Here is a 141,900-nt window from a genome sequence, read left to right as displayed (position 1 = left end):
GGCTCCGCGCTCGCCGCCCAGCTCGTGAGCCGAAGGGCAGTGAGTTTCAAATGGGTTTCAAGGGCTTGCGTCCGCCGGGCGTATCTGGTCTAGCCAGGGTCCGCGGGAAACCCGGTCACACAAACGTGGTACCAAGGCCCCCCGAGGCCCAAGCCGTGCGGACCGATCACGCCTTCATTGGTAGGTCAAGAAAATAAGCCACGCACGATCAACTCAGAACAAAAGCCGTCCCTCGTGACGCACAATAAGTCGTCCCTCGCGACGCACAAAAGCCGTCTCCCGTGACGCGCATAAGGCCGTCCCTTGTGACGCACAAAGGCCGTCCCTCGCGACGCGATAAGGCCGTCTCAACAACGCACAAAAGCCGTCCCTCGCGACGTAATAAAGCCGTCTCTACGACGCACCAAAGCCGTCCCTCGCGACGCAATAAAGCTGTCCCTCGCGACGGGATAAAGCCGTCTCAACGACGCACAAAAGCCGTCCCTCACGACGCATTAAAGTCGCCCCTCGCAATGCGCCGAAGCCGCTCCACGATGTACTCACAAACCCGAGAGTAGTTGTCTGAAGTCCGCATATCGGCGTGATTCTTAAGTTTCCACTCGACCTACGCTCGACCAGAAACTCGGGGGGTTAATGTTGTCGGCCCGTCGACGACCGACAGGGGTAAAAATGTCAATAGGCGTCGCGGTCCGAAGAACCACCTGAAAACGCTTTATTGTCCGCCAGTTCGGTGACAACACGCCCCGGCCGGCCAAAGTCCCGGCCTCGGCCTGGCGAGCTCGACCTCGGCCTCAGCTCGACCTCGACCTCAGCTCGGCCTCGGCCTAGCGAGCTCGACCTCGGCCTCAGCTCGGCCTCGGCCTGGCGAGCTCGACCTCGGCCTCGACCTCGCCCTCAGCTCGACCTCGGCCTGACGAGCTCGACCTCGGCCTGACGAGCTCGACCTCGGCCTCAGCTCGACCTTGCCTGGCGAGCTCGACCTCAGCCTCAGCTCGACCTTGCCTGGCGAGCTCGACCTCAGCCTGACGAGCTCGACCTCGGCCTCAGCTCGACCTTGCCTGGCGAGCTCGACCTCGGCCTCAGCTCGACCTCGGCCGGCGGCCTCGACCACGGCTTCAGCTCGACCTCGCCTGGCGAGCTCGACCTCGGCCTCAGCTCGACCGTTCGACCTCGGCCTCACGAGCGACCTCGGCCTCACAGGCCTATCCTCGGCCCTATGCCATCCTCGGTCGAGCTTATGTCATCCTCGGCCAAGGGGTCCACCAATGACGCCAGCCCATGTTGTCCTTAGCCCAGGGGCACGCCAATGACGCCGCCCTACATTATCCTCGGCCATGGAGGCACATCAATAGCACCGGTCTATGTTATCCCCTGCCGAGCCCATGCTGTCCCCAGCCTATGTTATCCTCGGTCAGGAGGCACATCAATAGCACCAGTCTATGTTATCCCCTACCGAGCCCATGCTGTCCCCATCCGAGGGGCCCACCAGTGACGCCGCCCTACATTATCCTCGGCCATGGGCTATCCTCGGCCATGGGCTATCCTCGGCCAGTGGCTATCCTCGGCCATGGGCTATCCTCGGCCAATGGCTATCCTCGGCCATGGGTCATCCTCGGCCATGGGCTATCCTCGGCCAATGGCTATCCTCGGCCATGGGCTATCCTCGGCCAATGGCTATCCTCGGCCATGGGCTATCCTCGGCCAATGGCTATCCTCGGCCATGGGCCATCCTCGGCCATGGGCTATCCTCGGCCAATGGCTATCCTCGGCCATGGGCTATCCTAGGCCAATGGGCTATCCTCGGCTAATGGCTATCCTCGGCCATGGACTGTCCTCAGCCATTTGCTTCACTCGGCCAAGGGGCCAACAATGACCCCTTGGTCGCCTATAAATACGAGAGGCCCACTCTCTTCAAAGGTAATCCAAGTTTGAGGACTGAAACGCTGCCGAACTCACCTTTCGCTCGTTTCTCTCAAGTCTCGGCCCCTAAACACTTAAGCCTTTTGTTATCCACCTCAATCCCACTAATGTTGAGCGTCGGAGAGGTAAACAGGGGCACCCCCCTGTTTTCCCTTTGTAGTTCACGCCTCCCCCCTTGTTTTTCAGGTGCTTGGGCGAAGTGGACGTTACCAACAGCTAATGGACGACTTGGGCCATCAAGTCCGACACGCTCGAGCCCGGGCGAGACCACTCGGTCCGACCTTGGGTCTAACCGTCCGCGGCTCCTAAATCGTTGTCCGAAAACTGGCGACAACACTTAAGAACATGCTTAACAGCAATCCAGTGCTCGGGTCCAGGGTTGGATTGGAAACGGCTAACTACGCCAACGACGAAACAGATATCAGGTCTAGTGCAAAGCATAGCATACATGAGGCTTCCTACGGTAGAGGCGTAAGGAATCTTCCTCATGTCTTCAATCTCTTGTGCAGTCTTGGGAGACTGGTCCTTAGAGAGTGAAACTCCATGCCTAAAGGGTGTTTGACCATTCTTGAAGTCTTGCATCGAGAAGCGATCCATCACCTTATCAATATAAGATGCTTGAGAGAGCGACAGGGTCCGGTTTTTCCTATCTCGAAAGATTTGGATTCCCAGAATGTACGCGGCTTCTCCTAGATCCTTCATATCGAATTGCTTTGCTAGCCAGACCTTAACCTCAGATAACTTACCCACGTCATTACCAATGAGTAGTATATCATCGACATATAGTACCAGAAACACAACTTTGCCTTCGTGTATTAACTTGTAAACACAAGGCTCATCTATTGACTGTTCAAAGCCAAAGCTCTTTACAGTATCATCGAATCTAATATTCCATGACCTAGATGCTTGCTTTAATCCATAAATGGACTTAAGCAGTCACAAACCTTGGTCTCTTGACCTTCTTCCACGAAACCGTCTGGTTGAGCCATGTAAATGCGCTCGTCAAGATTGCCATTCAGAAAGGCTGTCTTGACATCCATTTGCCAGATCTCATAGTCGAGAGCTGCAGCTATGGATAGGAGTATGCAGATGGATTTAAGCATCGCGACTGGCGAGAAGGTTTCTTCATAGTCAATCCCTTCTTGTTGGGTATAACCCTTTGCCACAAGTCGTGCCTTGAACGTCTCGACGTTCCCATCAGGACCCCTTTTCTTCTTGTATATCCACTTACACCCTACGGGTTTAATCCCTTCAGGAAGGTCTACAAGTTTCCAGACTTTGTTGACATACATCGAGTGCATTTCAACTTTCATGGAGTCAAGCCAAAGGTTTGATTCAGAACAAGCCATCGCTTGGCTATAGGAAACAGGATCATCCATGTCAGAGACGGCTACAAGAGAGTCTCCATAAGACATTTACCTGTCAGGGTTTTGAGTAGCCCTCCCACTACGTCGAAGTACTACTTGACGAGATTCTGATGAGTTAGGTTGTGTTTCAGTTGGGGTAAGAACAGTTCTTACAGATGAGGTAGAAGCTTCCTCACCCAGCTTTTCTTCAAGCACAATTTTGCTTCTAGGTTTTGCATCCGTCATAAAGTCCTCCTCAAGGAAATGAGCATTCGTGCTAACGAAAGTCTTATCGTCCTCGGGACTATAGAAGATGAAACCCTTGGTTTCCTTTGTATATCCCACAAACAAGCAAAATTCTGATCTACTAGCCAACTTGCTAGTCTTTTGCCTTAGCACGTGTGCAGGGCAACCCCAAATTCTGATGCGGCCAAGATTCACTTTACGGCCAATCCATCGTTCATAAGGAGTACCAGGAACCATCTTGGACGGAACTTGGTTCAGAATATAAGCGGCTGTTTGTAGGCGACCAAGGGGCTTTTCGGGCTTCCCCTTGGCCGAAGGGCGGCTCTGAGCCAGCCATGGAGACGAGGGCCGGCCCTGAGGCGGCCGTGGAGGCGAAGGCCGGCTCTTAGCCGGCCATGGAGAGGAGGGCCGGCTCTGAGGCGGTCGTGGAGGCGAGGGCCGGCTCTGAGCCGGCCATGGAGAGGAGGGCCAGCTCTGAGGCGGCCGTGGAGGCGAGGGCCGGCTCAGAGGCGGCCGTGCACCGGGAGAGCCCCGGGGCGATCACTATCGCGGCTGCCATCGTCCTACCGGGCCGGGATGGACCGGTAACATTAGCCCCCCGAGTTTATCATCGAGTGTAACTCGCGTGGTAAACTCAAAGTCCTTACCGTCGTTGGCCCACCGGAGTAGCCCGTCGCCAAGAGGTACGTTCCGACGCCTTTAATTATTACTTTTCCTTTTTCTCGGTCAATTTTTTCGTCTCGTTATTCGTGCCCGTGGACCCCATTGACCGCCTATCGGGGTGTGGGGTCATCGAAGACGACCTGTTTCACTTGCTCGAGAATCAACACGTGGATTTAGAAAATTTTTGGACCCAATTCTCGTCTCCCCCAAGCATTCCTAACGCACCACACTCATCGGGTACGAGCAGCACCGTTGCGATGGCCGGACAAGATCTTGGTTTGGTTGAAGCGTGGCTGGCCGACGAGGGAGAGGGCGCGCGTGCCGGAGACGGCCAGCGCCGGCAGGGAGGCGCCGGGGATAGTGCGCGCGCCGGAGGAGGAGCCTGGGCTCGTGGCGGCACCGGCGGCGCTAGAGACGTCGGGGCGGACCCACCCAGGCCGGGGAGTGACGCCCCGCCGCCCACTGGTGGCCTGGGTGGCGTGCGCGTGTCGGGGGCAGCTGCGCCTGGAGCGGCCGGCGCTGGAGGAGACGTCCCGGAGGAGGACGACGCCGGGGAGGATGCCTCGTCCGGGGGCAGCGCGATCTGGGTCGACCCCAGCCCCGAGGAAGCCCCCACCCGAATGGGCGGGGCTGACTTGACGCCTACCAGGCGCGTCGGCGAGGAAGACCGCCCGGGCGGAGCGAGCGGTCCCGGGGTGGTCGCACTTGATGACGCCGGCGTCGATAGGGGTGCGCCTGCCGGTGTCGGCGCCTTCTGTGCCAGCCCCGACGCGGGGGAGGCCTTCGCCTGCCTGGATGAGACCGTTGGGCGGCCTGTAGGTCGCGCCCAGGAGGAGAGCCCCCCCGGGCCTGGTCGCGCCGGTGAAGACGTGCGCCGCCGGGGAGCCTTCGGCGCCGAGCGATGCCGCCCATGGAGGGGCCGACGCCGGGCAGGAGGCGGCCCGGCCAGGCGGCGCTGACCAGGGGGCGGCGTCCTGCCCGACCCTTGGGGAAACCCTAGGCCCAATCGGGCCGGGCCTATGTGGTGAGGGCCCGGCCGGCCAGGAATTGGGTCGGGCTGCCGGGTTAGGCGCGCTGGAGGATGGCCCAACCGGCCAGGGACCGGACCGGGCCGCCGGGCTCGACGCGCGCGAAGAGCGCCCAACCGGCTAGGAGCTGGGCTAGGCTGCCGGGGCGGGCGCACACGTGGCGAGCGCTGGGACGCCCGTGCAGGGCCCACGGGCCGGAGGCTCAGCCGGCCAGGAGCCGGGCCGGGCTGATGGGCCAGACGCGAGCGCTGGAGGTAGGGGACCGCCCGGGCCGAGCTCACGCGTGGAGGAGCCGCCCAGCCGGGAGATGGGCTGGGTCATCGGGCTGGACGCGCGGGCAAGAGGGAGCACGGCCGGTCAGGAGCTGAGCCGGCCCGACGGAGGCGGCCCGATCGGCCGAAAGTCGGGCGCGCGCTCGGGCAATCATGCCGAGGTCGAGGGAGGTCGTGAAGGGGTCACCCCTTGCCCGGGCAACGCCCCAGACGCTGAGCGCTCGAGTGATTCGTCGAGCCACCACGTCACACCTGCGGCGACATTTTCCTCAACCGCGCGGGAGGAAACGCGGGCATTGGCCTTCCCGATTGGAGAGTCGGCCATACGGGGTGACCTCGATTGCTCGGGCATTGACGTACCGAGTTCACTCTCGATCATCACCTTCATGAGCCTGAGGAAGCGTTACAGCATCCTAGAGTCCGTGTCGATCCTAACCATTATCTGACGATCTTCCGACTCGCCCGCGAAAGGGGTACGCCGCGGTCCACGAGGCGAGTCTTCGCGGAGGACTAAGGCTGCCCTTCCAGCCGGTTATCCAGGAGCTGCTGGTTTGATTAGGGGTACACGCTTCGCAGATGTCCCCGTCCTTTTATCGAATGGTTGCGGCATGCCACATGATGCTTTATCGAGCCAAGAGGAGGGCCGTCACGGCGGATGACATTCAGGACCTTATGATGGTGTGAGGAGTTCCCGGGAAGCCGGGTTCTTACTTGGTATCGCATCGGAAGCGCCTTGCCATCATCACCAAGATCTCTTCGAAGTACAGATACCCTTGGGTGTGGGTGTCCGAATCAGCTTTCGGGATCGCGCCCCTCGCCTTCGGCCCCGTGGCTGACTTCTCACCCGCAGGGGACATCGAGGGTTCCGAGCTTGATGCGGTGATCAGGGCGGTCCCGGAGTCGAGACGGCAAGGATCACTCTTCGAGTCCCCAGACCTGATGGCGAGGACCGGGTGGTTCGTGCCCGGCGACGACGCTCCTCCACGCTCCGGACTCGACGCGGAGGTTGCGGAGGACCCTGAATCAGAGGCGGGGGGTTCGTCCGCCCCCTCCCCCGATGCGGGGGGTACTAGTCATGCATATGCTTCCCATTATCATACGTTTCACTATATTATGCTTATTGCTATGTTCTAATCGACTGGCGATCTTTCTCCTTTGCAGATACCATGACCCGACATCGATCGCGTGCACGAGTGCCGAGGGTGGCATCCATCGCCGAAGCTACGATCGTGTCTCGTCCCCGAGCTGAGGCTCACCGTGAGGGGTCGCCATCGCGGGCGAGGAACGAGGCGATCTCTTCCGCCAAGCGACCGTTGTCGTCGACCTCCTTCGGGTCACCCTCCGGCCACAAGCGTGCCCACACATCGGCGGTGCCGGATAGCATGGACTCGATGCTCCTAGCGGAGGCGGCGGAGCTGAGGGATCAGTGCTCCCGAGGGATCCTTGAAACCTCCCTGCGGGACTTCAAGGGTCTGCTGACGACAAGCGATCTTGAGCATTTCTAGAATGGGATCGGCGACGCCCAAAAGGTACGACTCATCGGCTTGTCTTATGCGTAGTCATTATGCTCATTCCGATTATGTGTATATCGCATGTTCCCACAGATGCTCGCGCGCCAAGAGCGAAGTGACCGCATTCTCCAGGACCTGCTGCGGCGCATGCAGATCAAGGAAAAGGACAAGGAGAGCACGGCGGCCGCTCATGTTGTCGCTCTAGCGGGGGTCCGCACCGCCCGAGAGTTCCAAGCACTTGAGGAGGAGCTGAAGCGAGCTCGCGAGGAGTTGGCAGCCGAGAAATCGCTCCGCATGGCAGAGCAGGCATCTCGGGAGAAGGCGGAGCAGGCGGCCGACACCTTCTTGGGGGAGACGAGGAAGCTCCAGACGGCGCTTTCGAGCCGTGACGAGGAGTTGAGCATCATCCATGCTCGACTGCCGGCGAGCGAGATTTCCCGGGTCAAGGCCGAGAGGGAGAGGGACACTTTGCGGGCGGAGGTGCAGCTCCTCATCGAGGAGAAGGATGACGCCGTGCGATCCAAGACGGACTTGGAAGATGACTGGGACTTCGCGTTGGAGGTGGCTCGTTACGAGGCGGCCATACGGGTCCGAGACGCGACCGCGAAGGAGAACGCATCTCGCGGAACCACCTTTTCCTTCTTCGACGCCATGTTCCCTCCTCTAGATGACGAGCCGCTGGAGGACGACCCGCGTCCTCAAGTCCCCGTGGAGGCCGCTCAGTCGACGAACCGATAGTTTGATGGAGAAGCCACCGGCGGGTCCGACGCCACCCGCCCCGACGAGGATGAGGAGCAGATCGACTTTGGCTCGGAATTGCCAACTTTATTTTATTTTCCCCGCACTTGCTTAGCACTCGCTTTATGCTTTCTTTCGGATATCTGTTATGCTTTTCTTTTGTTTGACATTTGTCGTACTCTCGTACATTACTCGACATTGTTTGCTTTGGTTAAGGCTTTTCGTATTGACTGTGCGTCTTATTTTCTCGACTTGCGATGTTTAGCGTAGTCGATTTGGGCAACCTGTTTGGTGCGTGTCTTACGAACCTGGTTTACTATATCTAGCGTAACCGGCTTGCACGGCTTATGGCCACATTTGGCGGCGAGGTTTCCCGCGGACGCTGGCTAGACCAGTTTCGTCCAGCGGGTGCGACCTTCTGACATCCAGTCGTGACTCGCTGCCTATCGGCGGGTACGAGCTGGGTGGTTATCGCGCCCATCTTCCGATGAGCGTGCTACCTATCGGTGTGCGCATTATGCATCGGGACGGGCCTGTTGTAGATGCAGTTCCCAGTGAGCGTGGTACCTGCTGGTATGCGTGTCACGTTTTGGGTTTTGACTATCGGGATCGACGGTCCGGTGCGCGGACGCGATCCACTGACGCCCCGCTGCCTATCGGTGTGCGGGGCGTGGAATCGTGCAAGAGCGTCGCGTGAGGGTCGGTGGTCCGGTGCACGGGTCCGACTTGTTTGATGTTTCGCTACCTTTCGGCGCGTGAAACGTGGCATCGCGCGAGTGCGTCGCGCAACAAATGAAAATGAGCCTGTTACCCTTATTTTATCTTCATTAGCCCCCCGAGTTTCTTGTGTACTCGTAGAGGAGACTAGAAATTATAATACAAATAGGGCAAAGGTTTCGAAGCGAAATGTAACTCAATCATAATGTTGAAATAGTTAAAAAAAAATTACATTCCCAGGCCGTTGGCCGTACTTGAAATTTGAAATTGTCTTTTGCTAAAATTGAAAACAAGATGAAGATAACAAAACATAGGGCGAGCGAGAACGGGAATCTATTGATAGTATTGTCGAAGGTGCTCCGCATTCCATGGGTGCGTGAATACGAGTCCCTCCAGGTTCTCGAGCTCGTAAGTGCCGTTGTGGATGGCTCGGCGCACGCGGTACGGACCTTCCCAGGTTGGGCCCAAGACTCCCGCCCCCTGTACTTTGGTGTTTTGGAACACTCTTCTAAGGACGAGGCTTCCGTCGGCGAACTTTCGTAGCTTGACCTTGGAGTTGTAGTACTTCTCGACTTTCCTCTTCTGTGCAGCAAGGCGGGTGAGTGCGTCCGCCCTCTTCTCGTCTATGAGGTCTAGCTCGAGCCTGATTGCGTCGTCGTTGGCGGCTTCTTCATATTCCTCGATTCGCAGGGTCGGTAGCTTGGTCTCGACAGGTACCACGGCCTCGACGCCGAACGCGAGAGCGAAAGGGGTTTCGCCGGTCGAGTTTCGTACTTTGGTCCGGTATGCCCACAAGACCATGGGAAGCTCGTCGCCCCAAGCCCCCTTTCTTTCTTCCAGTTTCTTTTTCAGGTTTTCCTTGATCGTTTTGTTGACCGCCTCGACTTGACCGTTGGCCTGTGGATGACGGGGAGAAGAGAAGGTCTTGCTAATGTCCAACTGCCCGCACATGTCTCAGAGGCACGTGTTGTCAAATTGTTTTCCGTTGTCGGTTACAATCGACACAGGGATCCCGAAGCGGCAGACGATGTTCTTCCAGATGAAGCTCGTCGTGTTCGCCTCGGTGATCTTTGCCAGTGGATCGGCCTCTACCCACTTCGTGAAGTAATCGACTGCCACGATTGCATGCTTGTACTGCCTCGGGGCCATAGGTAGCTCGCCGATGAGATCGATTCCCCACTTTGCGAAGGGTCGCGGCACGATGATCGGACATAGCGGTGCCAGCGCTCGGCGCGGGACATGGGCGAACCTTTGGCATTTGTCACACCTTTTGGCCCACTCGTGGGAGTCCTTTTTCAAGGTAGGCCAAAAATACCCGAGCCTCAGGAGTTTCAACGCCACAGATTGCCCGGCGGCATGGTTTCCGCACACCCTTTCGTGCACTTCGCGGAGCGCTTTCCTCGCCTCGACCTCGGTCAAGCAGCGGAGAAGGGGCATGGAGTAGCCTCTCTTGAATAGGTTATCCTCCCTCATCGTGTACTTCGGCGCCAAGCTTCTCAGCTTTTTGGCCTCTTCTTTGTCTTCGGGGACGACTCCTTGCTTAAGGAATTCCACGAGCGGCGTCATCCATCAGGGAGGCGGAGTCTCGCCAACCACCCCTACGTCGCCTCTCGAGACGTAGGGTCGGGTCAACACTTCTATCGGGACGCCGCCTTCTCCCTCCACGTCTATGCCGAACGAAAGGCGTGCTAGGGCGTCAGCGTCAATGTTCGCCTCTCGGGGAACTTGGACGATCTCGAACCATGACAGGGCCTCTAGGTTCTTTTGGGTCTTGGACAAGTACGCGATCATGTTTGGCTCTTTAGCGGCGTAGTCACCCTTAACCTGATTCACGATCAACTGCGAGTCGCAGTGGATGCGCAGGTTTCGGACGCCTAGCTTGTTCGCTAGCTCCAAGCCAACGATCAGAGCCTCGTACTCCGCCTCGTTGTTGGAAGCCTTGAACTCGAACCGCTCTCAGTTTTTCCCTATCGGGATTTGTGAGCACAACGCCGGCGCCAGCCCCCCAGGCGTTTGACGCGCCATCTACGTGCAAGTCCCAGACCGGTCCTATCGGGCCGTTGGTCCTCTTTTTCGACGACTCGTCGTGGTCGTTCTCCTTGTCTTCCTCGTTCTCGGTACCCTTGCCTCCCTCGTCAGTTGAGGGTGCACTCGTGAATTCAGCTATGAAGTCGGCGAGGGCTTGGCCTTTGATGGCGGTTCTCGGTTGGAACTCGACCCCGTACTCGCCCAACTCCTGGGACCATATGGCCATTCGAGAGGAGGTCCCTTTTTGAAGGGCCTTCTCGATGGGATGTCCCGTGGGCCTTCTCGGTTCTCGGTCGGAGTTTCCTTGGTTCTCGGTCGGAGTTTTCTTGGGCCTTCTCGGTTCTCGGTCGGAGTTTTCTTGCGCTCATGACCAGGGCGAGGGACAATCTCTCGATTTCCGAGTATCGGGTCTCAGCGTCGAGGAGTACCTTGCTAACGTAATAGACCGGCCATTGCGCCTTGTCTTCTTCGCGTATGAGAACCGCGCTCACGGCCCTGCCGGAAACCGCGAGGTAGATGTACAAGGTTTCGCCATTCTTTGGCTTTGCGAGGAACGGGGGGGAGGTGAAATAGGCTTTCATTTCGCGGAACGCTTCCTCGCACTCCTCCGTCCATACAAACCCGTCGGTCTTTTTCAGTGCCTTGAAAAATGGTTGGCACCTATCGGTGGCTTTGGAAACGAATCGTGTCAGGGCGGCGATCCTTCCCGTCAAACTTTGAACTTCTTTCACTTTTTACGGCGATCTCATCTCTAAGATCGCCCTAATCTTCTCAGGGTTAGCCTCGATCCCGCGGTGGCTAACCATGTAGCCCAAGAATTTTCCGAACTCGACCCCAAAGGCGCACTTGTTGGGGTTGAGCTTCATCTTATAGCGTCGCAGGATCGCGAACATCTCCCTAAGGTCTCGAACGTGGTCGTGGGCCTTGAGGCTTTTGACGAGCATATCATCCACGTAGACCTCCATTGTTTTGCCAATTTGATTGGCGAACATTCGGTTCACCAACCTTTGATACGTTGGTCCCGCGTTCTTGAGGCCAAAGGGCATGACCTTGTAACAGTAGAGCCCGCGGTTCATAAAAAGGTGGTCTTTATCTGATCCGGCTCGTGCATGCGGATCTGATTGTAGCCCGAGTAGGCGTCCATGAAGCTCAACAACTCGTGGCCCGCCGTGGCGTCCACAAGTTGCTCGATCCTCGGGAGAGGAAAGCTGTCTTTTAGGCAGGCTTTGTTGAGATCTTTGTAGTCGATACAGATCCACCACTTCCCGTTTGGCTTCTTGACCATCACCACATTGGACACCCATTTGGGGTGCTCCGCCTCCCTGATGAAGTCGGCGGCGAGAAGTTTGTCAACCTCTTCGCCAATGGCTTGGTACCTCTCTCCGCTGAATGCCCGTCGCGGCTAGACGCGCTCAGCCACTCTCTTGTCGTCGTTGAGACGGTGAACCATTATCTCGAGGTCGATCCCTGGCATGTCAACGTGTGTCCACGCAAAGACATCTTTGAACTCGCGGAGGAAGGCGGCGAGTTGTGTTCGGACCTCGGACGGGAGTTGGGCGCCTACCTTGACTACTTGGTCAGGCTTGGCGTCGTCGAACACGACGGGAATGAGGTTGTCCGGTGTCTCCACCTTTCGACGCTCGACATCGTCCCTTTGGTCCAGCTCTCCGAAGGTGCCTCCTTCCTCTATCTTGCATGGGAGCTTATCCCCGAGCTGGAAGACGGTGCTCACCATCTTCCCATTCTCTTTCCCGTCCACGCCTTGAATGTAGCACATTCTTGCCATCGATTGGTCTCCCAACGTCATGGCTATTCCCTTGTCAGTCAGGAATTTCATCACCAAGTGGTAAGTGGACGTAATGGCCTTCAATCGGTTGAGGGTCGGGCGGCCGATTATGATGTTGTAAGCCGAGGGCTGGTCCACGACCAGGAACGACACGATGTGGGTGACCTCGAGCCCCCCCGGTGTCCAGAAGGTTACCGGGAGGTCGATGGTTCCCTCCGTCATGACCCTCTCCCCGGAGAAGCCGAAGAGGGGAGTCGAGATCGGGGTCGGTCTCATTCCGGATAGCTTCATCCTGTCCAACGCCGACTTGAAGATTATATCAGCGGAGCTTCCATTGTCGATTAGGATTCTCTGGACTAGGTTGTTGGTGACCGGGGCTGAGACAACGATCGCGTCGTTGTGCGGGTGGAGGACTCGCGCCGCCTCTTGGCCAGTGAAGAACATGGACTCGAATGGGGCCGGAGGAGGAGCCTCGTATGTATGGTTGATGTAGTGCGCTACTTTCCCTTGGGAAACTTCACGCACATACTTCTTCTTTTGCGAGGCCGAGTCTCCAAACTCCGGGCCGCCCATGATCGAGCCTACGACATGCAGTTGTGAGCTCTCCGGTTCTTCAATTGCTGCTCGATCCATGACGGTCACCGTCGCCGGACCCTTCCTTTCTTGCCGCGGGCGGTCTCCGTGCGCCGCGGCCGTCCCGACCGTTCTCAGGACATATTCTTTTAACTTCCCATCCTGAATCAGGGCCTCGATCTGACGTTTGAGCTGGTAACATTCGGACGTCAGATGCCCGTGATCTTGGTGGTACTCGCAGAACTTGTTTCGATCCCTCTTCGCGGGATCCTTTGTGAGAGGAGTCGGACTTCCTAGCTCGTCGCGGTGCAGAGCTAGGATCCGCTCTTGCGGAGTGTTCAGAGGGCTGAACGTCGAGAACTTTCGGAAGCTATCGACGTGTGACGATCTCGGCGCGGGGAGGGAGCGACCATTAGGGGCCTGGCCTCCCTTGTTCTCTTCTTTCAAGGGTCGGGACGATCTCCGTCTTGGTCGTCGCGGCGGCGACTACGTTGTCCCCCTGACTTCCGTCCGTCTCGGCCATCAAGGTAGTCCTCGATTCCCATATACGTGCGGGCTCTCGACATTAGCTCCGCCACGTCTCGCGGGACTTTTCCGACAATAGACTTGAGGATGTCGCTCGTGCGAACTCCCTCGGTGATTGCCGTGATGGCATCCTTGTCATCGAACCCCTCGACCTTGTTAGACTCCTCGGTGAAGCGAGCGAGGTATTGCGTCCGTCTCGGCCATCAAGGTAGTCCTCGATTCCCATATACGTGCGGGCTCTCGACATTAGCTCCGCCACGTCTCGCGGGACTTTTCCGACAATAGACTTGAGGATGTCGCTCGTGCGAACTCCCTCGGTGATTGCCGTGATGGCATCCTTGTCATCGAACCCCTCGACCTTGTTAGACTCCTCGGTGAAGCGAGCGAGGTATTGCCTCAACGTTTCGTCTCTCCCCTGCCGGATGGAGAGGAGGTGGGTCTTTGACTTCTTTTGTGCCACAAGAGTGGCGAATCGAGCAAGGAAAGCCTCTCGTAAGGCCCGAAAAGACGAGATGCTTCCCGGCCTCAGACTTCAGAACCACTCAAACCCCGACCCCGTGAGGGTCAGGCTGAAGGCTTGACAGAGGGTCGCGTCCGACTGTCCTTGCATTGTCATCCACGTCTTGTAGTGTTGGATGTGGAAGTTTGGGTCCGTCCGCCCATCGTAGGGGGGAATGGACAGCAGTTTGAAGTTCCCCATGCAAGGCTGCGCGAGGATTTGGGCGGCGAAGGGAGAGTATGACTCCTTAATCCCTCTCTACGGCCTTTGCCTCCCCGATTCCCTCATCTCGATGATTTGGTTTTGGAGGCTTTAAATCATCGTGACCATGTCAAGCCCGTTAGTTGGGCTGACTACCGGGACCGCGTGAGTCGCCTGTTGGCGCTCGTTGGACGCTTGGTCCCCGGCGTTGGCCTGAGGTCGGCCGAGAGTCACGGCGGGGAGAGCGTCCCTCCGAGAATTGAGCCTTTGGCGGAGATCTTCCCCTCGGGAATTTCTCTGCGCCGTCAGGCGTTCTCTAAGGTCCACGCTCGTCGCCCGGCGGGGCGAGGTCGCCCTTGGTTGGACCGTCCGACGAGCGCTTCGGCTATCGACCCCATCGTCCACCAGAGTCGATCTCTCCTCGGCGAGGGGCCGTGTCCGGCCACCTCTTGAAACCGAAGGGGCGAGTCCCCAGGAATATGAGCGTGCCTGCTGCCGCGCCGGTCCGGCCAAGTCGCCGTTCGCCCTCTCGGACCGCGAAGGGGCGAGGCTTGGTGTTGCCTCATCGGTCCTTGACTCCCCCACATAGTCGGGGTCGGAGTCATCTCGGGCGGACCTATCCTCGACGTCGTAGCCGAGGAGATTGGCAATGAGCGAGCCGTCGACGTCGGGACAGTCTAGAAGCTCTGCGAGCCGCCGAGCCGTGTCCTCTCGGAGCGCGGCCTTGGGGTCGTTCGCCGGGTCTTGGGGCTGGCTCTCGTTATCACGAGGTTGCCCTTCAAGACGGTGAGCGAGGCTTCGGAGACCGTACCTCGAGCTCGTCGCTCGAGTGCCAGCGGAGGTCGTGGGAATGTGACTCATCTCTCGAGAGTCGTAGACGTAGTGAAGGTGAGGAATGGAAGGGAGAGCGTGCTAAGGCCGGTGGTCCCCTACTTCTAGCGCCAAAATGTTGTCGCCATTTTTCGGACAACTATTTAGAAGCCCCAAACGGTTCGACCCAAGGCCGGACCAAGTGGTCGCGTTCGGGCTTGAGCGTGTCGGACTCGGTATCCCGAGTCCTCTCTTAGCTGTGGTTGGTGTTTGCTTCATCCGTCGTTCGTCCTGCAAGAGAGGTTAACGATGAACTACAAAGGGGAAACAGAGGGGTTGCCTCTGTTTACCTCTCCGACGCTCAACATTAGTAGGGTTGAGATAGATTGTGGAGAGTTAGGTGTTTAGAGGCCGAGACTTGAGAGAAACGAGCGAAGTACATGTTCGACAGCGTTTCAGTACCCAAGAATGGATTACCTGGACCAGGGCAGGGACCCCGGTATTTATAGGCGACCAAGGGGCTTTTCGGGCGTCCCCTTGGCCGAGGGGCGGCTCTGAGCTAGCCATGGAGACGAGGGCCGGCCCTGAGGCGGCCGTGGAGGCGAGGGCCGGCTCTGAGCCGGCCATGGAGAGGAGGTCCGGCTCTGAGGCAGCCGTGAAGGCGAGGGTCGGCTCTGAGCCGGCCATGGAGAGGAGGGCCGGCTCTTAGGCGGCCGTGGAGGCGAGGGTCGGCTCTGAGCCGGCCATGGAGAGGAGGTCCGGCTCTGAGGCGGCCGTGGAGACGAGGACCAGCTCTAAGCCGGCCATGGAGAGGAGGGCCGGCTCTGAGGCGGCCGTGGAGGCGAGGGCCGGCTCTGAGCCGGCCATGGAGAGGAAGGCCGGCTCTGAGCCGGCCGTGGAGGCGAGGGCCGGCTCTGAGCCGGCCATGGAGAGGAGGGCCGGCTCTGAGGCGGCCGTGGAGGCGAGGGCCGGCTCTGAGGCAGCCGTGGAGGCGAGGGCCGGCTCTGAGACGGCCATGGAGAGGAGGGCCGGCTCTGAGGCGGCCGTGGAGGCGAGGGCCGGCTCTGAGCCGGCCATGGAGAGGAGGCCCGGCTCTGAGGCGGCCGTGGAGGCGAGGGCCGGCTCTGAGGCGGCCGTAGAGGCGAGGGCCGGCTCTGAGCCGGCCATGGAGAGGAGGGCTTGCTCTTAGGCGGCCGTGGGGGCGAGGGCCGGCTCTGAGGCGACCGTGCGCCGGGAGAGCCCCGGGGCGATCGCTATCGCGGCTGCCGTCGTCCTACCGGGCCGGGATGGACCGGTAACAACAACCTAACTCATCAGAATCTCGTCAAGTAGTACTTCGACGTAGTGGGAGGGCTACTCAAAAGCCTTACAGGTACATGTCCTATGGAGACTCTCTCGTAGCCGTCTCTGACATGGATGATCCTGTTTCCTATAGCCAAGCGATGGCTTGTTCTGAATCAAACCTTTGGCTTGACGCCATGAAAGTTGAGATGCACTCGATGTATGTCAACAAAGTCTGGAAACTTGTAGACCTTCCTGAAGGGATTAAACCCGTAGGGTGTAAGTGGATATACAAGAAGAAAAGGGTTTCTGATGGGAACGTCGAGACGTTCAAAGCACGACTTGTGGCGAAGGGTTATACCCAACAAGAAGGGATTGACTATGAAGAAACCTTCTCGCCAGTCGCGATGCTTAAATCCATCCGCATACTCCTATCCATAGCTGCAGCTCTCGACTATGAGATCTGGCAAATGGATGTCAAGACAGCCTTCCTGAATGGAAATCTTGATGAGCGCATTTACATGGCTCAACCAGACGGTTTCGTGGAAGAAGTTCAAGAGACCAAGGTTTGTGAGTTGCTTAAGTCCATTCATGGATTAAAGCAAGCGTCTAGGTCATGGAATATTAGATTCGATGAAACTGTAAAGAGCTTCGGCTTTGAACAGTCAATAGATGAGCCTTGTGTTTACAAGTTAATACACGAAGGCAAAGTTGTGTTTCTGGTACTATATGTCGATGATATACTACTCATTGGTAATGACGTGGGTAAGTTATCTGAGGTTAAGGTCTGGCTGGCAAAGTAATTCGATATGAAGGATCTAGGAGAAGCCACGTACATTCTGGGGATCCAAATCTTTCGAGATAGGAAAAACCGGACACTGTCGCTCTCTCAAGCATCTTATATTGATAAGGTAATGGATCGCTTCTCAATGCAAGACTCCAAGAAGGGCCAAACACCCTTTAGGCATGTAGTTTCACTCTCTAAGGACCAGTCTCCCAAGACTGCATAAGAAATTGAAGATATGAGGAAGATTCCTTACGCCTCTGCCGTAGAAAGCCTCATGTATGCCATGCTTTGCACTAGACCTGACATCTGTTTCACCATTGGCGTAGTTAGCCATTTCCAATCCAACCCTGGACCCGAGCACTGGATTGTTGTTAAGCATGTTCTTAAGTATCTTCGAAGAACTAGGAACTTGATGCTTACATACTCAGGTACTGACCTGACTATGACGGGATATACCGACTCCAATTTTCAAGCGGATAAGGATTCCAGGAAATCCACTTCGGGATCTGTGTTCATCCTTAATAGTGGAGCTGTTGTGTGGAGGAGTATTAAGCAATCTTGCATTGCTGACTCCACAATGGAAGCAGAATATGTGGCTGCTTGTGAAGCATCCAAAGAGGCTGTATAGCTTAGAAAATTCCTTTAGTATTTGAAAGTTGTTCCAAACGTCGACGAGCCCATGACCCTTTATTGTGATAATAGTGGGGCCGTCGCTAACTCAAAGGAACATCGAAGCCATAAGCGCTCTAAACATATTGAGAGGAAACACTGTTGTTACAAGAAGTTGGCCATTTGATTCAGGCTTCCTATTTGTCTCTCGTGGTGGTTCTAACATCTCAAAGAACATCTCTTGGTTAAAGTTGTCAGCTCTCGGAGAGGTCTCGCTGACAGCTTTATTTCTGGGCTCGCTGGATGCGTGCCATCTGTCTCTGTCCTGGATCAGAGGACATTCGTTTTGTTTGTCTCGTATATAAGACAATGCGAAACCCTAGGTAGGGTTACATACTTTCACGCCGAAAAACCTGAGTGTGCCAAAAAGGTTTTTGTGTATTCTCCATTGGGTGAGTTTTGTTTTCTAGGGCGAAGAACAACAAACTAATACACTGAATGATTGTAAGGGTGAAAAGCGAGGGGAGCTCAAGTTTAGGGGTAGCCTAGACTAGCATCAAGCTACGGTTCATTGGGAGTTAGGAATAGTGAAAGGTTATCATTCATTGTATTCCGATTAAACTCATTTTCCGTTAGTGAAGTTGCTCTTTTCACCGGGAAACTCATCCCTCCAGAGTAGGCTTTTAAGGCCGAACTGGGTTACCATTCTGTGTGTTCTTTTTCTATTATTGTGTGGTGTCTTTACAGGTGTTACTACTGTCTGCTACAACACCTTAGAAATAGTTCATACAGTAGATCTGGACTTTCAAGTGGTATCAGAGCGGGCACCCAAAGTTACTAGGTGAGATTCGTTAGATCTAGCTGTTGTTGACCGAGATGGACACGTTCAGGGAAGGAGGTTCTATCTCACGAGCACCACTTCTTGATGGGCAGAACTACGCGTACTGGAAAGCCAAGATGGGTGCGTTCATTAAGTCTATTGATCACAAAACATGGAAGTCTGTTGTCACAGGTTGGGAAGCATCCAAAAAGGTGCTAAGTGATGGTACCACCTCTGTGAAGAAGCCAGAAGACGAGTGGAGTCCCACAGAAGATGAAGCAGCCCTGTACAACTCAAAAGCCCTCAATGCCATTTACTATGGTATTGACAGTAATGTCTTCAGACTGATCAATACATGTGAAAGCACTAAGGAGGCTTGGGACATTCTGGAAACTACTTATGAGGGCACTGACAAGGTCAAGAACTCTCGTCTCCAGCTTGTTACTACCAAGTTTGAGAACATGAAGATGTATGAGGAAGAGACAATCAGTGAGTTCTATGTAAGAATTAGAGACTTGTCCAATGAGTCTTATGCTCTCGGAGAACCCATGTCAGACGCTAAGCTGGTGAAGAAAATCTTGAGGTCTCTCCCAGAGAGATTCAAGATCAAGGTGACTACGATTGATGAAGTCCATGATACATCAGAAATGAAAGTTGATGAACTCATTGTGTCTCTTCTCACTTATGAAATGTCTTTCACTGACTCATCAGAGAAGAAGCACAGGGGTTTAGCTCTCAAGACCACGTCAGCTGAGCCTGAATCTCCGAAAATGGAAGGATCCTCAGAATCCTATGATGAATCCCTTGCCCTGATGGTCAAAAACTATGGGAAGATGATGAAGAGGTTTGAGAGGAGATCTTCAAACACACCAAGTCAGTCTAATCCCTCTCACAACCGAGAAAAGACTCCTCAGAACTACAAGCCAGGGAGTTTCAACAAGAAAGGGAAAGAGGATAAAAGCAACCCGTTTGGATCTAAAGCCAAGGGAATTCAGTGCAGAGAGTGCTAGGGTTTTGGTCATATCCAAGCTGAATGCCCAAATTACTTGAGACGCCAACAGAAGAACTTCAATACTACTCTCAGTGATGATGAGAGTGTTTCCGGGAGTGATGGTGGAGAAGAAGGAGGAAACAATTTCTTGGCATTCATGACGAGGAACACTGAATCTAGTGAGGTCACCTCGGAGGAGAATAAAGGGAATGCCCTGGCTTCTTCTGAGGGTTCTAATGAGTTCAAGTCTGCTAGCAGTGAAGAACTAAGCGATGAATTTCTACTCCATGCGTACGAAGTTATCATGTCTCAGACTGAGGCATCGAACTGCTCGGGGAGTCTTAGAGAAGAGACAGAAGAGGAACTCAGTGATGAAGTACTCTTAGAAGCTTACAAGACTCTCTTTGTAAAATGGGCAGATGAGTCTAATGCATTTCCCAATCAAAAGGCTAAAATAGAAGAACTTGAGTTGATGCAATCTAGTCTCCTGGAAGAAATCGCTGAGATGAAAAAGGACTCTCCTGAGGAGATGAAGATCAGGATTGAATCTCTTCTAGAAGAAAAATCTCGTCTGCTGGAGGTCATTAGAAGTCTAAAGAAGGAAATCGCAAGACTGGATGGCGAGCTTGCTAGCATGACCAAATCTGTTCAAATGTTGAACTCAGGGACCTCAAGTCTGAATGAGATACTCAAGATTGGTCAATCCTCCTCCGACCACAGAGGACTTGGGTATTGTTCTGGGTCTCTTCCCTCTAAGAAGACTGTGTTTATTCCTGCTTCCCAGCAAAAACCTCGTTCAGCAGAAAAGGTGTCACACACACCTCCTGCAACATCTGATCAAATTTTTCCAAAGCATCACACAAGACCAGACTGGAAATGCCACTTCTGTGGAAAAAGGGGACATATTCGTCCATTCTGCTTCTCTCTGTATGGAAGATTTCTTGAGAGGAAAAATACTGGTCAAAAGGTTCTGGGTGCTCAAAGTAGATTTCCCAAGAAAAGGGTTGATCTGGGAGAAAGATCTCACCTTGTGTGGAGAATCAAGCAGGATCTAAGGGCACAGGTCGCCTATACTTCCTTGAAAGCTACAGTGAGAGAGGATTGGTATTTCGACAGTGGCTGCTCAAGACACATGACTGGAGAAGGCTCTTTCATCAACAATGTTAAGGGATGTTCGAAGGGACATGTCACGTTTGGAGTAGGATCTACTGGTACTGTTGTAGGAAAAGGGAAGTTGAATGTATCTGGTTTGCCGGTTCTGGAAAATATTCTCCTTGTTGATGGGCTCAAAGCAAATCTTATAAGCATCAGTCAACTATGTGATCAGGATATCACTGTCACCTTCACTAAAAATGACTGCAAGGTAACACGAGAAGACAACTCAGTGTTTATGAAGGGGTTGAGGTCTCCAGACAATTGCTATCTGTGGTCTGGACGTCTATGACTTCTGCTTCATGTCTCCTGAGCCAAACAGATGCGACTGATTTATGGCACAAGAGGCTTGGTCACTTGAATCTGAGAAGCCTGGGTAATTTGGTCTCCAAGGAGGCTGTCCGAGGTCTACCTTATCTCAAGATCAAAGAAGGCAAGATCTGTGGGCAATGTCAAGTTGGGAAACAAGTCCGTGCCTCTCACAAAAAGGTTGACTATCTCACCACTTCTCGGGTGTTGGAACTCCTCCACATGGATCTTATGGGACCGATGCAAGTAGAAAGTCTTGGTGGTCGACGATATATCCTTGTGGTTGTTGATGACTACTCCAGGTACACCTGGGTTGATTTCCTACGGGAAAAGTCTGATGCTTTTGAAGCTTTTCAATCCTTGACCTTGAGACTTCAACGTGAGAAAGAAAACTCTTCAGGAAAAATAATGAAAATTCGGAGTGATCATGGTAAGGAGTTCGAGAATGGGAAGTTCCTTGATTTTCGTAGCTCCCAAGGGATCAAGCATGAGCTTTCTGCTCCAATCACCCCTCAGCAAAATGGGATTGTAGAACGCAAGAACATGACTATTCAAGAAATGGCGCGTGTCATGCTCCATGCTAAGTCTCTCCCATATCGCTTTTGGGCAGAAGCAGTTCACACTGCTTGTCACATCCTCAACCGTGTCTCTATACGCCCCGGTATGTCCTGCACCAGCTACGAAATTTGGAGGGGGAGAAAGCCTAGTGTCAAATATTTCCATATCTTTGGCAGTACATGCTTTGTGCTTGCTGATAGGGAGCCGAGAAAGAAGTTGGATGCCAAGAGTGATGAAGCCATTTTCCTAGGGTATTCCTCTAGTGGTGCTGCGTTCAGAGTCTTCAACAAGCGGACAAAATGTGTCATGGAATCGAGGAATGTCATTGTGGATGATGAAGACAAGCCGTCAGAGGAAGATGAGATGGGAGTCTCATCTGAAATTCTCTCCAATGTTCCTGAAGATGTCTCAGACACTGAAGAAGCTTCCGCTGTCAATGAAGAGAATCCCGCACTTGATTCAATGGCTATTGTCAAGAAAGTCTCTAGTAGGATAAAAAAGAATCATCCCTCCGATGCCATTATTGGAGAACTAAATGAAGGAGTCGTCACCAGGAGGAAAGAGCCAGTAAACTACAGAGAAATGATTAGTAATGTGTGCTTCACTTCCAGAATCGAGCCCAAAAATGTCACAGAAGCTGTTAGTGATGAGTTCTGGATGAATGCTATGCAAGAAGAATTGGTGCAGTTTGAAAGAAATGAAGTCTGGAAACTTGTTCCCCGACCTGAAGATGTCAATGTTATTGGCACCAAGTGGATTTTCAAGAATAAGTCAGATGCTCTTGGAAATGTCACCAGAAACAAAGCTAGACTGGTTGCTCAGGGCTACTCTAAGATTGAAGGTCTGGATTTTGAAGAAATGTTTGCCCCTGTTGCTAGGCATGAAGCCATTCGTCTACTTCTAGGGATCTCCTGTCTGAAGAAGTTCAAACTCTATCAAATGGATGTCAAAAGTGCCTTCTTGAATGGATTCCTAAACGAGGAAGTCTATGTGGAGCAACCAAAGGGTTTTGTTGATCCTAAATTTCCAAACCATGTGTACAAGCTGCATAAGGCCATGAATGGATTGAAGCAGGCGCCTCGAGCCTGGTATGAGCGATTGGCTGAATATCTGTCCAAAAAGGGATACGTCAGGGGTGTTAAGAATCAAACTCTGTTCATTAGAAAGAGTGGATCGGAGATGATGTTTGCTCAGATCTATGTGGATGATATTGTCTTTGGAGGAATGTCCCAGAAGATGGTGGATCACTTTGTGGAACAGATGCAATCAGAGTTTGAGATGAGTATGGTTGGAGAACTCTCCTTTTTTCCTTGGTTTCCAGATTAAGCAATTTGAAGGAGGAATATTCCTGTCACAGAGCAAATATGCTAAAGAGTTGGTCTAGAAATTCGGGCTAGAGTCAGGAAAACCAAAGAGAACCCCTGCTTCTACTACAGTCAAACTATTTAAAGATGATGATGGTGAGGCAGTTGACACCAAGCTGTATAGAAGCATGATCGGGAGTCTGCTATACTTAACCGCTAGCAGACCTGATATCTCGTTTTCAGTGGGAGTTTGTGCTAGATTTCAGTCTCAACCCACCACAACTCATCTTAGTTATGTCAAAAGGATTATCAAGTACATTCACGGTACTGCTGACTATGGTATCTTGTACTCTTTTGACACGAACTCGTGTCTGGTTGGTTTTTTTTATGCAGATTGGGGAGGCAATTCTGATGACCGAAAGAGCACCTCGGGTGGATGTTTCTTTCTCGGGAATAATCTGATTTCCTGGTTCAGCAAGAAACAGAATTGTGTATCTTTATCCACTGCTGAAGCTGAGTACATTGCTGCGGGGGCAGGTAGCACAGAGCTGGTTTATCTCAAATCTATGCTTGAAGAGTATGATGTTCCTCAAGATGTTGTCACCTTGTTCTGTGACAACACCAGTGCCATCAACATTGCAAAGAATCCTGTTCAGCATAGCAAGACTAAGCATATTGAGATTCGGCATCACTATATCAGAGATGTTGTGAATTACAAAATTCTCTCTCTAGAGCATGTCAATACGGAGGATCAACTGGCTGATATCTTCACAAAACCTCTGGATATGGTGAAATTTGAGAAGCTCCGTTCTGCCTTGGGAGTGTGCATACCTGACTTATAGCAATTATTGGGCTGGCGAAGTCATTTATGGGCTATGACTTTGGCGCATAGAAGGCCCAATTGGGAAAATGTTGTTCACACTCTCTCTCAAAACGCAGCGTTTAGAGTAATTCATTTGAATTACAATGTGATGGTTTATTTCCCAAGAAGAAGTACGATTTTTCCAACTGCTATCATCACTTTCGCAGATTTTTGCCTCTTATTGCATCTATCTTTATCCCTTCTCTTCAGTTCTTGAAAAACTCAGTTTTCTTCATAACCATGGTGTCCACGAGAAGAGGTACAGTGAACGTCTCCAAGTCCACGGTGAAAGGAAAGGCCAAGGGTCTCTCTTCGTCCAAGACGGAGAGCATTCAAGTGAACAAGTACGGTGTAAGAATCAGGAAACCTCAGCCCGTCAGAGTCGATTGTGAGGCCGGAGACTCTTCGTCTAGGGCTGAGGCTACTGACCTTCGTGGTCTTCTTCCTACTTTTCCTCAGGTATCAGCGACAGTTCTCCCTCACCCTGTTCCTTCCTCCGTTTCTAACCAAGAAAGCATGCATGTGGATGTTCCCTCTGAGCCTATCGGTTCTGAGAGGGAAACCATGAGCCCCACAGTAGAGGCCATGATCACTCTAAGAAACTCAGGAGAAGGAAATGTCGAGAACACCTCCACGAACAACCCTAGTTCTCCTGATGAAGCTGATGAAGTGGACAATCCCACTCTGGCTGAGATGACCATAGAACTTAAGGGTCAAGGTTCTAGGTCGGATGAGGACGTTTTAGGAGAGAACCGCAGAGAGCTGATCTCCCGTGAAGACTTTGACCGAATCATGGATGAGGGTCTTCAACCAGACACAGATGTAGTTCCCCCTGGAGACATGCCCAGAAAGAAGACTAAGAGGACCTCCAAGAAGGCTGCTGAGAAGTCCTCCATTGCGGAGAAAGTCAAGAAATCTGCTAGGAGGAAGAAGAGCAGAGTGGAGACCACTGAAGCGAATGCCATTAATCCTCGGGAGGAGATTGTGGTGGAGGATGTCAGAGACCATGTCACTAACATCGTCGAAGATGAAGAAGCTATGGAGGAAGCAAGGTCTCGCGACAAGAAGAAGAAGTCGTCTAGACAGGATGTTCCTGATGTTCCAATCACAGGAATATCTTTTCACACCCTTCAGAATGCCAGCCGATGGAAGTACGTCATTCTTCGGAGTATTTCTCTTGAACATGTGCTCTCTGATGAAGCCATGGAATGCGCTGATGTCATTGAACTTCTCAAGAGCACCGGGCTTCTCTCCACAGTGACCTCAGTGGGCTCCTACCACGCTCAGCTTGTGAGGGAGTTCATTGTCAATCTTCTTGATCAAGTCGATGATGCCACTTCCCCTCATTTTCAAAAGGTGGTGGTCAGGAACAAAATCATTGACTTCTCTCCCAAGGTCATCCATGAGTTCATGGGTTCAAATGCTCCCACTTCTGAGGATCAAGTGCCTTCAAGAATTGAGCTGGTTTCTGAACTCACTGGAGGGAAAGACAAGAAAGGGTGGCCTGAGTCTGGGCTGTACCGTGCTTCTCTTCTCAGTTCTAAGTACTCTGTTCTTCACAAAATTGGATTCAAGAACTGGATTCCTACTGCTCACTCCACAGGTATTTCTCTCACCCTTGCTCAATTTCTCTTCATGATTGGCACAGGTCGTTCGGTTGACGTTGGGAAACTCTTCTACTCCCAAATCATCAAGCATGCTGGCTCTGAAGCTATAAAGCTTCCTATCCCTTTGTAATGTATAAACTTTTGTAACCGCTCGACTTGTGAATTTGAATAAATGGACGAGTTTTAATTCAAATTCTTGTTGCATATGAGACGTCCTTAAATTTTAAATATCTTGGAAAATGATAATATTTAAGGTCGATGAAATTTCGGAATGAAAATGTTCGAGTAATCCAATATTATTATTCGAAACATACTCGGAGATTTAAAAATCTCAAGAGTAAAAATGAATTCCGAAATCCCTTAAATATATTCAAGATAACGAGAAATAATAATAATTTTCTCGGTTATTTTTTTTAAGATTATTTTTAATTAATTAAGGACAGGATTGTGAGAGTTTATTTTGAAAGGACTTATATGCAAAATTCTGAAGGACGAAAGTGAAAGAAAAGGAGAAACAAGGGTTGAATTGAGAGAAACGTGGTGTGTCCTGATTGGTCCACGTATGCACGCGTGGCAAAGAGTGAGGGTGCCACATGGCCACTTCCTCCTCAAATCATTGCCACCTCACCATTCTCTCTCTCTTCTCTATCTTCTTCTTCTTCCTTGCGTTTCTCGGCCGAAACCCACACACGAGCAAACCAGGAAAAACGAAAAAAAAAAAAAAAAAAAGAAAAGGAAAAAACTCTCGGCCGCTCCTCTGCTCGTCACCGAGCCATCATCACCGCCACCACCTTCAACTCTTCATCTTCTTCTTTCTTCCTCTCCTTCGCGCGCCATCACCCAGCACCGAGCTCCACCGCGCGCTCCGGCCCGAGGAAGAACAGCGCCGCCGAGTCACGTCGTCACCGCCATCCTCTCTCTCACTCTTCTCCTTCATTTCTTCTTCGCGCGTCACCGAGCACCGAGCCTCTGCGCGCGCTCCGGGCCGAGAAAGAACAACGCCGCCGAGAACCGCCGTGACGCCGGAGCAAGGAAAAAACACCGGGAAGGACGCGAGAACCCTCCGAGGAAGCTAATCTCACGGGTTAAGGTGAGAATTTCGTTTCCTTGAATGAAAATCTCATGAGCTAGGGTTCTTAGATTCAAAATTGGGGATTTTGGATCCGGATTGAATTCAGTGAAATTGTTTGTTTTTAATCGATGTTTGTACTCGATTGTTGATGTTTATGGTTCGAGTTTAAGGATTGGATTTGAATTTCCTTGGTTTGGTATGGATTTGGCCGAAAATGTGATGAGCTAGGGTTTGATTTGGGGTTTTTGAGTTCCTGCGTTTCAATTGATGTTTCTGAGACGTTTTTAAACCTGTTTGAAGCTTGGGTTTTGATGAATATAGCTGTTTGGAATTTTGTTGAATTTTTGGACGAATTTTCATTGAAATTCTTGTCTTGGCCGTGTGTGTTTGTTATCTGGAATTCTGTTTGGTTGAAAGTCTGATAGTTGTTGTCAATAAGAGGCTGTGATGATAGGTTGAGAACCTGTTTAGTTTGGTTTGAATGTTGTTTTGGCTGAGTATGTTGTTTGGCCGATTGTTTGGTTGGTTTTAGTGTTGGCCATAAAGCTTATGTTTGTTTGTGACCGTGAGCTTGGTTTTGGCTATCTCGGTCTCACTGCTCGTGATTATTTTTCTGAGCCTCGATTTGAGTTTTGTGGTCGTTTCCGGTCAGTTAGATTTATGTTGAGTTCGCTTGATTGAGTTATGGGTTCGGGTTTTGAGTTATGTGATATCGGAATTTGGTTTTAAGATGTTAACTCGTCGTTGGGTTCCAGGTTTGATTTACAGACATTGACGGACGGACGGGAACCAGACGAGTCGAGAGCGTTGAGATTAGCCTCTGAAGATCTCAAGTTGATAGAGTTATCGAAATAAAGCTCGATTAACTCGTGAGTTTTAAATCGCTTACAGCGTTTAAATACTCTTATATATGTACTCTCAGTATTTAAATAAATAATTTAGAATTATTTATTTAATAATGTTTATGAATTTAATTTAATTATTCATTTGGAATTCTCGGTTATTTTTAATTTCGGATTATTTAATTTATTTAAGACTCGTGATTACTCGTTGAACATTATCTCGTATCACTCTCGAGATGAGGATACGCGAGTCTTGAATAAACCTCCGAAAAACCGGGGAATAATAAATTAAATTCTCGAATTCCGAACCGACTCTAATCCCGACAACGAACCCTATTATCTTTAAGTAAACTCGAATCCAATAACTAACAGATGTTCAACTCCGGATGCTAGTTCTCTCGACGTCTCGACATGTGCTAAGTGTCTCGAAGAACGTGAGAAGCAAGACATCTTCGGGAATCGTCAAGCTTTCTGTCGAACAATTCCGGGTAAGTGTGGAGACATAAGTCAACTACTTACCAAGGGTATAATCCTGTTTGTTTGCGCATATGCTTGCTAGTAAACAAGAGTAGATAAAAGCCTAAAAATGAATAAACTCGAAAGTTAAGGCTTCGGCCACTCTTGCTTGAAAACTTAGCTCGGGTTCGCCCGTTAGGTTCAAACGCTAACTTGAACCAGCCTTGTTTGCTTTGTGTGTGGTTAGACTTCTCTTCTAACTCTAGGAAGTAGGTTAGAATCGAGAGGACGGAAGAGCGATAGACTCTCAAATTCAATCGAGAGTAGAGAGTTCGAAAGTCACATTTCGAGCTTTCAACTTAAAACACTAAACGAGCTTCAAAGGGAAACAATAATTTCTTTCGGGGTTTATCCCGTCACGCTCTTCCATATATAAGTTTAACGTGTACGCTGCTAGCTGCAGTGTACCCAAACTTTAATCTCATGTCGGTGGTACTCACAAGTCCCTGACTTGTGCTTGGCGGGCCATGTCGGTCCGTGCGCCGAGTACTCGAAGCAATGGGTGAAGGTCGCGCATCGCGAGCTCATTGCTTGCTGGAAGACTCACCGGAAGCTGCCTTGAGCACACCGGGGCGTAGTGGGTGATGGTCGCGGTTCGCGAGCTCACTATGCCAGAGACCAGTGGCGCTGACGTCATGATGAAGGAAGTACCACTAGTGGATCCCAGACATGTGTAAAACTTAGATCGGTTAACGACTGCTGCTCGAAGTCGGGAACTGGTCTCTAGTCGGACCGGAGGTTATAGCAGTGAGGAGTGTATAACCTTGCGGGAAGACTAGTTTCTAGGATGCGCGCTCATTAGTCACTTTTAGGTGATAGCTGCATCCTGCATTCTTGTTTGCTTGTTCGCACGTCACATGCTTTGCATTAGCTGCTTTTCTTTCATAGGCTAGACTCCCGCTTGCTGAGTCATTCGACTCATAGTTTTATGTCCCTTGGTAATGTAGATAAGGGCAAGGCGGCAATGTAGACAACCGAGAAGGAAACTGAGACGGAACGCGTATCTCTTGACCTACGGGCTATGGGTTCTGGCTCGGGAAGTAGACCTCTATATATATAATGTTTTGAATAATATCGACTCTTCCTTAAATAATATCTCGTGTATATATGTAAAGTCGGGAGCTTTTATGTACATATATATGTATGTATAAGGGTCGATATACGACTTCTAGTTCTAAAAGAAAAACGAAAAATTTCCCGAGATTTCCGATAACCACTTTTGTTGTAAACGTTTCCGCACTTTTAATAATATCGTATTTCGTATATTATATGTTTTGTAAATTATGTATTTACTTTAAATGTTTTGTTTACATTATATTATTCATATATGTTATGCTCCCGCTACGTGATGTTGGTTCCGTCGAGTCGCGGCTTGCGGGCGAGGTGACGACGCTCGCGGGTCGTGACAGATTTTGTGGTATCAGAGCCCAGGTTTAGCCGTTTCTGTAGACCTGAGATACATGTTCTGGTTATGGGAAAGTGTTGGAACTTGTGCTTACCGTTGGCATGTCGTTTTGGCAGGTGGAATGGCTCAAGTGACGATACTATCCTACCCGGAGGCTCTCGCATCTGTTCCTCCTACCGCTCCGACTTTCAGCGGGGTGAGGGGTACACTTACGTGGGTGCGATGGATTGGTACTACCATCGAGTGGATGGACGCCCTTGCTATCCCTGAGATGTTCCGTACTAGTATTGCCATGACGCTCTTGCAGGGACCAGCCTGGACTCGCTGGACCCGGCATGTAGCGCTGGGTAGTCTATATCGATCATGGGACATGTTCCAGGCCATTATGGGGGCCACTTTTTCAGCCCAGGGGCGAACGGATGAGTGGAACGAGTTCGCTCATGGTTTCTTTCAGCTCGACTTCGAGTCGATCGCTCAGTACGAGGATCGATTTGAGGAGGAGATCGTGACATCTTGCCCCTTTGCTTTGGAGGACCGCCGACAGCAGTTTATCTTTCACCAGGGGTTACGACCCGAGTACAGGTATCCGATGCTGTTGTGTTGCTGCCCGTCTATGGGAGTTCTCCGAGCGCGTTTGGCGTTTATGATTCAGTCCCAGGTAGGATGTTGGATTCCTCCAGGTTACGAGCCTGCCCCACACCCAGCGTATGCGCCAGTACCACCAGCCCAGCCACCTCAGGCGCCGGCACCACCAGCATCGCCGCCGCACGCGCCACCGCCACCGCCACCACCCGCACAGCCACCTGCAGCTCCTCTTGTTATTGTGATCTCTGACGACGAGGAGAGCGAGGTGGATGACGATGAGGATGAGGATCCCGTTGAGGATTATCCTCTTATGTGAGGGTGTGTTTAGGCTTGTGTAGTTAGTGGTGGTTAGTTTTTTGAGAGGTTGGTTTCGAGAGGTTGATAGTTGTTGTACATGTTTTTTTGATCTAGTAGACTAAGCCTTGTGAGAGCTAGTCTACCTGTAGTTCTTTTGTTTAGCATGTGTACGTGCGAACTTGATGTTGAAAAGCTGGTTGTATCTTTTGATATGTATATATGGTTGTAGATATGGTTGTATATATAAAATCTCGCTTCAGTTTCAGTTTGATCATGTGTTGTTTATGTCTCTCGCATTTCGGTATGGATATATGAGTAACCTTGTTTGTTCTCGTGTGTAGAACTGAGGAAATATGTCCGGACAAGACCCGTCTCCTACCGGAAATGCTACGGCGGCAGACCTCGCAGAAATGCGACACGCCTTGGAGAGACAGGCTGCTAGCGCAGCACAACGAGATCAGATAGTTGCACAGCAACTTGAAGCCCAGAATCGCACGATCACTGAACTTTTGACGAGATTAAATGCGCCACCTCCACCAAACCCGGAGCCTCCTGCTCAAGATGAACGACGTGAACATCCACCGCCAGCACGCGTGGATCCCCTGGAAGAGCTGAACTTCCGGATTCCTGATGTCGTTCCTCCGGTAGGCGAACCGGTGTATGAAAGATTTCGGAAGCAGAAGCCTCCGCAGTTTGGCGGTAACGTTGACCCTGCGACAGCCGAGAACTGGATCAAAAGGATTCAGCAAATTTGCAACTACATGCAGCTGTCAGATCAGGAGAGGGTAGCGTGTGCCGTGCACCAGCTGGAGGATGAGGCTAGAGGTTGGTGGGAGGTCGTAGCATCATATGAGGATATCCACACGATGACGTGGATTCACTTCCTCAACTTGTTTCACGGAAAGTATCTAAGCGAGGCAAACCTATCGAACAAGGTACGCGAGTTTATGAACTTGCGACAGGGCACCCTGTCTGTTTCCGAATATACGGCGAAGTTCGATACGTTGGCCAGGTTTGCTCCTTCCTTGGTTCCCACTGATCAAGCTCGCAAGATGAAATACATGCACGGTCTGAACGTGGGAATTGTGAGCCAAGTGGATAGTGGCGACACCGGACCCCGTACTTATGCCAACGCTGTGCAGAGAGCGTTACGCATTGCTGGTTGGCGTGAAAGTGAACGAATTCCTGAGTCAAAGCCGGTTGCAGCACCGTCTTCTGAACCTGCTAAAACGGGGCAAGGTAATTCACAAGGAAGAACCCGATCTCTATCGCGATGGGAGAATCGGCAGCAGCAGAGGTCTGGCAATAGGTTTCAGCAAGGATCAAATAACCGATCTCAGGCGAGTTCTAACAATCGCTCCCAGTCCGTGAACCAGAAGAAGAATAAGGCAGACAATAGACGCCCAGGGCCGTCCAACAAGAAGCCCAGAAACTTCGGGAACCAGCCGTCGTCCCAGTGCTGGAGATGTGGCGAAGTGCATGATGGCGACTGCTTTGCTCGCACGTTGACATGTTTCCGATGTGGAAAAGTAGGTCATTTGTCGAAAGTCTGCCAGAGTTCAGAAAGAAAGGCTCCTGCACCAAAGGAACAACCAAAGGCTAATGCTCGAGTCTACTCTATCTACGAGGATGAGGTTCGTGCAGGGTCCTCTACTGCCGTTACAGGTCAGATTTCTGTAGCCTCTTTCTCCGCATATGCATTGATAGACTCAGGAGCCACGAATTCTTTCATTGCATCTAGAAGATCTGATCAGTTGAGTAGAAACAAAGAGACCTTCTCGTATCCGTTTGTTACGGTTACACCCTCAGGGGAGAGATATCAGTCGCTATACTGGTATAAAGATGTGCCTATTCAGGTTCAGGATCAGGTCCTTGAAGCAGACCTGATTGAACTAGAAATGGTTGACTATGATGTAATACTTGGAATGGATTGGTTAAGTAAGCATTATGCAGTCATTGATTGTAGAAAGAAGTCGGTTTTGTTCCAAGAACCGGGGTTTGAACCATTCCAGTTCCAAGGTTCCTCTCGGAAGTTGGAATTTCCCGTCATATCGGCACTTAAAGCGTTGAAGATGATGCAGCAGGGATGTGCCGGATATCTCGCAAGTGTTGTGGATACTGCGAAGGCGACCAAGCCACAACCGCAAGATATTCCTGTTGTGAGGAACTTTCTGGATGTTTTCCCAGAGGATCTTCCAGGTCTACCTCCTGACCGTGAAGTCGAGTTTAATGTAGAACTCCTTCCAGGAACAGCACCGATATCGAAGACCCCGTATCGGATGGCTCCGGCGGAATTGAAGGAACTTAAGACGCAACTCCAAGAGTTATTGGATAAGGGATTCATCAGACCGAGCCATTCGCCATGGGGAGCGCCAGTCTTGTTTGTCAAGAAGGCAGATGGTTCGTTACGCATATGTATTGATTACCGTGGCCTAAATCAGGTGACAATAAAAAACAAGTATCCGTTGCCGCGCATTGATGATCTGTTCGACCAACTTGCTGGAGCAACTGTGTTTTCGAAGATTGATCTGCGATCAGGATACCATCAGCTGAAGGTTCGGGACGAGGACATTCCAAAGACGGCTTTTAGAACTCGTTATGGTCATTACGAGTTCCTAGTTATGTCTTTTGGACTAACCAATGCACCTGCAGCATTTATGAACTTAATGAATCGAGTATTCGAGGATTTCTTAGACAAGTTCATCATTGTGTTTATTGACGACATCCTGATTTACTCGAAAACCAAGGAAGAACACGCGCAACATCTAGAGATGGCTCTGACAAGACTACGAGAAAAGCAACTGTATGCCAAGTTTTCAAAGTGTGACTTTTGGCTGGAGCACGTTGTTTTCCTCGGTCACGTAGTCAGTAGCACAGGAATCATGGTAGATCCGACCAAAGTGGAAGCAGTGGAGCAGTGGAATCAGCCGAAGACGGTAACTGAGATAAGAAGCTTCTTGGGTCTTGCAGGCTACTACAGGAAGTTCGTAGAAGGATTTTCTAAGTTAGCCATGCCGTTAACCCAACTGACCCGTAAAGGACAGAAGTTTGTCTGGTCTGAGAAGTGTGAAGAAAGCTTCCAGGAGCTGAAGAATCGTCTGACCACGGCTCCAGTGCTCACTATTCCTCAGGGAGCCGACGGATTCGCGATCTACTGTGATGCCTCTAAGCAAGGATTAGGCGCGGTTCTAATGCAGCATGGTAAGGTTATTGCTTATGCCTCGCGACAGCTGAAGGATTATGAAACCCGGTACCCTACGCATGATCTGGAACTCGCAGCAGTTGTTTTTGCGCTTAAAATATGGCGACACTACTTGTATGGAGTTCATTGCGACATTTATACGGACCATAAGACGCTGAAGTATCTCTTCACCCAGAAAGAGCTGAACATGCGACAAGGACGCTGGTTGGAACTTCTGAATGACTACGACTTCGAGCTACACTATCACCCTGGTAAAGCTAATAAGGTCGCTGATGCGCTCAGTCGTAAGTCGGTAGTTTCACTAGCAAGTCTAGTTAAGACGTCCCTCAAGCTAAAGAAGGATGTTCAACAGCTGGAGCTTCAGCTAATCACGGGGAGGATAGCTGCGCTCAGTGTGCGACCGATACTATTGGAACAGATCAAAGACGGTCAATACGCAGATGAGTATCTGCTCAGCAAGATGTTTGATGCTCAGAATGACGCAGAAGGTAAGTTTACACTGGACGAGAAAGATGTTCTAAGGTGTAACGGGAGAGTCTGTGTACCGTCCGACGAAGGAATCAAGAGACAATTGATGGAAGAAGCTCACGGAACGCCGTATTCCGTGCATCCTGGTGTGACTAAGATGTACCAGGACCTGAAAAAGGTCTATTGGTGGCCAGGAATGAAGAAAGATGTAGCTGCATTTGTTCAAAGGTGCTTAACTTGTCAACAAATCAAGGCAGAACATCAGAAACCAGCAGGAATGCTTCAACCCCTTGAGGTTCCGCAATGGAAATGGGAGCAGATAACGATGGATTTCGTGTCAGGTTTGCCAAAAACCACTGCTGGTCATGACTCTGTCTGGGTTATTGTTGATAGATTAACCAAATCAGCTCACTTTCTATCTATCAAAACCACTTACACGGTGGATAAGCTTGCTGAATTGTATATCAAGGAGATTGTACGTCTCCATGGAATCCCTAATTCAATCGTATCCGACCGAGATACCCGATTCACTTCCAAATTTTGGAAGAGTCTGCAGGAGAATTTAGGGACACGATTGAAGTTCAGTACTGCTTTTCATCCCCAAACAGATGGTCAGAGTGAACGCACGATACAAGTGTTGGAGGATATGCTTCGGGCATGTGTCTTAGACTTCCCAGGCTCGTGGAGTCGTTATCTCCCTTTGGTCGAATTCTCCTACAACAACAGCTACCAAGCGACAATCGGAATGGCGCCTTATGAAGCCCTCTATGGACGGAAGTGTCGCTCTCCAATTCATTGGGATGAAGCTGGCGAGAACAAGTTGTTCGGACCTGAATTGGTGGAGCAGACTACAGAGGCAATCAAGATGATTCGAGCCCGAATGAAAACATCTCAGAGTCACCAAAAGAGCTATGCAGACAAGCGGAGAAGACCGTTAGAATTCGAAGCAGGAGAGAAAGTCTTTTTAAAGGTTTCCCCGATGCGTGGTGTCATGAGATTCGGGAAGAAAGGCAAGCTCAGCCCGAGGTATGTTGGACCTTTCGAGATTCTGGAGCGAGTGGGCAAGGCAGCGTATCGCCTAGCTCTACCACAGTCGATGTCCAACCTCCATGATGTATTTCACGTATCGATGCTACGGAAATACATGTCTGATCCTTCACATGTACTGCAAGATCAAGAGGTTGAAGTTTCTACTGACATCAGGTATGAAGAATCAGCCGTCGCAATCCTAGATCGCAAGGAAAAAGTCTTAAGGAATAAGACTATACCTTTGGTCAAAGTACTTTGGAAGAGTCACTCTACAGAAGAAGCTACTTGGGAGCTTGAGAGCGAAATGCAAAAGAAATACCCTTCCTTGTTCTAAGTTTCGAGGACGAAACTCTTTTAAGGGGGTAAGGATTGTAATGTATAAACTTTTGTAACCGCTCGACTTGTGAATTTGAATAAATGGACGAGTTTTAATTCAAATTCTTGTTGCATATGAGACGTCCTTAAATTTTAAATATCTTGGAAAATGATAATATTTAAGGTCGATGAAATTTCGGAATGAAAATGTTCGAGTAATCCAATATTATTATTCGAAACATACTCGGAGATTTAAAAATCTCAAGAGTAAAAATGAATTCCGAAATCCCTTAAATATATTCAAGATAACGAGAAATAATAATAATTTTCTCGGTTATTTTTTTTAAGATTATTTTTAATTAATTAAGGACAGGATTGTGAGAGTTTATTTTGAAAGGACTTATATGCAATATTCTGAAGGACGAAAGTGAAAGAAAAGGAGAAACAAGGGTTGAATTGAGAGAAACGTGGTGTGTCCTGATTGGTCCACGTATGCACGCGTGGCAAAGAGTGAGGGTGCCACATGGCCACTTCCTCCTCAAATCATTGCCACCTCACCATTCTCTCTCTCTTCTCTATCTTCTTCTTCTTCCTTGCGTTTCTCGGCCGAAACCCACACACGAGCAAACCAGGAAAAACGAAAAAAAAAAAAAAAAAAGAAAAGGAAAAAACTCTCGGCCGCTCCTCTGCTCGTCACCGAGCCATCATCACCGCCACCACCTTCAACTCTTCATCTTCTTCTTTCTTCCTCTCCTTCGCGCGCCATCACCCAGCACCGAGCTCCACCGCGCGCTCCGGCCCGAGGAAGAACAGCGCCGCCGAGTCACGTCGTCACCGCCATCCTCTCTCTCACTCTTCTCCTTCATTTCTTCTTCGCGCGTCACCGAGCACCGAGCCTCTGCGCGCGCTCCGGGCCGAGAAAGAACAACGCCGCCGAGAACCGCCGTGACGCCGGAGCAAGGAAAAAACACCGGGAAGGACGCGAGAACCCTCCGAGGAAGCTAATCTCACGGGTTAAGGTGAGAATTTCGTTTCCTTGAATGAAAATCTCATGAGCTAGGGTTCTTAGATTCAAAATTGGGGATTTTGGATCCGGATTGAATTCAGTGAAATTGTTTGTTTTTAATCGATGTTTGTACTCGATTGTTGATGTTTATGGTTCGAGTTTAAGGATTGGATTTGAATTTCCTTGGTTTGGTATGGATTTGGCCGAAAATGTGATGAGCTAGGGTTTGATTTGGGGTTTTTGAGTTCCTGCGTTTCAATTGATGTTTCTGAGACGTTTTTAAACCTGTTTGAAGCTTGGGTTTTGATGAATATAGCTGTTTGGAATTTTGTTGAATTTTTGGACGAATTTTCATTGAAATTCTTGTCTTGGCCGTGTGTGTTTGTTATCTGGAATTCTGTTTGGTTGAAAGTCTGATAGTTGTTGTCAATAAGAGGCTGTGATGATAGGTTGAGAACCTGTTTAGTTTGGTTTGAATGTTGTTTTGGCTGAGTATGTTGTTTGGCCGATTGTTTGGTTGGTTTTAGTGTTGGCCATAAAGCTTATGTTTGTTTGTGACCGTGAGCTTGGTTTTGGCTATCTCGGTCTCACTGCTCGTGATTATTTTTCTGAGCCTCGATTTGAGTTTTGTGGTCGTTTCCGGTCAGTTGGATTTATGTTGAGTTCGCTTGATTGAGTTATGGGTTCGGGTTTTGAGTTATGTGATATCGGAATTTGGTTTTAAGATGTTAACTCGTCGTTGGGTTCCAGGTTTGATTTACAGACATTGACGGACGGACGGGAACCAGACGAGTCGAGAGCGTTGAGATTAGCCTCTGAAGATCTCAAGTTGATAGAGTTATCGAAATAAAGCTCGATTAACTCGTGAGTTTTAAATCGCTTACAGCGTTTAAATACTCTTATATATGTACTCTCAGTATTTAAATAAATAATTTAGAATTATTTATTTAATAATGTTTATGAATTTAATTTAATTATTCATTTGGAATTCTCGGTTATTTTTAATTTCGGATTATTTAATTTATTTAAGACTCGTGATTACTCGTTGAACATTATCTCGTATCACTCTCGAGATGAGGATACGCGAGTCTTGAATAAACCTCCGAAAAACCGGGGAATAATAAATTAAATTCTCGAATTCCGAACCGACTCTAATCCCGACAACGAACCCTATTATCTTTAAGTAAACTCGAATCCAATAACTAACAGATGTTCAACTCCGGATGCTAGTTCTCTCGACGTCTCGACATGTGCTAAGTGTCTCGAAGAACGTGAGAAGCAAGACATCTTCGGGAATCGTCAAGCTTTCTGTCGAACAATTCCGGGTAAGTGTGGAGACATAAGTCAACTACTTACCAAGGGTATAATCCTGTTTGTTTGCGCATATGCTTGCTAGTAAACAAGAGTAGATAAAAGCCTAAAAATGAATAAACTCGAAAGTTAAGGCTTCGGCCACTCTTGCTTGAAAACTTAGCTCGGGTTCGCCCGTTAGGTTCAAACGCTAACTTGAACCAGCCTTGTTTGCTTTGTGTGTGGTTAGACTTCTCTTCTAACTCTAGGAAGTAGGTTAGAATCGAGAGGACGGAAGAGCGATAGACTCTCAAATTCAATCGAGAGTAGAGAGTTCGAAAGTCACATTTCGAGCTTTCAACTTAAAACACTAAACGAGCTTCAAAGGGAAACAATAATTTCTTTCGGGGTTTATCCCGTCACGCTCTTCCATATATAAGTTTAACGTGTACGCTGCTAGCTGCAGTGTACCCAAACTTTAATCTCATGTCGGTGGTACTCACAAGTCCCTGACTTGTGCTTGGCGGGCCATGTCGGTCCGTGCGCCGAGTACTCGAAGCAATGGGTGAAGGTCGCGCATCGCGAGCTCATTGCTTGCTGGAAGACTCACCGGAAGCTGCCTTGAGCACACCGGGGCGTAGTGGGTGATGGTCGCGGTTCGCGAGCTCACTATGCCAGAGACCAGTGGCGCTGACGTCATGATGAAGGAAGTACCACTAGTGGATCCCAGACATGTGTAAAACTTAGATCGGTTAACGACTGCTGCTCGAAGTCGGGAACTGGTCTCTAGTCGGACCGGAGGTTATAGCAGTGAGGAGTGTATAACCTTGCGGGAAGACTAGTTTCTAGGATGCGCGCTCATTAGTCACTTTTAGGTGATAGCTGCATCCTGCATTCTTGTTTGCTTGTTCGCACGTCACATGCTTTGCATTAGCTGCTTTTCTTTCATAGGCTAGACTCCCGCTTGCTGAGTCATTCGACTCATAGTTTTATGTCCCTTGGTAATGTAGATAAGGGCAAGGCGGCAATGTAGACAACCGAGAAGGAAACTGAGACGGAACGCGTATCTCTTGACCTACGGGCTATGGGTTCTGGCTCGGGAAGTAGACCTCTATATATATAATGTTTTGAATAATATCGACTCTTCCTTAAATAATATCTCGTGTATATATGTAAAGTCGGGAGCTTTTATGTACATATATATGTATGTATAAGGGTCGATATACGACTTCTAGTTCTAAAAGAAAAACGAAAAATTTCCCGAGATTTCCGATAACCACTTTTGTTGTAAACGTTTCCGCACTTTTAATAATATCGTATTTCGTATATTATATGTTTTGTAAATTATGTATTTACTTTAAATGTTTTGTTTACATTATATTATTCATATATGTTATGCTCCCGCTACGTGATGTTGGTTCCGTCGAGTCGCGGCTTGCGGGCGAGGTGACGACGCTCGCGGGTCGTGACACCCTTATCCTGCCATGATCACTGGGATCATTTTGCATCAACAACCTGATATTCTGTCACCAGAAGAGATGAAAGCTTGTAGCTCGACTCCAGGGAAGATCTCCTTCAGCTACAAACTTTTTCAGAAGCATCATGTGGCAGACATCAAGAAGCCTCCCCTGTCCAGCCTACCCCACGCTCGCTTCAATGATGATGATGCTCCGGCTGTTCCTCCCATGTCAGCTGACGTCAGGAAACTGATAGCTCTTTCCCTTGTTGATGAGATCAAGCATCTGGAGACAGTGATTGATACCTCTACTAAGCGCAAGATGGCCCTTGAAGATGCTTTGGTTCGTATTCTCCCAAGTACCTAAATTTTTTTTTCTTCAAGGTTTTTTTTGCGTGGCTCATATACTGGTTAGCTGTTTTTTTTCTTCCTTTTTGTCTTTGCTTGGCAAAAAGGGGGAGTCAAAAAGTCACTTCTAAAACTTGGTTATTTGGTTATATGTCTCTAACTTCTGAACCTCCACTTTATGGATATATTTTGTTGTCTCCTCTGTGAGTCACTGTGACAAGAGTGATCTCACAGTTAGATGTTCTGTTGTGCTGTATGTGTGGCGAGAGTGCTCCTTGAAGGTTGGCATAGTGTTTCGTTTTTGAAGGAAGAGTTTTTCCTGCTCAAAGCCAAAGGGGGGAGATTGTTGTTACAAGAAGTTGGCCATTTGATTCAGGCTTGCTATTTGTCTCTCGTGGTGGTTCTAACATCTCAAAGAACATCTCTTGGTTAAAGTTGTCAGCTCGCGGAGAGGTCTCGCTGACAGCTTTATTTCTGGGCTCGCTGGATGCGTGCCATCTGTCTCTGTCTTGGATCAGAGGACATTCGTTTTGTTTGTCTCGTATATAAGACAATGCGAAACCCTAGGTAGGGTTACACACTTTTACGCCGAAAAACCTGAGTGTGCCAAAAAGGTTTTTGTGTATTCTCCATTGGGTGAGTTTTGTTTTCCAGGGCGAAGAACAACACACTAATACACTGAGTGATTGTAAGGGTGAAAAGCGAGGGGAGCTCAAGTTTAGGGGGAGCCTAGACTAGCATCAAGCTACGGTTCACTTGGAGTTAGGAATAGTGAAAGGTTATCATTCATTGTATTCCGATTAAACTCATTTTCCGTTAGTGAAGTTGCTCTTTTCACCGGGATACTCATCCCTCCAGAGTAGGCTTTTAAGGCCGAACTGGGTTACCATTCTGTGTGTTCTTTTTCTATTATTGTGTGGTGTCTTTACAGGTGTTACTACTGTTTGCTACAACACCTTAGAAATAGTTCGTACAGTAGATCTGGACTTTCAAATACCATTTGATTCGAGAGATCGCGCACCGCGGAGACGTGGAGGTGAAGTAGATCTCTTCGTAGTTTGCTTAAAACGATATATTCACAATCTAAGGGTCAAAGGACTATTGACCTCAGTATGATTGTTAGAAGAATCTATGATGTCTGGTTAGGAGGCATTGAGAGTTGGAGACTCTATAGTTCTTCTAGGTATCTTCCGAAGGTATTGAATTGACCAGTGCACTTCTAGAGACAAGATAAGAAGAAACCATTTAACCTCTTATGTCTCGAAGTCACTACGTATGAATTGCATCGTGCTTACCTTAATCCTGAAATGAGACATGCCATTTCACGCCTTACGTATTCTCATTTGAGAAAGTCAGAGTTCGGACTCACTATGTGATTCCGAACAAGGCCTATTGGTGAAGTACTAAGTTGTGAGAATGTCATGAGTAACTTTGTGAAGTTCTCATAGATATGGAATTCATGTACAAGATTGCTGAAATGCAATGTATATCACCTCATGCTTTGTTCCTTGGAGTGTGAATAAATGAACTGGCCAGTGTCCAAATTGAGTCCTGACTCTTTTGGATGAAACAATGTGACTTGTTAGCTCCTCGTCAATGCATTGTTTCTAACTTATTCACAAGCGACAAAGGAGTTGAGGAAATAACAGTTAGAAGGGTAAAATGGTAATTTAGTAAATCCCGACTAGCTGATGTTATTCATGAAGGGTAAACACTGATAACATTCTGTGGATCCACTCATTACAATTAGGTTGAATTCTTGAGTAGAAAATAAATTCATTTGAACCGAGAGATTTTCAGTGTCAACTCTTTAGTGGAGTCAGTTGACATTAAGCTAAACTTGGAAAAGGTTTGTGAACTTTTGAGTCCAAGTATTTAGCTCAAGCTTTGTTCATTTGGATCCATGATGTCACGAATCACATCGAGTAGGAATAGTTAAACTGGAAGCTAAGTCAAAACAAGAACGAAAATTGTCAAAAGGGTATTTTTGTCTTTTGAGACATAGGATGAAATGAATGTCAATAAATTTTTTGACAAGGTCATTTGATGACTTAACATCACTCGGCCAAATTATATTAGTTGGGCCTTGTGGATTAATTTCATTTCATAAGAATTTTATTGAAAATTCTTAATGAGCATTTTTCATGTTGTCATGAACAAATGGAAAAGCTTCTAGAAGCCCTTCCTAGAAGGCTATAGGCGCCCAAATACCCAAGAGAAAGAGAGATTATTTTGTGCATAAATGTATCAAGATACTTGCCAAAAGGAAAAGAGGAAACAAATTTCCCCTAAGAGGAAACAAGGTGGGCGCCCAAATGAGTCAAGGGAGAAGCAAACAAAAGATGAAACAAATCTAAGGACTTAGTTGTTTTGTCTTGGCCGTGCACCTCTATGAAGGAAAAGGGAAATTGGCTCATGAATATGTGATATTCTATAGAAGAGGAAACTACCTTATTGAAGGAGAGACCTCTCCTATAAATAGGAGCCTCATTCCTCTCATTTCATTCATTCCACATAAGTTAGAGATTGAGAGCCTCTCTCTCTAGACCTTGTAGCCGCCCCTCTCTCTCTCTCTCTCTCTCTAGTCAATTTCGTTTTATTGTTTTGGCACCTAGGTCCTCATTTGACCTAGAGTTTAGCTCTGCAACTTCAAGACTCGTTCTTAAGTCGTAGTGTTTAAAAGTGCCCACACACTAATTCCTTTTATTTTGAATGATTTAGTGATAGAAACTTTCGTGGTTGCTCGAGTTGCCGAGGAAAGAAAGAGAGACGTGCTGCGAGGGAGACGAACGTTATCAACCTTCCGAAGGCTCATCAACGTTCAAGCTTCTAAAGAGGTTAGTAAATTTATTATGCTCATATTAGTTTTATTTACATGTGCTTGCACTTTGTCTAGGTTAGTAAAAACTGTTTTACTTGAAAAATAAAATTTTTAAAATTGCGCCGCTTAACGAAGCGTTAAAATTTTTCTTAAACCCTAGATCAATTCCAACAAATGTGCCCTTGGAAGGCCAGACTTTGGTCTCATCACAAGTAATTTCCTTAGCAATGATGTCCAAGGAAGGGACTCGGTCAGCAGTTATGATTTTTCCTCGACCAAAGAAGTCGTTAATAACATCAGGAGAAATTTCAAAACAATGACCTCTGACATACACTTTTCTGAATTCAACGTTATCAAGAACATCAAAGGACGATGAGAGATTGACTATGAATTCCATCACCAGAGTGGGGTAGTAGACCCCTATGTCAGTGATTGTCTTGATCATCTCAGCATCAGGCAGGAGTTCCATGATGACTCCAATCTTTAGAGCTTCGCTCGTCAACTCTTTCTCGGGAAAGATCGCGCGATGATACACAAACCGCCACTTAAGAACCCAATTTTCTTTGTGGAAATAGATATTGTCCAGGGGAGCAGCCGGGACATTCTTGGGGAGCTTCTGACCTCCCACAGACCTTCTGTTCTCAAGAGAGAGAGAGCGATAACGTAGGAACCTCTTCTTCAATGTCAGTAGAGTCGTTGACCACTTCTTCCACAACTGGTTTCTTCACCAATTTCTTGTTGAGACCGACCTTAGCCTTCTTCTTCTTCTTGTGCCTGACAGCAACATCCTTAGGCTTGTTGGCCTTTGAAATCTTCATGTTTCTCTTTTTCTTTTCAGATAGAAGAGTAGCAATACACATCATCATCTTGAGCAACTTTTTCTTTCAAGGAGGCAAGAACAACCTCACAAGCGGCTTTCTTTTTCTCAACATCCCCTTCAGAGACAGGGGCAGAAGATGTTGGAACAACACTCTCGACATGTTGACCGAAGCCTAAAATTCCACCGATCACGTCCACATGCGGGAGTTCATGATCGACAAGGAGTGATTCCAGATTCTCCTCTACAAGATCAGGGCGTGTGGGGGGAACATGGTTACATTGAATCAAGACATGTGGGCTTTCGAGGGGAGAGACATTTGCGAGATATTCTTCGGCGACAGCAATAGGATCATCAGCCCTTTCTTCTGAGGAACTGCTCGAGCTAACATCTCCAGTGATGTCGGCGATGGTGAAAGCAGATTTCTCGAGCATAGCTTTTCTGGCGGCGGCAAGGGAAGGGTTTGCAGGAGGAACTGAAACATAGGTCCATGAAGGAGAACTTTTGTGGCACAAAGAGACATGAATCAGAGGAAAAAGATTACCATAATGAGTCTCATGGAAAAACAACTGGCAATAGTCCTGTAATTGCTATTGATCAATAACACACAAACCAAGAGAAGATCGAAGACTCTAAAAACGATTTTCATCTAACGATTTGGTAAAGATGTCAGCGAGTTGTCTTTCTGTGTGAATGTACTCGAGTTTAATCTTCTTATCCTCCACAAGATCACGAATAAAGTTGTGTCTGATTTCAATGTACTTTGTCTTGCTGTGTTGGGGAGGATTTTTAGAAATATTGATGGCGGTGATGCTGTCGCAGAACAAAGTCATGACATCTTGTTCGACACCATACTCAGCAAGCATATGTTTCATCCACAGCAACTGCGTATAGCTACTTCCTACTTCAATATATTCTGACTCAGCAGTAGATAGGGAAATGCAGTTCTGCTTCTTACTGAACCAGGAAATAAGATTCTTTCCAAGATAGAAACATTCACCAGATGTGCTTCTTCTATCAACAGCGCTTCCTGCCCAATCAGCATCACAGTATCCCACAAGGGTAGAAGAAGTGTCAAAGGTATATAAAAGCCCAAAATCAGCAGTTCCTGAAATGTACATGACAATGCGCTTAGCCTGAGAAAGATGGATAACTTTGGGATTGGCTTGATATCGAGCACAAACCCCAATAGAGTAAGCAATGTCAGGGCGACTGGCAGTGAGGTATAGAAGACTTCCAATAATACTTCTGTACAGACTTTGATCAACAAATTCACCAAGATCATCCTTTGTGAGTTTCACGTGAGTGGCAGTAGGAGTTCGTTTGTGAGACGATTTTTCCATACCAACCTTCTTCACAATGTTCTTAGCATACTTACTTTAAGAGATAAATATACCATCATCCATCTGTCTTATCTGAAAATCCAAAAATAAATCGAGCTCTCCAGCCATGCTGATTTCGAACTCAGATTGCATTTGTCGCACAAAAAAGTCCACCATCTTCTCCGACATTCCGCCAAGGACAATGTGATCAACATAGATTTGTGCAATCATGAGATTTCCTTCTTCTTTCTTTATGAAAAGGGTCTTATCTACTCCACCACAGATGTATCCATTTTGCACAAGAAACTGAGTTAGTCTTTCGTACCAGGTGCGAGGTGCCTGCTTTAGCCTGTAGAGAGCCTTTCGAAGCTTGTATACATGTTGAGGGGAGCTAGGATCAACAAACCCCTTAGGTTGTGCAACATAGACTTCCTCATTCAGGTACTCATTTAGGAAGGCACTTTTGACATCCATCTGAAAGAGTTTGAAGTGAAATGACAAGAAGTACCAAGCAGCAATCTGATGGCTTCAAGGCGAGCAACAGGAGCAAACTTTTCATCCAAATCCACACCTTCCACCTGAACTCTCATGGATGGAGCCCGTCTTTTAGGTAGGGATTCTGTGTCTTTGTCATGAGCTCGTTCATCAGGGGAAGCCTCATCTTCAGGCAAAATGTCATTGGACTTGTCATCATCATCTGTCATGACATTTGTGCTGCTAGGCAAAGCTCATTTGTCCTGACATCCGTGCTACTAGGCAAAAATTTCATCCTCGTCATCAATACTTTTAGAAACATTAGATGAGTCATTAACAACCAAATTTATATATTCCATCATGGATTTTGTGCATTTATTAAAGACACAATAAGCCCGGCTGTTTATAGCATAATCGAGAAAGATACCTTCATCACTTTTAGGATCAAACTTCCAACGATGATCTTGATCAGCCAGAATATAGCACACCGAGCCAAAGACATGGAAGTACTTAACATTTGGCCTTCTCTCCCTCCATATCTCATAATGAGTTATAGTAGTGCCAGGACGAATGGTAACTCGGTTGTGAATATGGCAGACAGTGTTAAGAGCTTCAGCCAAAAATGTAGAGGAATGTCTTTGGCAAGCATCATAACTCTAGCTATTTCCTGAAGAGTGCGGTTTTTCCTTTCAACAATCCCATTTTGTTGTGGGGTAACGGGGGCCAAAAATCCATGCAAAATTGTTGTCAATGGTGCCCACAAGAAGAGTTTGTTGGAATCGATCTAGGGTTTAAGAAAATAATTAACGCTTCGGTAAGCGGCGGAATTTTAAAAAATTTCTTTTACAAGTAAAAACGGTTTTTTACTAACCTAGACAAAAGAGCAAGTACATGTAATTAAAAACTATTATGAGTATAGAAGTTTACTAACCTTTCTTGAAGCTTGAACTTTGAAGAAGCTTTTGGAAAGTTTGCAACGCTCGTCTCCCCTCGCAGCACGTCTCTCTTTCTTTCCTCGGCACCTCGAGCAACCACGAAAGTTTCTATCACTAAATCACTCGAGAGAAAAGGAATTAGTGAGTGGGCACTTTTAAACACTACGACTTAAGAACGAGTCTTGAAGTCGCAGAGCTAAACACTAGGTCGAGTGAGGACCTAGGTGCCAAAACAAGAAAAATCGAAAATAAACTAGAGAGAGAGAGAGGAGTTTCGGCCAAAGTTCTAGAGAGAGAGTCTCTCAAATCTCATAAACTTCGATGAATGAATTGTGAGGAAATGAGGCTCCTATTTATATGAGAGGCTTTACCTTCAATAAGGTAGTTTCCTCTTCTTTAGAATATCACATATTCATGAGCAAATATTGCCTCTTTCCCACTTAAGTCACACGGCCAAGGCAGCCTTCTAGAAGGCTTGGATTTGTTTCCTTTTTTGTTCCTTGCCTTGCCTTGACTCTACTTGGCCGAATTCCCTTAAGCATCCTTATGCAAATTTGTTTCCTCTTTTTCTTTTGGCAAGTATCTTGATACATTTATGCACAAAATATTCTCTCTTCTTATGAGAACTTCACAAAGTTACTCATGACATTCTCACAACTTAGTACTTCACCAATAGGCCCTGTTCGGAATCACATAGTGAGTCCGAACTCTGACTTTCTCAAATGAGAATACTAAGCTGTGAAATGACATGTCTCATTTCAGGATTGAGGTAAGCATGATGCAATTTATACATAGTGACTTCGAGACATAAGAGGTTAAATGGTTTGTTCTTATCTTGTCTCTAGAAGTGCACTGGTCAATTCAGTACCTTCGGAAGATACCTAGAAGAACTATAGAGTCTCCAACTCTCAATGCCTCATAACCAGACATCATAGATTCTTCTAACAATCGTACTGAGGTCAATAGTCCTTTGACCCTAAGATTGCGAATATATCGTTTTAAGCAAACTACGAAGAGTTTGTTCATGCAAATCTACATTTGTCTCTTTGTAAGTTGTTAAGTTTGTTTATGGACTAAAAGACTAAGGTTTTATCATAAAGCTTCAAACTAAGAAAGAATGAATGAACGTTTCAACTTTATTATTAAATGAATAAGCAATTACAAGCAAGAGTCTTCATGAGACTTTATTACTTCAAATGTACATAAATAGACACTACTACTCTTCTTGCGGGCACCATTGACAACAGAGTTGTAGTCTTTATTTTGTACATTTGATGTAATAAAGTCTCACGAAGACTCTTGCTTGTAATTGCTTATTCATTAATAAAAAGTTGAAACGTTCATTGATTCCTCCTTGTCTGTTTGAAGCTTTATGATAAAACATTAGTCTTTAGTCCATAAACAAACTTAACAACTTACGAAGAGACAAATGTAGATTTGCATGAACAAAGTCTTCGTAATGTTCTTAAAACGATATATTCGCAATCCAAGAGTCAAAGGACTATTGACCTCAGTATGATTGTTAGGAGAATCTATGATGTCTGGTTATGGGGCATTGAGAGTTGGAGACTCTATAGTTCTTCTAGGTATCTTCCGAAGGTACTGAATTGACCAGTACACTTCTAGAGACAAGATAAGAACAAACCATTTAACCTCTTATGTCTCGAAATCACTACGTATGAATTGCATCATGCTTACCTTAATCCTGAAATGAGACATGTCATTTCATAGCTTACGTATTTTCATTTGAGAAAGTCAGAGTTCGGACTCACTATGTGATTCCGAACAGGACCTATTGGTGAAGTACTAAGTTATGAAGATGTCATGAGTAACTTTGTGAAGTTCTCATAGATATGGAATTCATGTACAAGATTGCTGAAATGCAATGTATATCACCTCATGCTTTGTTCCTTTGAGTGTGAATAAATGAATTGGCCAGTGTCCAAATTGAGTCCTGACTCTTTTGGATGAAACAATGTGACTTGTTAGCTCCTCGTCAATACATTGTTTCTAACTTATTCACAAGCGACAAAGGAGTTGAGGAAATAACAGCTAGAAGGGTAAAATGGTAATTTTGTAAATCCCGACTAGCTTATGATATTCATGAAGGGTAAACATAGATAATATTCAGTGGATCCGCTCATCATAATTTGGTTGAATTCTTGAGTAGAAAATAAATTCACTTGAACTGAGAGATTTTCAGTGTCAACTCTTTAGTGGAGTCAGTTGGCATTAAGCTAAACTTGGAAAAGGTTTGTGAACTTTTGAGTCCAAGTGTTTAGCTCAAGCTTTGTTCATTTGGATCCATGAGATCACTGTCACAAATCACATCGAGTAGGAATCGTTAAACTAGAAGCTAAGTCAAAACAAAAACGAGACAAGTTTTATGAAAATTGTCAAAAGGGTATTTTTGTCTTTTGAGACAAATGATGAAATGAATGTCAATAAATTTTTGACATGGTCATTTGATGACATGCATCACTCGGCCAATATTAGTTTTATTTGGCCGTGTGGATTAATTTCATTTCATAAGAATTTTATTGAAAATTCTTAATGAGCCTTTCTCATGTTGTCATGAACAAATGAAGAAGCTTCTAGAAGCTCCTTCTAGAGAGATGTGGCCGCCCAACCCTATAGAGAAATATGAGAGATTATTTTGTGCATAAATGTATCAAGATACTTGCCAAAAGAAAAAGTGGAAGCAAATTTCCTCTATGAGGAAAGTGTAGTTTCGGCCAACACAAGGGAAAGAGAGAGAGAGAGACAAAGCTAAATGAGGAAACAAATCCAAGGCTTTATTGGACAAGCTTGGACGTGCAACCTAGTGGGAAAAGTGGAAATAATATTTTCTCATGAATAGTTGATATTCTATAGAAAAGAGGAAACTACCTTTTGAAGGTAATCCTCCTCATATAAATACCCCACCTCATTTCTCTTATTTCATTCATCCAACATAAGTTAGAGATTGAGAGACTCTCTAGACATTGTTGACCGACTCCTCTCTCTCTCTCTCTCTCCAGTCAATTTCGTTTTTGTTTTGGTACCTAGGTCCTCATTTGACCTAGTGGTTTTAGCTCTTCGACTCTGAGACTTGTTCTCGAGTCGTCGTGTTTAAAAGTGCCCACTCACTAATTCCTTTTCTCTTGAGTGATTCTTGTGATAGAAACCATCGTGGTTGCTCGTGTTGCCGAGGAAAGAAGAGAGACGTGCTGCGAGGGAGACAAACGTTATCAACCTTCCGAAGGCTCATCAACGTTCAAGCTTCTAAAAAGGTTAGTAAATTATTTATGCTCATAATAGTTTTTATTTACATGTGCTTGCTCTTTGTCTAGGTTAGTAAAAACGTTTTACTAGTTAAAAGAAAATTTTTAAAATTCCGCCGCTTACCGAAACGTTAAACTTTTTCTTAAACCCTAGATCAATTCCAACAAAAATAAGTTAGCAAAATTCATGTTTTCAAATTTCCTCCCATGATCACTTCGGATTCCGATCACTTTGCCAATGCTTTCTCCCTTTATCCTTTACACTTGCTTGCATAGCGCTTCAAAAAACGCCAAAAGTGTCAGATTTTTGTAAGATACCGACTTTTATTTATGTAAATAATAAATAAATAAATAATTCGACAAAAGGATTCGAAAGGTACATGAGCGTTAAAAATTTTAGTGCTTGAGAATCACGGGAATAATATTAAGGAATTTCTCGAAGCAAGGAGAAAACAATCGAGAATGGAAAATTAAGAATACTAAGGTCGATAAGGTTTTAGAATATTTTCACTAATTTAAGAAAGATTGTGAAAGTGAAAATAAATTTTAACGATCTTAATTAATTTCTATGTTAAAGGAATTCGAAAGGACTAATTTTCTCGTTATATTTTTAATCTCTCGAGAAAAGAATAAAATTAAAAGGAATTATGTGCTACAAGGATTAAATGATATGATAAGGACTTAATTGTAATTTTTTCGGGACCCATTTGAAATAAAAATGAGAAAAAGGGGTGAAAGTGTAAATAAGAGGATAATCCTTACCTTGCCACGTCATCATGGGCTGGAATCTTCTTGTAAGTGATTTATATCACTCGGCCAAACATACAACACGCAACCCGGAAAAAAAAAGAAAAAAGAAAGAAAGAAAGGAAAGAAAGAAGAAGGAAGAGAGAGAGAGAGAGAGAAAACTCGGGGGAGAGAGAGAGAGAGAGGGAAAGATGGAGATCATGTGAGGACGGGAGTGACACGTGGCCGAGAGAAGAAGAAGAAGGTGTTGTCAATGGTGCCTACAAGAAGAGTAGTAGTCCTTATTTATGTACATTTGATGTAATAAAGTCTCACGAAGACTCTTGCTTGTAACTGCTGAATTATTAATAAAAGTTGAAACGTTCATTTATTCTTCCTTGTCTGTTTGAAGCTTTATGATAAACTATAGTCTTTAGTCCTTAAACAAACCTAACAACAAATGAAGAGTCAAATATAGATTTGCATGAATAAACTCTTTATGCTTTGCTTAAAACAGTATATTCATAATCTAAGGGTCAAAGGGCTATTGATCCATGTATGATTGTTAGAAGAATCTATGATGTCTGGTTATGAGACATTAAGAGTTGAAGACTCTATAGTTCTTCATAGGTATCTTCTGAATGTATGAATTGACAAGTGCACTTCTAGAGACAGAATAAGAACAAGACATTTAACCTCTTATGTCTCGAAGTCACTACATATGAATTGCATCGTGCTTACCTCAATCCTGAAATGAGACATGTCATTTCATAGCTTACGTATTCTCATTTGAGAAAGTCAGAGTTCTAGATTCACTATGTGATATAGACAAGACCTATTGGTGAAGTACTAAGTTATGAAGATGTCGTGAGTAACTTTGTGAAGATCTCATAGATATGGAATTCATGTACAAGATTGCTGAAATGCAATGTATATCACCTCATGCTTCGTTCCTAGGAATGTGAATAAATGAACTGGCCAGTGTCCAAATTGAGTCTTGACTCTTTTGGATGAAACAATGTAACTTGTTAGCTCCTCGTCAATACATTGTTTTTAACTTATTCACAAGCGACAAAGAGTTAAGGAAATAACAACTAGAAGGGTAAAATGGTAATTTTGTAAATCCCATCTAGTTTATGATATTCATGAAGGGTAAACATAGATAATATTCAATGGATCCACTCATTACAATTAAGTAGAATTCTTGAGTAGAAAATATATTCATTTGAACCGATAGATTTCAGTGTCAACTCTTTAGTGGAGTCAGCTGACATCAAGCTAGAACTTGGAAAAGGTTTGTGAACTTTTGAGTCCAAGTATGCTCGACGAAGCTTTGTTCATTTGGATCCATGAGGTCACTACCACAAGTCATTAGAGTATGATTAGTTAAACTAGAAGCTAAGTCAAAACAAGAACTAGACAAGTTTTACGAAAATTGTCTAAAGGGTATTTTGTCCTTTTGGACATAGGATGCTATGAATGTCAATAAATAAGTTTTTTGACATTGTCATATGATGACAATGAGATTATGTCACTCGGCCATAATGATATATTTGGGCCTTAAGGATTAATTTCATTTCATGGAATTTTATTTGAAAATTCTTAATGGGCTTTTCTTATGTTGTCATGAACAAATAAAGAAACATCTAGAAGTTCCTTCAAGAAGACCCAAACCGTCCAACCCAAGGGAGAAAGAAGAATTATTTTGTGCATTGATGTATGAAGATACTTTCCAAACGAAAAAAAAAGAAACAAATTTCCTCTACATGGAAGGTGTGGGCGCCAAGGCTAGGAGAGAACAAATGAGGAAACAAGTCCAAGGCCTTCTACAAGGCATGTTGGACGTGCAAGAGGGGTAAGGAAGAGGAAATAATATTTGCGGATGAATATGTGATATTCAATAGAAAAGAGGAAACTACCTATTGAATGTAATCCTCCTCCTATAAATACCCCACCTCATTCGCAATTCACACACACAATTTTAGAGATTGAGAGCTTCTCTCTCTAGAATGGTTGGCCGCCCAACCCCCTCTCTCTCTCTCTCTCTCTCTCTCTCTCTCTCTCTCTCTCTCTCTCTCTCTCTCTCTCTCTCTCTTCTTGTTCTTTTGTTTTGGCGCCTAGGTCCTCATTAGACCTAGCTTTTGATTTAGCTCTTTGGCTCAAAGACTTGTTCTTGAGTCATCGTGTCTAAAAGTGCCCACACACTAAATTCTAACCACACTCAAAGACTCTAGTGGTAGAAACTTTTGTGGTTGCTCACAGGTTCAAGAAGACTGGTGCAAGAGGCGAGTTGCATGGGGAGACGAACGTTTCAACCTTCCAAAGGCTTCTCAATGTTCAAGCTCCATTCCAAGTTGGTACCGAGTAAAAACTAAATGCAGTTTTAAACTTTAAATTATATGTTCATGCGCTTTATCTAGGTTGTAAAAATGTTTTACGTGTTTTTAAAGAAATTTTTTTTATATTCCGCCGCTTGCTAGAAGCGATAAAACTTTTCTTAACCCTAGATCTATTCCAACAGAAGGAGTGGCAGTGAGGTGAGATCTCGCAGAGGCACACGGCAACTATGGGGAAGAGGAAGACGACAAGGATCTCCCGTTGTCAATGGTGCCCACAAGAAGAGTTATAGTATTTGCTTATGTACATTTGATGTAATAAAGTCTCACGAAGACTCTTGCTTGTAATTGCTTATTTATTAATAAAAGTTGAAACGTTCATTCATTCTTCCTTGTCTGAAGCTTTATGATAAAACCTTAGTCTTTAGTTCATAAACAAACCTAACAACATATGAAGAGACAAATGTATTTTTGCATGAGCAAACTCTTCATGGTTTGCTTAAAACAACATATTCGCAATCTAAGGATAAAAGAACTATTGATCTCAGTACGATTGTTAGGAGAATCTATGATGTCTGGTTATGGGACATTGAGAGTTGTAGACTCTATAGTTCTTCTAGGTATCTTCTGAAGGTACTGAATTGACCAGTGCACTTCTAGGGAAAGATAAGAACAAACCATTTAACCTCTTATGTCTCGAAGTCACTACGTATGAATTGCATCATGCTTACCTCAATCCTGAAATGAGACATGTCATTTCATTGCTTACATATTCTCATTTGAGAAAGTCAAAGTTCGGATTCACTATGTGATTCATAACAAGACCAAGGTTCTAAATATCGGTGATATATATGGATATATCGCCGATATATAGGTTTTTTTGAAGTCTCGGTAAAAAACTAATATAGCGGCCAAAATATCGTTTTCTTCCCGATATACCGTTTTTGTAAAAAAAATTCCTACAACAGCCAAAACAGAAAAGTTATTCCTGAAATACCTATTTTCATAGCTCTAAACAGGCCCAAAATTTAAACTTGAGTTCTTGGGAAGATGAAGACTCATTATTGCTTATTAAAATTCATAGAACTACATAGATTTATATGGAGTGATTTTTTTAAATTTATTAATTTCATAATAAGGTGAACTTTATTATTAGCTAAATAAATGTTATATATTCATTCATTACGTATATTTATAAATATAAATATACGTATATATCTATATAGATATAAATATATATATATGTTATATATATATATATATATATATATATATATTTAAAATATAATTGTTATATCTGTCATTAAATTATATATACATTTTATATATTTTTGTAGGATTTTTGTCGATATATCCGTCGATAATCGATATATCATCAATATATCACCGATATAATCGGTAGTCGGTATTAAAATTGTTATAGAATATCCGTCGATATATCCGTCGATACTCGATATATCCGTAAAATCAGAACCTCGGTATGAATATCGATATCGATATTTTAAACTAGTGGTGAAGTGCTAAGTTATGAAGATGTCAAGAGTAACTTTGTGAAGATCTCATAGATATGGAATTCATGTACAAGATTGTTGAAATACAATGTATATCACCTCATGCTTTGTTCCTTGGAATGTGAATAAATGAACAACCAGTGTCCAAATTGAGTCATGACTCTTTTGGATGAAACAATGTGACTTGTTAGCTCCTCGTCAATACATTGTTTCTAACTTATTCACAAGCGACAAAAGAGTTGAGGAAATAACAGCTAGAAGGGTAAAATCTAGCTGATGATATTCATGAATGGTAAACATAGATAATATTTAGTGGATCCACTCATCACAATTTAGTTGAATTCTTGACTAGAAAATAAATTCATTTGAACCGAGAGATTCTCAGTGTCCACTCTTTAGTGGAGTCAGTTGACATTAAGCTAAACTTGGAAAAGGTTTGTGAACTTTTGAGTCCAAGTATTTTAGCTCAAACTTTGTTCATTTGGATCCATTAGGTCACTGTCACAAATCATATCGAGTAGGAATAGTTAAACTAGAAGCTAAGTCAAAACAAGAACGAGACAAGTTTTACGAAAAATTGTCTAAAGGGTATATTCGTCCTTTTGGACATAGGATGAAATAAATGTCAATAAATTTTTTGACATGATCATATGATGACTTAAACCACTCGGCCAAGTTAAGAAATTTGGGCCTTGAGGATTAATTTCATTTCATGGAATTTTACTTGAAAATTCTTAATGGGCATTTTCTTATGTTGTCATGAACAAATGAAGAAAAATCTAGAAACACCTTCTAGAAGGTGTCTTGTGTTGGAATTGATCTAGGGTTTAAGAAAAAGTTTAACGCTTCGGGTAAGCGGCGGAGTTTAAAAATTTTCTTTTTGACAAGTAAAACAATTTTACTAACCTAGACAAAGAGCAAGTACATGTAAATAAAAACTATTATGAGCATTATAAATTTACTAACCTTTTAGAAGCTTGAACGTTGATGAGCCTTCGGAAGGTTGAAAACGTTCGTCTCCCCTCGCAGAACGTCTCTCTTCTTTCCTCGGGAACTCGAGCAATCACGAAAGTTTCTATCACAAGAATCACTCGAGAAAGAAAGGAATTAGTGTGTGAGCACTTTTAAACACGACGACTCGAGAACAAGTCTCAAAGTCGAAGAGCTAAAAACGCTAGGTCAAATGAGGACCTAGGTGCCAAAACAAAAACGAAAAGAACTTAGAGAGAGAGAGAGAGAGGATGGGCGGCCAAGCTAGAGAGAGAAGCTCTCAAATCTCTAAAACTTGGGATGAATGAAATGAGAAGAATAAGGCCCCTATTTATAAGAGAGGTCTCACCTTCAATAAGGTAGTTTCCTCTTCTATAGAATATCAAATATTCATGACCCAATTTTCTCTTTTCTTTCATGAGTCACACGGCCAAGAGGAGGCTTCTAGAAGCCTTGGATTTGTTTCCTCTTTGGTTTAGCTTCTCCCTTTGACTCTACTTGGCCGAATTCCCTTATGCATCTAGATGCAAATTTGTTTCCTCTTTTTCTTTTGGCAAGTATCTTCATACGTTAATGCACAAAAAATCACTCTTTTCCTTTGGGTAGTGGGCGGCCAAAACCTTCTAGAAAGGCTTCTAGAATTTTCTTCACTTATTCATGACAACATAAGAAAAGTCCATTAAGAGTTTTCAATAAAACTCTTATGAAATGAAGTTAATCAACAAGGCCCAATGAAACTAATCTTGGCCGAGTAGTTTTAAGCCATCAAATGATCATGTCAAAAAATTTATTAACATTCATTTCATCCGATGTCCAAAAGGACAAAAATACCCTTTTGACAATTTTCGTAAAAGTTGTCTCGTTCTTGTTTTGACTTAGCTTCTAGTTTAACTATTCCTACTCGCTGTGATTTGTGATAGTGACCTCATGGATCCAAATGAACAAAGCTTGAGCTAAACACTTGAACTCAAAAGTTCACAAACTTTTTCCAAGATTAGCTTAATGTCAACTGACTCCACTAAAGAGTTGACACTGAAAATCTCTCGGTTCAAATGAATTTATTTTCTACTCAAGAATTCAACCAAATTGTCATGAGTGGATCCACATAATATTATCAATGTTTACCCTTCATGAATATCATCAGCTAGTCGGGATTTACAAAATTACCATTTTACCCTTCTAGCTGTTATTTCCTCAACTCCTTTGTCGCTAGTGAATAAGTCAGAAACAATGTATTGACGAGGAGCTAACAAGTCACATTGTTTCATCCAAAAGAGTCAAGACTCAATTTGGACACTGGCCAGTTCATTTATTCACATTCCAAGGAACAAAGCATGAGGTGATATACATTGCATTTCAGCAATCTTCTACATGAATTCCATATCTATGAGAACTTCACAAAGTTACTCATGACATCTTCATAACTTAGTACTTCACCAATAGGTCCTGCTCGGAATCACATAGTGAGTCCGAACTCTGACTTTCTCAAATGAGAATACGTAAGCTATGAAATGACATGTCTCATTTCAGGATTAAGGTAAGCATGATGCAATTCATACGTAGTAACCTCGAGACACAAGAGGTTAAATGGTTTGTTCTTATTTTGTCTCTAGAAGTGCACTGGTCAATTCAGTACCTTCGAAAGATACCTAGAAGAACTATAGAGTCTCCAACTCTCAATGCCCCATAACCAGACATCATAGATTCTCCTAACAATCGTACTGAGGTCAATAGTCTTTTGACCCTTAGATTGTGAATATATCGTTTTAAGCGAACTACGAAGAGTTTGTTCATGCAAATCTACATTTGTCTCTTCGTAAGTTGTTAAGTTTGTTTATGGACTAAAGACTAATTTTTTATCGTAAAGCTTCAAACAGATAAAGAAGAATGAATGAACGTTTCAACCTTTTATTAAATGAATAAGCAATTACAAGCAAGAGTCTTCGTGAGACTTTATTACATCAAATGTACAAAATAAAGACTACAACTCTTCATGTGGGCACAATTGACAACAAACTCCCACTTGACTCAAAGAAGATGTGTGTAGTCCTTCATGCCTAATCCCTCTCGATGTTGGTCGAAGACCTTGTTCGCTAGGGCCTTGGTGAATGGATCTGACAGGTTTTCCACCGTTGAGATCTTCTTCACTTCCACGTCTCTGTGCTGCACTATCTCTCGAATCAAATGGTATTTCCCCTCAATATGCTTAGAGCGCTTATGGCTTCGAGGTTCCTTTGAGTTAGCGACGGCCCCACTATTATCGCAATAAAGGGTCATGGGCTCGTCGACGTTTGGAACAACTTCCAAATACATAAGGAATTTTCTAAGCCATACAGCCTCTTTGGATGCTTCACAAGAAGCCACATATTCTGCTTCCATTGTGGAGTCAGCAATGCAAGATTGCTTAATACTCCTCCACACAACAGCTCCACCATTAAGGATGAACACATATCGGATGAACACATATCCCGAAATGGATTTCCTAGAATCCTTATCCACTTGAAAATCGGAGTCGGTATATCCCGTCATAGTCAGGTTAGTACCTGAATATGTAAGCATCAAGTTCCTAGTTCTTCGAAGATACTTGAGAACATGCTTAACAGCAATCCAGTGCTCGGGTCCAAGGTTGGATTGAAAACGGCTAACTACGCCAACGGCGAAACAGATATCAGGTCTAGTGCAAAGCATAGCATACATGAGGCTTCCTACGGCAGAGGCGTAAGGAATTTTCCTCATGTCTTCAATCTCTTGTGCAGTCTTGGGAGACTGGTCCTTAGAGAGTGAGACTCCATGCCTAAAGGGTGTTTGGCCCTTCTTCGAGTTTTGCATCGAGAAGCGATCCATCACCTTATCAATATAAGATGCTTGAGAAAGCGACAGGGTCCGGTTTTTCCGATCTCGAAAGATTTGGATCCCTAGAATGTACGCGGCTTCTCCTAGATCCTTCATGTCGAATTGCTTTACTAGCCAGACTTTAACCTCAGATAATTTACCCACATCGTTACCTATGAGTAATATATCATTGACATATAGTACCAAAAACACAGCTTTGCCTTCGTGTATTCACTTGTAAACACAAGGCTCCTGTATTAACTGTTCAAAGCCGAAGCTTTTCACAATTTCATCGAATCTAATATTCCATGACCTAGATGCTTGCTTTAGTCCATAAATGGACTTAAGTAACTCACAAACCTTGGTCTCTTGACCTTTGTTCACGAAACCGTCTGGTTGAGCTATATAAATGCGCTCGTCAAGATTGCCATTCAAGAAGGCCGTCTTGACATCCATTTTCCAAATCTCATAGTCGAGAGCTGCAGCTATGGATAGAAGTATGCGGATGGATTTAAGCATCGCGACTGGCGAGAAGGTTTCTTCATAGTCAATCCCTTCTTGATAGGTATGACCCTTAGCCACGGGTCATTCTTTGAACGTCTCGAAGTTCCCATCCGGACCCATTTTCTTCTTGTATATCCACTTACACCCTACGGGTTTAATCCCTTCAGGAAGGTCTACAAGTTTCTAGACTTTGTTGACATACATCGAGTGCATTTCAACTTTCATGGCGTCAAGCCAAAGGTTTGATTCAGAACAAGCCATCGCTTGGCTATAGGAAACAGGGTCATCCATGTCGGAGACGGCTACGAGAGAGTCTCCATAGGACATGTACCTGTCAGAATTTTGAGTAGCCCTCCCACTACGTCGAAGTACTACTTGACGAGATTCGGATGAGTTAGGTTGTGTTTCAGTTGGGGTAAGAACAGTTCTCACAGATGAGGTAGAAGCTTCCTCACCCAACTTTTCTTCAAGCACAATTTTGCTTCTAGGTTTCGCATCCTTCATAAGTCTTCCTCGAGGAAACGAGCATTCGTGCTAACGAAAGTCTTATCGTCCTCGGGACTATAGAAATGAAACCTTTGGTTTCCTTTGGATATCCCACAAACAGGCACAATTCTGACCTACTAGCCAACTTGCTAGTCTTTTGCCTTAGCACATGTGCAGGGCAACCCCAAATTCGGATGTGGCCCAGATTTACTTTACGGCCAGTCCATCTTTCATAAGGAGTACAAGGAACCGTTTTAGACGAAACTTGGTTCAGAATGTAAGCGGCTGTTTCGAGGGCATACCCCCAAAAGGAAAGAGAGAGTGATGAGTAACTCATCATTGATCTAACCATCTCCATTAGAGTTCGGTTCCTTCTCTCTGACACTCCGTTTTGTTGAGGTGTGCCAGGTGCCGTAAGCTGAGAAGCGAAACCTTCTTCTTTAAGAAAGTCATCGAACTCTCCAGACATACACTCACCACCTCGATCGGATCGAAGGGTTTTGATCTGTTTGCCAGTTTGCTTTTCCACTAAAGCCCTAAAGACCTTAAATACATTAAAGGTCTTGGATTTGTGTTTGAGCAAATAGACAAAACTGTATCTTGAGTAATCATCAGTAAAGGTAACGAAGTATTCGTATTCTCCACGTGCATGTTGACTGAGCGGACCACATACATCATAATGTACTAGTTCCAGCAACCCAGTGGCTCTTCGACCCTTGGCTGAGAAAGGTCGCTTAGTCATTTTTCCTTCAATACAAGATTCACAAATAGGTAGTGAACCTATTGCAGAGGCTTGGAGTGGACCGTCCCTCACAAGTCTCTTAATCCTGTCTAGACTGATATGACCAAGTCTTAAATGCCAGAGATATGTTGATTTTATTAGATCGGAGGATTCATAAAGTTTGATCCTCTTTGGCTCCATAACTAGATCATTATCTATTTCGGTGTCTAACAGAGAAGGTTGAGTGGAATAGATGTAGAAAAGAGCATTCTTCATACATGCATCAGTGACAAAAGAATTATCAGGAAACGAAATACGAATTCCATTCTTAATGAACTTTAAACAATAATCTTGCTCACAAAGACGAGCAATAGATATTAAGTTCTTCCCAAAGGAAAGAACGACACAAACATTATTCAAGTTTAAAGTGCGGTCTTCAAAAGACAGTGTCACGGATCCCACAGCCTTCGCAGACACCAGGCTCCCATCACCCCATTTGAAACAGAACTCGCCTTCCTCTAAGCTTTTGGTTTTCTTGAAACCAGTAAAGGAACAACAAATATGGTTAGTAGCAGCGGAGTCAAGACTCCACGCTGATACATTATCAGCTAATAAGCATGCTTCGGTAACTAGTACAATACTATGTTCCTTTGCTTTGAGAGAGGCAGGACAATTTTTCTTTTCGGCCTTGTGAGGTCTCTTCTTAGATCCAGAGGTGGAGGCTTTGTGCTCAGTAGCATGAGCCTCTCTTTGATTCCTCTTTCTCTTAGTGAGACCTTTAGCAGTGTGAAGCTCCTTCAGAAGCTCGGTAACAGTGTACTCTAGCTTGTTCATGGAGTAGTTCAGTTTGAAGGTATCAAAAGAATCAGGGAGAGTTGCCAAGATCATATCTATTTTGGTCTCCTCGTCAATCTTAAATCCTAGGATTTCCATCTTATTCAGGTAACTAATGATCAGCATCATATGGTCCCTGACGGGAGTCCCAGCCTTCATGTACAGTTCATAAACTGTCGGACTGCTTGTTGCCTTGCTTGACGTCTTCGCCCTCCAAACATCTCAAGGAGATTGTAGAGCATGTCGGCGGCAGTCTCGATGTCACGATGTTGTTGTTGCAACATATTGTTCATCAATGCTAAGATATAGCATCTCACAATCCCATCGGATCCGAGCCAGGTCGCCAAGGCGTCTTTTTCCTCTTTTGTCGAATCATCATTCGTTAAAGGAGGACACGGGGTGGTGAGTACCCATTTGTTCTTGTTAATGGTAAGGATGATGTCGAGGTTACGCTTCAAATCTACGTAGTTTTCGTTTTCGAGTTTGTTCGAGGAAATGATCAAAGAGAGAGGGTTGAGAGACATATTGCCTATAAAGTTGAAACAAGTTTATGATTAGTCTTTTTGTTTAGGATTTAAGTTTGTTTAAGACTTGATAAAATCCAAAGGTGTTATAAACCAAACGATAATTTACTCCCTCAAGAGAAGGTCGCAAAAAATCTCCATTTATAAGTAAATGACACATCATTAATGCTTAGCCAAGATGTCAATACACCAATTTTGACTAGCCACCTTGTAAATTGGTTTGATCACTCACATCATTTCGCAGAGCCTCGAGGGAGGATTACTAGGGATTGAGTCTAAGTGTGTAACCAACCACTTAGTCCAAGAGATTGACTTTGAAAAAACAATCCACCGAGGGGAGGCCTTGTCTCATTGTCTAACTCTCGGACGTAGCTCATTGAGCAATGATCAGAGCAAAGCGTCGTTGAGTACTCTCATTTAAGAGAGGGCCACGAGGGTGACTCTTAGTCTGGTGACAATTACTCTTTTCATTAGTATTGGGGATCGTGGGTTACAAACAACGAGTATAACCCTCCCACTTAGTTTTTGGAGTTGGTACATCGACTCTTATAATTTCGGAAACGGATTTCCTAGTTACAGAGTGACAGAGCGGACAACTAGAAAAGAATCCTAGATCTTCATGTTCAGAGCAGTATTAGTGCATAAAGGCACAAGGTACATACTCGGATCTTTTCCTATTTTCTATTCGGGAAAGTGCATGAGGGAAGTGTGAACTTCAACTCACTCGAACACTTGAAAGTTTGAGATTACACATCTTTTTATTTTTCGACTTGTCTACAAGGAGACTTCCCACTCAAATTTTCAAGAGCATATAGATTTTGAACATATGTGATATAGATATAGTTTTGAAAACATTTTGAAAACTTATTTGATTTGGATGACAAAATATTTTCAAGTTTGAAAACGAAAACGGTTTTTCAAAATTCAAACTAGTTTTGTAAAAATTCAATTTCAATTAAACTTTCAAAAATCAAAACATTTTAATCTTTCACATCATGTTTATAACCTTATAAAAAAAAACATTTTTTCTCAAGAAAATTTTCTCATTAGAGTTCTATAACTCATGGTAGTGGGGCTGAAAATCCGGATTTCTAAAAAACTGGACTTTCGGAACAGCCGCGCACCTCGGAGTAAAATCGCCATAACTGGCGGCTCCGATGTCCTTTTGACCCAAAACCGGTGGCGGAATTGATCTAGGGTTTAAGAAAAAGTTTAATGCTTCGGGTAAGCGGCGTAATTTTAAAAAATTTCATTTGACAAGTAAAACGATTTTACTAACCTAGACAAAGAGCAAGTACACGTAAATAAAAACTACTATGAGCATAATAAATTTACTAACCTTTTTAGAAGCTTGAATGTTGATGAGCATTCGGAAGGTTGAAAACGTTCGTCTCCTCTCGCAGCACGTCTCTCTTCTTTCCTCGGCAACACGAGCAACTACGATGGTTTCTATCACAAGAATCACTCGAGAGAAAAAGAATTAGTGAGTGGGCACTTTTAAACACGACGACTCGAGAACAAGTCTCAAAGTCGAAGAGCTAAAAACGCTAGGTCAAATGAGGACCTAGGTGCCAAAACAAAAATGAAAAATAACTAGAGAGAGAGAGAGGAGTTCGGCCAATATTCTAAAGAGAGAAGCTCTCAATCTCTAAAACTTTGGAATGAATGAAATGTGAAGAATGAGGCTCCTATTTATAGGAGAGGCTTTACCTTCAATAAGGTACTTTCCTCTTCTATATAATATCACATATTCATGATCAAAATATTCCTCCTTTCCTCTTTCATTTGGGCGGCCAAACAAGGCTTCTAGAAGCCTTGGGTTTGTTTGCTTCTAGAAGCTTCTTCATTTGTTCATGACAACATGAAAAAGGGCCATTAAAAATTTTCAATAAAATTCTTATGAAATGAAATTAATCCACAAGGCCCAATTAAACTAACTTGGCCGAGTGGTTTTGAGTCATCAAATGACATTGTCAAAAAATTTATTGACATTCATTTCATCCTATATCCAAAAGGACAAAAATACCCTTTTGACAATTTTCGTAAAACTTGTCTCGCTCTTGTTTTGACTTAGCTTCTAGTTTAACTATTCCTACTCGATGTGATTTGTGACAGTGACCTCATGGATCCAAATGAACAAAGCTTGAGCTAAACACTTGGACTCAAAAGTTCACAAACCTTTTCCAAGTTTAGCTTAATGTCAACTTACTCCACTAAAGAGTTGACACTGAAAATCTCTCGGTTCAAATGAATTTATTTTCTACTCAAGAATTCAACCAAATTGTCATGAGTGGATCCACATAATATTATCAATGTTTACCCTTCATGAATATCATCAGCTAGTCGGGATTTACAAAATTACCATTTTACCCTTCTAGCTGTTATTTCCTCAACTCATTTGTCGCTTGTGAATAAGTCAGAAACAATGTATTGACGAGGAGCTAACAAGTCACATTGTTTCATCCAAAAGAGTCAAGACTCAATTTGGACACTAGCCAGTTCATTTATTCACATTCCAAGGAACAAAGCATGAGGTGATATACATTGCATTTTAGTAATCTTGTACATGAGTTCCATATCTATGAGAACTTCACAAAGTTACTCATGACATCTTCATAACTTAGTACTTCACCAATAGGTCATGTTCGGAATCACATAGTGAGTCTGAACTCTGACTTTCTCAAATGAGAATACGTAAGCTATGAAATGACATGTCTCATTTCAGGATTAAGGTAAGCATGATGCAATTCATATGTAGTGACCTCGAGACATAAGAGGTTAAATGGTTTGTTCTTATTTTGTCTCTAGAAGTGCACTGGCCAATTCAGTACCTTCGGAAGATACCTAGAAGAACTATAGAGTCTCCAACTCTCAATGCCCCATAAACAGACATCATAGATTCTCCTAACAATCGTACTGAGGTCAATAGTCTTTTGACCCTTAGATTGCGAATATATCGTTTTAAGCGAACTACGAAGAGTTTGTTCATGCAAATCTACATTTGTCTCTTCGTAAGTTGTTAAGTTTGTTTATGGACTAAAGACTAATTTTTTATCGTAAAGCTTCAAACAGACAAAGAAGAATGAATGAATGTTTCAACCTTTTATTAAATGAATAAGCAATTACAAGCAAGAGTCTTCGTGAGACTTTATTACATCAAATGTACAAAATAAAGACTACAACTCTTCTTGTGGGCACCATTGACAACACATAGTTGGTCCCATCAAGTACTGGAGGATGATTTACGGATCCTCCTTCTCTGGAACTATCTATCACAGACAAACAAAATAAAATAACCAGGAAACCACCGTAAGATCTGGGTGCCTGCTCTGATACCAATTGAAATTTTGTTAAGCAAGGAAGACAATATGTCGTACACAATGTTGAGTCAATGTGTCCGACAACTTGATTCAACAAAAATAATGGATAGATAACAAAGAGTGCGTAAAAGTAAAAGACACACAAATTGGTTACCCAGTTCGATGCAACGTCACCTATGTCCGGGGGCTCACAGTCAGTAGAAAGGATTTCACTATAACGTAGTCAATAGTACAAAACTTATATGAATACAACAAATATCAATGCCCTAGAAACAATTACCACGAGTGATTACCAAGAACAGGGACCCCCCTGAATTTGAGACCCCTCTCAATTCCACTCTTCAAGCATTCACCTATGCTTGGTCGACTTCAATCTCAAAGCACGTGAAAACTGTTGTCAATGGTGCCCACAAGAAGAGTAGTAGTGTCTATTTATGTACATTTGATGTCATATAGTCTTACGAAGACTCTTGCTTGTAATTGCTTATTCATTAATAAAAAGTTGAAACGTTCATTCAATCTTTCTTTGTTTGAAGCTTTATGATAAAACCCTAGTCTTTTAGTCCATAAACAAACTTAACAACTTACGAAGAGACAAATGTAGATTTGCATGAACAAACTCTTCGTAGTTTGCTTAAAACGATATATTCGCAATCTTAGGGTCAAAGGACTATTGACCTCAGTATGATTGTTAGAAGAATCTATGATGTCTGGTTATGAGGCATTGAGAGTTGGGGACTCTATAGTTCTTCTAGGTATCTTCCGAAGGTACTGAATTGACCAGTGCACTTCTAGAGACAATATAAGAACAAACCATTTAACCTCTTATGTCTCGAAGTCACTATGTATGAATTGCATCATGCTTACCTTAATCCTGAAATGAGACATGCCATTTCACACCTTAGTATTCTCATTTGAGAAAGTCAGAGTTCGGACTCACTATGTCATTCCGAACAGGGCCTATTGGTGAAATACTAAGTTGTGAGTATGTCATGAGTAACTTTGTGAAGTTCTCATAGATATGGAATTCATGTACAAGATTGCTGAAATGCAATGTATGTCACCTCATGCTTTGTTCCTTGGAGTGTGAATAAATGAACTGGCCAGTGTCCAAATTGAGTCCTGACTCTTTTGGATGAAACAATGTGACTTGTTAGCTCCTCGTCAATACATTGTTTCTAACTTATTCACAAGCGACAAAGGAGTTGAGGAAATAACAGCTAGAAGGGTAAAATGGTAATTTAGTAAATCCCGACTAGCTGATGACATTCATGAAGGGTAGCATAGATAATATTCAGTGGATCCGCTCATTATAATTAGGTCGAATTCTTGAGTAGAAAACAAATTCATTTGAACCGAGAGATTTTCAGTGTCAGCTCTTTAGTGGAGTCAGCTGGCATTAAGCTAAACTTGGAAAAGGTTTGTGAACTTTTGAGTCCAAGTGTTTAGCTAAAGCTTTGTTCATTTGGGTCCATGAGGTCACTGTCACGAATCACATCGATAGGAATAGTTAAACTGGAAGCTAAGTCAAAACAAGAACGAAAATAGTCAAAAGGGTATTTTTGTCTTTTGAGACAAATGATGAAATGAATGTCAATAAATTTTTTGACAAGTTCATTTGATGACTTAATGTCACTCGGCCATAATATGATTAATTGGGCCTTGTGGATTAATTTCATTTCATAAGAATTTTATTGAAAATTCTTAATGGGCCTTTTTCATGTTGTCATGAACAAAATGGAAAAGCTTCTAGAAGCCCCTTCTAGAAGGTGATAGGCGCCCATAATACCCATAGGAAGAGAGAATATTTTGTGCATAAATGTATCAAGATACTTGCCAAAAGAAAAAGAGGAAACAAATTTCCCCTAAGAGGAAACATGGTGGGCGCCCAAATGTGGTCAAGAGAGAAGCAAACAAAAGAGGAAACAAATCCAAGGACTTACTTGTTTTGTCTTGGACGTGCACCTCTTTGAAGGAAAAGGGAAATTGGCTCATGAATATGTGATATTCTATAGAAGAGGAAACTACCTTATTGAAGGTGAGACCTCTCCTATAAATAGGAGCCTCATTCCACACTTTTCATTCATGCAAAGTTTTAGAGATTGAGAGCTTCTCTCTCTAGACTTGGCCGCCCCTTCCTCTCTCTCTCTCTAGTTTTATTTTCGATTATTTCTTGTCTTGGTACCTAGGTCCTCACTCGACCTAGTGTTTAGCTCTGCGACTTCGAGACTCGTTCTCAAGTCGTAGTGTTTAAAAGTGCCCACTCACTGATTCCTTCTTTTCGAGTGATTTAGTGATAGAAACTTTCGTGGTTGCTCGAGGTGCCGAGGAAAGAAAGAGAGACGTGCTGCGAGGGGAGACGAGCGTTGCAACTTTCCAAAAGCTTCTACAAGGTTCAAGCTTCAAGAAAGGTTAGTAACTTTAATAGCTCATATTAGTTTTTATTTACATGTACATGCTCTTGTCTAGGTTAGTAAAAACTAGTTTTACTTAAAAAGAAAATTTTTAAAATTCCGCCGCTTAACGAAGCGTTAAACTTTTTCTTAAACCCTAGATCGATTCCAACAAATGGTATCAGAGCTTTGGTCAAAGGAATGCATGTGCATGTTTTTAAATTGTGAGCTTGAAAATCGTTTTCGAAAGTTTACTAATTTTGTGACAAGTTAGAATTGTAATCTTAGTTTTTTTTAATTTATTGCTCTTGTCTCTAAATTAAAAACCATGTTGAGTTTCTATGAGTTTGGGATGATGTTAAAACACATTAGAATCAGTTCTAAAAGTTTTTAATTTTTTATATTGAAAAACGTGTTTTAAAGGTTTGAGAATTTTCGAGTAAATTTTGTGACTAGTTTTATTTTCTTGCTAGTTTCGTTTATTTACTTGAATCGTTTTATGCATGTTGTTATTTCTTTTATTCTATGTTATTACCCTGCTAATAAAACACAAATAAAAGCTTTAAACAACATCTTAAAACGTTCCGTTACACTCGATTCTTTTTCGCACCTAAAAGGACGAAGCTTTAATTTATTTCTTTTTCTTCGAGCTGGAATGTAAACCCGCATTAAAAGCGGCATAACTCTCTGCTCAGAAATCGAAATTTAATGATTCTTGAATCAAATTAAAGCTCTGTCTGTCCTCTGTCCAATGCCACCGGTTTCGGCTCAAAAGGACATCGGAGCCGCCAGTTATGGCGATTTTACTCCGAGGTGCGCGGCTGTCTGAAACTCCAGTTTTTTTTTTTTTAATTCCGGATTTTCAAACCCCACTACCAAGAGTTATAGAACTCTAATGAGAAAATTTTCTTGAGCAAAAATATTTTTTTTATATGATTATAAACATGATGTGTAAGATTAAAAAGTTTTGATTTTTGAAAGATTAATTGAAATTGAGTTTTTACAAAACTAGTTTGAATTTTGAAAAACCGTTTTCATTTTCAAACTTGAAAATATTTTGTCATCCAAATCAAATAATTTTTCAAAATGTTTTCAAAACTATATCTATATCACATATGTTCAAAATCTATATGCTCTTGAAAATTTGAGTGGGAGGTCTCTTTGTAGACAAAAGCCGAAAAATAAAAAGATGTGTAATCTCAAACTTTCAAGTGTTCGAGTGAGTTGAAGTTCACGCTTCCCTCACGCACTTTCCCGAAATAGAAAATAGGAAAAGATCGAGTATGTACCTTGTGCCTTTATGCACTAATACTGCTCTGAACATGTCGATCTAGGATTCTCTTCTAGTTGTCCGCTATGTCGCTCTCTAACTAGGAAATCTGTTTCCGAACTTAAAAGAGTCGATGAACCAACTCCAAAAACTAAGTGGGAGGGTTATATTCGTTGTTTGTAACCCACGATCCCCAACACTAATGAAAGATGCAATAACGTGGGACTAAGAGCCGCTCTTGCGACCCTCACTTAAATGTGAGTACTCCAAGGCGTTATTGCTTCGATCATTGCTCAATGAGCTACGTCCGAGAGTGATGCAATGATGGCAAGGCCTCCCCTTGGGGGATTGTTTTTCAAAGCTGATCTTTTGGACTAAGTGGTTGGTTGCACGCTTAGGCTCAATCCCTAGTATCCTCCCTTGAGGCTCTGCGAAAGGATGTGAGTGATCAAACCAATTTACAAGGTGGCTAGTCAAAATAGATGTATTGACATCTTGGCTTAGCATTAATGATGTGTCATTTACTTATAAATGGAGATTTTTTGCGGCCTTCTCTTGAGGGAGTAAATTATCGTTTGGTTTATAACACCTTTGGATTTTACAAAAGTCTTAATGAAACTTAAATCCTAAACCAAAGACTAATCATAAACTTGTTTCAACTCTTATAGGCAATATGTCTCTCAACCATCTCTCAATCTTTCTTTCCTCGAACAAACTCGAAAACGAAAACTACGTTGATTCGAAACGTAACCTCGACATAATACCTACCGTTAACAAGCACAAATGGGTACTCACCACCCCGTGTCCTCCTCTGACGAATGATGATTCAACTCAAGAGGACAATGACGCCTTAGCGGCCTGGCTTCGATCCGATGAGATTGTGAGGTGCTATATCTTGGCATCTATGAACAATATGCTGAAAGAGCAACATCGTGACTTCGAGACTGCCGCTGACATGCTCTACAATCTCCTTGAGATGTTTTGGAGGGCAAAGGTGTCAGACAAGGCAACAAGCAGTCCGACAGTTTATGAACTGTCGCATGAAGGCTAGGACTCCTGTTAGGGACCATATGATGCTGATCATTAGTTTTCTAAATAAAATGGAAATACTAGGATCTGAGATTGATGGGAAGAATATCATAGATATGATTTTAGAAACTCTCCCCGCATCTCTTGATACCTCCAAGATGAACTACTCCATGAACAAGCTAGAGTACACTGTTACCATGCTTATAATGGAACTTCACACTGCTGTAGGTCTCACTAAGAGAAAGAGGAATCAAGGAGAGGCACATGCTACTGAGCAAAAAGCCTCCGCCTCTGGAACTAAAAAGAGACCTCACAAAGCCGATAAAAAGAACTGTCCTGCCTATCTCAAAGCAAAGGAACATAGTATTGTACTAGTTACCGAAGCATGCTTAGTAGCTGATAATGTATCAACGTGGATTCTTGATTCCGCTACTACTAACCATATTTGTTGTTCCTTGAATGGTTTCAAGAAAACCAAAAGCTTAGAGGAAGGCGAGTTCTGTTTCAAATGGGGTGATGGGAACTGGTGTCCGCAAAGGCTGTGGGATCCGTGACGCTGTCTTTTGAAGACCGCACTTTAAACTTGAATAATGTTTATTTTGTTCCTACCTTTGGGAAGAACTTAATATCCGTTGCTCGTCTTCGTGAGCAAGATTATTGTTTAAAGTTCATTAAGAATGGAATTCGTATTTCGTTTCCTGATAATTCTTTTGTCACTGATGCATGTATGAAGAATGCTCTTTTCTACATCTATCCCACTCAACCTTCTCTTTTAGACACCGAAATAGATAATGATCTAATTAGGGAGCCAAAAAGGATCAAACTTTCTGAATCCTCCGATCTAACAAAATAAACACACCTATGGCACTTAAGACTTGGTCATATCAGTCTAGAAAGGATTAAGAGACTTGTGAGGGATGGTCCACTCCAAGCCTCTGCAATAGGTTCACTACCTACTTGTGAATCCTGCATAGAAGGAAAAATGACTAAGCGACCTTTCTCTGATAAAGGTCGAAGAGCCACTGAGTTGCTGGAAGTAATACATTCTGATGTATGTGGTCCGCTCAGCCAACAGGCACGTGGAGGATACGAATACTTCGTTACCTTCACTGATAATTACTCACGATATGGGTTTGTCTATTTGCTCAAACACAAATCCGAGACCTTTAACGTATTTAAGGTCTTTAGGGCTTTAGTGGAAAAGCAAACTGGCAAAGTGATCAAAACCCTTCGATCCGATCGAGGTGGTGAGTATATGTCTGGAGAGTTCGATGACTTTCTTAAAGAAGAATGTATCGCTTCTCAGCTTACCGCACCTGGCACACCTCAACAAAACGGAGTGTCAGAGAGAAGAAACCGAACTCTTATGGAGATGGTTAGATCAATGATGAGTTACTCATCACTCCCGCTTTCCTTTTGGGGATATGCCCTCGAAAGAGCCGCCTACATTCTGAACCAAGTTCCGTCCAAAACGGTTCCTGGTACTCCTTATGAACGGTGGACTGGCCGTAAAGTGAATCTTGGCCGCATCCGAATTTGGGGTTGCCCTGCACACGTGCTAAGGCAAAAGACTAGCAAGTTGGCTAGTAGGTCAGAATTGTGCCTGTTTGTAGGATATCCGAAGGAAACCAAAGGTTTTACTTTCTATAGTCCCGAGGACGATAAGACTTTCGTTAGCACGAATGCTCGTTTCCTTGAGGAGGACTTTATGAAGGATGCGAAACCTAGAAGCAAAATTGTGCTTGAAGAAAAGTTGGGTGAGGAAGCTTCTACCTCATCTGTAAGAACTGTTCTTACCCCAACTGAAACACAACCTAACTCATCAGAATCTCGTCAAGTAGTACTTCGACGTAGTGGGAGGGCTACTCAAAAGCCTGACAGGTACATGTCTTATGGAGACTCTCTTGTAGCCGTCTCCGACATGGATGACCCTGTTTCCTATAGCCAAGCGATGGCTTGTTCTGAATCAAACCTTTGGCTTGACGCCATGAAAGTTGAAATGCACTCGATGTATGTCAACAAAGTCTGGAAACTTGTAGACCTTCCTGAAGGGATTAAACCCGTAGGGTGTAAGTGGATATACAAGAAGAAAAGGGGTCCTGATGGGAACGTCGAGACGTTCAAAGCACGACTTGTGGCAAAGGGTTATACCCAACAAGAAGGGATTGACTATGAAGAAACCTTCTCGCCAGTCGCAATGCTTAAATCCATCCGCATACTCCTATCCATAGCTGCAGCTCTCGACTATGAGATCTGGCAAATGGATGTCAAGACAGCCTTTCTGAATGGCAATCTTGACGAGCGCATTTACATGGCTCAACCAGACGGTTTCGTGGATAAAGGTCAAGAGACCAAGGTTTGTGAGTTGCTTAAATCCATTTATGGACTAAAGCAAGCATCTAGGTCATGGAATATTAGATTCGATGAAACTGTAAAGAGCTTCGGCTTTGAACAGTCAATAGATGAGCCTTGTGTTTACAAGTTAATACACGAAGGCAAAGTTGTGTTTCTGGTACTATATGTCGATGATATACTACTCATTGGTAATGACGTAGGTAAGTTATCTGAGGTTAAGGTCTGGCTAGCAAAGCAATTCGATATGAAGGATCTAGGAGAAGCCGCGTACATTCTGAGAATCCAAATCTTTCGAGATAGGAAAAACCGGACCCTGTCGCTCTCTCAAGCATCTTATATTGATAAGGTGATGGATCGCTTCTCGATGCAAGACTGCAAGAGGGGTCAAACACCCTTTAGGCATGGAGTTTCACTCTCTAAGGACCAGTCTCCCAAGACTGCACAAGAGATTGAAGACATGAGAAAGATTCCTTACGCCTCTGCCGTGGGAAGTCTCATGTATGCCATGCTTTGCACTAGACCTAACATCTGTTTCGCCGTTGGCATAGTTAGCCGTTTCCAATCCAACCCTGGACCCGAGCACTGGATTGCTGTTAAGCATGTTCTTAAGTATCTTCGAAGAAGTAGGAACTTGATGCTTACATACTCAGGTACTGACCTGACTATGACGGGATATACCGACTCCGATTTTCAAGCGGATAAGGATTCTAGGAAATCCACTTCGGGATCTGTGTTCATCCTTAATGGTGGAGCTGTTGTGTGGAGAAGTATTAAGCAATCTTGCATTGCTGACTCCACAATGGAAGCAGAATATGTGGCTGCTTGTGAAGCATCCAAAGAGGCTGTATGGCTTAGAAAGTTCCTTAAGTATTTGGAAGTTGTTCCAAACGTCGACGAGCCCATGACCCTTTATTGTGATAATAGTGGGGCTGTCGCTAACTCAAAGGAACCTAGAGGCCATAAGCGCTCTAAACATATTGAGAGGAAATACCATTTGATTCGAGAGATCGCGCAACGCGGAGACGTGGAGGTGAAGTAGATCTCTGGAAGATCCATTCACCAAGGCCCTAGCGAACAAGGTCTTCGACCAACATCGTGAGGGATTAGGCATGTAGGACTACTCACATCTTCTTTGAGTCAAGTGGGAGTTTGTTGTCAATGGTGACCACAAGAAGAGTAGTAGTGTCTATTTATGTACATTTGATGTCATATAGTCTTACGAAGACTCTTGCTTGTAATTGCTTATTCATTAATAAAAAGTTGAAACGTTCATTCAATCTTTCTTTGTTTGAAGCTTTATGATAAAACCCTAGTCTTTTAGTCCATAAACAAACTTAACAACTTACGAAGAGACAAATGTAGATTTGCATGAACAAACTCTTCGTAGTTTGCTTAAAACGATATATTCGCAATCTTAGGGTCAAAGGACTATTGACCTCAGTATGATTGTTAGAAGAATCTATGATGTCTGGTTATGAGGCATTGAGAGTTGGGGACTCTATAGTTCTTCTAGGTATCTTCCGAAGGTACTGAATTGACCAGTGCACTTCTAGAGACAAAATAAGAACAAACCATTTAACCTCTTATGTCTCGAAGTCACTATGTATGAATTGCATCATGCTTACCTTAATCCTGAAATGAGACATGCCATTTCACACCTTAGTATTCTCATTTGAGAAAGTCAGAGTTCGGACTCACTATGTCATTCCGAACAGGGCCTATTGGTGAAATACTAAGTTGTGAGTATGTCATGAGTAACTTTGTGAAGTTCTCATAGATATGGAATTCATGTACAAGATTGCTGAAATGCAATGTATGTCACCTCATGCTTTGTTCCTTGGAGTGTGAATAAATGAACTGGCCAGTGTCCAAATTGAGTCCTGACTCTTTTGGATGAAACAATGTGACTTGTTAGCTCCTCGTCAATACATTGTTTCTAACTTATTCACAAGCGACAAAGGAGTTGAGGAAATAACAGCTAGAAGGGTAAAATGGTAATTTAGTAAATCCCGACTAGCTGATGACATTCATGAAGGGTAGCATAGATAATATTCAGTGGATCCGCTCATTATAATTAGGTCGAATTCTTGAGTAGAAAACAAATTCATTTGAACCGAGAGATTTTCAGTGTCAGCTCTTTAGTGGAGTCAGCTGGCATTAAGCTAAACTTGGAAAAGGTTTGTGAACTTTTGAGTCCAAGTGTTTAGCTAAAGCTTTGTTCATTTGGGTCCATGAGGTCACTGTCACGAATCACATCGATAGGAATAGTTAAACTGGAAGCTAAGTCAAAACAAGAACGAAAATAGTCAAAAGGGTATTTTTGTCTTTTGAGACAAATGATGAAATGAATGTCAATAAATTTTTTGACAAGTTCATTTGATGACTTAATGTCACTCGGCCATAATATGATTAATTGGGCCTTGTGGATTAATTTCATTTCATAAGAATTTTATTGAAAATTCTTAATGGGCCTTTTTCATGTTGTCATGAACAAAATGGAAAAGCTTCTAGAAGCCCCTTCTAGAAGGTGATAGGCGCCCATAATACCCATAGGAAGAGAGAATATTTTGTGCATAAATGTATCAAGATACTTGCCAAAAGAAAAAGAGGAAACAAATTTCCCCTAAGAGGAAACATGGTGGGCGCCCAAATGTGGTCAAGAGAGAAGCAAACAAAAGAGGAAACAAATCCAAGGACTTACTTGTTTTGTCTTGGACGTGCACCTCTTTGAAGGAAAAGGGAAATTGGCTCATGAATATGTGATATTCTATAGAAGAGGAAACTACCTTATTGAAGGTGAGACCTCTCCTATAAATAGGAGCCTCATTCCACACTTTTCATTCATGCAAAGTTTTAGAGATTGAGAGCTTCTCTCTCTAGACTTGGCCGCCCCTTCCTCTCTCTCTCTCTAGTTTTATTTTCGATTATTTCTTGTCTTGGTACCTAGGTCCTCACTCGACCTAGTGTTTAGCTCTGCGACTTCGAGACTCGTTCTCAAGTCGTAGTGTTTAAAAGTGCCCACTCACTGATTCCTTCTTTTCGAGTGATTTAGTGATAGAAACTTTCGTGGTTGCTCGAGGTGCCGAGGAAAGAAAGAGAGACGTGCTGCGAGGGGAGACGAGCGTTGCAACTTTCCAAAAGCTTCTACAAGGTTCAAGCTTCAAGAAAGGTTAGTAACTTTAATAGCTCATATTAGTTTTTATTTACATGTACATGCTCTTGTCTAGGTTAGTAAAAACTAGTTTTACTTAAAAAGAAAATTTTTAAAATTCCGCCGCTTAACGAAGCGTTAAACTTTTTCTTAAACCCTAGATCGATTCCAACAAAAACTTCAATCACGCAAACACAAAACCCAAATCTAACAAATACTTAGTCTTCTGGAATAGTGTTTGAAGAATAACACCTCTCTTAAACAAAAACAACTAGTTTCCCACTCCGCCAATCGTGCACGTATAGGAACCCTAATTCTTTTTGTTAAAACATCAAGACTGTTAAGGGGGAGCGCACGGCTTTTATAGCAGTCATACATCTCTGGAAGTAAATCTAGGGTTTCCTTACCCATACACGCGAGAAGATCACCAAGGAAAGTCTTCTACGAAGCAATATGGCAAAACAGGAAACTTGCCAGAAAAACAGTCTGCGCACAAGGAGAAGGATGTCTCGACAAAAGCTGAAGCATGAAGACCGACATCTTTCCTCAACAACTTGCACTAAAAAATAATACTAACTTGAACGTACCAACAATTGTATTTATCACCATTATGACATGTTCGTTGCAAATTTCCACATTTCTGAAATTGTTGTTGGGGCAAATTTTCTCTGACAACAGTTGAGTCATTTCGCCCTGACCTTCTATCCAGCCTTCGCATAACCCTGCCAAATTTCTTGGCCAACATGGAAATAGCATCTATAACATCATCATTATTCTCAGAATATACTTGTTCTCTATGTTCTGTAATAGAGTGCTTGAGTGTCAAACCCTTGTTCTTCCTTTCAGCTTTGCGAAGAGACATTTCATAGGTCAAGAGAGACACAATTAGCTCATCAACTTTCATATGTGAAAGGTCATGGACTTCTTGTATCGTAGTTACTTTCATGTTGAATCTTTCGGGAAGAGATCTTGGAATCTTCTGAACAAGCTTAGTATCACTTATAGGACCACCGAGAGAGAAATACTCATTAGGAATGTCACAGATGCGCGCATTGAATTCAGAAATGGTTTCTTCTCCAAGCATAATCATTCCTTCAAACTTGATAGTGAGAAGCTGAAGACGTTGGCCACAGACTTTAGAAGTCCATTCATGAGCAACTTCAAGAATGTCTCATGCCTCCTTAGCACTCTTACAAGTATTTATGAGCCTGCAAATATTCTTATCAACACCATTGTATATAGCATTTAGAGCACGATAATTACCGAGAGCAACTTCATCTTCAGTAGGATTCAAATCCTTTTAAGGCTTGGTAAAAACAACACCTTCAACATCTTTCATGGTGGGAGCAGTCCAGCCAGTAATCACGGCTTTCTAAGTCTTGTTATCAACAAATTTGAGGAAGGCACACATTCGAGCTTTCCAATAGCCATAATTCGTCCCATCGAGAACTGGTGGACAATTAACTGAACCTCTTTCTTTGGTATTATCCATCTCAAACAGAAAACGTCAATGAGACAAGGAAACAACTCAAGAGTTTGAGTGCCCGCTCTGATACCAAATGAAATTTTGTTTATACAATGTCAAAATGCCGCACACAATGTGGAGTCAATGTATGCGACAACCTGAACTGAACTAATAGACGGATAAAGAAAAAGATAGTGCGTAAACAAAATGAACAAGATGTGGTAACACAGTTCGGTGCAACGTCACCTACTCTGGGGGCAGTATTCTCAAGTGGAAAGGAAATTCACTATATGAAAAGTAGTACAAGTACAACGATAGACTTATATGAACAATCCTGCTTCAATGCCCTTTACCTAAATACTACCCGTGAATTTCAACTTTGGCTCCCCCTGAATTTGAGTTCTCCTCACTTTCACTCTCAAACACTCTCCCGCGTGTTTGGTAGAACTCAATCTCAGTGCACGTGAACAAGCAATCACGCAGCAACATCACCCACAACAATTCACCAACACTCAATCGATATGAAGATGTGTTTTGAGAATTACAACACATTCATCAACACAATTAACTTTTCAGTCTGCTGATCGTGCACGTCTAGAAACTCTAAAATTCTGAATGAATGCGTAAGGGATACTGAGGGAGAAGCGCACGACTTTTATAGTAGCAATATATGTGGAAGTCAATCTAGGGTTTCCTTACCTATACACGGGCATGGAACCAATGTAGAAAGTCATTTGCGAAACACTCTTGCATAACGAGAAACTTGCCATAAATACATACCAGTGAACAGCGACAAGATGTCTCCGCACAAAGTGCAACATGATGCACGACATTTTTCCAAACTAAATTAAAGTAAAAAAAAATAAGCCAATAGACGTATCAACACTAATAAAATTTTACTTTTGGGACACAAATATTATAGAACAATTTATTTCAACTAGCCAAATTAAAATTTTATTTTATTAAGAAAATAGTCCATCAGACCAGTAAATTAATTAGCTAAAGAGTAAACTTTCTTTTTAGTTAATTTAGTTTATTCTCTGCGAATTTGGTGAATTATTTTTTTAATAAAATAGTTTTTTATTATTTAAATAAAAAGATAAACTATTATTGGGCTTGTGACCTAAATTCAAAGATATATATATTTTACCAAAAAAAAAAGCTCGCACACAAAAAAGGATCCAATTGATGCATTTTTCTAAACCTACTCATTGCAATAAATAGAATAAAAAGCTCCCCACAAATATCTTGGTCCCTTATTTTTCACTTTCAGTTTTGTGAGGTCACTATTTAAAATGATTGGTCAATCTAGTATAGAAAAAAAAAAAATATCAGGGACATCAACCAATAAGCATATGGATTAGACTAGTCTACTAACCATGATTTTTTATTATTATTATTTTTTTTTATATATAAATAAGCGTTCACACGAACAACAAAGTAACAAACCGAAATTCAAATGACACTCGCTTCCCTTCACTCTCAAATCTCAATCCAGTCAAACAGGCCCACTCGCCATTAGATATTTTCCGGCTAATCTTATTTTAATTTCATTCTTAGACCCCCAACTATAGAAGTTATACCATTTCATCCTCCAATTTAATATCATAAACATTTCTACCCGCCGCGACTTCGCCAATTGGTTGAAGATATTGCAAGGTATTTATCTTGCTAAACGTTTTTTTAGAAGAAAACTATTAAAAATAATAACAATTTTTTTCCGTTTATTTAACGTACGGTTTGGATTTTTATTTTGACCATTCAAATCAGATTGGAACAATAATTTGTCAACATAAGAATTCAGAAGATCATAAGACTTATCAGAGCTTGATGCACCAAACTTGCCCAATAGTCCATGAAAGTTTCCTGAAAATTGATGGTATCTACGATTCCAATATTTAATAATTCCTTGAATTCACGCATCTATAAATGTGGACACGGAACATTTAAATTTCATTAAAGTCGGGGGACAAAATGGGATTAATGAAATAAATAGAGGACAAAAGTGAAGAAAAGTAGCGATATAATAGATATTTGTGTATTTACTGTTTACGAGTAAATGATGAGATTAAGAGGCGGTTTGTGGTCTGGTCTCCCGCGAATATGACAGTGCTCATAAGATGCCACGTAGACAAAGCCGTTCTTAGCCTCACGATAAATTAATATCCCCCAACTAAATTCCCCACTTGCCAGCTGTAAGAAAAAAAATCAACATATATATACTTCGAGCAAATGAATCCGTAGAAGAAAAAGAGAGAGAAAGAAAGAAAGAGAAAATAAAAAAGATATTTTCTTCCTTCAGAGTTGAGAGAGAGAGAGAGAGAAGATGAAGATACAGTGTAACGTGTGCGAGGCGGCGGAGGCGACCGTACTGTGCTGTGCCGACGAGGCGGCGCTGTGTTCGGAATGCGATGAGAAGATTCACGCCGCCAATAAGCTCGCCGGGAAACACCAACGAGTCCCTCTGGCTTCCTCTTCTTCCAATATGCCTAAGTGCGATATTTGTCAGGTTCGTCCCTCACTCTCTCTCTGTGAATGTGTAGGCGATTTCTATTTCGGAATCGGATCATGAAGCTTTCGTTTTCTTTGATGATTTGAGTATATTCCGTTTTCGTTGGTGATTTGAGTATATGAGGAAAATTTAGAGAAATCGTTCAAATTATCACGCGAGAAAAAGAAAATGAGTTTCAGAAGAAAATATAGTAGTGCTGATAGTCGATACTACTGACGATAGACACTAAGAGAAAGATACGAGCACTTAATTGTAAATCAGTAAGGCCACTCCGTATATTAGTTCTGGCCAAAAATTGTTTCAGAAGTTCATATGATTTATCAGGCTCTGGCTCTAGAGTGGAATTGGAATATAAGCTATATTTTTTATCATACAAATCGTCATACTGTTCTTGTCTACTTCCACTATCTGGTTCATTGTAAATTCCTTGAAAGTTGAAACGAGTAACTGAATTAGCTTTTTTTTTTTTTTTTTTTACAGGATACGGTCGGATATTTCTTTTGCTTAGAGGACCGAGCTCTGCTCTGCAGAAAATGTGACTTAGCGATACACACGGCTAACTCGTACGTGTCGAATCACCAGAGGTTTCTTCTCACCGGAGTGAAAGTTGGCCTTGAAGGGGCCACCGAAATGGTTGGTGGTCCCTCTTCCGCTAGCAAGTCCCTTTCTGTGGAGAAAAGGTCAGAAACTAAATCTCACACTGTGTCTAAGAGAGATGCCCTGATGCTCTCTGTTGATGAATACAAGATATCGAGCGTCGATGTTAGTATCGGCAGAGATATTCCACCGTCGAAGGTGTCTTACACCGGCGGTTCAGCCACCGAATGCTTTCCTCAGTGGAACGTCGATGAATACATGGGTATAGCTGATTTCAATTCTGGCTATGACTACATGGGTAATGGAGGATCGTCCAAGGTATACTCCAAATCCTGAGATGGTCATATCTATCTTATCGTAATACATATACATATTGGCTCAGTATGACTGCCTGAACACAAGCCACGGATTGTGTATTTCCGAGTATATTACGCTCTAATTTAGTCGTTCTTCGGGTTGAGCAGTTAAAACGAGTTCCTTGTTTGGATAACATAGGCTGTAAAAATCAGATAGAGAACTGTTCTTGTAACATCAGTAAAATAACTTGGACCCTGAGAGACTGTGAATAGCCATCTGTATCGGGTGTTGGGCCACACATGTCACTTTAACTTTCATTATAAATTTTCTTTTTTTAAAAGGAACGAAAAAAAGAAGATGAAGCCATGCCTTTATCGAGGTGTACTTTATCGAAGAATTATTTCGAGATGGTTTAAAATGGATATTATTCCTCTTACCTTTTGTAATGAGCAATATTATTACTGTTATATACCATGTCCACATGAGCAAGATTATTGTACAAACAACACTAGAAGGTCTTGGCCATTTGGATTTCTCACAACTTACAATTGGCTGTGGATAAAAATACATGTAGCCATACAAGTTTGCTTTTCTATTCACACTTTATTAAGCTTATGGTGAATTTGTACCAGGCTGACAGTGGGAAATTCACTGACTCGGGTTCGCCTGCTTTGAGATTGGGCGGCGAGGATCTCGACGGTGACGAGTACTCGAGTCAGGTACCAGAGGCGTCGTGGACGGTCCCGCAGATTTCTTCTCCGCCTACTGCTTCGGGGTTATATTGGCCTAGAAATTCGTACCGGTCATCGGATTTCGCTGCTTTTGTACCGGATGTGTGCTATATAGAGATGCAAAATCAATCCAGTGATACTCTATCGAAGCGCCGGAGGCAATTCTAAAGGAAAAATAAATCCACCTTGATTTTTCATTTTTCAATTCGGAGCAAGTAAGGTGAAACCATGGTCTCTCCTGCTTGCTTTGAGAATGTTGCTGTAACGTTAATGCAAAAGGATACATGAAATTGGTGCAGTAGTGGTGTCTCTTGTGTTGCTATAATGCTTTTTGGGTTAACTAGTTATCGCGTCTGTGACTTATCTGTTAGAAATTGTTGATTTATGTATGTCCTAATTGTATGAATCCCTTACCATTAAAGCAATTCATTAAATTTATCTACTTGTTCTGGTAACACATCGTGAAGAGAGCACAGTTATTTATTATATCATTGTCTCTGTCGTTTGTTGCCATTTGCTTTTTTGGCTTCCTTGTGAATCAGCTCCAGAAGCCTGTGGTACATGGCAATCAATGACTCAGAATATCTATCGCCCTGCTTCTATATTTCTCTACCTCAGCCAAAAGAGCTTCGATCTTCATTGTTTCCTTGACCGGGAAAATGTGGTTCGTCGCTTCTTGATCTCTGCAGAAGTCAATATTGTCACTCGATCTCAGCCCGGACTCTTTTCTTCCATCGTCACAGCGATGTTGCTGATTCCATGTCCCATCTCAGTCCCGAGAGCTAAAACAAGCTCCCCATCGTCAGCTCTCTGAACTCAAACGCTCCCATCCTCTGAAGCTGAGACCACGCTTTTTCTCCTCCGTTTGCCATTCCCAACGACACGACCGGCCCGTCATGGCTCCGAGCCCATCTCACCATTCTTCGTTGGGCTCCGGGTCCCGCGGGCCCTTTGTGGGCCGACCCGTCCGAGCCCATCTCACCATTCTTCGTTGGGCTCCGGGTCCCGCGGGCCCTTTGTGGGCCGACCCGTCCGAGCCCATCTCACCATTCTTCGTTGGGCTCCGGGTCCCGCGGGCCCTTTGTGGGCCGACCCGTCCGAGCCCGCGGTGTAGAACTCTGAGCCCGACGGGCTCATGACGACCGTCTGGAGGTGGATCCTGCCGCGCAGGAGGCTCCAGAACTTGACCGTGCAGTCTGACGAGGACAAGATGATCTGGGAGCTGCACAGGCCTTTGCCGGATATGACGGAAGTGACCGCACCGGAATGTGAACCAAGCTTGTGCGGTATCGACTGGTTGTTCGCGTCTCGTTTTCCAAGGCCACTAGTTGAAAGATCGGGGTGACGACAGCCGCGCCTCGTCTCCGCCTGAGAAAAAGTATAAAAAAAAATGCTTACGTAAGACCCAAGAAACTAAATAATTTTGAAAGAGAAAATGAGGATCTGAGTTGTGATGTTATCATGATCTGAAGTCCTTCTGACGATAACTTAGTTTGGACTTACACTTAGCAGCGGATCGTCACTGTTGATAGGCAAGACATGTTACCGGGTATCAAGTTCGAGAATCTGACTTGTTCTGACGCCCTTTGTTAAGAACAGCACTCGTTTTGTATTCATGGAAAATATTTGCCATACCTTTAGGAGGAGCCTATTTTCTAACACAATAGTTCGTTCTTGTAGACTAATAATTTCAAAGCACTCATAGATGGACACCTGAGATCAGTAGCGACTCGTCCTTGCTGACAGCGAAGCAAGAGATGGGTTTGGCATGAGCGGGGAGTGCGGTGAGGATGTCGTCGGAGGGCGTAGATGGTTCCGGAGAGGCCTGCCGGAAGAGAGGAAAGAGCCGTCGAGAGAGGCTGCGAGGGGAGCGGAAGGCGGTGGAGGACCACCAGTGGTAAAGGCGGATCGAGCCGGAGGCCGTGACGTGGGACACCTATAAAATCCGTTCCCGCGAGAGTCAAGCCTCCGCTCGGGGAACGGCTCGGCGCAAACTGGCTCACGGTCTCTCCGGTGGTCGCGTCGTAGGCCACAATCGGACAGTCCGTGGAGCTTGTGAGGATGACCTCACGTGGAGGAGAAGATGCCATTGCTTTTTTTTTCTTTTTTTTTTTTTGCTTCCTGATTTTGGGTGAGAATGGACAGTTGAATAAAAGGGGAATAATAAACGAGGAGAGCGTGATGACTGTTTGTTTTTGTACAAGGCTTGTAGTCGTTCAAAACAAGGTGATTTCTTTTACAACAGAAACGCCGTATATTATCTGCGGGACTGATGTAAGAAACTTGGTAAGGTTTTTTGACATCTCTGCTTAGAGTTTTATTGCTTTTAAAACCTCATCTAAAAAGGCCAGCCTTACCTTTTACTTCGTTGTTAAAAAAATGTGCTTATTTAACAACGTATGTTAAGAAAAAGGCTTGTAAAAAAGAAGAAAAAGGCAGTAGATTGGTATCTCTTTTTATTCTTCAGAATTTTTCCTTTTTGATCAATATATAAATACCAAAAATTGAGCTTTACATGTACAAACAAAACATATCTGGTATTGTTGGACTATTTCTTTTTTTATCAGTGTATAATGTCAATCCATGAGAACAGTACAACTGCCTATGCATGAAACCTAGCGTGATTAGATAATTCAGGCGCGATGAAATCATCTCCGCTCTGCTCGCATAGATGCTTAAAAGCGCAGCTAGAAATCCACGAAGTCGCTTATTGATGAAATATCATGACAAGAGGGCGCTTTGAAGGACAAATTGCTGCATCAACACGGCCAATATGCTTCCCATTGAAATATTTATGACATTCACGGCGTCATTGTTGAGCTGTAACCAAAAGAGAGTTAATTCGAGGCCTTGAAACAGACAAGGACTACCACAGGTCAAAAATGTAAGCCGGGTTAGCTAGCTTAAACAGTGAATGTAACAAATCAGAAGAAACATGTACTTCCATAGCTCGAATCGATCGCCAATCTGACATTGATAGTCAAACGAATGAACACAATTTGCGTACCCATTGAAACCCCTCTTTCTCCTGAAGTTCGGCGCCTATTATGCTCTCACCGAGGTTAGCAATTTGAGCTGCCAACACACATACCAAAGCTTCGGCTGCTTTAATCTGTGCCAGAAAAACAAAAAAAGAGTGTAAAGCTCACAATGTTGCTGATATGTGAGAGAAGAAAAAAAGAGAGAACAAGAATGATTTATTCTTTTACCTCACCCAAGAAACAGCCAACAAAAGCAAGCAAGATCGAAGCTAATAATCCAGCAAGAGTTCCCTCAACACTGACAGCGCCTTCGGTCCCTCTGGGAACTACCTTCAAATTTGTAACTAAATACCTGGTAGCGAAACATATGAAATATCAGAACATTATTTGCACACAAAATCAGAAATCATCGTAGCAGAGAGATTCAATGAAGTTACGTTGTTTTGCCGTATGCCTTTCCAATCTCGCTGGAGACGGTATCGCTGAGCTTAGTACAGAAACTGGCGACAAATCCAAGTCTCCAAAGCTGGGAATAAGCTTGTCCACCGACTCCATATATCGAGAGAAAAGCGCAGACACAACCGGCGGCGCTGGAGCCGATAACACTCCCGGGACCTCTTCTTCCTTTTCTCTTCTCAGCCACTCCCTGAGCTTCCTTTTGCGCCATTTTCACCTTCGTCGCTCCCGTGCCCTGAAGGTTTACAACATTGAATTTGCCTTTTTTTAGCAACTATTCACACTTTCTACATTGCCTTGAATTACTGGTATTAAGACTCTAAACTTAATTTCAGAGCTACCGAGAATCTGACACTAGTTTCATTAGTAATCAAAGATCATCAAACTACATGTTCAAGCAATGAAAAAAATATAATATATGTAAAACGAATTATAAATATACCATTTACACGTTACAAACTTCCACAACACAGAACTGAGATCATCGTAGTAGAATTAAGCTGAAATAGAAAGATTAAAACTTTATGTTACCAAGACGAAGTACATAGCGACGAGAAGAAACCCAGGAGATCCGAAAGCGCGCCAAGTGAGAGTGCCGAGCAAGAAAGCAGCGACAATGCCGGAGACAGAAAGCCCGGTCACCAGAATCGGAGATCCGAGGATGAAGATCACGGCGTTGCTGATCACAGCAGACTGCCACGTGGCGGGGGACGATTGGATCAGTCTCACGGCCTCCGTGACCGCCGTCGGGACGTTGACGGCGTTGACGACGGCGCTCATTTTCCTCGGATTAGGGGTTAGGGTTTTTGTTCGGAAGGAGAGGGATTTGGAGTTGGAGAATCGGAGCGATGGGAGGGAAGGAATTGGAGGGGATTTGACGGGAACGTGAAGGAGAAGCAGAGTTGACAAAGCCATTTTTCCTTTTCTTATTGCGTTATTTTGGAAAATTTACGACTTTTTCGGAATTTTTTTATGACGAAAATATAAAGAGACCCTCTTTTTTGTTTCGTAAACAATGTGACATACTTGAGTGACACAATTCACAACTTCAGTGCAAATATACTGATTTTTTGGAAAATTTTGTTTGTATCAATGATCGGTCATTCCCTGTTGAAAATTGAAATATAGTTGAGGAATTGAGGATATTAGAGGAATTAAATAAAATGTCTGCCCATGGAAATATTTAAATATCATTACAAATATACTTACTATAAAAAGAGGGAAGGTCTCTTTATTAAAAAAATAAATAAAAGTTTCTCTTACGAAAATCGAAGCAATAATTGAAAGCAAAAATAACTATAACACTAATCATTCAAGGCATGGTTTGAAATTCCGGGGAAACCAGTCCGGAAACCGTTTTTTTCAAACTTCCGGTACCGATATGTACAAAACCGTTCACTTTCCGTTTTTTTCTTGGATTCCGGGGAAACCTTCCACTTTCCGACAGTCTTAAAGCAATTTTTACGCATTCCGACGGAAATTTACCGGTAAGTGGTCAAATACCGACAATTCTTAAAATCTGATGATATTTAGTGTTCTTCACGAAATTTGTCGTTAGTTTTTTATGATTTAGTTCAAATTATTTCTTTTATGTTGAATTTGAACTATGGTATTTGGTGGATTGTGTTGAACTTTATCATTTTGGTTTGTACTATTGAACTTTGTTTTTGTTGTGTTTGTAATTTGGTAATGTATTGAAACATTGTACACTATTTTTAATTTCATGAATTTTATCCTACGTACTATGTATATTTTTTTCTAGATTCCTCTCGGTAAATACTGTATTTGACGGTATTCCTCAACGGTAACGGTAAGTTCAACAGTACCGTTTTCATTTTTTTTTCCTACTTTTCCCGGTATTCCTTTATGATACCAGCGGTTACCAGTAAATTCTGAACCTCGGAACGGTAACGGTATTTAAATCCTTGATTCAAGGTAAGAGATTTAAAAATATTTGTAGAGAGAAATGTAAAAATTGGGATGATTTCATGAAGATGATTTTCCTTCATGCCTTCACTTGTATTTATGGTGAAATTTGGATGCATTAGTCAACAAATGTAATTAATTATTTACCCATTTTTATTGACTTTGATGAGCATACCAATTACAATTATTTACAACACTCCACATTTGGGATGCTCATTAATATATTTACGTCCATTCACCCCAATCGTGTCTATATTTATATTCACAAATAGATCTTGGTTTGTGATCCCCGTCATTTTCGTCCATGACATCGCAAACCAGACTATAAGAGAATGCCAGACTAGAGAATGTAACAATAGATGGACTTTCATATCCTACATAAATTCCAAGCATCCTTTGAGGTCCCATCTTTGTTCTTTGATGTGATGTTATAGGCACATAAACAATACATCCAAAAATTCTCAGATGAAATATAATTGGTACTTGGCCAAATGCAAGTTGCATAGGGGAGTATTTATGATATGCACTTGGTCGGATGCGAATTAATGCAACAAGATGTAATATTGCATGACCTCATATGAAGCAGAGAGTTTTGTTCTCATTATCAATGATCTAGCAATAAGCTAGAGGCGTTCGCTTAGTGATTCAGGTAGAATAGTTTGTGTATGTACGTGAGCAACATGATGCTCAACATCAATCCCAACTGACATACAATAATCATAGAATGTTTGGGATGTAAATTCATCGACATTATCGAGCCTGATTTTTTCAATTGTGTGATCACATGGGATTGAACTCGTAATTTGAATATCTGAGCAAGTAATTTTGCTAATGCCATATTGCGAGATAATAACAGACAAACATGTGATCATTTGCTATAGCATCTCAGAAGCTTCGATGAAGTAATCTCAGAAGCTCTGACAAATTCTGCAGTCAAGACGTGGAGGGAGTCGTGTTTAGTACATGTCGGGATTATGCATAGGAGATTACGCAGTCAAAAGAGACGTTATCTTCACCTCGCGCGGGAAGACCAATTCGATGCTATGTGTCAAGTCGATCCATCGACGACGGAGAGTCAGTGAGACGTGGGACATGAGAACGATTATAAATAAAGCCTCGGTATCCAAAAATCACACGCACAATTGCAATCATGAACACACACACGCACGTTCGAAGTACATTTCAAATCTCTTCATTTTTTTCACTCTTCATGTCTCCATTCTCGCTATTATTCTCTGTTCTCATACAAACCATTGTATTTATTTCATCAATAATCAATAAAGCTTCGCATTTCATTTTCTTTACGTTATTATTCTTCGAATCTCATTAATTTATCTATTGACGAGATCTGAGACCCTTCATTTTCTCACCATAGAAATTAAATGAGTTAAAAATTATATTTTCGCCCCATTGATTTGTAAAGTAAATCCCCCTTCATCAATGACTTTGAGTCTATTGGACGTATTATATCTAATTTATTGTCTATCGTTAATTATTTCATCTGCTGCATATCAATACAATATTTCCTAGTTTGACTACTTCTGCTCAATATAATCTACCATCTAGATTCTATTACTCAATATATATATATATATATATATATATATATATATATATATATATATATATATTACATCATAAGTTAAAAACAACTATTTAAATTAAAAGCGAACTAGCAACGTAGCCATTTTGAAACGTGATTTTTTAAATCTAACTCACGTTTGATAAATTTTGTAATCTAACTATTTACTGAAATTTACGATTATGAAATATCGAATATACTCTTGTGTGGTTTAAATTAGTGAAAATAAAACAGTAGTCAACATTTGATTCCTACTAATAAGAAAGTCAGCAACATCATCAGACTTAGTACATGTTTGGATTCAAATTTGAATATTTAAGAGGAAAATCATTAATGAATATAATATAGGAAAAAAAAATTAAATATTGATTAAAATAAGTAACTTGTGAATCGTCAGTAAATTTTTGTTAATTTTTATTTATAAATTATGCATTTTTCCAATTTTAGGGCTGTAACGATTATAAATTTTTTATGTCTATTATAAACATTTCTCATACGTTAAAAATAAAAAATAAAAACACAAGTACTCCCTAATTAAGGAGAAATATCCGTGTGCGTTGAAGTCAATGAAAATCAAATCCATCAAATCAGAGTAACTAATTAACCTACAAAACAGGAAATAAAAATATGATGATATAAATTCATATAGCGTGTAATAAATAACGAAAATAAACCAAAATAAATAGGCGATTTTGGTGGTGGTAAAAAATGTTGGCTACATGTGATATTCGGTCGACTTTTAAACAAATGATAAATATGTAATTTGTTAAATGATTAATAAAAGCCAAATAATTAATTGTGACTATGTTTTAAACTTAATTGAAACGTTGATTAGATTGCAATTTCCGCGTTTCGGATTAATCCGTGTAATTTTTATTAAATTAACTGTTTGAGGTCATAGTCTCAAGAAAATAAAAGTTGAAAGACTAATTTGTAATTCCGACAATTAGAAGTAAGAGAAAATAAAGGTGGAGTTTTCGGCAACATCTTATCCGCTTTATTTATCTCACTCCAAGTTCTGAGACCCAAAAACCGAGTGTTTGAGAGTGAGAAAGAGAAATGGCGATTCTCTCAGCTTCTTCGTCGTTGTCACTGTTATCTTCTTCTTCTTCGAGTCCAACACCGTTCAACAGCTCAAAAAGCGCCTTCGTCGGATTCTCTGTGGGCTTTTCCAAAACCTCTCTCAAAGTCCGAGCTTTTAGCGGCGAAAATGGAAGAAAAGAAGGAACGGCCCTCAGGGTTCGGTGCGAGAAACCTCCTCACGTGCCCGTTGACCAGCGGTGGATGTTTGAGCAGCACGAAGTCAACGGCCCTGTATGTCACTTCTCTTTTAACACTCTCTCTTTGTTTCCCGATAATTGGAGACAATTCCCAAATTCCGCTGCACGAGTTACAGTGGTTCCTCGTTACTACAATTATCTGTCTTGGAATTTGGAGCAATGTGGAAACTTTGAATTTTTATTTTCACCTTGTTCATAATATTTCCTTTTTTTATTTGGGTTCCAAAAGAAGAGAGCTTGTTTTCTGATAGCAAAAGAATGTGGATGTGTGAAAGCTATTTATGACAGATTTTCCTAGTGTACTGTTGACACAGCCACGAAGATAATTATAATCCCAACTCATCTTTATAAACTTGTTCATCCCATCACTACTTGGTTTATAACCTCTGTGGTGTTTGATTGAAGTCTGCAACGAAATGCTGTCTATAATGTGTTTGGTCTTGTTTGAATGGGGTATATACTGTTCTATCTAGAGTGATTCAGTATTGAAGGCTCATTGTGTGCATCGAATTGTAGGACATTTGGAACAACACGTGGTACCCAAAAGCCCTGGATCATGTACAGACCGAGAAACCATGGTACATCGTCGATGCCACAGACCTAATTCTCGGGCGAATGGCTTCCACAATTGCGATTCACATCCGCGGCAAGGATTTGGCCACATTCACACCCAGTGTCGACATGGGAGCTTTCGTCATCGTGGTGCGTAAATTGCGCTAAGTGATATCATGCGATGCATTTCGGGACTATCACATCATATGGTTTTTTTTTCTCCTCTTGCCTCTCTCTCGGTCTAAATAGGTGAATGCTGAGAAGGTAGCGGTGTCGGGTAAGAAGAGGAACCAGAAGCTGTACCGAAGGCATTCAGGGAGGCCCGGCGGAATGACAGTCGAAACGTTCGACCAATTGCAGCAGAGAATCCCCGAGAGAATCATCGAACACGCCGTCCGTGGAATGCTTCCCAAAGGAAGGGTGAGTCACCGATGATCTAAGCGTTCTTTACATATTTTCTTCTCTAAAACAAATATGATTGAACTCAGTATACATGATTTCCGGTAACATATTTAGTACAGCTTACGAGTAACAAGATAGTATTGTTTAAGAATAAACTACCTTGCCCTACCAACTCCTCAAACTAGATTCCCCAAATTCCGACCAAATTTGTTTAATCCCATAAAATACGAACGTCTACAACTTTTCTTACGGTATACAGTTTTTATTTATTTATTTATTTTAATTTAGTTGTTTTTTACTCTTTTTATTGTTTATGGCTGTTTACAGTTTCATCGTTTCAATTTAAAAAATAGGTGTGTTGAAATTGAGTGAAACATGGCTTTAGCTACGCTTGTATTGTGTCAATTTAGTGTCAATGTCATGACTAAATCAGATTTATTATTGTGCAGCTTGGGAGGCAACTGTTCAACCACCTTAAGGTTTACAAGGGCCCGGATCACCCGCACGAGGCCCAGAAGCCCATTGACCTTCCCATCAGGGACAAAAGAATACGGATTCAGAAATAAGCTTTACTCCGACGAGCTCGTCATCTCTCGACCCGTAATTTTGTTGCTTCAATCCGCGCTTTGTAGATGTTTTGTTATCAACGTCGTTCGGACAAGAAACTTTATTTTGTAGGTATCAACTGCTTATATTATAAGTTTGTAATTCAAGATATCCAACAATGTTGCACGTTCATTGAATTCATTTTTTTTTTCTTTTCTTTCTAGTCTCTGTGTGATACTTGAAACCGAATGGCCAATATCATCAATCGCTGAATAAAATAAAATAAAAATGGTCTCAACTTTTGAGCAAAACTGCGTACAAGATTTCGTTCCAAGTGTCTGGAACTCCGGGCAAACACCAGTGGCTACAGTCCACGTATCGGCTTCCGGGGCCCGCGTAAGTCGAAGGGTGACCGTCTTTTCTCAGCTGAGTCAGCAACGTGACGTCGAGCAAATAAGCTTTGTCTTGTATCGAGCCCAACACAATCTTCACTATCTCTTCTCCCGAGTTGGCGGGGCCCGGATACTCCGCCCCCTCGAGTGGCTCGCTCTGTCCTCTGCAATTCCTAGCCCTAGGCTCGCCCCATTCCTTGCCGCTAAAGTCAAGTGGTTCGATGGAAAACACTTGGATTAATTATAGCCAATGATGATGAAAAAGGTTAGTTGAAAAAGAGGTTCTTACTCTATATGAACTGCTGATACTCCTTGGTAAAACACTTTAGTCTTTGAAGGATCAATATTGGATTCGACCCATTTGGACCAAGTTGTTAAAGCTATCTTCAAAGCTTCCATTCTATCCATTTCTTGCACTAACTTGTTTCCCACTTGAAAATAATCCCATCTGCAATTATTCAAATAAATAAAATAAAAACTAGTTTACAACCAACCTCATACTCAATTTTGAATCTTTAATTTAAAAAAAAAAAAAAAATTACTGACGTTTTAGATCTGCCTGTATGAGTCCACCAATGGAAAGTGTTGAAGATCAACATGTCCACTCCTTCCCATCGATCCCCAGAGGCGATACAGTCAAGCTTCAAGACTTTCCCAATCTTTTCGTACGCCAATTCCACAAGAAACCCATTTTTTAGGAACATAATGGAGATTCCATATTCCTGCTCGAAAGAAAGAGAGGAAAAAAAATTGTGAAAATTAAATATTGTGCTTTACCAATTACCGTGTTCCACCTACACTTTCACTTACTAGCCGTTACTTTGACATAGACTGTTTTAACTTTATTCAGTATTATCCCGTGAATATGAAGAATCGTTTTCTTTCTTTTCTTTCCTAGAGAAGGGAGAGAGAATTTTGACTAAAACTAAATATATTTTGTTATTTTTTTTTTTACCGGCAGTGAAAAAGTGCTGAGCAATCCTGAAGTGGTCAAAGAATAAACGGAATTCGGGATCGCTGTGTAAAGCATGCAAGTGAATGATTGCCACATGTTATTACTGAGCGAATCGCCAACAAACATTATCTTTTTCCCTCTGTATTTCTCCAAGAAATCTCTTCCATCAAACCTGCAAGTAACGGTAACAAGAACAAATCTTTGTCGGTCCTCGGGAACTATTTAAAATTTGATTTTGCAGATTAGTCCTCAAGGTTCAAAACGTTTACGATTACGATTACGTACCTTGGAAGGTCACAGCGACTGGGCTTCCACTTGTAGTTGAGATAGTCTTTGTCAGGTCTTCCATTGTTTATGCAATTGAAACCGATGAAAGGACAACTTGTTTCGTTGTAAAGTGGATATGAACCGTCTCTGACCCAACTTCCTTCGAAGAAATCGCACCCATTATTTTCTTCTTGACGATAACCTCCTTCAATTTTTTCTCCTATGGCTAATAATAACAGAATTGCCACCAGAGATGAAAGAGAACCGAACCTCCTAGTCATATCCATTCTTGAGAGAAAGTTGCCAAGAGCCCAGACTTGAATGGAGATGTATAGTTGTGATACAATGTATTTGTTTGGTGTGTGTGTGTGTGTATAAATATATTCGAGAGAGAGAGAGCGAGAGAGAGAGAGAGAGAGAGAGAGAGAGAGAATTATCTTCAGTTACTTAACATGTAAAGACATGGCCTGATTAATGAAAGAAAGGTCTTTTGGCATGTACATAAATGTGTGCAGAGAGTACCTTAATTTTGGTTTAAATAAAAAGGAAATGAGTAGAGAAAAATAAATGAGTCTCCTCAATCTAGTGTATATAATATATGAATAGGAATGTAGTCATAACTCGTAATCATGGAAATTTGTTACAAATTAAGAAAATGTGGACTTGAATTTTGAAGGCAATGAATAACGGTGAGCTTATAAAATTGAACATTCAATCACTCTAAATCATAATGTAACAAAAAATTACATTAAATTATACCTTTCTTAAAAAAAAAAGGTACATTAAGTTATAGGACTGTTTAGATTCTAGGTGGTTCAGTATGCTTTATCAATGTGGTTATGAATTTTTATGTACAATTCACTATCTTTTTTGTCTAGTAGTGTTAGAAATAAAATAATATGGATAAATAATTTAAAAAATTTCAACTAACTAATTCGTATGAAACTTACCAATTGTATTGTAATTAATGTTTGGCTAATTATTAAAAATTTGTCGATTTGATAATGTGACAATTTGATTATTAATAAGAGTGACTAATTTCTAATTATTAACCAAAATCGGCTAAAATACAATTTCAACGTCAAGTATTAATGATAACGGGTCCGGATCTGACCGGGTCAACTTGTTTTGTTACCCCGACATAGTTAAAAAATGAACCTGTTATCCAGACCCGTTTACCCAATTTTTTAAGCGGGCCGGATAACGAGTATACTCGTCATGTAAACGGGTAGAAACATGTTTGACCCGTTACTAGTTTAATTAACTAGCATTAGAATAAAACAATTATATTATAAAAAAAAAGTAATAAAACAAATCTATTAGCATTAGAATATTAGCTTAATGGTAATTAATACGTGAAATTACCTAATAGACCCGAGATCGATTCTTCATGAAAGCATTTTTTAATTGTTAACATGTTGGGAACTTGGTGTCTACGAGTCCACATATTCTGTTATCTGGACACGGACCCGCTAAAATCTTAATGGGTCCTACCCGTCTATCCGATAAAAATGGGTATTATCACACCTGATTTAACTGGGTAACGAGCTTAGTAACGGCTAATATTCTCATCCCTAGGTTTAAGAAGGTTATATATATAATGCCCAATAATGAATATGAATATCGTTTTGAAATTAAATTATTAATAAAATTGTTAAGATTTTAAATTTTAAGAAAAATGATTAATTAATATATACGTATATATGTATACATATATATATATACATATATATATATATATATATATATATATATTGCAAAGCAGCTAAAATTTGACACCGTTATATTATTTTACCCTAAAAGGTGTGACGTAGGATTTGACCTCCTCACCTAGAACATTCAGTTGGGCCCAAGCCCAAGTAAAGAATAATTACTAACTATTTACTTAGTCAGTCTATCTACATTACAAATTGGAGGCCTCCTCACAAATCCAAGCCCAACTCGTCCTTTGGTCTCAGCTCTCCGTCTTGACTGTGTCCAAGCTCTCTACGCGGTCAACCCGGAAGAAGCGGTCCTTACCTGATCTTCTCACAATCATCTGCCCATGTCAACACATACATGGCTCCTCGATCATCTCCAGTTCGGCCACGTGTCCTCCAGACCAACGACGAAGTGAGCTGACCTTCAACTATAAATAGTCCATTTCAGCTAGAAATGTATCTATCTTTTTTTTATTATTATTATTATTATTATTATTATTGTCAAATTTTTAACTAAGTGTTGAGCTCGTCCTTCCCGTAAGCCGAGCTCGACACAGCTTTGGTAAGTACTCAATAAAAACATCTTTTTCGATTCATTATATATTTGTTATCGTTTCTCCTTTGTTTATTCGTTACACATTATTTTAGCTCATTTCTTATACGACAAATTCTTGATATTAACATAAATATAAATAAAATGATACACCAAATAAAAGGTGCCTACGTTTTTTTTTAATAAATTTATTAAAAGTGCAAGAAAAATATTAACACATGGTACTTGTGCATTTTTGTGTATTTTGAATTTTACTAATTAGTTAGAAGAACATAATACTTATGAGAATAATTAAATGATTTACGAATAATTAAAAATAAAAAAAAATAATGCAAATTGGAACAATGCAATATAGTAAAAAATACTATTGGGAAATAAAAATAAAAGAAAAAAGAACCAAATAGAACCTTAAATAGAGCATAAGAAAATTTGGATGACATGTTTAGCTTTGTTTGACGGGTTTATATTGCCCGCTCAACGGTGTCACAAGAATCAAGGAAAAAAAATTTCACATGATACAATAATGATGAGAGGGATTGTGCACCATAAAATTTTAAACGATTTTTAGACCAACTGTCTGCAGAAAAACCGATAGATACATAAACTGGACAGGATTACTGATTTTTAGACCAACGTTCCGATTTTAAACGGTTTAGAATCTCAGCGGTTCGGTCCGGTCTAAAATTTTTAAACCGCGGTTAGACTTGACCGAACCGATTAGGATTTAAAAAAAATATATATAAGTCTAAAATGCTCCAATTTAAAACGGCCCAAAAGTGGACCAGACTGGTTACTATTTCATAAAAATACAAATAAAAAAACTAAGAGGGTCTAAAACGGTCCAAAATGATCCGGTCTCAAACGGTCTAAATCGGACCGGGCCGTTTTAACCGGTTTGGTCTGCTCCCGTTTAATTTTTTTTTAAAACTGTTTAGACTGGTCCGATTTTATTTTTTGACCGGTTTTAGATCGGACCGAACCGGACCGTGCATACCCATACTTATATGAACTCGATATTGAGTGATTCTAAGTCCTATAGATTTGTGGCGACGAGAATTCCAAGAATATACCAATTGTGGAATTTCGCCAAATCTGGGATTTGATGGCAGTGAAGCTCTTCGTCTACGTCGAGGATCGCGGTCAAATTTGGGTTATGAGAGCGGCGGAGCTCTTCTTCGGCCAGCGGAGGCGCGGAAGCACCGGACATCGATCGAGGAGGAGATGAGCACTGTGCGGAATTGTCTGTAAATTCCTGTTAATTAACGTTAATCAATGATGTGTTCATGTTTTCCCAAAATTTTTACTTTTGAATCTTATATAGTTCATTACTATAAATATTCGTAAATATTTGTTAATAATAGTTCATTATTGTTAATATGCCGTCGTGTTCATCTTCGACTACACGTTTCTATTTTTTTTTTTTTTGTTTATATTTTTGTTTTTCAATATTTTTTTGTTAGAAATTAAAAGTGGACTATAAGGAGGCCGTTACATAGTTTTTTTGGAATTTCTGATGATTAATAAATTAAAATGGACGCTTTTTTTAGGTAGGGTCAAAATCGGATTTTTTACATTCTAAAATTTTTGCCACACCGGCAAATGGCTATTTGACTAAAACTTATGAAACGATTGCTAAATTTAAATTTCAATATTTAATAGGGTTATTTAGTTATATAGCCACACGAATATAGTGGATTGAGATATAGCCCACCTTTGGTTAATTTCTTGTAAATAACCAAGTAAACTTATTAACAAATTAATAAAAGCCTTATTTAACACAACCAAACATATATTTTAGGTAGTTAATAGGCTGCCACGTATGCAAGTTTGCTATTTACAAATTATTTATCAAATGTTGGCTAATTTACAATTCATATAATTTAGGTGGCTCACGTAGCCAATTTTTTGTATTTAATATTAAAATAATTGGCTATTTTGCTAGAGTGTCTTTTTTATAAGCACCAATTGAGTTGCCTTTATACATTGTTGTTAGGAGAGAATGAAATAGCCGATTTCTCAAAGTTCATATATTTTATTATTGTCCAGTTTGTTGTCTTTATATAGATTTTGTTGTTGAGTGGGCGTGTCTTTTTTCTACATTTTTTTTTCTCTTTGTCACCGGCTTATTTAACTATTTTGTAGTTTTGAGTTTAGACACAGAGAAAATAAAAAATGACATTAATTAACCTTATTTTTAGAATGATATGCTTTTTTAAAAAAAAATTTATTTTATGTTTTTCTCTTAGTAATGTCACATAGCTATGCATTTAAAAAAGATATTAACTCGAAAACAAATTTAAAATTGGGTATAAATACCCAATAATTTTTACAAAAGGACAATTGTGTCTAAATCCCATAAAATAGCACATTTCTAATAATTTAAGAACAAAACTTAGTTACTTTTATGTCAATATTTTTCGTTAATGGGAAAACGACACTCAAACAAAAAACGACACAAAAACGCCAAGAGAAATGAAAAATTCTTGTGCAAATACTTGTCAAGATTCATCGAGGAATCAAACAGAGTCGACAAATTTGAAGACGGAGACGCCATCTCCGCCATTCTCGATGGACTCCTACTCGGCGTCTTCTTCAACTCCTTTGGCCGGGAAGTACATCACTCTAGAAGAAAGAGCCGAAGAAAATGGTCGAGCTTACGGCTTGGGTCGGGAAGTACATCACCCTTGAAGAATTCGTCTAGATCCGAAGGACAAGCGAGCAAGGAAACCGCCGGAGAGAGGACGACGTGTCCGACGACTGATAAAGGAAGAAGGCGCGTGCCGATACCACCCGACGTTTGATTTCTGCAACTGGCTTTTTAGTGCCCGCCTTGTATCGTACTTTTTTATAGCAGCCGACTTGGCTGACTGATTAATGAAAAGGCTCATTCAAACAACCATTATTATGAATAGGCACCTATGCCCCTTTCCAAATTTAGATTCAATTGAATACTATTGATGCGAAAAATCACACCAAAGCAGTCACGACAATTTAAGCAAATAAATGGGTCGATTTGGATTTATAACTGGGCCTCAAATCTCCGTTACAAGACCAAATGGAAAATGCAAAGAAGTTTGTGTATTGCAAAATAACTATTAAAAAAAGAACTGAATGCAAAGGCGAGCTCGGGGCTATTTATTATATTGTTGAGAGTAATACAATTGTTCAAATTAGGAGATGAGAGAAATGAGAGGGGAGAAAACAACGGTTTCGTAACATACCTCTCGTAGGCTTAATCATCTTATATTTTAGTACTAAAAATGAGTCGCGAGCTCCGGGTCTGACTGGTGACACGTCGTGTGTCAATTAAGGTTCACTACTGCGTTCCTAAACACATGTCATTCAAAGACTCATTCGTTGGGGGGCGGTTACGGATTGTCCGGGCTGACTGGCCTAGAATCTGCGAGTCTTCGGGTAACAGTTATCTCGAGCTGATATTCAAATCTTTGTTCGGGCTGGCGCTTTTCCAGGATCTGCTATTATAAATTCGTGGGCTTTGGCCCAACTTCTTTACATTGGGCCGAGTTCCTATCTTGTTGTTTCTAGGACGAAGTCCAACATCAACAAATACCATTTTTTTAGCGTATTATTATATGTAAATACGAGAAAAGATAAAGGAAAAAGAAAAGTTGAAAGGGGTATAGAATCATAACATTGGTCAATTAATGCCACTTTTACTAAACTGTCCTTTGTTTTTATGATCGTCGTTTATCTTTGTCTGTTTCTGTCGTTTGTGCATTGCTGTATTTGAGTGTCGTTCTTACTCTCTCGAGCATTTGACAATGGTTCACATTCACGGGTTGACTAAATCTAGTTAGTCTTGGACTCGAAGAAATCCCCAATGTGTAAACGTCTCTCTCGCATCATCGAAATCAGAAACTATAGTCTAGAATCTGCTCTCTAATCAGTTAGGTCAAGAAGAAGAAATCAGAAAAAAAGAGAGTTGTGGGTAAGCTTCTTCTTTTTATTTTTATTTTTCCTAGTGTATCTCTACAATCTCTTAGTTCTCACTCATTTGGTCGTTCGTTTAGGCAATCTATAATTTCCGCGAGTCAACGATTGCTTTTTTCTTCTCTGTGTGTGATTTAGAGACATTGAGAAGGAAGCAAAAATATTCTGAACAATGTTATTTGGCTTCATAGATGGCACTTCACTCATCTACGGCATTCTTTACTTCATTTGGGAAGAGATACAAATATTCCGCTTAGTTCTGAAAACCTATACGGAAAAGCACGGAATGCTTGAAGAAAAATCGGTCGCCCTGGAAGCTCGTAGAAAAGAGGTGGAGAGAAAAAAGAGAGGAGCCTTGGAGAAGAAAGACGAGATCTTCAAATGTGAAGTCGAGTTTTGGCTCAGAACAAGCGAGACTCTGTTGGAGGACTTCGCTAAGATGCCGAGCGATTCGTCGAAGATCAGCTGGTTCGGGAGGTTGGGCGAGATCAAAGAGTTGGACAAACTGAGCTCCAGATTCCACGACATCCTCGCTGAAGAATCGCCGGATCAAAGAGGTGGTCTGGTGGAATTGCTCGAGGACCTGAAGGATAAATCGGTGGTTCTGAGAGAGCGGAGAACAGGCGTCGGGAGAAAATGGAAAGAAGCGTCGGAGATGGAGAGGGAAGTGAAGTATTGGTTGAGAAGAAGCGAGCTGTTGATGACTGATTACGATTTGATGTTGGGCTATGCCTCGGAGAACGCCACGTCGCCGGAGATCGAACATGTCTACTTGTTCATCCACAGATTCGACGCAATCCTCGCCCAGAAAATCGACTCATGATAAGTATTATGTTGCTTTTCTTCTACCTGGATGATTTAATACTCGTATTTGTCGGTTTTTCATTCATCAAAACTTTTGTACAAGTATAATTGCTAGGTTTGGTTCCACCGAGAAACACCAAGAACTGAGCCTGTTTTGCTACTGAAACACAAAATAGAGATGTTGAGTTGACTATATATGTCTGATTGTCTGTGCCAAATTTTATCGCTTTGAGTCTTTTGACCATCTCTATTCTTCTTCGGACGTAGATTGTCACTGGTTCTAGAATATGTAACAAACTTTTAGAAATGGTTACAGGAATTTAACTGGTCACGGACTCACAAATTGATGTGTTTGTTCTAGTCTCTCTTTTTAAAATGTTGTTTCGTTGGAAAAAGTTGTGTGAAATCACCAATATAAGCTACTTTGCTAGAAGTTTAGACGACAGAAATATTGTAAATAACAGCTGCAATTGTAATGAAATTTGTGTACTTTTTTTTTCCTTCCATTTTTTTATGGTTTTAGACAAATTTTGTACTGAAATTTCTGTTATTATAATTTATTTAGGAGAAGTACCATGGCTTTAGCAAAATTATGAAGAATCTCAAGTTGGAACAAGTCTGGGCATTTGGAATTTTATGGAATTCCATTCCGGCCTTACAGGAATTCCGGTTTCAAATGACTCAAAATGTTTTGGTCTGAATAAAACTAGAATTCCGACCAAATCAAAACGGTACACCTTGTTCTAGTCAGCTCTAACACTGTTCATATATAAAAAAAAATTCCAAAATTAAAATATACTCTAATATTAGACCAAAAAAAAATGTCCAAACAGTACTAGAATTATTTGTACCCAGAATAATATCGAGACATAAGCATAACATAATTCTGGACCTCTTGTAGTGTTATGTTCCAAATGTCCAGGATTAAGTTTAAGGTATATTCCGTCCCAAATAAAAAGATGTGTTTAGAGTTAAAAAATTGTTAATTATTACGGCAAAAAAAAGTAAATACAGCCTATTATCACACTTAGAATTCTCCTAAGGTTCAAGCGCCATCCTTAAAGTAGATGACCGTCATTTCCGTTTACTCTGCGTTTCCGTCATTTTATAGATGTATTGCCTCAATTACATACAAAAGCCTAGTTGGCTTAGACACGAAGAAATCCCCAATGTGTGTGTAGTCGCAATGGACAGTGAAATCTTTCTATTCTTTCGCAAAAACACATCAGAGCAAGCACAAGATGCTCAGAGAAAAAGCGGAGGCCCTGGAAGCTCGGAGACTTGACGTCGAGAGGCTAAAGAAAGAAGCGGCGAAAGAGGAAGAGGATATCAAAAGGCCAAGAGACGCCTCGAAGATCAGCCTCTTTGAGCGGAAGAGACGTGCGGGGTCATGAAGAGCTGGAAAATCAGGACTGGTTGCGCAGAAGCAACGCGCTGCTGTATGAATACAAAATGCTTCGGATATCTTGTCCTAATCTGTGGAACGGCTTTCATGGCAAGTTCAAGAAGACCACCTTAGTCACTCTCAGCAACAGAATCAGAGCCTTGCTTGACGAGCATGATGATCTCTCATGAACTCACACAATTATGTGACAACGCTTCAAAATCTTGTTTCCATGCTTCTGACTTTGAACTTGATATCAGAGATTATAAATAACGACTTTCTCAACATTAAGAGCTGGATTTGAAAAGTTTTGCACTTCAAGTACTAATTTTTCTTAGGAGAAGTACCAACTTTGAAAAACGAATAAACTTTGGATGCGCCGCAAATGTCTTTGTGGAAGTCCCCCTTCCCCGTCCACCAGATTTGGACCGGCACCGTCTTCGGTTACTGTTATTCTGTCAATCACTTTGTGGTGTTCTTCATAAGATTTCTCTACTTCATAAATTCATTTCCGGATTGCTTATTGTGATGGTTTATGCAATTATTTTGCTGGTACATGATCACTGTTGGGATTTCGTATACAATTTGTGCTTCGGAGATTATAAAACGGCCAAGAAAAGACAAGAACGCTGAACTGAAAGACACGAGGTTTTTACCGAAGTTCAACGGCTAGTCCTAGTTGAGCTCCGGCAGAGAATGATCACGTCTCTTCCTCACACAACTCTCACCGCACAAGAAATACCTTACAGCTCACTCGAACTCAACCCAAACCCAAGAACACCAAATACAGCTTCGTTCTCACAAATTAAAAGAATGTAATTCACATATTCACAGTACGTGATTAAAAATGAATTGGAAGCTCAGTGGTTAAAATGCAATTCACATATTCACAGTACGTGATTAAAAATGAATTGGGAGCTCAGTGGTTAAAAGAGGGCTGCAAGCTGCTCACCGTTACAAAAAAAAATAAAGACGATTTTTTTTCTCAATCAAACGCACTTTGATCCTTCTCCAGCAATTCTCTCTATTGTTTGTTTATCATAAGTTCTGGTTCAAGTTTTTGTTCTGAATTGTTATATCTAATTTGGCCACTTCAACTTATTAAATTTCAAATGTAAACAATTTTTTTACATTCGCTGCATTCTCATAAATCCTGTCTAACACCATAGAAGAACCAAAAAAAAATACAATTTTATAAATAGCTGTCATCTGATTCTGAAGCATACAAATGTCTGTCATCTTTGCATGAAGATGGGCAACTCTTCTATTTGGTGTATACAATATAAATAGCTGTAGAAATATTGTACCTTGAAATACAGTACTTCCTCTGATCTTCAACAGATTGGCAAGCTAGTATTCTGGTTTTGTCATCCTTTTCACAGACAAAAACGAACAAAAAAAAAAAAAAAAAACGTTACTCTGTGGCATGTTTATAGGATTCATGAATCAACTGCATTCTCAATCAACCATGGAAAGTTATGTTACCTTTTACTTAGATTCTTCAAGTGTTGTTCATCATTTTCATGAACACTCTTTGAGCTGTTGAACTCAGATACTGAAGTTTGGTAATTCGGACATCCTCGAACGTGGACGTACTCCAATGAAGTGCATTCCAAGCGGGCATCTCCAGCGTGGAAACTGCTCAGCCTCGGCAAGTTCATGAGACACAGCGTCTTCAATTTGGGCAGCTTCACTCTCCTCAGATTAGCACCGCCTTCAATCTGAATAACTTCCTCTATCAGCAAACACTCCTCAACCCACAGATCCTCCATCTCAGACAGACCCTCCGAAATTGAAACAGAAAACAGACTCTTCAACTTCTTGCATTTGATCACCGACACGATCCTGAGCTTCGTGAAGTCCGCGAACCGAGCTGGGCCTTTCCATACGGCCTTGAGGCTGTGCAGATTCTCCAGCCTCATCTCTTTCAAGCTTCCCAAGTACAGCCCTTCTTCAAGGCCTTCGAATTCGAAAACCTCAGACACGGGATTTCCACTCGCGCGAAGCCTCTCGAGATTAGACGCCCGCTTTATCAGGTTCGGCGTTATAAGAGAGTTGACCAATCCACTGCATTGTTGAACCTCAAGGAACTTCAGTCTCTCCAGCGATCCCCTCGGGAGATCGCTGGAGCATATCCCCTCCATGGAGCTCATTTCGTGGAGTTGGAGCTCTCGCAGAGCCTCGAAGACTGGTCGGCTATCCAGAACGACTGGGCGAATGAGATGGTTCACAACTTCGCAGTCGTCGACGATCAGAGATTTCAACCCCGACAATCGTCCGGATTCGTGTTCGTCGATCAAGTTTAGAGCTTCGCAACCTGAATAGGTCAGCTTCTCTGTCTTCGCTGAAGCCGCCACATTGAACCACTCGGGCAAGCACTTCATCGACGTGTCGAGAAGCATGGTGGTCGAACACTCACCACCCTGTTTTGAGTGCACGCCGAACAGCCTTCCTTTCGTGGCTCTGCACAAAGACACGTTGAATCTCTGCCAGCTCGGAACCCAGGCCACGTTAATAGGCAAGCATTTGGCGCGATCGATGTCGATGCTCAAGACGATCAAGCGAGGAAGGCTAATGATCTCTAAGAAGCACGCGTTCCGGCTCGTTTCTGGGTCGACCCCGTCGTGCCACTGAGAGAAGCTTCCTTTCAAGTAGAGCTCTTCCAAGCATTGCAGGCCCGGAAATATGCCGGGTTGTATTCTCTTGATCCTGAAACTCAGAGTGAGATCAAGCAGTCTCAGATTTCTCAATTTCCCTATTTCTTCGGGCAATTCAGAGATGACGGAGTGTTTGAGGCTGAGTATCGCGAGCCTCTCCAACTCGCCGAGCATCGAAATGTCGGCGACCTTGCAGCGATCGAGATGCAATGTCCGCATTGTCTTCTTCAGGGACTTGATCGAAAGTGGGAGCGAGGGAGCTTCGGCTCCGGTCACGTCCAACACTCTAAGCGACTCGAAGCTCTCGAAGAACTGTCTCGGAATCTCCTCGAGACTGTTGTTGTCTTGAAGCAACAATGTCTGGAGCTTCGCACAGTCAGGGGAATCGGGGAGTGCACGGATTTCATTGGAAACGAATGAGATTGCAGTGTAGTTTTCGTAACTTTCCCTCAACGGCCATTCTCTCAACGCGTGATTCCCGGTCTGCACCATGAAAACCTGCTTCTCTGCCCATCCATAGACACCATTGTCGTTCTTCTTATTCTTCTTCGTATTCTTGCTTGACGATGACGGTGATGTTAATTGTATCGCAAAATCGCGAATGACATCGTGCATCTTCACGTGTTCGCTCTTGTCCCCGGGCAACAACATCCCAGAGGCTATGAGCTTCTTGGAGATCGTGTCCGTGTCTCCTCTCGCTTCGTCGAGCGTGTTGGCTTGTGGAAAAATTCCGAGGCCAAACAAGTACCGAGCCAGGTCTTCATGACATATGTTGTGGTCTTCGGGGAAGAGGCAACAGATCAAGAAGCAAGCCTTCTCCGCCGCCTGCAAGAACTCAAAGCTCAGCATAAAGCGATCGAAGACGAGACTGTCATAGTCGGAGTTCGGAGGCATTGAGTTCTTGAGCCGATTCAACGCTTTTTCCCACTCTTTGACGTCCTTGTCGCCAAGTGCCTTAGCCACGGCGACCAGAGCAAGAGGAAGGCCTCGACACTCCTTCGCCACCGACTTTGCGATTCCCTCGAACCTCCTCGGAGATTCAAAGTCCGTACCCGCCGTCTTCTTGAAGAACTCCCAGGATTCCAGCTCAGACCAGAGGTCCAAGCTCACCTTCTCTTGGCAACCCATGCGATGGCACACATTCTCGAGCCTCGTGGTGACAAGGATCTTGGAGTTTCCGAGTTCTTTCCCCAGAGGAACTCCGATGATCTCTGGCTCCAAGGCTTGCCATAAATCGTCCAACACGACGAGCACTTTCTTCTCACTTGCGATTCTGTCCTTGATCAAGCTCGCTCTGGTTTCGCAGCTCTCGTTCGTTCCTAGGCTCAAACCTAGGGTTTCGGCTATGCTTTTCTGGAGCCTCGCCACGTTCGGAGACTTGGAGACGGTGACGAATGCCACGCTGTCAAACAACCCCTCCGCTAGAGCTCGCGCTGCAGCCTCCTTCACCACCGTCGTCTTTCCGATCCCGCCGGTCCCGTGAACTCCGACGACACCCATGCCGGAGCTCTTCAAAGCCGCCATAACCTTCTCGAGCGCCGTTTGCGTCGATGAGAACGTCGCAAAATTTTCCGCCGCCGACCTTTTGAACGCCGGAACTGCGCGGCGGAGAGAGACTGTTTCGAACCTCGGCTCGTTCAGCGCGGCCTCTATTTCGGCGCAGAGTCTCATGGCCTCTCCGCTCAGCCGGCTCCGCCGGCGGTAATCTGGAAATAAACCGCCAGCGCGCCTCCGGCTCCGTCCTGCGGCGGCGTTGAGAGCTTCAACCGCCGCAGAAATCTTATGGACTCTTCCGATCCAATCGGCGACCTCTGATTTGATCACCTGGCCGGAGGATTTCGCCGCTTCCGTGCTTTGTTCCACGTCAGCTCTGCGACACTCCAGGGTTTGGGCTTTCGTTCCGAGGGTACGGAGGTTAGTTTCGTAATTAGAAATGTTGGAATAAGAACGACTTAGCGGACCACAAATGCACTTGCCTATCTCCACGGCGGCGCTTGCAAGCTCTGCCATCGTCGTCGGTGGTCGGAATTTGTGCGTGATTACTGTGGCTTCTGTTTTCACTTTCAGTCATTGTCAAATTCCCTCTCTCTCTCTCTCTCCGTATCTCTAAATAGTCTTGCGACTAGAAACACTCGAGCAACTTACAAGTTACAACGTTGAATTATGATTATGGATGCGTGGCGTATTTTTGAAAAAAATCCCACGAGCTTTTCTTTATCGCCTGCTTGATATGGACACGTCGTTTATTATTTTATTTTATGGACATGTAATTAGTCGTTAGTTATTCTCAACCACAGATTGAAGTCTTAACTCGTAAGTCTTAAAATATTTTTCTCAACTAGTGTTGCAGCAGAAAGAATCTCAGCTCACACCGTCTACGTAATTAACTAGACCATAAAGTCAGTCAACATATACATGTTTTTCCAAGCTCTCTCTTTCTCCAACTATTTTGTACAATTTTTCCTATTTATAATAAGCGAGACTATTTCTAGCAAGATCATAAAAAAATTATAGCCGCCTTCACATCCTTTCCCTAACGACCAACGAGGACTTGTAAACTTCACAGTTGATGGAATAAAAGCCCACACCGAAAGGTCGATTAGACTTTTTCAAAACTGTATTTTTTTCTGTGGGAATATTTAATTAGCGAGTTGATTTTTATAATACATAGACGTATTTTAGTAGGGGAATTGACACAGATAATACCATATGAATGTCCCTTACCAAATATAGCCCAAAATGAAAAATTTGACAAAAGTAGTACTTTTGGTAGGTGAGAGAAATTAATTTTTCCCCATCTACCCTCAACCCTACCCTCCCTCTACTTACGTTTTTTTTTCTTCTGAGAACCTGTTGTGGCCGATTTTTTTTTTCTTTTCTTCTCCTTCGTTTGGGTCTGAGCTGGAGAAGTTGATGAAGCTTGCTTGACGAGACAGCCGGAATCTTGGGTCGCCGGAATCTTGGTCGTCGACGGTAAGTTTCCTAGACCCATTTTAAACCCATTTTGCAATAATGGTAAACCCATCTTAAACCCATTTTGCAATAATGCTAAACTCATCTTAAACCCATTTTGCAATAATGTTTGAAGAAGTTTCCTGCAAATCCTAGGTTGTTCATCAAAACTTCAAGATCTCAGGTTCTTCTTCTTGCAAATCCAAGATCCAAAACTTCTACAAACATAAGTTGGTAAGTTCATCCTATTTTTAACATATAAGAACATGTTTAATTGTTTTATTTATGTTGAAATAGGTTCCATTGTGTTTGAGTGTGATTTGTTTGTCAAAATGGTGTTTTTTGATGAAATCCCGATTTTTCCAGGGTGTCACGAAGTGAATCCTGTTCGTGACACAGTGTCACGAAGTGGATCCATTTCGTGACACTTCCTGAATTTCCAGGGTGTCACGAAGTGGATTCACTTCGTGACACTAGTGTCACGAACTGGATGTTTTTCCATGTTAAAAAAACTTGCTGTCTCGGCAAATATGCAGGTTATAGTGTGTTTTTAATTTTTAAATTCTGTCACGAAATGACCCGAGTCCGTGACACTTGTGTCACGGAGTGACTTCAGTCCGTGACACATGTGTCACGGAGTGACTTCAGTCCGTGACACATGTGTCACAGAGTGAATCCACTTCGTGACACATCTGTCACGGACTCGGGTCATTTCGTGACACATGTGTCACGGACTGAGTGGTTATGTTTAAACTTTTTTTGCTTATGTTTTAGGTCCGGCCTTCTGCAGTATACGAATTCGAGGTGTTAGACACAGAAGGAACACCATGGGCAGTGAACTTGATTGATAAGACGTGCTCGTGTCGAGAATTTCAAACTGATCTATTTGTATGTGCCCATGCCATTGCGGCTTGTCGCTTACGCAACCTACTAGTTGAGAGCTATTGTGCAGAGTACTACACGACCGAGTATTGGAAATTGGCGTATGCAGGGGTTATTCATCCTCAAGGAAGTGAATCGTCATGGACTTTTCCCGACGAAATCAAGCTACGTGTGGAGGTGTAGGTCACAATAGAGCTACGTGTGGAGGTGTAGGTCACAATAGAGCTACGTGTCGCAACCCAATTCCACCGGAAATGAGGGCTCCGGGGATGGGACATTGGTTTGGTTTGTAATTCGACACGTTTTATCATTGAATATCTAGAACTTCCTTGGTGTTTTGCTATGTATTACATTTTGAATGTTTTGAACTTTATTGGTATTGAGTTTATTGTTAAGAATGGTTTATAAAACAATCTTATTGTTAAGACGTGAACATGGTCCGTGACACATGTGTCACGAAGTGATCTCATTCCGTGACACATCTGTCACGAAATGAGGTCAGTTTGTGATACATAAATTGATTTCAAAACAATACATACACTTTTAAACTAAGAAATTGATGTCAAGACAATACATAAAGTTCTAAGAATACATATATAAAGTTATAAACACATGCGTACAATCATAAACACATAATTTCAAGCTCGACCTCCACTCGGCCTCATGAGCTCGACCTCGGCCTCATGAGGTCGACCTCGGCCTCATGAGGTCGACCTCGGCCTCATGAGCTCAACCTCCACTCGGCCTCATGAGCTCGACCTCGGCCTCATGATCTCCACTCGGCCTCATGAGCTCGACCTCGGCCTCATGATCTCCACTCGGCCTCATGACCTCCACTCGGCCTCATGAGGTCGACCTCGGCCTCATGAGGTCGACCTCGGCCTCATGAGCTCGACCTCGGCCTCATGATCTCCACTCGGCCTCATGAGCTCGACCTCGGCCTCATGATCTCCACTCGGCCTCATGAGCTCGACCTCGGCCTCATGAGCTCGACCCCGGCGCTTCTTTTCTAACTGCAACTCCTTTCTTCTTCGAGCGTTTGTCCACCCCCGCTGCCGTCTCCACTCCTACACATATGAGTCAATGACATTATTAGTGAAACCATTATGCTTGAGTTCGTGACAGATGTGTCACGAACTCACCCACTTCGTGACAGATGTGTCACGGACTCGCTGACTTCGTGACACATCTGTCACGAAGTCATCGAGTCTGTGACATATCTGTCACGAACCAGGATCAAAATGAGTTTCTGACACTCACCTTTCGGGAAATACCAGTGGTAGGACTCTCCAAGGCGGTCGCAACGCCCGAGGACTCAGCCTTGTTTTTTGGCTATATCAAACACAAAACAAAATCCAATAACCATACATTGCTCTAATTAAGTCACTTAATTTTTATTGTATACCTTCTTTATCTTTGTAGGTGCGACGATGAACGCGTCGTCATCATTGGAACGCTTGGACGGCGAAATTATTTTCCTTTTCGAAGCCGTCCTAGAACTTCTTCGAACGTTTGAGGCCTCCTCGACCTTGGTTCCTTTAGACTTCGTCATTGAATATAAAACCTAAAACAAATCAAGTCACCAATTTTCAACAACTTCAAGACCAAATACACACACACACTCGCCAAACCCTAACATTGTTCAATCAAATATACACACGAGCACGAAACACACACAAATACACACAAACACACACTCGCCCAAACACAAATACACACAAACGCTCAAAGACAACACATTCTCGGCCAAACACAAATACACTCAAACACCCAAACACAAATACAATCAAACACCCAAATACAACACATTCTCGGCCAAACACAACAAACACTCGCAACAATCTTTTCTTCTTCTTCACCGATTAACGTCAAAGCTAAAACACAAAGTCCTCCAAAAAAAATACAGATAACCACAACAACATCAAAAAAATCGCAACATCTCACTAAGTCCTCCAAAAAAAAAAATCGCAACAATAACAATCTACACAACAATCTCACGATAACAAAAAATCGCGATACCAGTTAACCATAACAACATTCTCACAAAAAATGAAAAGATTGTTACCTTGAGCGAGAAACCCTAAATCGCGATCGGGGGAGAGAGAGCGAGAAACTGAGATCTTGGGTTGAGCGAAATCGTGGGTTTGGTTGAGCGAAATCGTGGGTTGGGTTGAGCGTGGATGTTGAGCGACCGAGTGAGAAGAAGAAGATGAAGATGAAGAGGTGTGCAAGAGATAGAGCAAGAAGAGAGGCTAGAGAGCGAGGAGAGGCGCGACAGAGAGAGAGAGAGAGAGCGCGAAGATGGGTTGGGTTGACCGAAATCGTGTGTTTGGTTGAGGGAAATCGTGGGTTGCGTTGAGCGTGGAGGTTGAGCGACCGAGTGAGAAGAAGAAGAAGAAGATGAAGAGGTGTGTGTGTGGAAAGTTTTGAGAAAAAAAGAGGGAATTGGCTTTGGAATGGTTTTTTTTTCGTTTAAATTGAGTTTTAAGGGTATAATAGTCTTTAACCAGTGGTCTAGGTACTACATGTGTCAAATTTTTCATTTTGGGCTATATTTGGTAAGGAACATTCATATGGTATTATTTGTGTCAATCCCCATTTTAGTACACTCTCATTTCAAGACTATTTATAAGATTCCGTTGTCATAGTAGCGTGATCAACTTGATTAAAACAACACGGCTTGTTGTGTATAAATACTTACATATATGGTTGGTGTAGATATCTAGTTCTGTCTCGCAGATTAATATACTTCCAATAAGCAATTATTTCTTATATAAAATAAAAAAGAATAAGAAGCAGTTTTTGTGTTCATCAAAATGACTACCCAAATCAGGAAGTTGGCCAATGCAATGCAAGAGATAGCCGAGGCTGTCAATCCCCAGAATCCGGGCATCGAAATCAAGCCTCTCCTCGAAGCCTGTCGTCTCTTCGACATGGAAAAGTTGGGCATCGGAGCCGATTTCCACTTCGTAAGTGTAGAGATCGCAGAGCAGGTACGTATATTATCCAATATTATGCTTAATTAATTATTGGTTACAATGATAATAATTATTGATTGTTATAATTATGAAGGTGGATTATATCGATAGAAACACAAGGCCAGGTGAGACTGTGCGACTAGCGATTGAGCGAGACATTGCTGAAGGCAACTTTAGGTTGAAGAGCAGTCTTTCGAGGCGTCTTTATCGCCTCAAACGTGTACTTGACCTAGTCATGATCACATTCGAGCAACTCGTTGCAAACCCGTACGCTTTACTGATTAATGATTAATTAGTTCAATAAATTAATCTTAATTCTATTGAACTCATTTAGCGTTCATTTTCTTGAACTTTTGTTTTACAAACTTACAATTTTTTTAATAGCCTGTTTTGTTTTCAAAGTTTTTTTTTTTCTGTTCTTGTTCTTCATATTCATTGGTATGTTTGGTGATCATGTTTTGTTTTTTAATTTGACGCAGGGGAATGGAATCGCTGGCAGATCCGATATCGGTGGCTTATGGGCAAGTTTTTGCTCCGTATCATGGACCGTTGATCAGAGAAGTTTTCTTGGTTGTTAAGGAATCAATTCCTTCAATGCCCAATCTTCTTAATGCGCTTAACGAAGATGGTACGTACAAGTACAACGACCATAAATCTAACATAATTGTCAATGGTCGTTATTTATGTCATCTAAATGAGAGCTATCAAGTATTCGTGTAAATCGAACTCTGGTTTAACACAAAGTAATTTTTTTTAGGCAATACTTTGTAACAAATTATTTTTAATAAAGTCAAGAAAAAGACAATCTCTATATGGTAGTTGGCGAGGTCTTTCTTTAGGATTGATCGACGAATCTTTTTTATGGAGAGAATACGTTAGTGAATAGCGACAATTTCTTTCATTGAATTTTTGTTTGAAGACATTTTTTTTGTTAGAATATCAAATTAAAAAACTATTTGATAAACCGATAAAGTATTTATTATTTGTTTTATTAGACCAGTACGTGGGCACAACTTACTCATAGTACTGTACAACTCACGTCTACGCTATACATTTTTTTCTATACGCTGAATATTTTTTATTACGAAAAATGAACTTTGACTTTTCTTTAAGCTTTCATATCACTACTTGACTACATTTTGTAGGATCGGAAAATCAGAATCGTTAAGAAAAGAATAGTGATTATTTATTTATTTAGCGATTTGTCAGATAAATAAATGCGTTTTCTCTCCTTTTAATAAAAACTGAATTTTTTTTGGGTATTTGCTTGCAGGAAATTCGGTGAAGGAGCCATTTAACAAGTACATCGCAGCAGCAAAAGTTGTGGTTCAGCACATTGAAACTGTCTTCCAATCAAACGAATCGAGTGCTGAGCTAACTGGACTTGTCTGATTAAGATCCACTTTTATGTCATAGCAAAAGAAATAAAAAACTTCCAACTTTTATGCTTCATATTTCTATTTGTTTTCTGTTTGCTTACAACCCTTTAATAAATAATATAATGGCGTTGTTTACATCGCTTATTAATGACATTCCACTCTAGTTATTTTTACTTTTATTTTATTATGCCCAAAGTCTCAAACCACTCTAGATATGAGTAGTGTATAGTAAAATATTACTTCGTGGACCATCTAATAGAGATATTACATTGAAGAGAAAAAAATAATACATACGAAATGGTTTTTTTATTTTTTAGTGTATTGACCAATTTTGAACAACTAGGAAAATTGAGTCCAAGTATTTTAGTCTAAAATTCGTTTGCATAAGCGGATAGCGTCTAACCACTAGATAATTACATGTGATAGTGCTTTTTTATAACTAATCACAAAAATTACTTGTTTAATTTTTTTATTGCAAAAATAATATTATATAATTATAAATAATCATTCTTTTGAATATTTTAAAAACAAATTAGTGTTCTAACTCTATTTAACTTTGTTTACTATTTACGGTTTCATTAAGAAGGAAAATATATATAGTCACAATAATTACAGTTAGAAAATACACTAATTTTTTAAATGATTTTAAACAACTAATCAAAATTTCGTACTTTATAAATATTATTCTTGTAATATTTCCATATAACAAACACTTAAGAAGTCCAAGATGTGATAATTTGGGCTCACCTCGTTTCTAAATACAAAAAGGATTGTTTTTGGCCTAAAGATTCTTCACGTACAAATGACAAAACAAGCACAATTAATTTGAACTAGGGTGGAGGTGGCTTTTGATAACCCGGTATAATATACCCCCGGATATCTTAAGATATATGTAACATCTCGGGTAAAAATATCACACTCTTCGAGAATTTGATAACCGCAATAATTTGGAAAGGCTTAAGTTCCAAACGTGCGAGCTTACGATCCATTTGTTACCAAAGAGTATTGAATACCTGTTATGCAATCCCGACGATTTTCATTCTTGGTTGTCATTATCACATTTTTTAAGGAAAACTATCAAGATACTGTGACGGTGAAGACATGGGTGGTGGATTGTGTAAGAAGTAATAATGTTTTTTTTTCTTCTGCATGAATGAAGGAAGAAGAGAGCAGAGCATGACAAAGAATACAAATATGTAAGGTCAACCACGATAGCATGCGTCTTGTATTTTAAATTTAGTGTAAGTGTACTATAACTGTACTACATAAAATAAAGGAATGTTTAAAACTTTAATGTAAACTTTTTTTTGTTAATATAAATATAAATAATCAATATTTTTATTTTATACGCTTATATACCACTTGAAGAAACGACTACGAGCGACTCTCATCCCACGCGTTTCAATTGCGAATACGCTCCAAACGAATCCAGTAGAAATGCAATTTGGATGCCGCAGTTGAAATTTCCTCCCTTTATCTCATCCGTGCGGCACACATATAAACATTGTACAAACATTGTCTTCAAAAGTGTCATTCGAGTGACGTAGTTGTAATTGTTGGATCCTTAATCCAACATTGAGCTTATATGTTAAATAATTATGTATTGTGGACTGTCAATAAAGATTGTCCATTAAAAGTGATCTAATATGGTTTACAGATATTGGACTTGAATGTATCTAATAGTTTGTGAGCCTTTAATGTGTAGACCACTATGACTTCTATTTTTATGATGAGTTGAAATAAGATGTCCCTAGGTTAACCTAATGGTTGCCTATAGATACGGCTGGTCCCTAGGTCACACAGAATGTCTTCTCACTTTCTGATATGCCGTCGTCAGAGTGAATCAAGAGAGAAACAAATGGCTCTATGGTATAGATGTTGATCTAATAAACCAACCATCATGGATTCATCATGTACTCTACCACTATTGATTTATGTTTTCTTATTTATTCAACATGATCCGGTCATGAAATTAGGTGATGGTTTTCACCCGTGATATTCGGATATAACAATTGGTATCAGAGCCAATCATGTTTGAATTTTTAAGAAATTTGGTTTCAGTTTCCAAATTTTTTTTTTTGATGTATTATGATTTATTTTTAAAACCATATTACTGTGATTTTCATTGGTTGGTATTCTCCTTCCGATTCATAAATCATGGTTTCGTGAAAGTATGGTTATTGCAATCCATTCGTAATATATATATATATATATATATATATATATATATATATATATATATATATTACTATCATGATTGTTGTTTTTTATTTTAGATTGTTGTTTCTTTTGAATAAATATAAGAATCATGCATATCGATGTATAATCAGACCATCTTCAAATATATATACATTCGTTTAGGTTTTTAATTATGTGTATTTACTTTTGAATTGAATATTGTTTTTTGGATGCTTTTTTCAATTCATCAGTTTGAGTTTTTTGTACACATATTCGAACATGGATACGTGTTAGAATTGTTTTGTATGCCTATTATTTATGAGATTATTTTTTTGTTCATATGTACATTTTGGATTCATCAATTTCTAGATGAAAACCCTACGTTTTCACAAAGTTTGGGATCTAGTCCATTATTATTATTATTATTTCTTTATTTATTGGGTTGTGGTTTATTATTTGATATGTTCATTATTGTCATTATTTGATTAGTGCACCAAGATATCACTTACAAGTCATTGGTTTTTTTTCCCAAAGACATAATATTAATAGAGTACATGGTATCTTGAGATGAGACTTACCATATTTGAATTTGAATTTCAGTTTAGGATTTTCTCTGAGCATGTTTTGTTTGTTTATTGTTCTTTGTATCAGTTACGACTCCTGCCAACATCAATTCAATTCCTTTTGCTGAATGACTCCTACATCAAGTCATGGAAAGAGAACTTGCTGATTGTTCTCTGGGTCATGGATCTTAACCTGGCGATACGAGATGAAGCTCTTCCAGCACTTACAGACAATAGTACCTCCGATGACAATAAGGAGATGAAAAAGTAGGAGAGATCGAATCGCATGTGCATGATGATCATGAAGAAAGCCATTCCAGAAGCATTCCAGATATATAGTTTAATTAACATCAATTTATCGTTAATTCACGTCCAAAATTCATTATGTCTATATGTTTTGGATTGTGATAATCGTTAATTATTATTTGTTGTTGTGTTTATTTTCGTCTTCAAGAAAGTTTTTGGATTTTCGCCCAGTTAATAATCATTAATTCTTGTTAATAGTTAATCGTCATCATATTCTTCTTCATGATTTTTTTTTCTATATTTTTTTCCTAAAAATTTAAATGAAAAAGGGATCGCTGATTTACAAATTAAAAAACTTGCAGCATTTTATAAATATTTGTGCAATAAGTAATTTTTATTATTATGGTAACAACTCAATTAATTATTGTTAATCACGTTTTTGGATTAGCATTCAGAACTGTCCGTGGTTCGATCTAGGGCGGACCCTATGACCGCACGTAGGTTAGGTGTGGTGAATTTCTTCTATCCTCGTCGTCCTTGCCTCACCGGAAAGTGGTTTCCGGCTCCTCGTCAATAGTCGGCCTGTTGATGGTGGATGTTAGTGGTGGAGCCTAATCTAAGAAATTGGAAAAAGTCCCACATCGGTTAGGGATAGTAACTTTGTACAATTCCTTAGTATATATAAATGATGCTATGTGTTGTATTCCTTTGTACCCAAAATAGAAACACTTGCACTTGTAAACTTTCCCATTTGGGTTTATAGTATTGCAGCGGCAAAGTGGATGTAACTTTCTCATTGAAAGTGAACCACTATAAATCCTTTGTGTCCCTCTTTTATTTATTTTTCGTTTTCTGTTTGGCGAGAGAGAGAGAGAGAGAGGGTTTGACGAAGTAAGCCCCAACAGCGGTTTGAGCGAACTGACGAACTAAATTCCAACAGCTAAGGCGAGCTGTTAGGACGAAGTGACGAGGTCAAATCCCAACAACTGGTATCAGAGCTTCTAGGTTTGCAGTTTCTTATTGAAACAGAGTGCGGCTTGTGGAGAAGAAGCAACGTAGAAAACGATGGGAGGCAAAGAAGGCACGGTGCACGGGATCGGGAAGTTCGACGGGTCGGACTATGCATTCTGGAGAATGCAGATCGAGGATTATCTGTACGGAAGAAAGCTTCATCAACCGCTGAGCGAGAAACCAGAGAAGATGGACGAGGCAGATTGGAATCTCCTCGACAGGCAGGTTCTGGGAGGTTATTCGACTGACGTTGTCGAAGAATGTAGCTCACAACGTGGCGAAGGAGAAGACCACGGCGGGAATGATGAAGGTCCTGACGGACATGTACGAGAAACCCTCGGCGAATAACAAAGTGTTTCTGATGAAGAGGCTCTTCCACTTGAAGATGGATGAAGGAGCCGGGGTAGCCACTCACGTGAACGAGTTCAACACAATCGTCAACCAAATGTCATCGGTGAGATCGAGTTCGAAGACGAAGTGCGAGCTCTGATCCTGCTCGCGTCCTTACCAAACAGCTGGGAGCCAATGAGGGCCGCGGTTAGCAACTCGGTTGGAAGTACGAAGTTAAATTTCAACGACGTAGGAGATCGCATCCTCGCCGAAGAGATGCGAATGATTGATTCTGGCGAGGCCTCGACGAGTTCGGCCTTGAATGTGGAGAACAGGGGAAGAAACCACAACCGGAATCAGAACCGAGTGAAGGACAGGTCGAAATCACGGAGTGGGCGAGGTCAATCCAAGTCGGGGAGATCCTTTGCGTGCTGGAATTGTGGCGAGTCCGGCCACATCAGGAAGTACTGCAAGAAGCCAGCCAAGGAGAAAGGTGGTGCCCACGTCGTCATTGAAGATTTAGCAGATGCGTTATTGCTAACGGTGGACAGCTCGATTGACTCTTGGGTGCTCGACTCAGGAGCGTCCTTTCACACCACCCCCGACAGCGACATTCTGGAGAATTATGTCGCGGGAATTCATGGGAAGGTCTACGTGGCTGATGGCGAGCCTCTAGACATTGTTGGTGTCGGCGACGTCAGGCTGAAGATGGGAAACAGGCAAGTCTGGAAGATCAACAAGGTCAGACACGTGCCGAAGTTGATGAGGAACCTAATCTCGATGGGTCAGCTCGACGATGAAGGTTACACCACAAGGTTCGGGAATAACTCGTGGAAGGTCTCAAAGGGAGCTATGGTGGTAGCTCGCGGACAGAAGACATACACGCTCTACATGACGTCGAGCTGCAGAGACATGGTGGCCGTGGTCGACAACACCGCGAGGACCGAGCTGTGGCACGGCAGGCTCGGACACATGAGCGAGAAGGGGATGAAGATGTTGGTGAAAGACGGCATGATCCCGGAGCTGAAGACGGTGGAACATCACCAATGCGAGAGCTGCATTCTCGAAAAGCAAAAGCGAGTTAGCTTCACGAATGCGAGCAGAGAGCTGAAGGCGGAAAAACTCGAGCTGGTACATACCGACGTATGGGGACCAGCTCCAGTCCCTTCACTTGGGTGATCTCGCTACTATGTGACGTTCATAGACGATTCCACGAGGAAGGTATGGGTTTATTTCCTAAAGAATAAATCTGACGTGTTCGCTACCTTCAAAAATTGGAAGGCAATGGTCGAGCTGGAGACGAGCTCGAAAGTGAAGTGCTTGAAGTCCGACAACGGAGGGGAGTACGTCGACTCCGACTTCAAGCGTTATTGTGCCGAGAACGGGATCAAGATGATGAGAACGATCCCGGGGACTCCCCAACAGAACGGAGTAGCGGAGCGAATGAATCGCACGTTGAATGAACGGGCTCGGAGTATGCGGATTCACTCCGGCCTGCCCAAGACCTTTTGGGCCGATGCAATCAACACGGCAGCCTTCTTGATAAACCGAGGACCGAGGTTCCTTTGAATTTCAGAATTCCAGAAGAGGTGTGGAATGGGAAGAAGGTAAACCTTTCGTATCTGAAAGTGTCTGGTTGTTTATGATATGTTCATATTGATGAATCTGTTCGAAGTAAGCTCGATCCGAAATCTAAAAAGTGTTATTTCATTGGTTATGGTGACACTGAGCTCGGCTATCGTTTCTGGGATGCCCACGCGAGAAAGATAGTCCGGAGCAGGAATGTTGTCTTCAACGAGTAGACGACGTACGGGGATGAGCTGAAGGGGAGTTCGACGAAGAAAGCTCCTGAGGGCGAGAAGTCAATGATCGACCTGAAAGACTTCTCGACGACCGAGCTGGAAGAGGAAGACACGTCGATGACCGAGGTGAGATCAGGCCAAGCTGATGACGGTCACGAGATCGAAGAAGAAGCTGATGAGAACACCGAGCTCGAGGTGAATCAGCGGACTCCGATCACCGAGCTGCGGAGATCGTCAAGAGTCAGGAAACCGGTTCACAAGTTTTCCCCGTCTCTCAACTACATCCTCCTTACCGACAGAGGAGAGCCGGAGTGCTATGAAGAGGCTATGGAGGTCGACACCTCGACCAAGTGGGAGCTCGCCATGAAGGACGAGATGGATTCATTGATCACGAATCATACTTGGGAGCTGGCGGAGTTACCAGCTGGGAAGAAAGCACTGCACAACAAGTGAGTGTACCGGATAAAGGAGGAGAGCAATGGAAGCCAACGGTTCAAGGCGAGGCTGGTGGTGAAAGGTTTCTAGCAGAAGGAGGGAATTGATTTCACAGAAATATTCTCTCCGGTCGTCAAGCTCGTGACGATCAGAACCGTGCTCTGGGGTTGGTTGCCAAGGAAAATCTGCATCTGCAACAGATGGATGTGAAGACGGCGTTTCTTCACGGTGATCTCGACGAAGAGATCTATATGAGGCAACCCGAAGGCTTCGAGGTGAAAGGAAGAGATGAACTCGTGTGCAAGCTCCAGAAGAGTCTCTACGGGCTGAAGCAAGCCCCACGATAGTGGTACAAGAAGTTCGACAATTTCATGAAGCGAGCTGAGTTCGGCAGATGTGAGGCCGACCACTGCTGCTACTTCAAGAGACTTGAAGACTCCTACGTGATTCTTCTGCTCTACGTCGACGACATGCTGATCGCAGGTGCCAACCTACACGAGATCGACGAGTTGAAGAAGAGATTGTCCGAAGAGTTCGCGATGAAGGATCTAGAAGCCGCGAAGCAGATTCTCGGGATGAGGATCAAGAGGACGAGAGAGAGCATCCAGCTCTCACAGGAGGAGTACGTGAAAGAAGGTGCTCCAACGCTTCAACATGGATGACGCGAGGTCGGTCAGCTCGCCGCTGGCCAGCCACTTCAAATTGTCCAAGCAACAGTCGCCAGTGACAGAGGACAAGCTGGCATACATGGACAAGATTCCCTATGCTTCGGCCATTGGAAGTTTGATGTACGCAATGGTGTGTACAAGGCCGGACATTGCTCATGCAGTGGGAGTTGTGAGCAGGTTTATGAGGAACCCGGGGAGAGAGCACTGGGAGGCTGTGAAGTGGATCCTCCGATATCTGAGAGGCAGCTCGACCTCGGCATTGGTATTCAGGAAGTCCGAACTGGGACTCCAAGGTTACGTCGATGCTGACAATAGGGGCGACGTCGACAGCAGGAAGAGTACGTTCGGTTACGTCTACACACTCGGAGGGACGGCTATCAGTTGGGTGTCGAGGTTGCAGAAGATCGTTGCCTTGTCGAGCTGCGAGGCGGAGTATGTGGCCATCACCGAGGCCACGAAGGAGATGATATGGCTACAGGCTTTTCTGGGCGAGCTGAGTCAAGACCATGAAGGGAGTGTGCTGTACAGTAACAGCCAGAGTGCCATTCAGTTGGCGAAGAATCCAGTGTATCATGCGAGGACGAAGCATATATAGCTGAGATACCACTTCATCAGGTCTGCATTAGAAGATGGTGTATTGGTGCTTGAGAAGATCGCATGGAGTCAGAATCCCGCCGACATGTTTACGAAGTCTGTGCCGTATGACAAACTGAGGTTGTGCTCGACCTCAGTTGGACTCCTCGTCTGATGAGTTGAGTCGCCGCTGCAAGAAGGAGACGCGTGATGAGATTAGTCTCCAAGTGGGAGATTGTTGATGGTGGATGTTAGTGGTGGAGCCTAATCTAAGGAATTGGAAAAAGTCCTACATCGGTTAGGGATAGTAACTTTGTACAATTCCTTAGTATATATAAAGGATGCTATGTGTTGTATTCTTTTGTACCCAAAATAGAAACACTTGCACTTATAAACTTTCCCATTTGGGTTTATAGTATTGCAGTGGCAAAGTGGATGTAACTTTCTCATTGAAAGTGAACCACTATAAATCCTTTGTGTCCCTTCTTTGATTTATTTTTCGTTTTCTGTTTGGCGAGAGAGAGAGAGAGAGAGAGAGAGAGAGAGAGAGAGAGAGAGAGTTTGACGAAGTAAGCCCCAACAGCGGTTTGGGCGAACTGACGAACTAAATTCCAACAGCTAAGGCGAGCTGTTAGGACGAAGTGACGAGAAAGTTATCTTGGTCTTCTCGTCGGATTCTTCGCGTTCTTCGTCTTCTCGTCGGATTCTTCGTCTTCTCGTCGGATTCTTTGTCTTCTCTTCGTTCTCTTATCTTGGTCTTGATTCCCTCTTCTTTTCTCTCCATCTTTGTCTTTTATTTTTCTTGGTCCTTTTTCGATCTTTTGAGTGCTTTGAGAGCTTTTGGTTTTAGAGCTTTTGTTTCCTTCCTTTTCTTTTTTTGGTGAAAAATGAGGGGGTATTTATAGGATTTTGAGTGTGTAAAGTCATGGATACTTGGTCGTAGGGATCCTCTGGTTTTGTGGGTTCTACCGGAGGGATCCTCAGGATTTGTGAGTTTTATCGGAGGAATCCTGCGGTTTTGTGGGTTCTACCGGAGGAATCCTCTGGTTTTGAGGGTCCTGACGGAAGGGTCCTCCAGTTTTGCATCGTTTTTGCATTTGGATTGTCGTTTTTCCCATACGAAGAATGACGCCATAACAATTATTATTAACCAAATTGGGATATTTATTTTGATTTTTATTTCATTAATCGCTTAAAATATATTGAAATTTCAATGTTTCAATATGAGTCCTCTTTTTATTTTGACATTCCTCATTACAAACATTCTTCGGTCACGTGCATACATCCACGTCAGGAGCAATCTCCAAAGTGGACAACGCACCGACCAAACCGATTTACAAGCCGTTTATCTTACGGCGATTCAGTCTGACGTGCACCTATCTTGACCGCCCATTTTTCCGAAAAGCAAGACCCCATCAACGGCTCAGCCTCGCCTTCTCGTCTCTTTCAAATCGCTAGGAAAATGACAAAAAGAGGAAAAAGCTTTGCCAAGGCCTAAGCTAATCCTAGCCAACAATGGCAGTGACAGATGATTGCTTACTATCTCACTTAATTACACAGAAATAAGTCCAAGAAAATAAGGAAAGAAAACCCATTTGGATCAGATTTTCAGAGCCGAAACGAACCTACAATTTCAGCGTCCAAAAAGCACATTCCAGAGAATTCTAAGTGTACTTTTTTACAATTTTGGTTTATTAAAAAAGAAAAGCTTATGAGCTTCGATTCGTTGAATCGTGGTCGGTTTGTTTTACTTTTTCTTTTCCAAATGGAATAATTGTTTTTTTTTGGTTTTGTTTTGATAAAACTTTAAAGTTGGCTTGAATATCACGCTTGTAATGCTTACAGTTTTCAAGCTCAGTTGCTTCGCTTTTTCGACACCATTGATAAACCCTAGGAATTTTCAATTCTATTTCTCCCTTTCTCTATATATAAACACTTTGTCACTGCACTACTCACATGGTCGGTCACTCTAGCTGAGCAACCATGGCGGAAGTGAGATCAGGACCATCACCCCTGTCCACGTGGCGCGAGGAGCTCGCGAGCCTCGTCGCCGATCCGATCGTCGTGACGAGCTCGATTCCGTCTACGATTCCCGTGAGCTACGTCGGAGTTCCGGCGGAGAATTCGGAGAGCTTTAGGGAGCAGATCAAGGGCTTCGCGATCGCCTCGGCGGAGATTGCGTTGGAGCTTGGACGGGGATGCAGGGACGTTGTTCAGCAGAGCTTCCTCACGGAGGACTCGTACATCGTGAAGAAGCTCAGAAAGCCCTACGCTAGGGCTTCAGCGAGATTCAACTACTTCAACGAGTTCTTGCCTGAGGATCGCGATCCCGCTCATGCCTGGTCCGTGATTCTCGTCGTTTTTCTCCTAGCCCTCGCTGGTAAATTTTTTTTTTTTTTTTCTTTCTCAGTTCTACGGATTTAGCAAAACAAAAACATTGACTTGCTTGCATTTTTTTTTTACTTGCTTGCATTGTTTGAAGGGAATATAACTAATTCTTGTTTTAGTAGTACATTTCAAGGTGAGACTGAGGACTTAAACTCTTGTATAAAAAGAGTACATTGGTCTGGGCAGTGCTTATAACCCATTTTGTGTTCGGATGGTTATAGGCTAATTTTACTGTTTTATACACGTGTAAATAACTATTTGTTCAGATCACTGTTATTCAGCGCTACAAATTCAACTAAGAAAACATTGAATTGACTGCATTGCGAAGATAATTTTGTTTTGGTTTTTAATCTTAGATTAAATGTTTGTGTACTGTTAAAGAGCAGCTAAGTATTGTCTGAAAGAGCATTGTTGGTAATATTGTTCTTGTGAAGACTCAAAGGCTTTTGAATACCTTTTGCTTATGCGCTGACCCATTTTGTATTTGGTTTCTTTCCTTGCTTTTGATTGGACGGTGATAATCTAACAGAAGAGTTTGATAAACGTGTTTTAATTGTGTACAGCTATAAATGTAAATAATGAGCACGGAAGCTTTATCCCGCCAATTAAGAGAGTGAAAATACATCCTCCGACCGCCACACGAGTACTACTTCCTGATGGGAGACACATGGCTTATCTCGAGCAAGGTGTCCCGGCTCAAAGAGCTAGATTTTCTGTAATAGCTCCTCATTCTTTCCTTTCATCTCGACTTGCAGGTAAATAATTTTCCCTGAAGAATCTGTATGTGAATCAATCAGTCTATTACAATTAGTGAATCGATCATTATTCATGTTTGTATTTCATCTTTTCAAGGTATACCTGGAATCAAGATATCGTTGCTCGAAGAGTTTGGAATTCGTTTGGTGACATATGACCTTCCTGGTTTTGGGGAGAGTGATCCTGACCCCGAAAGGAATCTTAACTCGTCAGCATTGGATATTCTGAATCTAGCCAAAGCTGTTGGTGTTACTGATAAATTTTGGGTACTCGCTCACTCAAGTGGAGCTATGCACACTTTGGCTGCGCTTAAATATATTCCCAACAAAATTGCAGGTAAAAAGATGGTGTTTGAGGACCTACTTGTCGAGTTGAATCAATGGCTTCCAAAGTCAGTAGTGCCAAGCTTCTTTTGACGTAAAAAGTACAACAACACGTGAAAAATTTTGGGAAATATTTATTGAACTTGCAGGTGCAGCTCTTCTTGCTCCAATGGTGAATCCGTACGATCCATCCATGAACAAAGAAGAGGTGAAAGGCACATGGGAAAATTGGTTGCCCAGAAGAAAATTTATGTACTTCCTAGCCCGTCGATTTCCGACATTTCTCACCTCTTTCTATCAACGAAGCTTCTTATCTGGAAAGCTAGAGAGGATCGATAAGTGGTTATCTTTCTCATTCGGAAAGAAGGTAACCCAATTCTCTGTCTTGCATCACTACAAAACTATGATATTTCTTACCTCCTTATGAAGCTTAAAAGTTTGGCATTTGCAGGATGAAATTCTGATCGAAGATCCCAAATTTGAGGAACTGTGGGACAGGAATGTAGAGGAGTCAATCCGCCAGCATAACGTGAGACCGTTCATAGAGGAAGCTGTTCTTCAAGTATCGAATTGGGGATTTGGACTTTCGGATCTTCAGGTGCAGAGAAGGTGTCAGGCAAAAGGATTTCTTCCCTGGCTCAAGTCGATATACAGTCAATCAGAATGTGAATTAACTGGATTTCTAGGCCCAGTACATATATGGCAGGTGGGTTTAATGATACTTCAAACTTGTTTGATGATTTATAATTAATTAAAATCCACGATAAATTTTCCGTTACATAAGGTATTGTGTTGATGAACAGGGATTGGGTGACCAGGTGGTTCCACCATCAATGGCTGATTATCTAGATCGGATTTTACCTGAAGCCGTGTTGCATAGACTTCCAAACGAAGGGCATTTCTCATACTTCTTTTTCTGTGACGAATGCCAAAGGCTGATACTTTCCACTCTCTTTGGAACCCCAAAAGGTCCGATTTCCAGTCAAGAGGAAATAGATCAAAATCCATCCAAATAGAATACCGAAAATTCTCGGACAAAATAACACAGTTGACTTAGATTTCATTTCCAAGATTCGGATGTAAATACCGTACCAATACTTGGTGGCTTGGCGAATCACGGAATGCAAGGTTTAGGTTAAACTGTTTTAGTCTCTTTGTTCTGTAGACTAGGCTCTACATGTGGTGTCTCAAATGATTTGTATCGATTAAATACTTTACACTTAACCATGATGTTTTTTAAAGTACATCATTATATATAATATCACGTTGAGTTTATTGTCATCCTTGTTCTTTGATTATCTCCACAAGAAGAAGAAAGCTCTGTAGAGTATGAGCACCTAAATTTGAGCTCTAGAAAAACAATATAAAAAAAAAAAAAAAAATCGGTTATAAGAGGACACAGCCATTCAAGCTACTAATTACTTCAAATTTTGAGTAACTGCGTCATTTTTTCGATTATTTTATATATAATATTACCATATCAACGACTAGACAACAAGTAAATAGAAGAAGTAGGTTAGAGCTAGAGCTACATATTCAGAATAACACAGACTTGTATTTGTAAAGAAACAAAGACACTAAGATTTAGTTCAACCAACAATCCTGTTGGCGTATGCTCTGTTGATTCATAAAAAAAAAAGGCAATCAGAATACTATTCTACTGGTATACATCTTCAAGTTCAAGATCACCCCCAAAGAATAATTAGACACACGGACTCCCAAAACTCTCCTCATCTAACCCTTTCTTTTATTGGTCTAATGTTATACAATCACACACTCAATAAATAGCTTGAAGCCGAGATCAACGTTCTGGAAGATCAGAATGCGGATCCGCCGCCCTTGGTGTTTCCCATCATCAATTCTTTGGCTTCGTTGATCTTTGAAGCGAGATAATGGCTACCGCCCGCATCGGGGTGGTTCGCAACCATCACTCTCCTGTGCGCTTCCCTCACCTTTTCCGACGGAGTCCTTTCCCTGCAATCGAATATATAAATTTTTATTCATACAATCGAACCATAAATAAAGATACGACGTTACCAATAATACTTTGGTCATAGCGCCACGTCCGTATATAAACCTCAATCAAGAAGCTTCATTATCGTCTCAAACTTAAATTTTTTATGTTACACACCTAACCATTAATGTTTTAACGGGGTCTTACTCTTCGCTTCAGCAGCTTAGTCCTTAAGCTATGTTCTGTCTGTCTTGAGATTCTAAAACTGGTCTATTAACTTTTGGATCATTGCATGAACACTATGATTAGATTAGATTAGATTAGAGAGATCATGTAGTCATACTTACAGCTTTCATCATATTCTGCATTCGAGCTTTAGCCAATATATAATTATTTATACATACTTAGCGACTTAATGAGATGTCACATGCATCAATATCTCAATTTGACTAAACCAAGTTGTGATCGCAACCTAGCAAGCAAGCAAGCAAAGGGTTGGGCTCTAAACGGACCTAATCAAACCCGTAAAATCTCTGCCCTAGAATATCCGAATTAATGATCCCCAATTCATTGGCCAGCGTAGAATCACAGTAAGTCTTGTGAGAGAGCTAATACCTGATTCCGAGAATAAGAGCGGCTTCTCTTCGGTTCATTTGGGGCTGAAACCCGCCTTCGTAGAACTTTCGGAGCTTAACGGTCGCAGGTCTCGCTTGGAAGGCCTTCCACGCCAGAATGCCGTACCGTCCAGCGTACGCAGCCGCTGCCACGCCAAATCCCGCAATTATCGCCGATGTCTTAATCACACAAAAAGATAACAAGACAATCATTAGTTCACGGAGATGATCTATTGCTCTGGTTATAAGAAAAGATCGGCACTTTGCCGTTTTAATTAAAAAAAATGTCCGTTTCTTTGAAGAAAATTTAAAAAAATAAAAAAAGATCGAGGCTTTTACGAAGAAAGAGTTGAAAGGAATAAAAGAAAATTGAAACCGAACAAAAAACATAAGGAAACTTATTACCAACCACTCTAGGACGAAAAGTGATTATTGAAGAGGAAGAAAAAATAACTTACAAAACCGAGGGTTTTAGAAGACCCAAATGATTGATATATCATGAAACTAAGGATTAAATTTTAATTTCTAGGTTTCCCCTTCTGAAATTTCGATCAGAATTCGATATACCCAATGAATTTCAATCTCGACGACCGTGAATCCAGAACATGCTACAGAGATATCAGTATTTAGGAAATAATAATGGAAGAGAATCACCCACCATTTTTACGGATTTCTTTCTTCTTGAGCAAACTGATGGACAAGAGCAGATTCGCAATTTTAGTGTGGGGGGGGGGGGGGAGGGGTGGTTTTGATTAATGAGGGTTTTTGCGATGATTCTAGACTATTGCACGAGTATAAAGTAAACTGGGGATTTCTTCCGGTCCAAGGTCAACAAGATGGATATCTAATCCGGGTTCTGCACATTTAGTGAATGTAAACGACACATAAATACGATTGCGAACTGCAAAACGACTAAGCAGAATAAAACGACACTGTATGTACTGGTGAATCAATTTTTTTTTTTTTTAAAAACAAAAAAATTAAAAGAAAAAAATTAAATAAAAGCTTTGAAGTAGGGATTGAAATGCCGGGGAAATCGAGAGAAAATCGTTCGATATACCGATTTTTGGGACTTCTCAATAATCGTTCTGGTCACATGTGAAAGCATCATCAACATTGTCCAACATTTAACACTAAGAGGAATGAAAAATTTAAGTAAGTATTAATATTTTTTAATTTATCATAATATTATTAGTAATATATATATGTATATATATATATATATATATATATATCTATGTGTATAAATACATGTTTGTATTTGTGGTCACTGGATACACTTTGGTAAATCTGTTATTTGTCGGTTTATCATGTTGATATCGGTCACGAACAATCGCTCCGACACCAAATTGTTAGTGAAATACCCTTATTGGGAATACATATTACTATAACTGTGCGGAATATAAGTAATTACGCTATCTAGTTAATTAATTATACGATTATATGATCTAGATTTATTTAAATGAGTAGTAAATACTAGAGAGCAAGTTCCAATCGAGTTCTTCAAGATCCAATTATGAGTGTTAGTTACTCGATCATCAAGCTTTGGCCTCCGGTCTTGAATCTTCGGGAACGACAACTAGACTCTAGTCGTTTGGATCTCCATTGGATGATACTTTAATCTTCCAAGCTGTAATCTCCGAATGAACAAGAATAAAGTGTGGGCTCTCTCGTTATCTCATAAAGACTACCGATTAGGAGTTCGAGTCGTGTCGTGTTTATGGGATTGGGACCACGAATTCCAAGGGAGAGAGAGAGAGAGAGAGAGAGAGAGAGAGAAAAATCAACCACCATAGGAGAGAGTGGTCGAATTTTTTCTCTTGTTTTTCGTGTATCACACGTGTGTATTTTTGTGTTCTACATGACTCCTATAATTTATAGTGGTAGGATATGGATATTTTATGAAGCCATTAGGGTTTCCTCATTCTCCTATATTATTTCATATTTTGTAGTTAAACATAAACCACTGGATCTTGATTACAAATCCTACTTTTTCTCTCATACATCAGATCAGAAACTAAGATATTATATTTCTTTTTTTTTTCTTCTATATTTAAGGAATCAAGATATTTTAGAAAAATGAGGACAATATTTTATTTCCTTATTTAATGGAGAGAATATCTCAACCATTTTTATTCTCCTAGATATTAGGAAATTATCCATGAGAGAGAAAATGACATTATTTTATTTCCTTATTTAATGGAGAAATAATATCTCAATCATTATTATTATCTCTCTTATTTATTTAGTTACGTAATTTCTTTACCATAAATCTACCAACTAACCAAAGATAGAATATTGAGTATTTGAACCATACAATAGGGGGCCAACATAGGTAAACTGAACCTAGGAATTTTCGAATTTTACAGTGTCCATAAGGCCCAACTTAAAATTTAATTAATTAAATACTTGTTCCAACAATAAATAATTAATTCCACAATAAATATTGGGCAGTATAGTAAAATAGCCAAAATGAAACTATGAAATTTGGATCTAGCCTATGTTTGACAATTTTTAGGGATATAGCCAAATGGCTTATGTGGCAATAATTAAAGTCTGATTTGTCCTTATTTATAACAAATTCGTCACTTTCTCTCTCTTATTTTTTTTCAAATAATATTTTTTTGCATCAAAACTTCAAAAATTCATATCTTTCTCATACGAACTCGAAATTGAGTGATTCCAAATCCTACGGATTCGTGACGCCAAGATCTTCAAAAATAGATCCATTGTGTTTGATGAAAAATTATTTTTAATACCATGGATGTAGAAAAATCATGTTACTACCTTAAATATGGAAATAATTGAAATTTATCAAAAAAAATAAATGGAAATGTAAATATAATACATTAAACATAATTTTTCATCAAACACAATGGGTCTATTTTTGAAGATCTCGACGCCACGAATTTGTAGGATCTGAAATCACTCAATTTCGAGTTCGTATGAGAAAGATACGAATTTTTGAAGTTTTGATGTAAAAAAAAAATTATTTGAAAAAAAATAGGAGAGAGAAAGTGACGAATTTCTTAATAAATAAGAGTAAATCAGACCTTAATTATTGTCACATAAGCCATTTGGCTATATCCCTAAAAATTGTTAAACATAGGCTAGATCCAAAATCACATGTTTAAAGTGGCCTAGTTAGTTACAATTCTCATAAATATTATTGACGTTCTAGGAAAAGAGAAAGATTCTTCCGAACGTACAATCTTCGGAAGTGCCGACAATCAATCAGTTCTTGAAACAACCCTTAGGTAAGGGAACATTGACGTTCTTTCAGAAAGGTTGGATTCTATATCTGAAATAACTTTCCGCTCAGATCATATCCCGAATTTTCAAGACATAAATGTTTTGGCATCATCAAGTAGCCATTAACGAATGAGTCAGAGAACCCGGTAATACAACCCAGAAGTCCATGATTACTTCAGGATTTACAGTAAGTCTCACTGTGACCATCATATGGACTCTGGTTAGCGTGTCGTAATGGGTTTTACACGACATATCAACAACCAAAGTCTGTCCAGGTCGTACACTTACCAAAAGTGTAGAATGCTCCCACCAAGTAATCAACCGTCACTTGCGTTTTACATATATGATTTTAGATACAAATATCCAAGCATGTATCAATCATCGACCAATTTTTAGTTCACCGCCCGAACTTAGATGCCCAACATGTAATTAAATATAATACAGAGACTAGGGATGATAGTTGTTAATGATTCTAACTAGAAAACAACTCACTAATCAATCATGCTAATAAAGTAAACTTCTTATTAAATTCAGTAATGATTCATGTTTATTTTATTATCTTTAGTGAGCAATATTCCTAACAATCACTACTCGGGTTAGTTGGCTATCAGGATACGTTGGGTCGACTCACCATGAGGATCCAAAAGGTTCTCTCATCGGCCAAACAAATCTCGATAGTTAGTAAGCATAGTGACAAAGGTATGTGTGCGATAATTTCTTACTAATCTAGAAGCGTTCTAGATTTTGGTTAGGTGCATATATGTTATGTCTCCATTGGGAGACTGGGTGTGACTAGTAGCCGAAATATCGAGGATTATAAAGTTGGGTTATTTTAAGTTTTAACTTAGTATTTTATCTCGTGCTTGGTGCATTTGTTTATTCTCCGGAACTTATATCGATGAATTTTTTCTTTTCTTGTTATAATTATGTGCTTATCTATTTAGTTTGTAATTATGTCAAGAACTTATAATTTTATTATTGGCATACGATGTGTTGACTTTTGAGTATCTGTCTTATAAGTCAAACATGAACACCATAATGGTTAGTGAAAGTTGTTTCACTTCATTCTCGTAAGAAGAGAGACTAACCACATTAATCCAAACATATTTGTAATAGATAGGATTAACGTTTGCATTAATGAGCATTAATGTATTAATGGGCTATCATGACCGAACGGTTTTGTGGTTCAAATTTGTGTAACCACTTGCTTCAACTATAACAGGCCTTCAGTTCTCTCTCTCGAACATAATTGAGGAACAGATCTCATCCCTCAACTCTCTCCCGAAATTGCTTTGTTATTTTTTCTTTCTTTTATAGTCTGTGGTAGTTTATGTCACAGGTTTCACTAGGACAAATAAGACTTTCGGATGCGACTTTTGTCGCATCCAAAAGTCTTAAAGTCGCATCCAATAGTTAAAATGGATGCGAAATTAGATGCGACAAAGTCGCATCCAATAGTCCGCATCTTATGACCCTGTATGCGACTAGTCGCATCCAATAGTCCATGTATTTGGATGCGACAAGTCGCATCCATTATCGCATAAAAAACTATCCCACCATATTTTATTTGGTGGGATATTAGACTATTGGATGCGACAAGTCGCATCAAATTCTTATCCTACCAAAACGCGGGAATACTTTGGATGCGAATTGTCGCATCCAATCTTAAGAGTTATTTAAAAAAAAAAATTAAAATTTACTAAATAAATAATAATCAATATAGAAATTTGAATTAGGATATAAATTTCTTATAAAACGTTCGATGACAATAAAACGTAATAGAAAATATTTTATACATTCGATAACAATAAAACGTAATAGAAAATTGTCAGGGATGATTCCCCATATAACCATATAAATGCGGAAAAGTAATTAATTACGCTAATCATGAGCTAATTAATTCAATGATTATATGACAAGATCTAGATTTACGTTAATTAAAAATTATAAGAGAGCATATAAGTCAAGCAACCGAAACAAGAGTAAACAAGTACTTACATTGATTTTCGGATCACGAACTGAAAGCTTTCACAATCCGTCTTCGTCTTGAACGTACAAGCCTCCACACGATCAAATAAGGGACTCTACTTCAAGGACTCGATGTGATGACACCTTAGTCTTCCGAAACGTAATCTCCGAGACGAATAAGAAAGATGAGTGGGCACAGTCTTTATCTCACTAGATCACGAAACTAGGTGTTTCGAGATCTCTCTTATTTTACTAAGAATGGAAACGAATTTCCGAGGGGAAGAGAAGCAGAAGTGCACGGCCAAGGGAGGGCTAGGTTGCACGAAATTTTCACAAAAATTGCTTAAAATAATTGCTTATTTTTGCCTTCTCATGAACCCATATTTATAGTAGTAAAAATGAGATATTCATGGAATCTTCCAGAATATTTTATTCCCTTTTATTGTGTTCACACTAGTGGATTGAATCTAGGCCATTGGATCTCATCTAGTGAATCGTACTTTTTCTCTCATCCATCAGATCAATATCTATGGGATATTATTCTTTTATTTGAATATAGAATAATTTATTTAGTGAGATAATAAAGGAGAATATATTATTCTCCTAAATATTCTCCTAAATACTTTCCTTTAAATAAGGAGAAAATATAGGACAATATCTTATATTTTTCTCTCTCCTTTATTTAAACAACTAAAGAGAAAATATTGGTAAATACCAATATTGAAAAAATCGGATTTGGAGGCACACGGCCAAGGGGATTTGCGCAAATCCTATGCCGAAATTCCCAATTCGATTTTTCCATGTGTGCAAGGCCCAATTGCTTAAAACCCAATTAATCATTTATTTACTTGGTCCAACAATAAACAAATAATTAATAATTGTTTATTTACTTGATCAAACAATAAATAAACAATTCTACCATATATATTTATTTAATTATGCGAATACCCGTTTTCCAGAATTAATGCTGTCAATCACAATTACAGCAAGTGAGATTAATAATGATAAACATTATTATACGAAAGTTCTTATCCGCCTTTATCAGAGCCGAATCGGGGACTATGGACCTAGTAATAGAAGCTTAACAAATCCGATGAAAAAGACGAAATAGTCATTTCTCTTTTTCCATCGATTCGTTTAATCTTGGTCAAATACTCCACCTTGTAAGCCAAGACTGAACTCTCCTTTATACTAGAATTATATTTACTCATCGTGACGAGTGTCCACTGATATAGTAAGTTCGTGATCAAGATCCTCCAGGTTCAACCCGTGTCAAGAGAAGTCAATTTTTCCGTTATACTTCTCTTGATACATATCAGCCCTAAGCATTGTTGCTTCCCCAGCGAAAGATTCTTTCGAACGTTACTTACTTCAAAAGTGTGCGCAATCTATAGGTTCTGGAATCAACCCTTAGGTGAGAGAACATTAACCTTCTTTCAGGAAGGCTGGATTCCGTATCTGTAAATCATTTCCCACTCGAATTATGCTCTGAGAAAACTCCCAAGACATAAGCTGTGATTAGCATGAATAGCCTTTTAGCGAATGAGTCAAAGAGCTCAGTAACATAACCCAGTGTCCATGATCACTTCAGGATTTAGATCAAGTCTCACTGTGACCATCATAGTGGCCTCGGTTAGTGTGTCGCAACGGTCCTTAAACGACACATCTACACCAAGACCTGTCCGGGTCGTACACTTACCACAAGTGTAGAATGCTCCCACATAGTGATCAGGCTTCACCCATGTGTTCCACATATATGACTTTAGATATAGTTTTCCAGGCGTATATCAGTCATCGACCATGTTTTAGCACACCGCCCGAACTCAAGTGCCCAGCACGTGACTCAGTTAGATACGGAGGCTATGGAATAATGAATGTTTAATAAATCTCATTAAATAAGAAATAACGCTTTCAATTCAAATGGATAATAAATGTCAAACTTTATTTTATTAATAATTTCAACGAGAATTTACATAAGTATCTTCTCGTGGGCAAGAATTCCTAACAATCTCCCACTTTGACCTAGAGAAGATATGACATGTATCTAAGGCCCATACCTCCCACATGTTTCATGAACACATGTTCAGATAGTCCCTTTGTCATTGGATCCGCAATGTTGTCCAACGTCGAGATCTTCATGACTGCCACGTCTCCTCTTCGAACTATTTCTCTTATAAGGTGGTATTTACTTTCTATATGCTTTCCTCTCTTATGGCTGCGAGGTTCCTTAAAGTTTGCGATGGCTCCAGTGTTATCACAGTGGAGTTGCACAGGCTCGTTCATTTTAGGAACAACCTCCAGTTCGGCTAAGAAATTCTTAAGCGAAACAGCCTCTTTGGCTGCCTTGGAAGCTGCAATATATTCAGCTTCCATAGTAGAGTCTGCGATACTAGATTGCTTAATGCTTCTCCAGACAATCGCTCCTCCATTGAGAGTGAACACTGATCCAGACGTAGACTTCAACATGTCACGGTCTGCCTGAAAATCAGAGTCAGTGTATCCTTATATCACCAAGTCATTACTTGTGTATACAAGCATCATGTCTCTAGTTCTCTTAAAATATTTTAGGATATGCTTAACAGCTATCCAATGTTCTTGACCAGGGTTTGACTGGTATCTACTAACAACTCCCACTGCATAGCATATGTCGGGTCTAGTACACAAAATGACATACATCAGACTCCCAACTGCTGAGGCATATGGAACTCGACTCATATCCTCCAGTTCTTGCGGTGTCTTAGGACATTGCTCTTTTGACATGAACTTTCTTGAACGAATTGGCAATAATACCCCATGGGCATTTTGCATCGAGAAGCGATAAAGTACCTTATCTATATAAGTACCTTGAGACAGAGCTAGTAGTTTGTTCTTCCTATCACGAATGATTTGGATTCCTAGAACAAAAGCAGCATTCCCCAAATCCTTCATTTGGAATTGCTTTGCCAGCCACTCCTTTATGTCAGACATTACTTTAATATCGCTTCCTATAAGGAGGATATCGTCTACATAAAGGACTAAGAAAACAATTACTTTCTTCGAGTACTTGTAAACACAAGGCTCAGAAAGGTTTTGTTCGAAACCATAGGTCTTGATCACCTCATCAAACCTTTGGTTCCAGGATCTAGACGCTTGCTTGAGTCCATAAATGGACTTCAATAATTTGCAAACCTTGTGCTCTTGACCCTTTTCTATGAATCCGTCTGGTTGAGCCATATAGATTTCTTCTTCCAGATAGCCATTCAAGAATGCCGTCTTTACGTCCATTTGCCAAATCTCATAATCATAATGAGCGGCAATGGCCAGAAGAATTCTGATGGATTTAAACATGGCTACATGAGAGAAGGTTTCGTCGTAGTTGATTCCTTCTCTTTGGGTAAAACCCTTAGCCACAAGTCTAGCCTTAAAGGTTTCGACTTGTCCATCAGCTCCTTTCTTCCTCTTATAGATCCACTTGCACCCAATCGGTCTAATTTGTTCGGGTGCATCTACAAGAGTCCAGACTGAGTTCGAGTGCATAGACTCTATCTCTAGATTCATGGCTTCTAGCCATTTTTCTTTGTCCAAGTCGACCATGGCGTCATTAAATGACACGGGGTCATCATCGTTCGCATCCAAGGCAACGACGTTTGCTTCAAAACCAAGATATCGGTCGGGCTCTCTAGAGACCCTCCCACTACGACGAGGCAGTGTAGCACTTGGACCAACGTTTGTGTTTTCTTCTTCATCTCCCACTCTCACAACAATTGTAGGCGGAGATGGATTCCCTTGGACGTTAGTCTGCGGGGTTGGTCTAACAGTTTCCTCGAGTATAATTTTACTTCGAGGCTTATGATTTTTAACATAATCATCTTCAAGAAAAGTAGCATGAGTTGAAACGAATGTTTTCCTATCAATAGAATCATAAAATATACCTCCTTTTGTCCCTTCTGGATAACCAACAAAGAAACAAACGTTTGTTCTTGGTTCCAGCTTGCTCGATTTCTTTTTCAAGACATGAGCGGGACAACCCCAAATACGGAAGTGACGCAAACCTTCAGGTGCTCCATTCCATAGTACTTTGGGTGTTTCGGATACAGATTTTGAAGGAACTTGATTTAAGATATACATGACAGTCTTCAATGCATAACCCCAGAAAGATGTTGAAAGTGAAGAGTAGCTAATCATGGATCTTACCATGTCTAATAAAGTTATATTTCTCCTTTCAGCAACCCCATTTTGTTGAGGGTTACCAGGAGCCGATAATTGCGACTCAATCCCATGCTCAAGCAAGTAATCGGTGAACTCATTGTCTAAGAACTCGCCTCCCCGATCCGATCGAAAGGTCTTAATAGTCTTACCCAATTGGTTTTCAACACAAGCACGAAATTCTTTGAACTTACTAAAAGTTTCAGATTTTCGTTGCATTAGGTAAATGAAACCATATCTAGAATAGTCGTCAGTAAATGTGACGAAGTATTCATAACCGCCTCTCGCAGCTTCACTCATTGGTCCACAGACGTCAGAGTGAACAAGTTGCAGAGGCTCGGTGGCTCTTAATCCTTTTCCAGCAAAAGATCGCTTCGTCATTTTTCCTTCAATACAGGATTCACAAACAGGCAGAGTTCCCACTTGAAGGTGTTTCAACGGCCCAAGCCTTGCAAGCCTCTCTAGCCTCTTTATATTTATATGACCAAGTCTTAAGTGCCATAAATAGGTTTGTTCATCACTAGACAGTTTAATTTTCTTATTAGATGTGGGTTTAGCTACTTTAAACATTTAAGCATTAAATGAACATTTATTTTCAGGAGTTAATACATATAAACCATTATATAATAAGGCATCACATATTAATCTTCCATCTAAAGAAACACTCATAGTTTTCTCATTCACAGATAAAGAAAATTTTTGTTTAAGTAATTCAGAAACTGAAATTAGGTTTCTACAGAACCCAGGAATAAAATAAACTGAATCTAATATCAAATATTTATTTCCAAATCGAAGTCGAACTATTCCTAAAGCTTTAGCCGTGACGGACTCTCCGTTCCCCACTCTAAGCTGTAGTTCGTCTCCCCTCAGTTCCTCCCACGAGTCAAACACCTGTAAGGTTGTACAAACATGATTAGTTGTCCTCGAATCAATTATCCAGGACGAGAGAGAATCTCCAGCATATAATGCTTCTAATACATGTAAGTGAGTGAACGGTACATTACCTTCACACGACTCAGGGCTGATGTCATCATCATCAGGAATCACTATAAGTGATGGCCTTTCCATTACGAGAACATTCTCTAATGGTAAATCTTCTGGTGAAGGTGGACAAGGCTGTGGTGCCAAACTCGGTTGCACCTGATGGTAAGCATACTCTACCAAACCATCACGCCAAGAAAGAAGTTCGCTTTGAAACTTCGTCATCTTATAATCCGGGCCAAAACCGCGAAAGTAAATGACAAAATCGGCGTATTCCTCGGCGAGTGAATTCAGAATGATTTCAACCCGAGTTGCCTCATTAATCTTTGTGCCCCGAAAGGCAGCTAGATTCATCCAATCCGACATGTTTCTCATATAGAGAACTGCGCATTCACCAGACTTCATTTTGTTATCCATAATATACTTCAAGAGATCATAATTCGAAGTCATGCTGAAATTAATAAAATACAAGTACATAAATTACTAATGAAAAGAAAAAACATTCATCATATAAATTTAGGAAATAAAAAACATAATGCATAAGCACGAGGAAAAATACTAAAGATATTAAAAGACCCAGTTTTTTATATTCCAAGGTAATTCGACTAATAGTCACAGTCCATTTCACTCTGGTGACGTAACGGAGTGCATCTAGTGAAAATGAGAACCATCTCAGATTAGTGAACAATCACAGTACATGTACCTTCATAACTATGCTCACTAACTACCATTTTAATAGGAATCGTTGGCCACATGAGCAACCACCGGTTGGTTCATGCATGAGTCGACCCAATATTTCAGTGAAAGAAATCTAGCCCATACACACTAGCGCAACTAGTACACGCAGGGATCAACCCTCCCACCTATCGTCAGAGACACAACCTTGATATTGGAATCAGAAAAGCCATTCCGAATGGAACTGACCACCATGTTTAGAAAACCGCCGGTCACGAGGGGATCTATCATCCTCACGGTGTTGTGTCAATGTTGGAGGCCTAAGACTCAATATAGTTTTAGTATTTTAATTTCCAAGCATTAACTTTAATCTAGGTGATACACTCGTGTTTACTAAATCATATTAAAAGCTCGAGTGATTCTAAGCAACCCTTAAAAACAATAAGTTTCGATATAGCTTAGTCATTATGAAATTGTGACATTCTAGTCTTGATTATCCTAATAGTATTCCTTCACGGAAAAGCTCCCAGTAGAGAAGGTGAGACACTAGGTCTTCTTAAGTACCTCTCAGCTTAGCCTCTTATCGGCTTGGTGACAAAGCTCTCCGATCCGTTCAACTCATTCATTAATTAACTATCCTAATCCAATTAGACAATTTTAATGAATGAAAGCCCATGACAACCATAAACATACGATACACGATCTAAGTTATAGCATACAAGCATGGCAAAACAATTAAATAAACAAGCATAGCAAGCATGGTTTGATTTGTGTTGATCGTATCCTAATTGACTCTTTAAAAAAAATCAAGTGAGCCCAATCATATTGACCCATGGATTCAATTAGGCCCATTCTTATGTCCTTTAGAAAAATAAATCAATATCAAATTATTTAATTTTTCTAAGTTTTTTATCGAAAAAATTAATTAAGTAAGGGCCCATTTCAATGTCCCATTTAAAATAAATCGATATCATAATCATTTATTTTATAATGTTTTAAATAAAAATCATTAGGGCTCAGCCCATACAATTAATTAAATAAAACATTTAAAAAACTTAATTTTTTTTTAATGAGTGGGCCCGTGGGCCCACTAGGGTTTCCGGGCCTAGGCCCGGACGAATCCTCTAATCTTGACCTAGGTCAAGTTTAGACTTGAGGCTGCACCGGACCGCCGCCGCCACGAGGGCGCGGCCCGGCACGAAGAGGACGGCCGAGACTTGTCACAAAATTTTGTGACAAGTTTTCTTGTGGCGTAGTCGTCGAGGCTTTCTTCGTCCGTCATGCTTCTTCGTTGTGCGTCCGTCTCATCTCTCGCTGATCGTCGTGATCAAGAACGTCTCTCGTCGGATTACAAAATTAATAATAATAATAATAGATTTACAAAAAATCCTATACCCTTTGAATTTCGGGTGTACAAAAAATCTAGAAAAGCGAGAATCAAAAAATTCTACGATCAACCACAAATCACAATTCACATAATCATATATTGAATTGCATGAACTTCATATCAAAATATAAATTCATTCAAACCATATTAAATTTAATCACATGAACGAATCAATTAATTAAGTAAATCGACTAGCTCTAATACCACTTGTCGGGGATGATTCCCCATATAACCATATAAATGCGGAAAAGTAATTAATTACGCTAATCATGAGCTAATTAATTCAATGATTATATGACAAGATCTAGATTTACGTTAATTAAAAATTATAAGAGAGCATATAAGTCAAGCAACCGAAACAAGAGTAAACAAGTACTTACATTGATTTTCGGTTCACGAACTGAAAACTTTCACAATCCGTCTTCGTCTTGAACGTACAAGCCTCCACACGATCAAATAAGGGACTCTACTTCAAGGACTCGATGTGATGACACCTTAGTCTTCCGAAACGTAATCTCCGAGACGAATAAGAAAGGTGAGTGGGCACAGTCTTTATCTCACTAGATCACGAAACTAGGTGTTTCGAGATCTCTCTTATTTTACTAAGAATGGAAACGAATTTCCGAGGGGAAGAGAAGCAGAAGTGCACGGCCAAGGGAGGGCTAGGTTGCACAAATTTTCACAAAAATTGCTTAAAATAATTGCTTATTTTTGTCTTCTCATGAACCCCTATTTATAGTAGTAAAAAGGAGATATTCATGGAATCTTCCAGAATATTTTATTCCCTTTTATTGTGTTCACACTAGTGGATTGAATCTAGGCCATTGGATCTCATCTAGTGAATCCTACTTTTTCTCTCATCGATATTATTCTTTTATTTAAATAGAGAATAATTTATTTAGTGAGATAATAAAGGAGAATATATTATTCTCCTAAATACTTTCCTTTAAATAAGGAGAAAATATAGGACAATATCTTATATTTTTCTCTCTCCTTTATTTAAACAACTAAAGAGAAAATATTGGTAAATACCAATATTGAAAAAATCGGATTTGGAGGCACACGGCCAAGGGGATTTGCGCAAATCTTATGCCGAAATTCCCAATTCGATTTTTCCATGTGTGCAAGGCCCAATTGCTTAAAACCCAATTAATCATTTATTTACTTGGTCCAACAATAAACAAATAATTAATAATTGTTTATTTACTTGATCAAACAATAAATAAACAATTCTACCATAAATATTTATTTAATTCTGCGAATACCCGTTTTCCAGAATTAATGTTGTCAATCACAATTACAGCAAGTGAGATTAATAATGATAAACATTATTATACGAAAGTTCTTATCCGCATTTATCAGAGCCGAATCGGGGACTATGGACCTAGTAATAAAAGCTTAACAAATCCGATGAAAAAGACAAAATAGTCATTTCTCTTTTTCCATCGATTCGTTTAATCTTGGTCAAATACTCCACCTTGTAAGCCAAGACTGAACTCTCCTTTATACTAGAATTATATTTACTCATCGTGACGAGTGTCCACTGATATAGTCAGTTCGTGATCAAGATCCTCCAGGTTCAACCCGTGTCAAGAGAAGTCAATTTTTCCGTTATACTTCTCTTGATACATATCAGCCCTAAGCATTGTTGCTTCCCCAGGGAAAGATTCTTTCGAACGTTACTTACTTCGAAAGTGCGCGCAATCTATCGGTTCTGGAATCAACCTTTAGGTGAGAGAACATTAACCTTCTTTCAGGAAGGCTGGATTCCGTATCTGTAAATCATTTCCCACTCGAATTATGCTCTGAGAAAACTCCCAAGACATAAGCTGTGATTAGCATGAATAGCCTTTTAGCGAATGAGTCAAAGAGCTCAGTAACATAACCCAGTGTCCATGATCACTTCAGGATTTAGATCAAGTCTCACTTTGACCATCATAGTGGCCTCGGTTAGTGTGTCGTAACGGTCCTTAAACGACACATCTACACCAAGATCTGTCCGGGTCGTACACTTACCACAAGTGTAGAATGCTCCCACATAGTGATCAGACTTCACCCATGTGTTCCACATATATGACTTTAGATATAGTTTTCCAGGCGTATATTAGTCATCGACCATGTTTTAGCACACCGCCCGAACTCAAGTGCCCAGCACGTGACTCAGTTAGATACGGAGGCTATGGAATAATGAATGTTTAATAAATCTCATTAAATAAGAAATAACGCTTTCAATTCAAATAGATAATAAATGTCAAACTTTATTTTATTAATAATTTCAACGAGAATTTACATAAGTATCTTCTCGTGGGCAAGAATTCCTAACAAAAATATCTTTTAAATGTAAAAGTAAATTCGGTAATAATTAATATACAAATATTTTTTTCGCGCTTGATATCACTTTTCCATTGTGGCCGATCATCTTCCACCTCTGCCTCGGGATTCGCTGTTGCCTCCTCTTGCACTGCTGCCGCTAGGACTCTATCGCTGGAACTCGACAGAAGCTCGCGTTTGGTCATCAACCCTTATAGCTGGTGGCAGCATATTCTGAGGCTACGGTGTCAAGGGCGACATCTGGCTCAGTCTCATGCTCTGTGTGAGCTCGTAGATTTGTCGCTACATCTGCTCCATCATGACCTGCTGGGTTTGCACTGTTGACTGCAAGTCGCTAACAGCTGGATCGTCGCGAGTGCGAGACGAGGAACCTGATGACGAGCTCGCGCCCTGAGCTCCAGCGAGGAGCAAAGCTCCCTTAGGGATCGTGGGACCTATCCTTGTTTCCCAGTGTAAGGACAAGCTTTTGCGTCACTTGTATTTAGAGACTTGGAAATAATAAACGAACTTCCGTTGTAACAACTAAATCCTCGAGTGAATTATGGTCCAATGGATTTATCGAATTAATTTAAAATATATTAAGGTAAAGGAGAAATCTCGGAATAAATAAGGGAGTTATCGAGTTTATCTCGATTAATAAATTATTTTCGAGGAAATATTCCGGAAATTAATTTAAGAAATAAATTCTCAAGAACGAGAATTATTTTCGAGAAACCTTAAATATATTTGAATTAATCAAGAACGTACGAGAAAATTCTCGATTCGAATCATATAATTATAATCCATTCAGTTATGGATTTAATTAAATAATTATATGTAAAGGACATGGTTGTAATGATTTTTATTGGACCTATTTGAAATATATTATTGAGCTCGGGGTCAATTTGAATCAGTGAGAATATAGGAGGATTTATTGAGTAAATATGAAACTTTTGATCTATATAAAAAAGGAAACTTCATTTTCTCTCTCCTCCTCACCCATTTTCTTCGATCTTCTTCCTCCTCTTCTCTTGTCTTCGTCGCGCGACCCACCTGAGGAAAGAAAAAAAAACGAACATAACTACACAACAACAACACCGAAAATCAATATCATCATAATCTCCTCAGGGTTCTTCTTCTTCGCCATCCACCATGAGCCCAGACTTTTGAACCCTTTCCTCGCGAGGCCTTCAACTCCAACCTCACGCGCGCGCTCAGACCGAGAGGAAGAGAGCCACCGCGAGCATGCCGAGGACACCGGACCGAGGGAAATTTCCGGAAACAGAAGGAAAGAGCACCAGAGAGAAGAGATTTCACGGAATTAAGGTCAGATTTTTGGTTTCCCCAATTTTGAATCCGGATTTTAGGGTTTGAATTTTGAAATTTGGGGCTTTTCCATCTGATTGATTTCGTGTGATTATGGACGTGGATTAGTGTTGTTTCCGGATTATCTCTTGGTTTGGAATTGATATTTGAATATTTTCTTGAGTTAAATCCGAATTTGGTTTGGAATTCTTTTGATTAAGGCTGGTCGTGCGTGTGTGTGGGTTGTGTTAATGTTGAATCTGGATTGAGTGTAGATATGTTTTGGCCGACACTGTTGGTTTGTTATTTTGAGTTTGGAATTGAAGTTGATGAGTTTGAATCTGATTATGATGTGGTCATGCTCTTCAGTGGTTTTGGATTTAAGAGTTTGTTACGTTGTTATGTGTGTTGTTGTGTGGGTGATTTTTGTGGCTGATTTACTGAAATTTCAGTTGGTGATGTTAAGGTTTTCATAGTTTCCGTTACTAGTTTGTTGGAATTGAGTCTATGAATTAGACAGTTGGGTTTTGAATTTGACCACTTTGTGTTTCGTTTGGCTAAGAGGTAATTTGTTGGATTGTTTACGTGTTGTTATCGAGGTTCTTTCATGGGGAGGCTCGATAGCGACGGAAAAATCTGTTCGGCGACGGAGAGCTGAGCAGCGAGACGGCGCGGACTTAGAGGGTTCGGGCCTCGATTCGGGGACTTGAGGAGTCTCCGATTAGTTAAGGCGAGTCGGGGTTGCCCCGAGTCTCAACTCGAGCTTATAACGACGCGTTTAGCTTAGCTCTTAACCTCGATTATGAGTTGTTTCCTAGTATGGTTATTTATTTACTTTATTTTGAAAGAGTTTGGTTCCCGGAATAAGATTATGTATTTTATCTTAAATGCATGCTCATACACAAGTAAAAATGGTTTCTTTTAAAATGATACGAGCAATCCCGGAACGAACTCAAATTATTTCATCGGGTTAGTTAATTATTTTATTTATGACTATAAACTAGTTTGTATCCAATATTAATATGTACATTGAGTAAAGTTATTTTGGATTCAAAGAAAAGATTCGATAACGACCCGGAGTTCGATTAACTTGTAAACGTTTTATTAAATCGAATCTAAATTTTATTTACAAAATGGTTAGACATTTAAAATGAACGACTTAGTTTATTTTAAATGAAAAGGTTTTACGTTAGTTATTTATTTATAGTCTCAAATATCTATAACTTGTCAATAAAAAAAGAGACAAGTCGAAAGTATTTTCTAAAATATATTTGAGAAGTGTTTTTTCGAGTTATTTTCATATAACTTATGTACGCTATAGATTTTTAGTGAGAATTTCTCAGTAAGTTCTCTCTCTTAGTTTCGTCCATCGGGAACCTATTCTAAGCAGTGGGCTTTGCCAAGTCAAAAGAATAGGTGGTCGAATAGTGTGAGACGTTTTTTAGCTTTTATCAGAGAAGTAATGTCAGGACCTTATTTTTACGCATCGATTCTTTTCTATATCTCTGTTTGTCTTGTGTATTCTTTATTGCTCGTGTTTGAGACGCTCTTAGTAACGTGATTGGGATACTAAGTACGCTCGATATTTGATCTTTCTCTTCCATAGATAAGTCCAGATTACTATAAGGATTAGCAGAAGGAGCTTATGTGGACTGGGTTATACGTGAAGTTAAGAAGAACCTTTTCTCCGGAACAGAAGATTTCAGGATTCGAAAGAATGGTATCCGGGTAAGTGGATTTTAGGCACCTACAATATGAAGAAATATTATATATATATACCTATATTGTATGCGCATCTTTACATGCTTTCTAGTAAGCAAGAGTATGATAAGCCAAAAGATAAGTCATTATCAAGATTAAGGGCTTCAAGCCACTAACGAATTGGGAAACGGAATTAGTCCGGCTAACAAAAATGGATAGAGGTATTAGGAACCCGAGCCTTTGTTGCGTGTTTAGTTAGTTTCCGCTCAAGAGATCTAGTCCTAGTAAATGGGTTATGAGAGGCTGTGATTAAGACTCGTATTCAAAAGCGAGGATATTTTGATAGGTTCTCTGGGAGTTATATCCTAGGATCTTATAAGTCACGAGTTAATAAGCGAAAAGAATATATGTTAATATCGGGATTGAACCCGAACTAAACAGTCTCTCATGTTAAGTTAATAAAAGAGAAGATATAGAATGATACCGCTTCCGACATATACTCCATATTAGCAGGTATATGTTATCC

At 42.0% G+C, this 141,900-nt stretch overlaps 9 protein-coding genes, 3 long non-coding RNA genes and 2 pseudogenes across 14 annotated transcripts; 9 read left to right on the top strand and 5 right to left on the bottom strand.

Annotated features, from left to right (window-relative positions):
- The first annotated feature begins 26,054 nt into the window (after positions 1 to 26,054).
- On the top strand, positions 26,055 to 28,982 carry LOC149401348 (uncharacterized). Its single transcript, XR_016296726.1, has 4 exons — positions 26,055 to 26,233; positions 26,971 to 27,084; positions 27,451 to 27,545; positions 28,521 to 28,982. It is a non-coding gene; the product is annotated as an uncharacterized LOC149401348 (long non-coding RNA).
- Positions 28,983 to 35,714: 6,732 nt separating this feature from the next.
- On the top strand, positions 35,715 to 38,612 carry LOC149401347 (uncharacterized). Its single transcript, XR_016296729.1, has 4 exons — positions 35,715 to 35,893; positions 36,631 to 36,744; positions 37,111 to 37,205; positions 38,181 to 38,612. It is a non-coding gene; the product is annotated as an uncharacterized LOC149401347 (long non-coding RNA).
- Positions 38,613 to 77,275: 38,663 nt separating this feature from the next.
- Positions 77,276 to 79,632, top strand: LZF1 (light-regulated zinc finger protein 1). The gene is made up of 3 exons (XM_089611995.1): positions 77,276 to 77,562; positions 78,046 to 78,480; positions 79,092 to 79,632. Exons 1-3 carry the CDS (start codon positions 77,380 to 77,382, stop codon positions 79,356 to 79,358), a joined length of 885 nt encoding a protein of 294 aa, XP_089468121.1. The 5' UTR covers positions 77,276 to 77,379; the 3' UTR covers positions 79,359 to 79,632.
- A 46-nt stretch (positions 79,633 to 79,678) lies between these two features.
- Positions 79,679 to 81,528, bottom strand: LOC149401345 (uncharacterized; annotated as a pseudogene).
- Positions 81,529 to 81,708: 180 nt separating this feature from the next.
- On the bottom strand, positions 81,709 to 83,652 carry LOC149401344 (integral membrane protein (Protein of unknown function DUF92, transmembrane)). Its single transcript, XM_089611994.1, has 5 exons — positions 83,159 to 83,652; positions 82,609 to 82,862; positions 82,400 to 82,523; positions 82,198 to 82,302; positions 81,709 to 82,010 (listed from the first exon to the last, which is right to left on the bottom strand). Exons 1-5 carry the CDS (start codon positions 83,540 to 83,542, stop codon positions 81,912 to 81,914), a joined length of 966 nt encoding a protein of 321 aa, XP_089468120.1. The 5' UTR covers positions 83,543 to 83,652; the 3' UTR covers positions 81,709 to 81,911.
- Positions 83,653 to 87,129: 3,477 nt separating this feature from the next.
- On the top strand, positions 87,130 to 89,138 carry EMB1473 (Ribosomal protein L13 family protein). Its single transcript, XM_089612680.1, has 4 exons — positions 87,130 to 87,449; positions 87,932 to 88,117; positions 88,217 to 88,387; positions 88,819 to 89,138. Exons 1-4 carry the CDS (start codon positions 87,195 to 87,197, stop codon positions 88,933 to 88,935), a joined length of 729 nt encoding a protein of 242 aa, XP_089468806.1. The 5' UTR covers positions 87,130 to 87,194; the 3' UTR covers positions 88,936 to 89,138.
- Positions 89,139 to 89,185: 47 nt separating this feature from the next.
- On the bottom strand, positions 89,186 to 90,932 carry TBL42 (TRICHOME BIREFRINGENCE-LIKE 42). Its single transcript, XM_089612679.1, has 5 exons — positions 90,548 to 90,932; positions 90,263 to 90,434; positions 89,854 to 90,029; positions 89,597 to 89,755; positions 89,186 to 89,510 (listed from the first exon to the last, which is right to left on the bottom strand). Exons 1-5 carry the CDS (start codon positions 90,814 to 90,816, stop codon positions 89,210 to 89,212), a joined length of 1,077 nt encoding a protein of 358 aa, XP_089468805.1. The 5' UTR covers positions 90,817 to 90,932; the 3' UTR covers positions 89,186 to 89,209.
- A 5,670-nt stretch (positions 90,933 to 96,602) lies between these two features.
- LOC149401341 (uncharacterized) lies at positions 96,603 to 97,730 on the top strand. 3 transcript variants are annotated; one of them, XM_089612069.1, is made up of 2 exons: positions 96,603 to 96,731; positions 96,872 to 97,730. In XM_089612069.1, the coding sequence occupies exon 2, from the start codon at positions 96,906 to 96,908 to the stop codon at positions 97,554 to 97,556; it is 651 nt and encodes a 216-aa protein (XP_089468195.1). In that variant the 5' UTR covers positions 96,603 to 96,731; positions 96,872 to 96,905; the 3' UTR covers positions 97,557 to 97,730. The 3 variants fall into 3 exon arrangements, with proteins under 3 accessions (XP_089468195.1, XP_089468197.1, XP_089468196.1); XM_089612071.1 differs by having other exon boundaries at positions 96,611 to 96,731; positions 96,925 to 97,730; XM_089612070.1 differs by having other exon boundaries at positions 96,611 to 96,731; positions 96,814 to 97,730.
- A 2,359-nt stretch (positions 97,731 to 100,089) lies between these two features.
- Positions 100,090 to 103,710, bottom strand: LOC149401340 (putative disease resistance protein At4g27220). Its single transcript, XM_089612068.1, has 2 exons — positions 100,407 to 103,710; positions 100,090 to 100,293 (listed from the first exon to the last, which is right to left on the bottom strand). The coding sequence occupies exons 1-2, from the start codon at positions 103,586 to 103,588 to the stop codon at positions 100,272 to 100,274; spliced, it is 3,204 nt and encodes a 1,067-aa protein (XP_089468194.1). The 5' UTR covers positions 103,589 to 103,710; the 3' UTR covers positions 100,090 to 100,271.
- A 4,474-nt stretch (positions 103,711 to 108,184) lies between these two features.
- LOC149401339 (accelerated cell death 11-like) lies at positions 108,185 to 109,950 on the top strand. Its single transcript, XM_089613448.1, has 4 exons — positions 108,185 to 108,405; positions 108,485 to 108,657; positions 108,870 to 109,018; positions 109,664 to 109,950. Exons 1-4 carry the CDS (start codon positions 108,229 to 108,231, stop codon positions 109,780 to 109,782), a joined length of 618 nt encoding a protein of 205 aa, XP_089469574.1. The 5' UTR covers positions 108,185 to 108,228; the 3' UTR covers positions 109,783 to 109,950.
- Positions 109,951 to 117,081: 7,131 nt separating this feature from the next.
- On the top strand, positions 117,082 to 118,704 carry LOC149401338 (secreted RxLR effector protein 161 pseudogene; annotated as a pseudogene).
- Positions 118,705 to 119,093: 389 nt separating this feature from the next.
- Positions 119,094 to 122,323, top strand: LOC149401337 (uncharacterized). The gene is made up of 6 exons (XM_089613051.1): positions 119,094 to 119,955; positions 120,527 to 120,718; positions 120,816 to 121,055; positions 121,192 to 121,409; positions 121,494 to 121,748; positions 121,846 to 122,323. The coding sequence occupies exons 1-6, from the start codon at positions 119,559 to 119,561 to the stop codon at positions 122,056 to 122,058; spliced, it is 1,515 nt and encodes a 504-aa protein (XP_089469177.1). The 5' UTR covers positions 119,094 to 119,558; the 3' UTR covers positions 122,059 to 122,323.
- Positions 122,324 to 122,727: 404 nt separating this feature from the next.
- Positions 122,728 to 124,326, bottom strand: LOC149401336 (Chaperone DnaJ-domain superfamily protein). Its single transcript, XM_089610937.1, has 3 exons — positions 124,269 to 124,326; positions 123,612 to 123,790; positions 122,728 to 123,016 (listed from the first exon to the last, which is right to left on the bottom strand). The coding sequence occupies exons 1-3, from the start codon at positions 124,269 to 124,271 to the stop codon at positions 122,860 to 122,862; spliced, it is 339 nt and encodes a 112-aa protein (XP_089467063.1). The 5' UTR covers positions 124,272 to 124,326; the 3' UTR covers positions 122,728 to 122,859.
- Positions 124,327 to 139,365: 15,039 nt separating this feature from the next.
- LOC149401335 (uncharacterized) lies at positions 139,366 to 140,741 on the top strand. Its single transcript, XR_016296412.1, has 2 exons — positions 139,366 to 139,694; positions 140,273 to 140,741. It is a non-coding gene; the product is annotated as an uncharacterized LOC149401335 (long non-coding RNA).
- The last annotated feature ends 1,159 nt before the right edge of the window (positions 140,742 to 141,900 follow it).

Source organism: Urtica dioica, chromosome 4, assembly GCF_054948205.1.
Source record: "Urtica dioica subsp. dioica isolate 48M chromosome 4, U.dioica_male_clone48M_v1_H2, whole genome shotgun sequence".
NCBI lineage: Eukaryota > Viridiplantae > Streptophyta > Magnoliopsida > Rosales > Urticaceae > Urtica > Urtica dioica.
This window is presented reverse-complemented; position numbering and strand designations above follow the sequence as displayed.

Excerpts from the sequence above, each read along its gene's own strand:
- LZF1 (XM_089611995.1), top strand. The coding sequence starts at position 77,380 with ATGAAGATACAGTGTAACGTGTGCGAGGCGGCGGAGGCGACCGTACTG. Across the intron at positions 77,563-78,045 it reads CTAAGTGCGATATTTGTCAG|GATACGGTCGGATATTTCTT; the intron begins GTTCGTCCCTCA and ends TTTTTTTTACAG. Across the intron at positions 78,481-79,091 it reads GTAATGGAGGATCGTCCAAG|GCTGACAGTGGGAAATTCAC; the intron begins GTATACTCCAAA and ends AATTTGTACCAG.
- LOC149401344 (XM_089611994.1), bottom strand. The coding sequence starts at position 83,542 with ATGGCTTTGTCAACTCTGCTTCTCCTTCACGTTCCCGTCAAATCCCCT. Across the intron at positions 82,524-82,608 it reads AAGGCATACGGCAAAACAAC|GTATTTAGTTACAAATTTGA; the intron begins GTAACTTCATTG and ends TTTCGCTACCAG. Across the intron at positions 82,011-82,197 it reads AGAAAGAGGGGTTTCAATGG|CTCAACAATGACGCCGTGAA; the intron begins GTACGCAAATTG and ends TTTTGGTTACAG.
- EMB1473 (XM_089612680.1), top strand. The coding sequence starts at position 87,195 with ATGGCGATTCTCTCAGCTTCTTCGTCGTTGTCACTGTTATCTTCTTCT. Across the intron at positions 87,450-87,931 it reads AGCACGAAGTCAACGGCCCT|GACATTTGGAACAACACGTG; the intron begins GTATGTCACTTC and ends ATCGAATTGTAG. Across the intron at positions 88,118-88,216 it reads TGGGAGCTTTCGTCATCGTG|GTGAATGCTGAGAAGGTAGC; the intron begins GTGCGTAAATTG and ends CGGTCTAAATAG.
- TBL42 (XM_089612679.1), bottom strand. The coding sequence starts at position 90,816 with ATGGATATGACTAGGAGGTTCGGTTCTCTTTCATCTCTGGTGGCAATT. Across the intron at positions 90,435-90,547 it reads AGTCGCTGTGACCTTCCAAG|GTTTGATGGAAGAGATTTCT; the intron begins GTACGTAATCGT and ends CGTTACTTGCAG. Across the intron at positions 90,030-90,262 it reads TCAGCACTTTTTCACTGCCG|GAATATGGAATCTCCATTAT; the intron begins GTAAAAAAAAAA and ends TCTTTCGAGCAG.
- LOC149401341 (XM_089612069.1), top strand. The coding sequence starts at position 96,906 with ATGTTATTTGGCTTCATAGATGGCACTTCACTCATCTACGGCATTCTT.
- LOC149401340 (XM_089612068.1), bottom strand. The coding sequence starts at position 103,588 with ATGGCAGAGCTTGCAAGCGCCGCCGTGGAGATAGGCAAGTGCATTTGT. Across the intron at positions 100,294-100,406 it reads TTGAAGAATCTAAGTAAAAG|GATGACAAAACCAGAATACT; the intron begins GTAACATAACTT and ends GTCTGTGAAAAG.
- LOC149401339 (XM_089613448.1), top strand. The coding sequence starts at position 108,229 with ATGACTACCCAAATCAGGAAGTTGGCCAATGCAATGCAAGAGATAGCC. Across the intron at positions 108,406-108,484 it reads GTGTAGAGATCGCAGAGCAG|GTGGATTATATCGATAGAAA; the intron begins GTACGTATATTA and ends ATAATTATGAAG. Across the intron at positions 108,658-108,869 it reads GAGCAACTCGTTGCAAACCC|GGGAATGGAATCGCTGGCAG; the intron begins GTACGCTTTACT and ends AATTTGACGCAG.
- LOC149401337 (XM_089613051.1), top strand. The coding sequence starts at position 119,559 with ATGGCGGAAGTGAGATCAGGACCATCACCCCTGTCCACGTGGCGCGAG. Across the intron at positions 120,719-120,815 it reads CCTTTCATCTCGACTTGCAG|GTATACCTGGAATCAAGATA; the intron begins GTAAATAATTTT and ends CATCTTTTCAAG. Across the intron at positions 121,056-121,191 it reads TATTCCCAACAAAATTGCAG|GTGCAGCTCTTCTTGCTCCA; the intron begins GTAAAAAGATGG and ends TTGAACTTGCAG.
- LOC149401336 (XM_089610937.1), bottom strand. Across the intron at positions 123,017-123,611 it reads GCTCTTATTCTCGGAATCAG|GGAAAGGACTCCGTCGGAAA; the intron begins GTATTAGCTCTC and ends ATTCGATTGCAG.